The 144179-nt window shown below is 46.9% G+C and overlaps 1 protein-coding gene and 2 long non-coding RNA genes across 7 annotated transcripts; 2 read left to right on the plus strand and 1 right to left on the minus strand.

Annotated features, from left to right (window-relative positions):
- The first annotated feature begins 395 nt into the window (after positions 1–395).
- LOC128350276 (uncharacterized) lies at positions 396–37590 on the plus strand. Of its 5 annotated transcripts, XR_008319228.1 has the most exons (8): positions 1661–6746; positions 11456–11586; positions 11843–12183; positions 14301–15987; positions 18254–18460; positions 25788–25975; positions 26672–26892; positions 35221–37590. It is a non-coding gene; the product is annotated as an uncharacterized LOC128350276 (long non-coding RNA). The 5 variants fall into 5 exon arrangements; XR_008319227.1 differs by lacking the exon at positions 26672–26892 and having other exon boundaries at positions 1662–6746; XR_008319229.1 differs by lacking the exons at positions 1661–6746; positions 25788–25975; positions 26672–26892; positions 35221–37590 and adding an exon at positions 396–454 and having other exon boundaries at positions 18254–18836.
- Positions 37591–39429: 1839 nt separating this feature from the next.
- On the plus strand, positions 39430–110419 carry MTNR1B (melatonin receptor 1B). Its single transcript, XM_053308299.1, has 2 exons — positions 39430–39881; positions 106852–110419. The coding sequence occupies exons 1-2, from the start codon at positions 39560–39562 to the stop codon at positions 107718–107720; spliced, it is 1191 nt and encodes a 396-aa protein (XP_053164274.1). The 5' UTR covers positions 39430–39559; the 3' UTR covers positions 107721–110419.
- On the minus strand, positions 50736–56518 carry LOC128350278 (uncharacterized). Its single transcript, XR_008319233.1, has 2 exons — positions 56461–56518; positions 50736–51290 (listed from the first exon to the last, which is right to left on the minus strand). It is a non-coding gene; the product is annotated as an uncharacterized LOC128350278 (long non-coding RNA).
- Positions 110420–144179: the final 33760 nt, after the last annotated feature.

A 144179-nucleotide genomic window follows, 5' to 3' on the forward strand; every position in this document is an offset into this window, starting at 1 on the left:
TTACATCAGAATGCGGACAGGTAACCGTGGGGTGAGGGTGGAATCGCGTGTCCCTTGGACCTCAGTTCCATGTTACATGTGAATGCAGCAGTAGTCTCCCTGCCAAACAACACAATCACCACTTTGAAAGGTGCCTCTGAGGTTCTGTATTTCTTCCAGAATTGTTTGTTACAGGTGTTATTTATATGTGTACTTTAAAGCTCATCGTCATGGAGCTGTGCGTAATGTTACTGAAATGCAATGTTAGTGTGTGCAGCAGGTAAAGAGCTGATGGAGTTTGAGTGACAGGGAGCGGCTGCAGCCGTTGGACCCCTGCAGGCAGCTTGGGAAACCCTGTTTAGAATGTAAAGAGGGGGGAATCCGTTAGGCAGAGGGAAGTGGTCAGTTGGTTATGAGGGTGGTGAGAGGCTGAGTCTTGAGTCTTGGGGGAAAGTAAATAAGACTGACTAAACAAGTAAGGGACTTCTCTGAGGAAGGGAGAAGAGCGGGTTTTAAACAGAGGCAGAGGAAGATCAGCACTCTAAAGGAAAGTCCATTTTCTATTCTGGGAAAGACCTGGGGAGTTCTCAGCGGGGAGGCAGGTCTGAAACAACATATTCCCTGATCAAAGAGGACGACTATAATAAAGAAGAGCCTCTGTCTCAAGCCCTTCTTAAAACGGTGATATTGGTCTCAGACATGTCGACGACTCTGATAGGGATGTTGAGCCTATTTGCCATTAAGCCGGCCTAGTCCAAGGGCTTCCCCTTGATAAGGACCTGGCCTAGTTCAAACCCCCCCCCCCCACCTGCCGCCCCCGGCCAGGGCCGGTTCAGGGTTTTTTTAAAAAATGGTGGACTTACAGCCTTTGAGGCCTCAGGTGGTGCTGCTGCGGCCATGGGTGGGGTCTCTGGCAGCTCCATCTCCCCCACTGGCCTCCCCCCCCCGGGTTTCCCATGGGCTGTTCTGGCCCATTTTCAGGTTGTTCTGGCACTCTCCAAGCATGCAGTGACCATTTGGGAGGCCACCATGCATCCGCACAGGCCATTTGAGTGGCTGGTTATGACCTGGTTTGTGATGCATGCACATGTGCGGTGGCCTCCAAAATGGCCACCACAAGCTCAGAGAGGTCTGAAACAGCCCGTGGGAGATCAGGGGGAGGATGGCGGTGGGAGGGAGGTCCACCTGAGACCCCCTGCAACTGCAGCAGCACCCCCGCAATGCCTCGAAGGCGGTAAGCCCACCATTTCATTTTATGTTTAAACACCCCTGGTACTCCTTGAACAGGGCCCAAACCGACTTGAATTTGAGCTGTGCCACCCCCCTCGTTTGGGGTGCCAAAACTGAACATGTCTGGTTTGGTTCGAGCCCAGTTTAGACTTGAACTGAACTGGGCAAACCAGTTTTGTGAGCATCCCGAGACTCTGAGTGATGGCAGCATGATTACCTAGCAAAAGGGCACCCATCACAGTCTCTCTGGCCAGTTAGCAAATATTTTGACAACATTACAGAATATGAAGATAAATGTACATGGGTCTTCTTCAGAAACCCCCCATAATACACAACCCTTTAAATCAGGGATTTTCAATGTTGGGTCCCCAGATATTATTGGACTTCAACTCCCATAATCCCTAGCCCCAGTGGCCTTTGGTTAGGGATTATGGGAGTTGAAATCCAATAACATCTGGGGACCCAATGTTGAGAATCCTTGCTTTAAACAAACTTTCTTTTCCATATCAACATGTAATATACAACCCTTTAAACAAACTTTCTTTTCCATATCAACATGTTTATAGCATCCAGCCATGTATCATCCAAAGGTAGTGCTTTCCTCTCAAACCCTTTGGAGTTTTATAAAAATTGAGTCATTTCATTTTTCCCCTTAACATCTTGCTCAGGCTTTTAATCTGATGGCAATGTAATGAAATTTCCTTCTGTATTCTCTCTTGACATTCTGCTTTCAATCATTCCCTTCATTTTACTGAATAGCAAACCTTATAATATTATCTATCTGGTTGTTTGATAGTCCTATTGAGTTAAAAAGCAATCATGGAGCATTTCTACCAATACATCTCAAGGCCTTGCTGTTCCCATTAGTGAATGCCAGTCAACACTTGAATAATTAGCGTCTGCCGTCAGTGCACATTTTGGTCTTTTAAATGGTTTTAATGCAAGTGCTTAAAGCACACACAAACTCATACTTTTACATCCAGCATGCTCCTAGTTCTTTGGGGTTGTGCCTCTTGTAAGAATCTGGCATTCTAATCTTTCAGCAAACAAAACACATGAATGGTGTATTGCAGTCGTGTTTAACCCTATCTGAGCTGAAGGAAAGGTTCCCTCTCTGGTGCCTTCTGGATAAAGCAGTATTGGGAATGCTGCTCCTGCCCGGCCTGTTAGGGCATTGGCGCGAGAATGGGGTTGTGCCCTGCCGTAAGGGAGGTGAGATGTGTCATGTTAACACCTGCATGGGCAGTGCATCTCTTGTGTGCCCAATATAGACTAGCCCTGCCTGCCCACCTCCATTCCATGTTCAGCTTGGCACCTGTCTGCCCACCCGCCTGTTGAACATAGGGGAATGGGCAACTCCCTTTATGGAGCCAAGTAGAGTTTTTTTTGTTTCCATCCGATTGGCCTGGGTGGAGAGGTTTTCTTTTCTTTTCTTTTCTTTTCTTTTGTTGCCTTCTTCCCACTGAGAGTGGGCCAGGGCCTTTAAGTTAGTAGTGGGTTGCTTTTAACTAGTGTAGTTGGTTGTACTCACAGGTGAGTGAGTGGGCCTTAGACAAATTTGAGTGATTGGGGATTTCATGGAACAATCCCTCAGGGTTTTGTGGCCTGGGGCAGTTGGGAATGGAGCCTCTTGTGGGGGAGGGGGGTGATGTGTGACCTGGGCAACCCTCCCTCAACACAGAACACTGTGTGGCAAGGAGGAAGTGGGGTCTGATGACTACTGATGATCACCAAGCTCAGGTGATTTGTCCAGCAAAGGAATAATGACACTATTGAAGGGCTTTATTCCCTGGGGAAGGATTTGCCCACACTGAGTTTTAGTTAGTTACAAAACGTTGCCTCCTTGCTGATGCCTTGAATAAATGGCTGGGAATGATGGGAGTTGTAGTTCAACAACAGCTGGAGAGTTGCGCAGATTGTGAGCCCTTTGGGAACAGTGAATCATCTTCTCACTCCTTCTGTGCTGTAAACTGCTTTGAGAATGGGAGCCGAAATGTGGCATATACATATTTGAAAAAATTATCATTGGTTGGGAATCCTGAACATGGGCTCACATACTGCGCAAGGAAATGCAGCCTGTTGGAGCACCACCCATGCTCCTCCATTTTTATAAACACCACTGAGAGTGTTGCACTATAGGGCAGTTCTGCCCCAGTGTAAAGTTATGCAAATGCAGTTGCACAACACGACATCCGTTGGAAATAGTGGGTCTTGCACTGTGCTACTGCACTGGTATAACTTTATGACAAGGCAGAACTGCCCTATAGCGCCACACCCTCAATGGTGTTTACTCAGATGCAGGGGTACAGAGACTACCATCTCTTAAATGTCCTTATCCTCCATCCATCACAGACCTGTAGTTACTGGGCTTAGCTTTAGTCTGCAGTATAGCTGCACTCTTAAGATGTTTCTGACTAGCAGAATCTGCTTTTTATTTAGAATCTTGGATTGCTGCGCTGGTGGAGCTGAAATACAATACTGATGCTGCTTTGGGGCTAGCCCTGGCTGGATTGTGTGCCTTCTTAATTCCTCCATCCTACCCAACCTGTCTTGTCTCTGCCCTTGACTGATGCCTCCCTTGATGATCTGCTAGGACTGATTTCCCCAGCCTCATTTGGCCGCCGCCAGTGATGTCATCACAAATTCAGATGTGTGGGCGTTCTTCATGACAGCCCCCATAGCCACATCCATCCTGACAGCCATGCCCCATGGTTCTGCCCATCCCAATGGACATACCCCCCTCACTTAGATGCAATAATTTGGGGGATTCCTGTTACAAGCCAACCATGTAGACTCTAGATTATGTACGAGAATGAATGACAGCGTATGCCCACTGAAATGCACTGGTTCTTTCCAAATGGCCATTCAGAAATTCAATGCATTCTTCCATGGCCATTTGGAAGGAACCAGTGCATTTCAGTGGGCATTCCCTATCATTCATTCTAAGATGTCCTGACCTTAGTCTACCATAGGACTTGCATGCTGACAGCCCCAGGTTCAATCTCTTGCAGCATCTCCAAGAAGGGCTTCCTATGTTCCTAAGACAGAAAGAATGATAATAAACAGTTGGAATAGCAAGAGACACACATTATTTCCATGTAGAAAATCAAAGGCTTTGCATCCCTGCTGAGACCCTGGCGGGGGGGGGGAAGTACCGGGACTATGTCCCTGGAGCTCTACACCACTGGCTGCTGCTCCTACTACAGGAACAGAAGTGTAGGGAGGCTGGCGGTGGCCTGTGTGTGGCCATGGTGGCGACCCCCTGGCCCCACCCCCCATGCCTGATGTCAGATGCAGGGGCTGTCTGACATCAGACATGAGGGATGTGGTCTCCCTCCCAAATGGGACCACATGGCCCTGTTTGGAAGGGAGATCCCTGCGTTGGGCAGCGTGGGCCAGAGCGACTCTCCTTGCCTTAAAGGCAGGGAAAGCTATTCCGGCCATGCTGCCAATACAGCGTGGGCCGATCTCTCTCCTAAACAGGGCTGCGTGGCCCCGTTTGGGAGGGAGATCGATCAGCCCCACTGCATTGGCAGAGAGACCAGGAGTGGCTCTCCCTGCTTTTAAGGCAGAGAGAATCACTCCAGCCATGCTGCTAATGCAGTGTGTGCCAATTTTGGCTCCAATCAGGGCCACACGACCCCGTTTGGGACTGAAATAACGCCCCCTGCATCTAACGTCTGATGCGGGGCTGTGTCTGGGTCCGCACTCATGGCCCCTGATTGGTGGCAGCCCGGGTTCTTTGAACCCATTCGCCCAATGATGGCTCCGCCCCGTACAGGAGCTCCTGATGCAGCTTCCCCTCCTTCATGGCAGGTATGGGAGAGCTTCCCTCCTGTTCCAATCCGCTCTCCCTGGCAGGAAATAGCTGGTTTCTGTATCACCATGAGCATCCAGTGACCCACTTCCTTTGGAGATGTGCCTTTGCATAACTGAGGTTTGTTAGAAGATATTGACGGGGGATTCCCGGTAGGTGACTGGCTGACTAATATTTATGACACAGCACCTTGTATGCATTGCACTACCTGCAAACTCTGCCATGTCTGTGGAAATAAAATAAACTTGCACACACATTTCTCTTCACCATTGCTCCTTTAGTTTGCTTAACTTTCTAAAGAATGTGCAATAAGATTTCCTGGACTGTAAGGCAATTTAAACAGTAATCACTGAGCATTTCCTGGGGATTTCCTGGAGATTAATGCCATGGGTGAATGCCCCTTGGTTGAGTCTTGCATCATCGGTCCCTCCCAGACATCCATTAATCTCCAGAAAATATTCTCTGCCTGCCTTGGTTATCATCACTGCTTGCATCAATATGCAATCATGTCCACCTTCCTAAGGCTAAATCCTCCCTGCTCAACAGCAGCCAGGTGCAATATTTTTTCAGCTGCTGTCAAAAGTTTTTCCTTCTAGACAAGTCCCTATGACAGGGATGGCCAGTGTCTGTGTTCTAAGGGGCTAAATGGTCTTATTGTTAGGAAAGGACCATAGCCCATTGGAGGGCTGGGGCTTTTGATGCCATAGGCAAAGTTTGATGCCGGCAGTCACCCAGGCAAGCAATGCAGAGCCTCGGCTTTAATCTGAGCAGTGCAGGCTGCACATTTCCAAGGCCAAATGATCAACTCATGCAGGTAACCAGTGAATGACTAGTCCACACTGGTTTGAGGATACAGTGGAAGAGTTCCCAGTCTGTTATGGGGGCAAAACTCTTAACACTTCAGAGATGAAAAGATGCTGCTATTAATTTGGGAATCTAGTTTGAGACCATTTCTTTTTGGAAATGGACGCTGAGGCAGGCAACTCATATTCAAAGGAGGGAGTGCAGTTTTGAGACTGGCTGTTATTTGCGAGCTGAGGTGCACTGAGCAAAGGATACTCTGTATTTTGGGGTGCAGAATGTGCAGGCCCTTTGTGGAGCAGGCTGCAGTATTATATATTATAATCTTACGCCACTGTGCACCAATGGGGTGCAGCCCTTCAGGGGTACAATATAAAAGGGAGAGAAATAATAATTGGCAGAGCTATATTCTGGCGCAGTTTATGCACACACACCCTACAAATTGGGGCCCTAGACAATGGCCTAGGTTTGCCTAGTGGACAGGCTTATCTGGCCCTGCTCATTGGTAGAGTGCTTGCTTTGTATGCAGAAGGTCCCATGTTTAAACCCTGGTATCTCTAGGGTGCTTTCCAGACTAGCTGCTGGAACAGCAGCAAATTGCCTCCATTCGGGCAAGTCGCATTCAGATCGTAAACAGTAGGGGGAGCAGTCTCGCAGCAACTAACAACCTCCCAAACCAGCAACTTTTCCATGCTGGATATACAACATCCTTGCTCTGTATTGCAGTGATTACATTCACAACAAGACACTGGAAATGTGAATGGCACCCTGCTGTCCGCGTAGGGACTGCGGTGTCACGATGCAGGAAGTATGGAAGCACATTTCTGAGATCCGACGTGACCCCGTTGAAGGGTATAGTCTGGAAAGCGCCTAGGTTGATCTGCGAGACACCCATGAGGAATTGCTTCCAATTAGTGTGGTCAGTACTAAGGTAGATGGACCGATGGTCTAAATTGGTATGAGGCAACTTTCTATGTTCCTATCTTAGGGATACACCTAAAACCCAAAATGTGTGAAGAGCCTAACAATAAGGATTGACATGCAAAGCAAGGATGCACCTTTGCAACAAGAGACTAACCTAGCAGAACTTCCCAACTAATTGCACCAGTGCAGTGAGTATGGCAATTTCTGATGTCCTCCCCTTCCCCAGGAAGCCCTCTGTGCAACCAAAAAATATATCCCTGAGGGTTGCAAATCCCAAGGACATATTTTTAAGTGGCACTGAGGGCTTCCTGGGGAAAGGGAAGGTGTCAAAAACTGCCTCTTCCTCAGGGCACCTGTGAGTGCAGTTAGTTGGGAAGTTCTCTTAGGCTGCTCTCTCACTACCCCAGTACATCTGTTATGTGCCAACTGGCTCAACCTGAATCTGTATCAGGAACAGACAGGCCAAAAGCTAAGATGGCTTCTATACCTGCTCATGAAGTAAGTGATTCCATGGTCAAGAGACTTCTGAACTCAGTGTGAATTCTCTGAATTCTGGGAAATGACTGCCAAAAGGGATTTGTTTATAGTTACTCTGCAGTAGTGCTTTATTGCTTATATCTCTTTGTAGCTATGTACCCTTTATTATGCTTATCCTTTATTATGCATTATCCTATAATGCTTATCTTGAGCTGACAAGACATATATTATTGATTGTATCACAACTTGCACCCCAATTTGCCTCTTCCTCCCTTTGAGTCACTGAGGCGAGTCTCACAATCAGTGAGAGTTGCCTTTAGGGGGTTTGCAGGAAGAGTGGGCTTAGCCCACTCTCCCTGCAGATGATCGCCTGTGGAGCCCTGGGCGGCCACATTGGCCACCCACACGATTGCTGGCTCCGTCACAGAGCCGGTGGGGGCTGCGGGGATCAGGGGCCGTGCGGCCCCCAGAAGTTCCAGGATGCCCCGTGCAAGGATGCAGGAGAGACACCCAGGGCCAGGAGGCTGGTTTCAGCCTCCCGCCAGGGGTCTCCTTGTGTGTTGCTGTGGTGCGGAGTCACACTGCAGCAATACACGATCAAGAAGAAGAGGTTAACGGAGCGCCGCTAGCCTGCTTTTTGGCGATCATGAGAATCGCCTCATTGAGTCTCCTGCAATTGGAATAGAAAAAGACCAGAGACTGCAGGTTTAGCTGGCATGTTTTTGCATCTGAAGGACATTCACGTAGAAACAAAAGAGATATTTGTGAGAACAAGCAGGAAACACTCCTGTTGATAAGACCTGACTAGCAAAACATTCAGGATGTGCTGTAACTTTACTGTGAGAACAATGGATATGTGAATTATGCCTTGATGGTCAGATATATTTGGACATTTGCAATGTTTGTAACTTTGATGATGGAGATATATTTTTAGATCAAAGCATTTTAACTTAACTTTCTTAGTATAAGAAGACTAGATGCGAGGAAGCTGACAGCTTGCTCTGGGACCTTCACCTGACTTGCTCATGATCTGGCCTGCTACCCAGCTGGCTTGATCCCCCAATGGACATAGTATTTGCTGGTGGTTGCCTTCACAGGGAGGAAGCAAAGTAAAGACTAACCTTCCCCTCCCCGCCTTATCCAGTCATGACTCCCATCTCTCCCACCTTTCTCTTACCCTCCCCTCCTCCTCTTAATGATAGCTATTGCTAGCAGTTCGATATTGCACACACCCTTGCCAGCTCATGTTTTGTGCCCTTAGGGCTGGATTAGCATTGGGCTCAATAGAGATTGATATGGGACTCAGTGCAGCCCTCTTCCATTTCCTTTCCATTCTGATTGACCCTCAGCCTTGCGTGCATGTTTGGGGATGGGGTTAGGGGTATGCATGAAACTGAGCCCAAGCCCAGGCTCAATCCGGTCCAGCCGTTGAGCCGGGTGAGCTGGCTCATGAGCCTGATCGAGGGGTATTCTTGTAAAAGGAAATCTGGCAAGGATTCCCCTTTACAAATAAAGGGCTTTCCAGAAACTAAATGCAGCGGGGGGGGGGATTGCAGGGGGTGGGGAAGTAGTCTTTACCTTTTAAAAAACAGTAGTGGGGACGTTGGAGGTGGCCAAATGACAGCCTGGGCTGGCTGTGACCTGGTTCAGGCCTTTCTGCATTTGCAGAGGCCATTACAGTGGCCTGTATGCTTGTGTAGAGGCCATTTATGTCACCATGCAAATTGCATGGTAAATGATCTCTGCACACGTGCAGAGACCATTCCAATGGTGGGCTGAGGCTGGCCCAGCCTGTCATTTGGGAGACTTCTGGGGGGTTGGAGGATCCCCCGCTGCCATCCCCACCACTGCTGCGGCTATCTCTGCCATCCTCACCGCCACCTTTTAAAAGATAAAGACTACACCTCCCCCCCCCACACCCCACATTTCATTTCTGGAAAGCCCTTTACTTGTCAAGGGCAATCCTTGCTGGATTCCCCTTTACAAGTATGTCCCTTCAGCCCCTCGAGCCGGCTTGTGAGTGGTTTGTTCGAGATGTGCTTGGCTGGACACAGGCTCCACTCTTTATTGGATCTGCCCAGTTCAAGTCCAAGCCTTAAAGCCAAGCCGGTTCAAACTCGAGCCTGGCTCAATTCGAGTCAGTTCACACATCCCTACATGGGGCTGTAGGTCACGTAGAGCAGGGATTCTCAATGTTGGGTCCCCAGATGTTATTGGACTTCAACTCCCATAATCCCCAGCCCCAGTGACCTTTGGTACAGATCTGTACACAGGTGCAGTTATCCACATATTATGTTGAACACAGGTACAGCAGTACACTTCCTATTTGTACCAGGCTTTGGGGGAGTCTGTACCCAGGTTCACTTTTAAAATGAACACAGGTACACTCATTCATACAAACACATGTATGAGTGTACAGACATTGGTACACTCGTACAGCATAATAGGGTTGTGTGTTTTGGGTTTTTTTCTGTTTTGTTTTTGGCCCGAATCCGAAATACCCCCGTTTTGTTCTTTGTTCAAAACCAGCCAATCCGAAACACCCCAATTTTGTTCTTTGTTCGAAATTGCAAAATCTGAATCCAAAACGTTTTGGATTTTAAAAAATGGCCCCAGGGAAAAACTAGTGGGTGGGGGTGGTAGTGCCCAATGGGTGGAAACTACCACCCAAATTTCAGAGGAATTGGGCAAAGGGCTGGGTTTTGGTGAATTATTGAAGTATAGGATTTTTCCCTTAGGGAAAAATTGAGGTTTTAGCAAAAGTATAGCTTCATGTTGGGGGGAAAGGGGTGGCCCAGAGCAGAGTAGGGTGGGTGGTAGTGCCCAGTGGGGGCAAGGAAGCTGCCAGAATTATTTCAAAGGAATTGGGCAGAAGGCTGATTTTTAAAGACGTAATGGAGTTTGCATGTCTGTAAAGTTTTTCCCCATAGGGAATGATGGACCTCCATAATTCCTGCCCCATAACTGCACTTGGAGGGCACCAGGGTGGCCCAGAGAGAGTGGTGGTGTAGACCACATAGGGTGCCAACCACCCCCATGGGTTGCTAACCCATGGGGTACTGGGTTCTGTTGTTTCTGAGATTTTTTTAGTGTAGATTCAGATTCTCTGGTAGCATATGAGAGTGGATTCATGGTTTGTCATTGAAAATCTCATATGCAACCAGAGAATCTACACTCAGAACACCTCAGAAACAACAGAACCCAGCACCCCATGGGTTAGCAACCCATGGGGGCAGTTGGCACCCTATGTGCACTACACCACCACTCACTCCCGGCCATCCCAGTGCCCCCCAGGCGGAGTTATGGGTCTGCTGAAACCTCCATTTCCCCCGGGGGTGGGCCTTAAAGAAGCGTAAACTTCCAACAATTCCTAAGAAATCAGCCCTTTCCCCAATTCCTTTGGAATCTGGGTGGCAGCAGGCACCCACTGGGGCACTACCACCTGAACCACTCTTCTGCCTCTAAAGCCCCCTTTCTGCCCCCAATCCATCCCAAATAATATCAACATCACACATCAACAACAGCAGAGCTTTGGAAAAAATCAGGCAGATTTCCAAAGGTCATGCACATCCACCCCCCACCCCGCCCGAAATGCAATTGATCTACACCCAACAGTGTGAAACAACAACAATGAAATGCACACTGCCCCACTAGCCAATGAGGGTAAAATTTACCCTTAAATTTGCTTAAAAGGAATAAGGAGGCAATTGCCAGCAGATCAGCCCATGCTTTCACTGGCCAATTTGTGGGCTGGAAGAGCTGGAAATTCAAACAGATGTCAAAAGTAAAAATGGAGACTGAAGGAGAAAGACTTTCTGCTATTGCAAAATGGAGTTCCAAAACAGCCGAAACAACAAAACATTTTGTATCCGAAACAGGGTCGTTTTGTTCTGGCTACAAAATTTTATGTTTTGAGCATTGGGTGTTTTGTTTTGGCTACAAAACAGCCAAAATGGCCTGTTTTGTTCACAAAACGTTTTGTATCTGAAACGAAATGCACATCCCTACAGCATAATGTCTGAATCGGGCCAGTTACATCAATGTTCTCCAGGTGTTTTTACAGGTAGATATTACCCATTTTGGTGGCATATAAAATGTCTCCCAAAACACCACTTTCTGCACATTTTCACCTTATTTTAAATCCTAACATTGCACCTTATTTTAAATCCTAACATTTCATTGGATGCAACCCCTACCCCTTGATTCTTTATTCTTCCTTTTCCCTAGATAAGTCATGCAGATATTCCCATTCAATCAGGAACCACACAGTCAAAGTGATGATGTCACAATATACATATTCAATCAGATTTGGTTTTGTGATGATGTCAGTGAGGTCTGTTACTGGAAATAAGCAAAAGGTTTGTTGTTTTTTGTTTTGCAAAGATTATCAACAAATCAGGCCCGGGAGGAAGCATTTCCCAGTAATGCTGAAAATGTTTGTGAAAAAACACAAATAGCTTTATCTTAGCTCTACAGAAATTAATAAGACGTTAAAGCTGAAAACAAAATGGTACTTGGAAGTGCAGATTCTGGCTCTAACTGGCCTTTCTCCATGCAGAGGCACGTAGTAACCTAATGACTATTGCTGACTGTTTATTCCATCCTCTGTTCTAGGGGGAAATTCAACATTCACAGAATGCCATCTTTAGCAGTGACGGCTGTTTTCCGAAATTTACACTCAGATTCATGAAGAGTTTGGCGCTTTTGAGAACTGCTTCAAGAAGCGTTCTTTTGAATTAAAAATCATCAACCAAATGGGGCAAGGGATGGAGGGAAGAAACATGAATGTATCTCTAGGAAAATGCCATAAATCTGCAGTCAAAATGAAAGAGCAATGTGGAAGGAACAGCCTCAGGCAGGCAAGTGGTGTGTGGAATGTTTGATAGCTCCACTATAGAGGCATTTCTGCAGTATTGTATCCTGGAGCACAAACAGAGGGATTTTGAGGAAAATAAGTAAGTAAACTGAACGTTGCTCTGACCAGCAGCACAGAATTAAAATTCCTTCCTTGGAACCACACTGAGGAGGGAACCCCTTAGCAATGATTCAAAAGGAATTTGTTTTCTCTCCTTCTACTTCTTCTTTTTTAAAGTAGCGCTGCAATATAGTCTTTTAAAATGTTCAGCCTTCTCTCCAAGATGTGACTCAGGAAGCTTTCTTAGATGATCATTTCCTAACAGTCAGCATAGCTCAGTGTTATAGTACATACTTTGCACAAATAAAGTCCAGCTTCAGTCCTTCACCTCCCTGGAGCTGCTCCTACAGATGGATGCTGGTTTCACGCACAGTCTAACCTAGGCTAAGGATGTCTAGCCTGGTCCAGAATGCAGCAGCTCACCTACACATGGGTGCCAGAAAATATGACAGGGTAACACCTCTCCTACAGTCATTGCACTGGTTGCCTATTCACTTCCGAGTTCAATTTAAGGTCCTGGTTTTGACCTTCAAAGCCTTGTGGGGTTTGGTGCCTGTCTACCTACAGACCCATCTTTCCCACCCAGTTACAGCCTGTCTGGTTAGATCATCTCAGATGGCCCTTTTGTCGGTCCTTGATTTCAGAGAGGTTTGGGGCGCTAGGACCCGTGAAAGGGCCTTTTCGGTTGCTGCCCCACTTCTTTGGAACTCTCTTCCCCTTCAGATTCGTTTAGCTCCTTCCTTGCTGATCTTCAAATCTCTACTGAAGACTTTTCTTTTTCACCAGGCTTTTTCCTTGTAGTTTACCTTTTTTATGTTGTTAGTTACTTTAATTTTTAATTTAGAATGTAATTTTAAATGTTGCCTTGTTTTGCATGTTTTAATGCACCGCCCGGAGTCTTTGGAGTGGGTGGTATATTAAATCTTTCTAATAAATAAATAAATAAATAAATAAAGCTGCACGTGAGAACTGCCAGGATTGGTCCTGATCCCGGTGGGTTCATGCTGCCTAGCCCAGCTTTTTAGTCTGGTTGCTAGCCAAGGTTTAGGGCGGGAATGACCCCTAACCCTGAGGTACTTGCTCATGTGTGAGCCAGGCTGCTTCCAGCCCAGCCACACACAGAGATGGGTGCCTAGAGTGCCCGTCTCTTGGGGAATCCCCCAATGCATCACACGTGTCATGCAGTGTATTGTGGCATTCGCGGAAGCTGGGACAATGAGCCCCGGCCTCAGATCGATTCACTCTACTCTGCACTGCACAGAGCAGAGCTGATCATACGGGGAGTGCCCTCCACACTCCCACCAAGCCACTGTTCAGCACTTTAATTTCAAGTACCAGGCTGTCCATGACCCTTTTTCCTGAAGTTCCTTCCTGGGGATCAATTTATGTGGTTGACGTGTTGCATTGCTAGTGTGAGATGCATCTTGAGCTTGTTCTCAAAGCCAGGCTCTGTCCCAGAAACGAAATGTGTCTTGTGAAGGTAGACTTTGCTCCTGCCTGGCAAGCAAAGAGTAGAGAGGTTAGCCTGCAGGGAGGTCAGGTTAAATCCAGTGAATATGTGGACTGTCACACTCCAATCAGGAGTGGATTCAGGGGGAAAGCCCTGTCTGTAAAACCTCCTGGGGGGTTGCTGACAGGAACTTGGAGCCATCTGGTTCGGCCAGCAAAATCCCCTAAGGTGTGGGGGTGCACATGTTTCGGATAAACCAGAAGGGGACAGTGTAGAGACAGTTGTTGAGCAGAAGGAAACGCATGACAGCTTGCCAAAAAGGTCAAAGGCTGGTAAGGGGAATAGCACATGCCAACACCGGGTGAGGGACTTGGCGTATAGGTTTCTATATACCAATGCCAGAAGCCTCCAAACAAAGATGGGTGAGCTGGAGTGCATGGTTACTACTGAAAACATAGATATAGTGGGTGTAACGGAAACCAGGTGGAACGGTGAGAACCAGTGGGTCACGGTTATTCCTGGATATAAACTCTATAGAAGGGACAGGGAGGGGAGGGTTGGGGGAGGAATGGTGCTGTATATCAGAGGGATAGATTCCAATAAGCTAGAAAATCTAGGTGGACTGGAGTCCTCCACAGAATCATTATGGGTAACATTACGAGGACTGAAAGGAAATGTGTTACTAGGATCCTGCTATCACCCTCCAGATGACAATGCTGAGAGTGACCTGGAGCTGGAGAAGCAAATAAGAGAGGCGTCAAAGAGAGAGAGGGCAGTAATAATGGGTGACTTCAACTACCCACATGTTGACTAGGTAAATTCACATTCAGGTAATTTTATTTATTATAATTTATTATAATTTATTTTATTTTATTTATATACCACCCTTCCAAAAATGGCTCCAGGTGGTTTACATCAAATAAAAACAATTAAAATCAATTAACAGTTAAAATCAAAACTAAATCATTTAAACAATTAAAATCATTTAAAAACAGCAGTAAATTTTTTAAACCATAAATCTAATTAAAAGCCTGGGTGAATAAATGCATCTTCAGTGCCTTTTTAAAAGTTGCCGGAGATGGGGAGACTCTTATTTCAACAGAGAGTATATTCCAAAGTCCAGGGCAGCAATGGGGAAGACCTATTCCTGAGTAGCCGCCAAATGAGTTGGCAGCAACTGCAGGCAAACCTCTCTAGATGATCTCAACAGGTGGTGGGGCTCATGGTGAAAAAGACATTCTCTTAAGTACCTAGGACCTAAGCTGTTTAGGGCTTTATAGGTAATAACCAGCACCCTGTAATGAAAGAGAGGCCTTGTAATGAAAGAGAAGCCAAATTTCTAGACATGCTAAATGACTGTGCCTTAGAACAGTTAGTTGCGGAACCAACCAGAAAGATGGAGACCTGGGACATAATCTTGAGTGGTACCCAGGACCTGGTGTGAGATATCAGACTTGCAGAACCATTGGGTAGCAGTGATCATAGTGTGATCCAATTCAGCATATATGCAAGTGGAGAATTGTCAAGGAAGTCCAACAGAGATGTACTGGACTTCAGAAGAAAGTTCTCAAAAATGAGGGGACTGATAAAAAGGAAGCTGAAAGGGAAAGTTAAGAGGGTCAAATAACTCCAGAAAGCATGGAACTTATGTAAAACCACAATACTAGAAGCTCAGTTGGAATGTATACCAAGAAGGAGGAAAGGTACCACCAAGTTCAGGAGGATGCCACGCCAGCATGGCAAACAAGTAGAGTCAGGGAAGCTATAAAAGGGAATACTTCCTTCAGAAAATGAGAGTCCTGCCCTAATGAAGAGAACAGAAAGGAACATACTCTGGCAGGGGAAATGCATGGAGACAATAAGGGATGCAAAAAGGGAGGAGCCTATAGCTAAAAGTGTCAAGGGGAATAACAAAAACTTGTTAAATTTATCAGAAGTAGAAAACTGCCAGGGAGGTGGTTGGCCCCTTAGAAGATGAGGGCGTGAAAGGGAAGGGATTATTAAGGATAAGGAGATTGCAGAGAAGCTGAATGAGTTCTTTGCAGCTGTCTTTGTGGCAGAGGATACTGACCATATACCCTCTCTGGAATTGAGCTTTTCAGGTTTAGCGGCTGAAGAACTGGGCCAATTGGAGGTGATGCGTGAGGATGTTCTAAACTGTCTTGAAAAACTAAAAATTAACAAATTGCCAAGGCCAGATGACACCCACCCAAGAGTTCTGAAAACTCAGATGTGAAATTGCTGATCTCCTAGCAAAAATATGTAACTTGTCCCTTCAGTCAAGCTTTGCATGTACCAGAGGACTGGAAAGTAGCTAATGTGACTCCGGTTTTCAAAAAGGGATTCAGGGGTGTCTGGGAAATTACAGGCTGGTCAGCTTAACTTCAGCGCCAGGTAAATTGATGGAAAACATACTTAAGGAAAAAAACATATAAAAGAAAAGGCCTTGCTGAAGGAGAACTAGCATGGCTTCAGCAAGGGCAGGTCTTGCCTCACTAACCTTTTGGAGTTCTTTGAGAGTGTCAACAGGCATGTGGATAAAGGTGATCCAGTTGACATAGTATACTTGGACTTCCAAAAAGCTTTTAACCAAATTCCCCACCAAAGGCTCTTGAATAAACTTAGCAGTCATGGGACAAGGGGACAGGTTCATGTGCGGATTGGTAACTGGTTGAAGGACAGGAAACGGAGAGTAGGAATAAATGGAGAGTTTTCACAATGGAGATAGTTAGGAAGTGAGGTCCCCCAGGGATCTGTATTCAGACTGGTGCTTTTTAATTTATTAAAAAATGATATGGAAGTTGAGGTTAGCAGCATAGTGGCCAAATCTGAAGATGACACTAAACTATTTAGGGTAGTGAAATCCAAAACAGATTGTGAGGAGCTGCAAAAAGATATCTCCAAACTGGGTGAGTGGGCAACAAAATGGCAAATGTGGTTCAATGTAAGCAAATGTAAAGTGCTGCATATTGGGGCAAAAAACCCCAACTTCACATATACGCTGATGGGATCTAAGCTATCAGTGACTGACGACAAGAGAGATCTTGGGGTTGTGGTGGACAGATTATTGAAAGTGCCGACTCAGTGCACGGCAGCTGTGAAAGGCTAATTCTATGTCATTAGGAAGGGGATTGAAAATAAAAATGTGAATATTATATTGCCCTTATACAAATCTATGGTGTGGCCACATCTGGAGTACTGCTTACAGCTTTGATTACCATATCTTAAGAACTGGAAAAGGTGCAGAAGATGGCAACCAAGATGATCAGGGGCCTGGAGCACCTTCCTTATGTGTTTAGGCTACAACATCTGGGGCTCTTTACCTTTGAAAAGAGGCAACTAAGGGGAGACATGATCAAGGTGTATAAAATTATGCATGGAGTAGAGAGGGTGGACAGAAAGAATGTTCTCTTTCACACACAACACTAGAACCAGGGGTCATCCCATGAAACTGAAGGTCGGGAAATTTAGAACTGACAAGAGGAAGTGCTTTTTCACATAGCGCGTAATTAATCCATGGAATTCCTTGCCATGGGATGTGGTGATGGCCACCAGCTTGGATGGCTTTAAAAGGGGCTTAGACAAATTCATAGAGGACAGGTCTATCAATGGCTACTAATCTGATGGCTGTGGGCCACCTCTAGCCTCAGAGGCATGATGCCTCTCAATTCCAGTTAAAGGAAAGTAACAAGAGAGAGGGCATGCCTTCACCTCGTGCCTGTGGGCTTCCCAGAGACATCTGGTGGGCCACTCTGTGAAACAGGATGCTGGACTAGATGGGCCTTGGACCCAGGGGCATAGCAAGGTTGGAGTGGGGCCCAGAGACAAGATTTTAAAATGCCCCCCCCCCACGGAAGCTCAGCTTATGAAGTAAAGAAATCTTAAATGAGGCTGAATAGTGGTAACAAAAAGCATATATATTACACACACACACACACACACACACACACACACACACACACACACACACCCCTACCTATGTGCCACAATAGAACATCATCCTAAATTATTTTTTAAAAGGTTTTGTAAATTGTGGATGATGCAAGTCATTTAATGGTATTAGAGAAAGACGTGCTGTTCTGGTAGCTCCAGGTCTTAACACTCACATCAGTTTTGGAGGATGAATACAACTGAAGGAAGCCCAGGCGGGTGCGCAGCTGGGAGAGTCAGTCATGTGACTTGCCTCTGGTGGGGCCCCAGACAACTGTCTCCCCTTGCCCTATTATAGTTACGCCCCTTCTTGGGCCTGATGCAGCAGGGCTGTTATGTTCTTATGTTTCCACCTGGAAGCTTCATGCTGCTGTTTCCAAAGGGCATGCTTTTTCTGTGCTGCCTTTCACCAGATGAACTGGACAATTTTCCTGCATGCGATGGCAGACCCTTCTACAGCCATCTGCAGCAGCATGGAGGAAATCAGCAGATTTCTATTGCGCACTGGTGCACATGAGCTCATGGGATGGGGTTTGTATAAAGCACTAGCTTTTGTTTCTATTTGTTATTCTCCATTAGATAGGCATAGTCAAATGTAGACTTTTTTAAAAAGAAAAGTATTCCCTATGAACTGGGTTTTGACTATTATTTTCATTGTGTGTGGGGGGGGGTGTGCGCGCGCGCACACACACATCTCTTGGCAAAGTATTTTCTTCTTGCTTCTAAACAGGTGCTCTCCTCTTGGCTTTTGTGAGCTGCACATGAATAACTCACCGCAGGGTGACAGCCAACCACGTGGAACCTTTTACAGTTGGTGGCTGCGATGTGTACACTGGTCATTAAGCCCAATTGATTGCTACGGGACTCGTGTCTGATTACTTTCTGAGCAGACTTCCTTGAAACAACGGGTCACTTATACATTCCGGAGAATCAAGTGGTAAAGTTTTTTGTGCATTGTACTGTTTCAGACTATGGGAGAAAACCTAAGAATTCATGCCCCCACCCTCACTTCTTGCCTGTAGAAAACTGGTGTGTGTGGGAGAAGAATAAAGCACTGGGATGCAAAAAGAAGCAGAAGGAAAGGATGACAATGTGAAACCCCACCCTTTGTTTCAGGTATAGAAAGCGAAAAAATCAATAAAGAGCATGGGAAGAGCTGGCTAGGAGCCAATCAATTAAGCAGCTGTAGGCAGGAACAAGGAACTCTATAAATCGACTGAAGAACAGGGGGGAAGGAGTATCTAGCTGTGTGCTGAAAAGGGCTTTATTATGTGTAACAGGAGCGAATGAATATATTTATTGCTATTTATGAATTGCTTCTCCAAGAAATGTTTGCATCAATGGACAACAGAATAACATGCATATAAAATATGAACAGCAATCAAATGCTAAACTTCACAGCCAAAGTAACAGCACTTGTTACCAAGGGAGGGCTCAGCTCAAGGGGATTTCTTTGACAGATTTTTATTTTATTCATTTGTTGCTCAATTTATATACCGCTTTGCATGACAATAATCTCAAAGCGGTTTACAATAGAATTAAAACACACAATTAAAATACAAAAAGTGGATATATAAATATAAAAACTATCTCTATAAAACAATAATACAATAAAAAGCATGGAGCATTTAAAGTCCATTTTCCCCACAATACTCTCCCTTTCCCTAGGAAGCCCTCTCTGCCACCTGAAAATATGTCCCTGAGGGTTGCTTGCGCAACTCTCTGGATCCTGGAGAGGAGAGCTGGTCTTGTGGTAGCAAGCATGACTTGTCCCCTTAGCTAGGGTCTACCCTTAGCAGGGTCTACCCTGGTTGCATATGAAAGGGAGACTAGAAGTGTAAGCACTGTAAGATATTCCCCTCAGGGGATGAAGCCGCTCTGGGAAGAGCATCTAGGTTTCAAGTTCCCTCCCTGGCTTCTCCAAGATAGGGCTGAGAGAGATTCCTGCCTGCAACCTTGAAGAAACCGCTGTCAGTCTGTGAAGACAATACTGAGCTAGATAGACCGATGGTCTGACTCAGTATATGGCAGCTTCCTATGTTCCTATGATTATATTTTCAGGTAGCACAGAGGAGTTACTAGAGAAGGGGAGGGATACAAAATTGTCACTTCCCTACTGCACTGGTTAGGCTGCTCTCTCATGGCACTGGTGCATCTTGCTCTGTGGAGTCCATGGAGTCCGGTGGGAAGTCCTGGAGGCTGGGGGAAAAGGGCGGACAACAGTACTAAAGTGGGAATAGGCTGCGGAACCACAGTTTTCCCCTTATTAACCCCTCCAATAGTTTATGAATAGCTCAGGAGGCTCTTTTTTAGGCTGCATCCTATCTGGAGGTCAGCTTGGCCTCCGCTAGAAGCAGGGTCTTCTCAGTTGCTGTTCCAGAGCTGTAGAATACCCTTCCAAAACCTGTTCATCTGGCTTTGCCCCAACTAACATTCTGCAAGCAGGTTAGGCCCTGTCTTTCAATAAGCTTTTGATTATGTTTTTGGTTAGCTGTAGCTGTTGCTTTTTTTTTGACAGGGGCTGTTTTATGTATGTTCTTGTTCTGAATTTTATTATATGCAAATGCCTTTCAATTTTTTTAAAATGAAAAGAAGCATATGCATTTAGTGAGGGTGTGAACTGGTAATATCTGCTCACAATCAGAAGCATCATAAAACTGTTTCAAGTTCTGTAGCAGAAATGAAGTGGCTCAAAAATATTATTCTCAAAAATTTGCCACCAATTTTGATGGAGAAGAATCTCCAAATATATGCTGATCTGGTAAAAATTTCCCTGCTAAAATTATCCCTGCTAACTGGGCAAAGAGGCACCTTTTACCATGGTGATTCTCTTTATTTTGCAGGGGGAGAGTAACTGGCCCTATCCACCCCCAGCACGGTACCTCCAGTGACTGTTGCTGGTGTCTATCTTGTGTTTCTTTTTAGAATGTGAGCCCTTTGGGGACAGGGATCCATCTTATTTATTTATTATTTCTCTGTGTAAACTGCCCTGAGCCATTTTTGGAAGGGCGGTGTAGAAATCGAATTAATAATAATAATAATAATAATAATAATAATAATAATAATTTGATTTTCAACATCTGCATTTAACATTCATAGATAAGCAACAGGAGACAAGGGCTTAGACAGATTAATGGAGGACAGGTCTCTCAATGGCTACTGTTTGTTTTGTTTTATTTTATTTAACTATTTTATTTTATTTCTATACCACACAAAACCTGCGTGTCAGGGTGGCTTACAAATAAAATCATTTTAAAATTAAACCAATTAAGCAATTAAAATCATTTAAACATTAAAATTATTAACATTGAAATAATTTAAAACCCAACATTAAAAGTATTAAAACCATAAATCTAATTAAAAGCCTGGGTGAATAAATGTGTCTTAAGTGCCTATTTTAAAGTTGCCAGAGATGGGGAGGCTCTTATTTCAACAGGGAGCACATTCCAAAGTCCAGGGGCAGCAATGGAGAAGGCCCATTCCCAAGTAGCCTCCGGACGAGTTGGTGACAACTGCAGACGGACCTCTCCAGATGATCTTAACAGGTGGTGCGGCTCATGGTAAAGACGATATTATCTTAAATACCCAGGGCCTAAGCTATTTAGGGCTTTATAGGTAACTAGGCAACCCTGCACAGAGCATCGGTGTGCTCTTTGGGCCAGTGGTTCTTCTCCCCCCCACCTTCTGCCCCAGTCTCCGCTTCCAGGCCCAGCTGCCTCTCCTCCCCACCACCACTTCTGCCCCCCTGCTTTCTCCCCCCCTCCCGGGCCTTGCCTCTGCAGCTGGGCTGGGCCTGCCGCTGCCTCTGGCCTCTGCGGCCAGGCCCGCTGCTGCCGTGGTGACCAATCCTCCTCTGTGTGCCTCAGCCAATCAGACCTGTCCGCCGCCCAGCCAATCAGCTGGGCTCTGGGACGCACATTCCAAGGCACACCCAGGAGAATTATATATATAGACTAGTGTTTTTAAGCCCGTTGGATAATGGGCGCTAGTGGAGCTGTGCGCTCCAGACCCCCGCCGCCATTCCCCCTCCCGCCACCCACCGCCGCCCGCGGCTCCGGCCGGGCCCACTGCTGCCCGGGCCCACCGCCGCATCCAGTTTTCCCCGCCGCCTCATCCGGCAGCCACGTTGGGCGGCCAGAGGCGGCCGTCCCGGAGAAGCTGGGTAAGCGGCGGCACGGCCAGGCCTCGGCCATGGCTCCGCCGTGCCTCGGCCAGTGTCCCCCGCCACCGCTTACCCGGCTTCTTCGGGGTGGCCGCTTCTGGCCGCCCAAGATGGCCGCCGGGTGCTGGCAGTCGTGTCTCCCTGGCTCTGTTCTGGGCATGCACTTCGCGCATGCCCAGAACAGGCAGGCACAAACGCATGCTTGGTGTCTGTCCACGGACGGACACCAAGCGTTTCATTAGAGAGGATAACCAGCACTTTGTATTTTGCCCAGAAACATATCGGCAGCCAATGTAATTCTTTCAACACAGGAGTAATATGGTCTCTCCTAGATGACCCAGAGACCAATCTGGCCGCCATATTCGAAACCAACTGCAGTTTCCGGACTATGTACAAAGGCAGCTTCATATGGAGTGGAATGCAGTAGGTTACCAGCATATGTACCACCGTTTTGAGGTAGTTCATCTCAAGAAACGGATGCAGCTGGCGTATCAGCCGAAGCAGATAAAAAGCACCTCCGGTCACCGCTTCAACCTGGGACACCAGGGAGACTTCTGGATCCAAAAGCACCCCCAGACTGAATACCTGTTCCTTCTGGAGGAGCGTGACCCCATCCAGAACCGGCAGATCAAAATCGTCTTTTGAGTTCCGAACCCGCACAATAAGTACCTCTGTCTTATCTGTATTTAGCCTCAGTTTGTTATTCTTCATCCGGTGCTACATCTGGATGGCTATAGGCTACACCCAAGTTCACAGGTAGGGTGCCACCAAATACCAACTGCAGGAAGGCAATGGCAGGAAAGGTGGCATGCCTTTAGTTCCCAGTTGTATGGCTTCCCAAGGCATCTAGTGGGCTGTTAGGGGAAATGGTGCTGGGTTCGATAGGCCTTGGGCATGATCCAGCAAGGCTTTTCTTGCTCTTATGAGAAGGCAGTTAACGTTTGTTTGTATCTTGCCTTTACATTTGAAATCCCTAAGGTGGCAAAAAAAAAAAAAGCAACATGCTAATAAAATATTTAAAAAATTAGGCAAGAATAAAAGCAGTAGATGAAAGAGAAGCATTTCAACCAACTCATTGAAGTAGGGGTTCTCAAACGTGGGTCCCCTGATGTTGTTGGCCACTGTGGCTGAGGATTATTAAGTTCAACAACATCTGGGGACCCAGGTTTGAGAATCCTGCCAGCTAAGTCAAATCAACTTTATTATGGTCCAAGACCAGCATCACCTTGCCAGCTAAAGATTAAAAAGTTTGGAAAAAATAAACATGTCTTTGGCTGGTGCAAAAACCCCATCAGTTAAGCTGCCAGGTGAACTTTTGACAGTGTCTGATAGGGACGTGAACAAAATGGATTTTGCTATTCATTTTGAGCTCAAAATGAATCTCAAAATCCTCAAATAAATTAGTGGAAAGCCAGCTGTTTCAACGAATCAACCTTAAAACACTCAAAACATTGTGAGTGTTTCGAGTGCCATTTTGAGGCCTGTTTTTCCAGGGAGAGCAGGTCTACCAATTGGGGTAGGCAGGTAGACCAGGCCTCTGCCCTGGATTTGGTGCATTGATCCACTTGAAAGGACTGGTCTACCCACCAACCCCAATTGGTAGACCAGCTCTAATTGTCAAAACTGGCCTCAAAATGGCACTCAAAACACTCAAAATGTTTCAGGTCAAAATGGGGCTGTTTCATTTTGAGCTCTAAGCAGTCCCTTTATTTTAAGGATGTTGTGTTTCGAGCACAAAACACTCGAAACAACCCATTTTGAGCTCGAATCAATTTGAGCTCGAATCTATTTGCACATCTCTAGTGGGCGCCAGGAGTCAAAATCGACTTAACGGCACACTTTACCTTTTAGGGTCTGTTAAGAGGCATGTAGCAGCACTTAGTGACAGTACTTGACAAGTAGCAGTCAGCATTTGACAGTATCTAACCTGAAATAGTAGTCAGTATTTCACAGTGAGGACATGCACACAACCTCATTTCTCAGGGCCGGAGAGGGTAGGGGCAAGTCAGGATCACTGCTGTGCTCCCAGAAAAGCACCACTGCAGTGAGCAGCACGGCAACAGAGGCCAGGGGAAGAATGCCCAGCCTCCAGAAAGCCCACAATGCACTGCGCTGCTCACACAGTGCATTGAAGGCATTATAGAGGCCAGGACACTAGATGGCAGGCCTGCTCAGGCCCCTCAGCTGTTTTTGGACTACAATTCCCATAATCCCCAGCCACAGTGACCAATAGGCAGGGATTATGGGAGTTGTAGGCCAACATCTGCAGGAGGGCCAAAGTTGAGCAGGCCTGCTTTATGGTATCACGGGCTGCCTGCAGCCGAAATGGGGTTGCAGGCAACCCATGCTGCCATACAACCAGGTGGTGGGGTAGGAGGGTGCACACGGGCCCTCTTACCTCACTTTTAGCCCATGTTAAAAAAAACACAGGCTATCTAGCAGAGTAGTGCCAGGATCGGGCCCAATCCCAGCGCTCCACCTGAGCAGCCCTACCCAGGTAGGGCTGTGCAAGTCCGGGTAGGGCTGCTCATGTGAACAGCCTTAGTGGCTGACAGTCAGCAATCAATATTTGAAAGGGTAGACATGCAGCAGGAAAACCAATATTTTATAGATTCTGAACATTGACATAAATAGAATGTAGTCAGTTTATTATTAACATATTCCTTTGTGGAACCAACCAGAACAATGGATTTTCAAGTTCAGATGTCAAATGTCAGTTCCAGTATTCGGATTCCAAACTTTCAGGTAAGAATTTCCCATCAAAATCCAATTCAAAATTTTAAAAAGCCACTGATTATTATTTTTTAAAAGGAACAACATTTCATTTCAACTCCAGTGAATAATCTGGCAAGTAAACAGTATGACAATCTTGGCACATTAGTAGTGTGCTTGGGGATTCAAACTAAAGGAGAATGCAGGTAGGTTATTTTGATTGGGAAAATAGCATGAAGGGAATGGATGGGAGGAGAGCTGGTCTTGTGGTAGCAAACATAAATGGTGCCCTTTGTTAAGCAGGATCTGCTCTGGTTTGCATTTGAATGGGAGACTACATTTAAGAGAGTATTTAAGAGAGCGTCTTCTTCACTACAAGCCCCACCGCCCATTGAGGTCATCTGAGGAGGTCCGTCTCCAGTTACCGCCAACCCGTCTGGTGGCAACACAGAGATGGGCCCTTTCAGTCGCTGCCCCAAGATTGTGGAATGCGCCCCCTGCTGAGATATGATCCTTCCCATCTCTGGCAATTTTTAAAAAACACCTGAAAACTCATCTTTTCACCCAAGCTTTCTCAGCTTTTTAAAATTGTCTGTTTTAATTTTATGGTTGATTTTAAACTGTTGATTTGTTTTAACTTTTATATGTGTTTTAATGGTTTTATATGTTAACCACCCAGAGACTAAAGCTGGGCGGTATATAAGTTTGATGAATAATAAGTTTGATTATGAATACATGTTTGAGCACTGTAAAATATTCCCCATAGGGGATGGGTCAGCTCTGGGAAGAGCACCTGCCTGCTTGCATGCAGAAGTTCCAAGTCCCATCCCTGGCATCCCCAAGATAGGGCCGAGAGAGACTCCTGCCTGCAACACTGCCAGCCTGTGTAGGCAATACTGAGCTAGATGGACCAATCGTCTGACTCAGTATGGCAGCTTCCTATTTTCCCATGGAAGGGTTAACCTTTCTCTCCCCACACTGATTTCAACCTCCCCCCCCCCCACATATGATTGGGCAGTGGGAAAGGCATGGAGAATCCCAAACACAGGTTTCAAAGACATGTTAAAAGTCATGTCTGGGTTACCCTTAGGGTGGCTTCACATGACCTGCCATGAATAAGGCAGGCAGAGAATTGTTGGGGACATGTTGATAACCAGGACTGTGTACTCCCTGCCTACATCCAGTCCCTGCCCTGTGTTGCTGAGATGCTCCATCCAACTTCAAATGTAGGTTACCTAATGGGCAGAAAATCTCAGGAATCCAGCACAAGAACTGGATTTGGCCAGGTTCAGACATCATGCCTGCCAGACATGTGCACCCCTAGTTGTGACATGTCCTCAACATTTCCTTACTATCTGAAGTGTTTCTCTTTCTCTTATCCCTGTGACAGGTAAAGCTGCATCTGTATAATTTAGGAATTAGAGAGAGACCGAGTCAGGTCTCCAAGGTCTCCAGCAGGAGAATTTCCCAGCCCTACCTGGATATGTCAGCAAGTGGGTCTTCTGCGTGCAAACAGATGCACTTCCACTGAGCTATGGTCCCATCCCCTAAGGGGAATATAGCAAACAGCGCTCACAGGTAAGTCACCCATTCAAATGCAAACCAGGGTGTACCCTGGTTAGATAAGGGGACAATTCATGCTTACTACACTACTGGAAGACCAGCTAACTAATGGCGCAGTGGGGAAATGACTTGATTAGCAAGCCAGAGGTTGCTGGTTCAAATCCCTGCTGACATGTTTCCCAGACTATGGGAAACACCTATATCGGGCTGCAGCAATATAGGAAGATGCTGAAAGGCATCACGTCATACTGCGTGGGAGATGGCAATGATAAACCCCTCCTGTATTCTACCAAAGACAACCACAGGGCTCTGTGCGTGCCAGGAGTCGACACCGACTCAATGGCACACTTTACTTTACCTTTATGGGAAGACCAGCTCTCCTTCCCAAACTGCTTTAAAGCACAAGAGCAGAATCAAAACAAACCGTGCAGGAAAAATGCACACTTCTTTTCTCTCTTGGGACTTGGGTTCTTCTCATGTACTAACGAAAAGCAAGGAACTTTCTTAAAAGCAACCATCCTCTGACAAATCAGCCCTGAAACTCCAAAGGCTAAGAGAGAAGGAGAGATGGTTACGATAGAGGCAGATTACATGGACTTCTTAATTAAGATATAAACCAAAAATCCCAAGCTCTACCCTCTTTTTAAAAAGGAGATAAAGGAGATTAAAGGCTTGTTTACTGCTCTTGATTACCTTATCTTGGTTATTCAGGCCATTCAGAGAAGGCAAAGGGAATTAATGAATGAGGAATGACTCCCAGCCATCACCCTACTTCTCCTGCCAAGCAGCTGCCTGATCAAGGAGGAAGCCCATCCGCCCAAGTAATTCATCACCTAGGATATCTCTGATCTCAGCTTTATCCATTCATGATCTCCTCCTAGGATCTCTGCTTCATGTTCCTCCCCACTGTTTGCAATGGCTTAAGGGAAAAGGTGGGTTGAACATCTGTGTCACGGAAACTTATGCTTGATCTTAATTGGGATGGTATTTGGGAGGGGAGGACCCACTTCCACTTGATGCAAGAGGCTGGATTTCCTTCACTTCATTACCACCTCACCCCAAAAATCCCATTCACCCTGAAGGTTGGTTCACACAGTGAGGTCATTCACACAATCAAAAACTGTGTTCTATCCAGATTTGGGAGCCGTGTGTGCTTCCAGTTTTTGGTTGTGCAAGCTGAGAGCCCTGTGATTCTAACACCCTGTGAAAGCTTGCTGCATTATCTTGGGCCAGTCCCTCCCTCCGTCTAACTTATCTCACAGGTTTGTTGTAGGGATGTGCGAAACGTTTCGGATACAAAACGTTTTGTACCCAAAACAGCCTGTTTCGGGTGTTTTGTAGACAAAACAAAACACCCATTTTCCAGATCCAAAAGTTTTGTATACAAAACAAAACGTCCCTGTTTCGGCTACAAAATGTTTTGTTGTTTCGGACCTTCATTTTGTGGTGATCTCTGAGTCAGTCTCCATTTTGTGTTTGACATCTCTTTGAATTTCCCACCCTTCCAGCCTTCTGATCGGTGACCTAAATCATGGGCTGACCTGCTGACAATTCCCTCCTTGTTCCACATTGGCTGTTTTGCTTCTTGCCACTCTTTACTGACCCCACATTGGCCAGGGGAAGGATTGCTAACCCATGGGGTGCTGGGTTCTGTTGATTCTGTGGTGTTCTGAGTGTAGATTTTCTGGTAGCATATGAGAGTGGATTCTTGTTTTTCACTGAAAATCTCATATGCTGCCAAAGAATATACAATGAACACCTCAGAAACAACAAAACCCAGTACCCCACGGGCTTGTGGGTATGGGGGTGGTTGGCACCCTATGTGCACTATACAACCCTCACTCTGGGCAACCCCAGTGCCTCCCAAGTGGAATTATGGGGCTGCTGAAACCTAAACCTCCATTATTCCCTATGGGAGAAATCTTAAAGACACGTAAACTTCATCAAATCACAAAAGATCAGCCCTTTGCCCAATTTCTTTGAAATAATTCTGGAAGTTTCCTTGCCCCCATTGGGCACTACCACCCACCACACTCTGCTCTGGGTCATCCCTTTCCCCTTGATCTGAAGCGGTACATTTGCTGGAATCTCCATTATTCCCTATGGGAAAATTCTTAAAGATGTGTAAACTTTAAAAATTCACAAAAAATCAGCCCTTTGCCTAATTCCTTTGAATTTTGGCTGCTAGCTTCCACCCATTGGACGCTACCACCACCACCCACTCTTTTTGCCCTGGGACCTTTTTTAAAAATCCAAATAGATTCGGATTCGGATTCGGAAAATTCAGCTACAAAACAAAACAGGGCTGATTCAGATTCAGAAAATTTGGGTACAAAACAAAATGGGGGTGTTTCAATTCGGATACAAATCGAAACAAGAAAATTCCAAAATGCACACCCCTAGTTTGTTGTGAGGATAGAAGAGGGGAGGAAGAATCATGTATGCCGTGGAGGAAGGGCAGGATTAAAATGCTGGACAAGATCCCCATTATTCATATTCTGCAATGAGTTCCACAAATAAGACAACATGAGTCTACACAACCAACCAGATAGCATTGTGTCATGCTGTGGTACATTAATTATTGCATTTTTAGCCCAGCCTTCCTCCAAAGGAGGACTACATGGACGACATACATGACTCTGTTTCCCCTTTATAGGGATGTGCAAACAGGTTCAACCCCAAACCTGTTTGAGGTTGAACCAGTTTGGGGTCGAACCTGTTTGCACATCTCTATAAAGGATAGAGATATATCCCTATAAAGGATTCGAGGTCAAACCGAACTCCCCCGTTTGGTCCAACCCCGGACCAAACACCCCCCGAAGTTCAGGGGGTTCACGAGCTTTAAATTCTTTTAAAAATTATTATTATTATTTTACCTTTTACTCCCCTCAGGGGAGTTCCTTGAGGTGGTGGTGGGGTCCGCAGATGTTCCCCCTCCCCCCACCGGCCTTCAAAATGACCCCCTCGCCCGGTTCAGGCATTCTTCAGCTGGTTTTTGGCCTTCACCTGGCGGCCATTATGAAGGTCCAGCCTCGAACCGAACTGGGCCAGCCAGTTCCATGCACACCCTTACCCCTTTATACTCACAACAAGCCTGTGAGGTATAATAAGCTGAGAGAGAATGAGGCTATTCTCATGTGCAGCCTAACCTAAGCTAGGGACACCAAGCCTGGACTAGGCTGTGTGTGAGAACCGCCATGATTGGACCTGATCCTGGTGGGGCAATGCCACCTAGCATTGTCCACGCTTTCAAACCTGGCTGTTAGCCAAGGTTAAGGGAGTGAGTGTGCCCTTAACCCGAGCTAACTGCTCATGTGTTCGCTGCGGTTTTGTTTATCCCCAGCGGACACAGAAGCAGACACCTGGAGCATCCATCTCCTGATCCTGGGGGAATCCCCCAATGCACTGCACGCATTGTGTGGTACATTGTTGGATTCCCGAAGGCTGGGAAGGACAATGAGTCCTGGCCTCAGATCAATCTGCTCTGCTCTGCACTGTACAGAGTTGGCTGATTGTGAGGGAGCACACTCCTCACTCCCACTGAGTAACTAATGATCATCTGGAGAGAAGGCAAGGTTTGGGACACCTTTCCCCCACCCGCCCGGTAGGTCGTGTGAATGGCCCCACTCACGGGCCTAGCAGCACCCTGTGCATTTTACAGCTGAATTGGGATTTGAACTCAGCTCTCCCTGTTTCTAGTCCGGCACTCTAACCACCTCACCACAGTAATGTGGTGCACAATCAGATGCCATCATCAGACTTAAGAAAATAAGATCATGGGCTCTTTCACATGACCAAATGGGGGTGGGCAGGTGGGCAGGCAGGATCCGACCTTCCTCCTTCCATCTGCCAGAGCCTGCTCTTGGTTCCGCTGCATGGACTCCCACACGAACACTGCAGAGGTGTTCTCTTGAGCTGCAGTTGAGAGCTGGGGTCTCCTGTACTACCACAATGCAGTGTGAGAGCAGTGGAGAGGTAGCCCACACTATTGCAGAAGCTCCACTCTGCCTGGCTCTTCTCTCCACTCAGCTCTATGGTTAGAATGGCCACTAGCAGCCCAGGCAGGGCCGGAGCCACCATTGAGCAAACAGGTTCAAAGAACCTGGGCCGCTGCCTCACACCCCAGCCATGCCCCCTGCACCTGCCATCAGATGCAGGGGGTGTGGCTTAGCATCAGACATCAGATGCAGGGGGTGGGGCTTAGCGTCTGATGTCAGATGCAGGGGCAGGGCTAGGGGGCTTTGGCGACGGGCTGAACCCAGGCTACCACTGGCCTCCCGCCACCCCTGAGCCCAGGAGCAGCTTTCAGTGGCACACCTGCACAGACAACCAAAGAATAAGGTAGGATGGGCTTGTTTTTCCTCCTACCTCATCTTTAAGCTGGGTAGTGAATCTGGGCTACCCAGGTTTGCCATGGCTGGGTCGGGGGGGCTCCTGCTGCCCCAGGTGACCTGATATTCCTGGGTTAATCCTCCCCTACCCAGGAATCTCTGCTCATGAGAACAGTTCCCATGTGAGTCAACACAGCCATCAGACTGAGGCACTGTTGCTGGCAATGAAAGCACAGCCTTGCTTGCAACTCACAGACAAGAATGAATGAAGCGTTCTAAGGGTTTTCAAGGGGAGAAAATGAAATAGGGGGGAAAAACGGGTGAGTAATATCGTAATTATATCTCTGCCTGACTAAGCTGCCAGTTAGTTGTTCTCACAGCAGCATATGAACCACTCATACATAAGTGACTCCCATGCAGCAGGCAGAATGTTCAAATGAACAAAACACCTTCACCCTTCAGACACTGAAGCTCTTCTCATGATCAGTGAGAAGAGCTTTGGGGCTAACTCCAGGGAAGGAAGGTTAAGCTTCCCTTCCCCACAGATGATCTGTGTTCCGTCCCTGGGCGGGCTGATTTCCCCCCCAGATGAGCGGCAGCTCTCATGCCTCGCTTGGCCGCAGGGAAGCGCTGCCATGGGGCGCCCTGACCCCCGGAGCCCCAATAATGCGTGAGTGCATTATGTGAGCCAGCTCACACGCCCCTAGCAAGGGTCTTCCTCTTTGTTTCTCCATTTTTTGTTGTTGCTCCACCTGCTCCAGTTTCGGACTGGTAGACTGATACTCTCAAGTCTTCCCCTCCTCGTCGTATCTGCTTGCTGCATTCTTACCCTTGTTTCTTCCTTCCTTCCTCGTCTGCTCTCACACTATGAAGACATAGAAAGCTCAGGGACACAGGCTTTCTAGCCAAGTATGTAACTTCCTTAATAAACCTTTACAAGTATTTGGGTCCCCCACCCACATGGTTGCATCATTTGAACACTGTCCCAGCCTTGTAGGACCTGTGCATGGAGAACATCTCAGGGTATCCCAGGCTAGCATGACCCCCTCTGCTTTTCTGCCACTAATGACGATTGGAGAATCTGCTTATCTCACAATATTAGCTATGATGAATATGTATATACACTTTTCAACAGAAGTCCCCAAAGCAGTTTACTACACACACACACACACACAGAGGCTCCTTGTTCCCAAAGGACTCACAATCTAAAAAATGAAATAAGATAGACACCAGCAACAGCCACTAGAAGGATGCTGTGCTGGGGATCAATAGAATCACCACTTTTAGAAGGTGCCTCATTGCTCAGGTAGCAAGAGACATGATCAGCTGGGCTTTTATCCGTTGGTGGCTTCTAGCCGAACATGTGAGCAACCTCATTTTAAAAGTATGTCATGATATGAAAGCTCAGGATGTGATCTGTGATGATGTCTCTTCCAAACTCCATTGCATGAGCCCCATTCATACATTATTTTCAGTGCCCATACAATCTGTGTCCAGTGTATGCACACACAGATCTGTATACATGTCCAGCTATTCACACATTATGTTGAACGCACATAGAGCAGTAGACTTCCTATCTGTATCCTCTGTAAGATACCCTGTAGGATACCCTGTATCTGAAATATATGCATTTCAGGGAGCTTATATGCAGATTCACTTTTAAAATGTGAAAACTGTACAGCCATTCACACAAACACATGTAGGAACATAGGAAGCTGCCATATACTGAGTCAGACCATAGGTACATCTAGCTCAGTATTGTCTACATAGAGTGGCAGCGGCTTCTCCAAGAGTTTTTTATTTTATTTTTAAAAACATTCATTCATTCATTCATTCATTCATTCAATTTCTATACCGCCCTTCCAAAAATGGCTCAGGGCACTTTGGAAAATAATTACAAATGCCAACATTCCAAGGTTGCAGGCAGGAATCTCTCTCAGCCCTATCTTGGAGATGCCAGGGAGGGAACCTGGAACCTAGATGCTCTTCTCAGAGGAGTTCCATCCCCTGAGGGGAATATCTTGCAGTGCTCACACTTCTAGTCTCCCATTCAAATGCAACCAGGATGGACCCTGCTTAGCAAAGGGGACAAGTCATGTTTGCTACCACAAGACCAGCTCTCCTTGAGAGAGAAGTACCAGCAGACTTGAGAAAACCTGCAGATATGTCATTTATTTACAAAAATCCAGAAGGCCTAAAGAAGGCAAAAACAAAAAAAAACACAAAAAACTAACTGCCTCAATGGAATGGAATGTTCATTGACTCAGAGGGCACTAAACAGACAACCAGGTGGGCGGTGTGGTGGTGGTGGTGGGGAGGAGGGCTTGAACAAAAAGAGTGTGATGTTCCTCAGCCTGAAGAATACTGCCTCAAGACAATCACACGATAAAAAGGAGCTGGGACTGAGTATTTCCAAGTATTGTTGACTACAACTCCCAGAATGCCCAGCTGCAATGGCTTTTGCTTGGGGGTTATGGGAGTTGTGGTCAACAGCATCTGGGAATTCCTGTTAGAGAGAACACTCAACACTGAGCACCAGGAGGGGAAACCCAGCCAAAAAAAGGGGGGGCATATGAAGTCAGACCCAAGTTAGAGGGACTACTGTCTTTGTTGTGAACATTTGTTTGTTCCACTATGCTCAGCCACAGGCTCAGGTAATACATGCACACCAGGGGATGTACTGCAACATTTCGGTGTGGATCCACACTATGTACATGTCTGAATAGAGCTTTGATATTGTAATGAAGAACATGCATGTGCGAAATCTTTCAAACTGGGATGCAGAAGAAAATGGAGCATCAGAACAACATTGTGAGGAAAGTTATGCTAAGAGATATTAAAGGTAAATTGTGCCGTTGAGTCGATGTCAACTCCCGGTGACCACAGAGACCTGTGGTTTTTCTTTGGTAGAATGCAGGAAGGGTTTACCATTGCCATCTCCCACGCAGTATGAGATGATGCCTTTCAGCATCTTCCTATATTGCTGCTGCCCCATATAGGTGTTTCCCATAGCCTGGGAAACATACCAGCGGGGATTCGAACCGATATTAGAGCAGTCAAAATGACTGTAACCTGGGTAGGAGATGAGTCCTACCCAGTCGGGAGCTGGGCATGCTCCCATTGTGATTGTGTGTTCAATTAAAAACAGGGTAGAAGGAGGGGAGCTTGATCATCTGCCAAACTTCAGCTGGGCGGGATGATTTTTCTGTCTACCTTGTTCAGAAACTGGGTACAGAATCTGGGTAGGAGACGGAATTCTGGGGTTGGAATCTGGGTAGGGTATGCTCATCCTGCCCAGCTGGAGTGTGACAGACCAGCTCCCTGCTTCCTATCTTGTTTTTATCTAAAATGCAAAACAGGAGCACACCCCAGCTATCAAAACTAGGTAGGACTCATCTCCTACCCAGTTTATGGTCATGTAAACTGCCCTAGTGTCTCGCTGAAGGCTACCCAGTGAATCTCACAACAGAACTGGGATTCAAATCCTGATTCCCCACCACCACCACCACTCCACATCCAATCTTGTACACTACACTTCATTGGTTCTCCATACCACATCTGCCTGGCTGCCATATGCAATCCGTTTCATGTCTACGACTAGCTAATGATATGGGTTGATCTCAACCAATGTTCCCTCTAACAAGGTTTCCCAGATGTTGACTACTGCTCCCAGAATCCCCAGCTGCAATGACTTTTGCTTGGGGATTATGGGAGTTGTAGTCAACAACATTTGGGGATCCCTGTTAGAGGGAACAATGATCTCAACCACATGGCTTGTGTCTGTGCTGCCACCCAAGTTTTCCTAGAGGCAATTGTGGTGGCAGGTGCACAGGCTGTGTGCTATGCCTGGAACAGCCCCTTAGGCAGAGCAAGCCCCACACAGAGCCATTTCTAGCAACCTCCCCCCACCCCATGAGCTGTATCGTGAGAAGCAGCTTGAAGTAATCGAAGTCCTTGTCAAATATACTAGGGCACGTTGCCATAAAATCTGCATGTGTGTTCCAGAAATAGCTTAAATAATTTGGCATCCTTCACAGGGCTTCGGTTGTGGATGAGAAACAACAGATGATGAACAGGTTTGGTTGTTGACTTTGGAATGCCATTATATGCAAATAAGGATAGATTCAGGCACTCATCTCTTTCTCACAGCTCAGTGCTTGGTAATTTTTGCAAACATTGCATGGTGGAGGCCCTTATACCCGAGTTCTCTGAAGGGGTCCAACATGGAGGGATGGGGCTGTGGTTCCATAGTAGAACATCTGCTTTGCAAGCTGAATGTCCCAAGTTCAATCCTTGGCATCTCCAGGTAGGGCTGGGAAAGACTCTTGCCTGAAACCTTGGAGAGCTGCTGCCAGTTAGGCAGATAATACTGGATAGACCAGGGCTGCTCAGATTTGGCCCTTCTGCAGATGTTGGCCTACAACTCCCACAATCCCTGGCTATTGGACATTCTGGCTAGGGATTATGGGAGTTGTAGCACTCTCCCCCGCAGAGCCTGGTAAGGCTCTACACACCGATTGTGGGTAGAGCCTAATAGTCTATCTCAGTATAAGGATGCTATGTATGTGCAATGGATTTTCAAGAAGCTGGGGAGAGTGTAGTGTAGTGGTTAGAGTGTCAGACTAGGATCGAGGTGATCCAAGTTCAAATCACTGTTCAACCATGAAACTCACAACTGGCCCCATCATTTATCCTGCCACCTAACCTACCTCACAGGATTGTTAAGCGGATACATATAACTATGCACACTGGTCTGACTCTTATATTCTGGGCTGTTCTTATGTTCTTATGACTCCTTGGAGGAAGAGTGGGATACAAGTGTACAAATAAACAAACTTATTTCTCTTGGCCTGCCCCTGTGCCTTTTACAACACTCTGACACACAGAAGTCAAGTAAGGAAAGCTTTTATCTCTTTATATCTGTTTCAGGCAGAGCTGACATAAAAGCTGAATTTCTACATGTCAGGGTGCTGATGAAGCCAAGAAGCAAGGTCAGAAAGAAAGGACAACCCTACACTTGAACTTTTTTCAGCTTTTTCAACTGATTGGTACCTGGGTGATAATGACAAAAGACCCCGCCTATGTAATTTGGTTTGTCAGTTAGACAGTCCACAAATTAGTCCGCTTGTGCCTCAGATGTTCACATGGCCACCATCTTGAAATTGAGTGGATGACATCATCACTCACTCTGCCATTTGGGCATCCCTATGTTTGCAAGTTAGACCACTTACACCTCAAAAGTTTATGCATTCGCCATCTTGGATCGGGGTGGATGACATCATCACAAACTATGCCATTGAGGTGTCCCTATGTGTCCCTACAACTGTACTCGATTTGGTTCATATTGGTCCAGGCGTTGCAAAGTTGATGGGTTGGTGGGGGGACACATGGACCAAAGACACACACACAGAATGCCACAGAATGTGGTTGCTCAACTCTGAGGGATCCAAGGTAGGCTTCTTCAGAAGTGGTCTAATAATTGCCTCCTTAAGACGCATTTATAATTTCTACCTGGCCCTCTACAACCACTGCACTGGCAGATAGTATAATCCATGTCGGGCAAGGGTCAAGAGAACAGGTGGTAGGCCACACCGTTCCAATCAGCTTGTCCACATCCTCAGGAGTCACAAACTGGAACTGATCCAACCTAATTACACAAGAGGAGTTGCTGGACACCTCCACATCAGACACTGAAGTAATTGTAGAGATGGCATCTAAGTTGGTCTGAATACAAAGATTTTTTCCATTGAATTCATTAAACACATCAGAGCCTGGTAATCGATGGTTTCAGATTCTGATTCAAGGGAGAAGGGGCACATACTAGCCCTCTCACAACCCTGAACAACTCCGCTGGACGTGATCTTGTGGCTGCAATATGGGCAGAACAGAATAGCTTCTTTGCCTGAGCATAGGTCTTCAAATGTGCTCTATGTTGCAATCTGTAGGATTCGAACTGAGTCTTTCTCCACTTGCGCTCCAGGCATCTACCTCGCCACTTCAGCCTCCATAGTTCTTCCGTATACCAAGGGCCCAGTTTTGAAGCAGGTTGGAGAGGACGCTTGGGAGCAATCATGTCTACTGTCCCAGTGAATTTGCTGTTCCAATTCTCCACCAGGGCATCAACAGGATCACCGGCAGAGCCAACACTAAATCCCTCCAAGGCTTCTTGAAATCCTATGGGATCCAGTAACTTTCTTGGGTGGACCATCCTAATAGGTCCCTAGCCCCTGCGAAGTGATTGTGAGTCCAACTTTAACCAGATGGTTAAACCAGGTGGTCTGTCCATGACAATGGGGAAATCACAGGATTCCCCACTCATGGAACACCACCCTGATCAGAGTGAAAGACCAAATCAAGCGTGTGACCAGCAATGTGTGTCGGTCCTGAGACCACTTAGGATAGGCCCATAGTTGTCATGGCCGCTATGAACTCTTGAGCTGCCTTGGACAAATTGGTCCCAAAATGAACACTGAAGTCCCTGAGCACCACAAGTCTGGGGGACTCCAACACCAAGCCAGAGACCAAGTCCGTCAGCTCAGTTAGGGACTCTGTTGAGCAGCGGGGCGATCGGTACATCAACAGAAGCCCCAGTCTATCCCTGGTCCCCAAAGGTAAGTACACACATTCGATATTGTCTGACACTTCAACAGGGATCCTGGCAAGGGAAAGGTTATTCTTATAGACCACAGCCACTCCACCTCCCCACCCATGGTCCCTCCCCTGCTTAAGGCGGAGGAACTGACCAATATCACTATCAGTAGATCCCAATTAAAAGCCAATTGGTCATGGCACAGAGTTGGGGTCGGAAGATTTTTCGCCTCACTCACGGCACACTCCCAGCAATGCTGGTAAACAGAGATTGGGACTCAACATGCACAATGCATTGGAGGATTCCCCCAAGGAATGTGTGTTCTAGGTGCTCATCTCTCTGTGTGGCTGCCCATAGCCCGGGTTAAGGGAGCACTCACTCCCTTAGCCTTGGCTAACAGCTGGGCTAAGAAGCAGGGTTAGGTGGCTCTGCCCCTCTGGGATTGGGCCCGATCCTGGCAGTTCTCACACAGAGTGTAACCCAGGCTGGACATCCCTAGCCTGCATTAGAATGCTCATGAGAACAGCCTCGATATGTGTTTTTAAATTGTTCCTATTTGCATGTAACTTATTTTGTTTTGAAAAATCAGAAATAATTTTAAGTGTTAAAAATCAACCCTTTAAACATTAATCATTTACGAAGTTTTACTGCTATACAATTTTGTTCATTTAGCTGTGTGTGTGCAGGCACATAAAACTCAATTCAATTAATTGGTTGCTTGTTATAATTTCTGTCCATATATATTCTATTGCATTTTGATTTCTTCTTATGAGTATGTAAAATACATTTTGAGGAAAAGAAGATCATATATAGTATTTCCAAAGGGCTGGAAATGTTACTATCCTTACTGACAGAGAACTGGAGTGCCTAGATGCAAGTGGGAGGTACCAGCAGACTTGAAGTGACCCACAGATCTGTTGATTTCTCAAAAATCTGAAGAAAAACTTCTAAGGGGGCAAAAAACACCTCCCCCACAAACTGCCCCCATGTTAGTCAATGGAATAGAACGTTCATGAGCTCCGACAGTTAAGACAAGCAGGTGGGAGGAACTAATAAAATTGAGTGGCTAGAAGTGGGGAGGAGGGCTTCAGCAAAAAGAAGAGGGAAATTACTTAGTTTGAACAACCCCTTCTGATTCTGAGGGGGGGGGATTGTCTTCACAAAACAAAATGTTGAAACTGTGGGTCCCTCACCAGTCAGGTGGCCCTGTTCCGTTTCTGAAGGGGGAAGTGTTTGACACAGTTAATCTCTTGATGTTATGAAGTTCTGCACTCCCAGGCGCTGGATGGTAAGTTTTAAGAGAATTTCCTCACCCCTTCCTGGCTAGGGAACACTCTGGAGGTCCAGATAACCACCGTAAGATGTAACAGAATAAATGTGTCTTAGCCCACTTTGTAGCAGTTACATAAAACTGAAGAGCCCTGCTTCTTAATAGTAACTCTGAATGTTTTATGGCTGGATGAAAAAGGACAGAGTACCAGTTAAAAAGAAAGAAAGAAAAGCTTAGAAAACAGAAAAATTAAAATCTACATATGAAGTCAGACCCAAGCCAGAAAACTCCTGTTTTTGTTGTTAACTTTTGGTTTTTCACCATGTTCCGTCTCAGACTCAGGTAACACCTATTCACCAAGGATATGCTGTAGCAGTTTGATGTGGGTCCATACTGATCCATTCATATATTCCCTAGTCCTCTCTTGCTTGCCATCACAACTTGTGTCAGTGAGTTCCAAGGACCCAGTGTTTATCGGAGCCAATATTTATTTACATTTATATCCCGCTCTTCCTCCAAGGAGCTCAGAGTGGTGTACATGGTTATTTTTATCCTCACAACAACCCTGTGAGGTAGGTTAGGATGAGAGAGTCATCCAGTGAGTTTCATGGTTGAATGGGGATTTGAACTTGGGTCTTCCCAGCCCTAGTCCAACACTCTAACCACTACGCTATGCTGGCTCTTATATTATAACCTCTATATTTACATTAATGCAATTAGGGACCGTAAGCCTACACTTCCCATTCATGGCCTGATTACAATCGTGCATGCTTTTCCCCCACCCTCGTCTACTCTCCTTCAGCCTCTCCTCCAAATGTGTGCCGCCTCTATCCTCCTTCCACTTTCCCATTTCCACGATCATCCGGTGAGTAATCGGCGTATCACTCGGTGTGTCTGTGCAAGGAAGGAGACACCTTCCCACACGCTCCTGCCTCCGCGCTGCTCCCAGCTCCTCGTCCGTCGTCGTCGCCGTCCTCCTCCTCGGAGCCTTCCTGCTAAATAAGAGCGGGGAAAGATACTTACTTGGAGCCCGGGGTGTCCCCGCCTACGTGGGAGGAGGAGGAGGAGGAGAGGGCGTGACTCGCTGGAGGCGTGGCCTCGCGCCTTGAACCCTCCTACTCTCCAACTTTCCTTCCCTTCCCAACCGGCGTAGGGAGATGGGGAGGAGATTGATCCGCTTTCCCCGCCCACACGTGGCTTGAAGCCCCGCCTCCTCTTTCCTTTTTGGTGCCTGGCGCGCTTGCAAGCTTCCAGCGGCTGTTTTCTGCAAGGGAGGGAGAGAGGGAGGCGGGCCAAAGGGTGGGAAGCAACCGGTTAAAACCCTTCCCGCTCTCGGGAGGCGGCCAGTCAGCGGAGGCAGCGCACCTGGGAGCCGGGAAGGGCTGGCTGCTCCGGAGGCGCCCCTTTCAATGCTAGCAGAGGCAGGAGAGCGCGCGGGGAAGCGCAGGGGCAGCCGGAGGGCCGCGCTGGGCGCGCAGGTGTCCGAGATGCTGGAGAATGGGTCCTTACGGAACTGCTGCGGGCTGGGCGGGCGAGGGGGCTTTGGCTTCTCACAGAGAGGCGAGGAAGAGGAGGCGGCGGCGGCAGTCGGAGCAGCAGGGGCGGAACAGCGGCCGGGCTGGGTGGTCACGGCGCTGTCCAGCGTGCTGATCTTTACCACCGTGGTGGATATCGTGGGCAACCTGCTGGTCATTATCTCGGTGTTCAAGAATCGCAAGCTCCGGAACTCGGGTAAGAGAGAAGAGGCGGCTGGAAGGGTGCGTGCCTCTGTGTGTCCGTGTCCCGTGTGTGTGTTGCACGGGTGGTCGAGGGGTAACTGTGCAAGGTGTCGTGCAATTCTGGTCCGGCTCGCTGTCCTCTCAGCCGCCTCGTTTTTGCATTCCACGCACGGGAAATTGAGGCAGAGAGGCCAGCAGTGGTTGTAGGATTTGAATCTAGGTCTGACTCTCCCTCGTTTGTCCACTGAAGCGCATCGAGGGGAAGGGGATAGGGGTGCAGTTCCTACCTAAGCTTTTGAGGAGTCCCCCCACAATTTACTGAAGTCCTCCGAAACCCATTTTTCAGCCCCATCAAGTTTAAGTAAGTTGGTCTCCAGACATGCCCTCTGTCTGCATCCTTTTCCATGCAAAATGGGAAGACCCCAGAAAAGACTTATCTTAACCACGTTGTATGCTACTGACTGCGGTATATTATTTCAGTCTAGGCTTAAAATCATCCTATGCTTATGACCCAGTGCCAAAGGCTACCAAGCCCCAGTGCTTAGTTTCTAGAGTGGATCTGCCTGGAACACTTTTGCCCCCCAAGCTATTACCACTCACACGTAAAAACAGCTCTACACAGTTCATCCTGCTTCTCACAGTGGCTAACCAGATGCCCCCAGAAAAGCGCCTTTCAAGCAAGATATCTAAGAGAGAGTCCTTCCCCCAGTGATGCCATCCATAAAACTGTCATCCAGTGGCACACTGCCATTGAATAATAGGCTATTCTCGTGCCTAAGAGCTGCTGGTAGACCCTTCCTCCGTGAACTCGTCTTGCCCGTTTCCAAAGCCATCTAAATTATTGGCTATCACCACAACTTGTGGCAGTGGCCACCAGCTGTGATGGCTTTGAAACAGCCTTCCAAGTGCCTCGGGTTGCAGCTACTCAATACGGAATTAAAAGCACTCTGTGCATGCTCTGAGGCATTTACTGCTTCAGTATTGCTTCACAGGTTCGGGTCTGAATTGGAAAAGGATTCCATGACTAACTCCCGGGAAGCTTCACCAAGCCCCACCCCCATCCCTAAAGCACTCTACACAGTTCCTCCCAATGCGCCCAGCAACTCCTTTCAGCTCCTAAACTGACCTGAAACCTACGTCCCGCAATCTAATCCTCCTTCCGTGTCTAACCTATACAGCTTCAGCCACCTGCATCCTCAATGCGTTATGTAGTAGCGAGTCCTCCTGGTTAGTTTCACTAGATCGTAACTTAGTCTCTCTGGATACGGAGACCAGCCTGGGTTCTGCAGCCAACCTTGGGGGCACTCCGTGAACTCCTCAAGCTTTGCACTGGTCGACTGTGAATTCAAATGGCCACAGCTGCATGCTGTGCCCTGTATCCAAAACTGCATCTAACCCAAATTGTATTCCAACCCTTCTCTTGAGCCTTATGCCTATAGCGTGCACTATGATGATGTTCTTCACACTCCATATTTGCGTATAGTTTCCTTGAAAGCGCTCGGGACGTTTTCGGTTTTATGTGGCAAGAGTTATAAATTATTCCCCTTTCCTCAGCCTCTGAGAACGAGTACACTCCCTAGCTCTCGAGTTCGCTCTTTTGGGGGTGGGTGGGTGGAGGGTTCGACTATCACCTTGTCCTAAATGGATTGAGATAGTAATCAGACTCGCTGTTGTCAACAGAATTTATTGTCTATAGAACCCATTTCCTGTTGTATGTGGGCTGGGATTGGCAGGATGAACGAGGGGACATTCAGCCTCCTTAAGGGCTCCTAAAACAATTTACCAGGAAGTAGGTCCCATTTTTCTCATGGCACGTCATTTCCAAGCTAGCTGCTCAGGATCTTATCCGGGAGTTGTGTTATAAACTTGTGGAAGTGTTGCCTTCCTTAGTAGCTATAACCCTCTTTTCCTCTCTTTGGCCGCTGCACGAAAAATCCAGAGGAGGGAAACAAGCAATAAAAGACACGATCCAGCTGAAGTTACGCACGTTAAAGTCCAGTTGACTACAAGGGGGATACTTAAACATTTAAGTCCGGGGTTAAAACCAATGGATCTTATAACTGCGGGGTTTTATGCGTGCCTGCTCGGAATTCAACCTGACGATGTCGGGTGGCGCTTGCTTCCAGGAAAGCGTACATAGGACTTGCTCAGAAAAGTGGATTACAGCCGTCCTTTGGCTGGATCGTGGTGAACATGGGTTCGAAACATCATTAGACTTGCTTGTTGGACAAGGTGGCTGGGATGTCTTTGTCTCTCACCCCCCGCGCCCCCCAATTTATGCTGAAGTTCAACTTTTAGGGGTATTGGAACACATGCAGGCAGATAGTTGCCGGAATTGTCTCAGTAAACTAAAGAGACAATAAAGGTTTACTCTCAATTACGTTGGTCATTTTATTAACCGGGCGTGGGGAGGTGGCGAATTTCTGTCCCGTAGCGAAGCGCTTGGTTCCTGGCTGAAACTGACAGCAATTTGTCCTTTCCAGCCTCGTTTGCGAAACTCTCCCTCTGTAGGGACATCTTTTTAACTGCAGGCTTTGGAAGTGGAGCGGGATCGGCGTGCGTTTCAGCACCTCGGAGGCAGACAGCTCCAGAGCGCGTGGCCTTTTCCGGTCTCGAATGAAGTTGAATTTCAGGTGGGGATTCCCCGAGTCTGCCCTTCCAGTAGCAGAACTTTAGCCGGTGGAGTTAGATTAGGTGCGGGGTGGTGATGATGGTACTGCTGGAAAAGTTCCCATCTGGCAGCCCTGATGCTTAAAAGGGATCGTGCTGTGTGTGCTTTTGCATCCTCGCGCTTCCACATTACTCCGCTGGGGGTGACGAATTGCACGAAGGTAGCTGTAATGCAGCACAGTCCTGTGCATGTTTGGGGTAAATTGATAGAATCTTTTACGGCCCTTTCCTCCCTGGGGTGTCATGCCTGCCTTTGGAATGTAAGCCCTAGGGCAGGGATGGTGTTGTTTCTAACCTTGGTTCAGCTTCAGCTCCTAGTACGCTTAATAGAAATAAAAGTGTTTGCTCACTTCTAGTGCATAAGTCCTACTGTGTTCAGTGAGGCAAGTTTGACTAGGATTGCACTGCTTGTCTGTTACACTGTGTGTGGGGGGGCTTTCACGGACTGAAATGTTCTCCTTGACACAACTCATGACAAGTGGGCTCTACTCCATAAAAGTTGAATGTTAATTTTTGAATGGGTTTAGGGCTGTATGTAGCTCAGTGGTAGAGCAACTGCTTGCATGTAGAAAGTCCCAGGTTCAATCCTGGCAGCATCTCCAGGTTGGGCTGGGAAAGACTCCTGCCAAAAACCTTAAGAGAAGCTGCTTCCAGTCAGTGTAGACAATACTGAGCTGGATGGACCAGTATTCTGACTCCGTATAAGGTGGCTTCCTATGTAAGGGAGCGTAAGTAAGTGTGTGTGTGTGTGTGTGTGTGTGTGTGTGCGTGCACGTGCATGCGCACACACGTGCATTTACTCAACTGATGGGCATACCTTGTAAGTTTGTTTTTTGTTTTGTTTGTTTGCTAAGCAATAGCGAGTTGGTGGCTGTGTGGTGTAGAAGTCAGAGTGTTGGGCTCAGAACCAAGCTCTACATTATGACCAGCAGAATTGTGTACTTCTTTCTTCCTGCCCAAATAGCAGTCATGGGGGGCATCTAGATTGTTGCGGTGTGGAGGCAGAGGGGCTGTAACCCTTTGTCCTTGCCATGTTGCTGGTCCCGACCACCCCTGCTTAATGGTCCAATGGGAACTTTCTTCAAAGGACAAATAGTAGCTGCAGGGATCTCCAGTCTGGGTCAGGATCATGGTGGGGCAAAGAGTTAGCATCCCCTTGCCCCATACAGTGGCCTCAATCTATATCACCCCTCCATCACCTGTTTGCGGGGGGTGGGGGAGCAAGCACACAATTGACAGGTATCTCCTTATCATAGCATGTAGTTTGACATGCAGACTGGGGCCACTGGGTTCAAATCTGCACTTGGCTGAAAGGTTTACAGGGTGACCTTGGGCTGGCCACACCCAGCCTGACCTAGCTCACAGGGTAATGTGTTGAACTCATTGAAGGAAGGGGGCGGGGTTAAACAATGCAAATAAGGCCATTCACATGGCCTTTACAGGGTCAGGGAGGGCAGGCAGGGAGGAGGTGAATCTACCTTCTCCCCAGATGAGCAAGGAGCTCTTCGGCAGGCAGTGCAAATCACTGGAGGTGAGAAGGTGAGGGTTAAGAACATAAGAACAGCCCTGCTGGATTGGGCCCAAGGCCCATCTAGTCCAGCATCCTGTTTCGCACAGTGGCCCACCAGGGTTGCATTAATAAAGCAAACAACTGCCCTAAAGCCACTAGTCCTCTTTGTTTTGTTTGAGAAAGTTACCTTTCTCTCACAAGTCTGAGGAGACTATTCCTGATTTCACATCAAGGACAACGGAAGTGGATAGGAATGATATTCACAAAAAGGGCCTATCAATTGTATACACAAATTCAATCTAATTGCCCGTTTACAATACAACATGGATCAATAGACAAACATTCTCTTGCATCCCAATAAAAGGAATAAAGTCAGTAGAAAAGTCCCAAATGTAACAATTCTATTATGCAGCCATTTGGAGATGAAGTAGCCTCAAGTTCATCCCACCATAGCATAGTAGCTACGAGACTGAACTACAAAGAGCACTTGTTTGCTTCTGTCCAGAATGCTTCTGCCCAAAACGGGGAGGAGAGCTGGTCTTGTGGTAGGGTACATGACTTGTGCCCTTTGCTAAGCAAAGTCCACCTTGGTTTGCATTTGGATGGGAGACTACATGTGAACTCTGTAAGATATAGGGCTGTAGCTCAGAGGTAAAGCATCTGCTTTGCATGCAGAAGGTCCCATATTCATTCCTTGGCATCTCCAGGTAGGGCTTGGAGAGACCACCTACCTGAAACCTTGGAGAGCCACTGCCAGTCAATGTAGACAATACTGAGTGGAATAGACCAATGGTCTGACTCGGTATACGGCAGCTTCCTATGCCCCTTACTCACTTGGAGGCCTTTGGCAATCCAGTCCCTCTCAGCCTCAGCTGCAACATGGGGCATCATTGGCAGGGTGTGCGCACTAAAATATACTTTGTACATGTGTGTGATTTTCATTTCTGTTGTGTGCTTTCCATTTCTCTCCACATTCATTTATTTTGCTGCTGCCGTTTAAAGTCTCTGTATGAATGCACAGGAGTTCAGGATCTTTGTATAGGATTGTCTTCTGCTGAGAGGTAACGCAGTGTTCTTGGCGTGGGGGTACAGAGACTAAGTTACTTCACAGATTCTTTAAAGATGAATACAATAGAAGCTTACTGATTTTAAGTTCTTATGTTAGCTTGGCTCTCTTTTTAGAAGTGGAATCATTTACTTGCTTCTTTACAGGACAGTTGTTTTGAGCATCACTGGATCTTTTCATACACTTCAGGCATTGACAGCACTTAAGGGATGGCTTTTAAACTCCCCCATCTCTCTCCACTCAGGGTTTCCCAGGGATGCTGCTCTTTTAATATTGGCCTTAACCCCTTCCTGTCCAAGTCATATTCCAAACCCAAACCACCACATAACTCGATACATGTTAACATCCTTCAAACCTCATCTCGCCAAAGGGATAATAATACTAACTTACAGATGTTGTACGGCAGGGATGCTCAAACTTGGGTCCCCAGATGAGGTTGGACTACAGCTCCCATCATCCAGAGCCACAATGCTTGACACAGTAGCTGTGGATGATGGAAGTTGTAGTCCAACAAAATCAGGGGACCCAAGTTTGAGAACCCCTGGTGTAAGGTTCACAATGAGGTAATTCATGTGAAGCACTTCAAACACTCAAAAGCACTGTACAAACACTAAGCATTATATATTATTACAATGGCTCAGTCGAATGAAAACTTCTGGGTAGGAGTGGACAGGGACAGAGCCTCAGGAAGGCCTTTCACCCACTCAATGTGGAGCTGAGAGTGTCATCAAAAATGGATGGAAGAACCAGCAATGCACACTATCTTCTTTATATATAATTCTCTTAAATTTACCGATCGCTAATCGCATGCATGGGAGCTCTTGCAAGAGTTTGCGAGCAGCTGCTGGATAGGATAGCGATGGGGACAGGGGAGAAAATAAGGATGCCGGACGAGAGCAGGAGGTGGCTGCTGCCGGGATTTGGCGGGCAGGTGAGAGGAGGGGGCGGGCTGGCTTTCTGGCTGGCCCGCCAGCCAGAAAGCACGGTGGGGGGGGTGGAGAATGGGGGCGGGGAGAAGAAGCCAGCCTGCCAGCCTGAAAACACAGGGTGGGAGAGAGAAAGGCAGTGGTGGTGGGTGAGCCGTCCAGAGGCACAGATGTTCTGCACCCAGCCCACTTTTATTCTTAGTCAAGAGACCTGGGGGGGGGACCCTAAAGGAACACAACTCACTTTCTCCATCTCTTTACACCAAGGATTCACAAACTTGTATCCCCAGATTGTGATGGACTACAACCCCCAACATCCCCATTTGCCCATTGTGGCTGGAAGTGATGGGAGCTGTAGTCCAACAACATCTGGAGACTCAAGGGTGAGAATCCCTGGCTTGCACAAAAGCTGGGAGTAAATCTTAAGGAAAAGAAGTCAGCTGCTTAATCAAGACCACTTCATGGCTTCCTCACCACCTCCTCCCAGTAAAAATTCTTAAGTTACTAGGCAATTGATGAGCAAATAGTCACACATTTGTTTCCTAAAACAGAAACTGCTTTGGGATGAATGCTAATAATAACACTTCCTCCTCTCAACTCATATTCCTTCCCGGTAGAGCTCCCTTTGTATATTTCCCCCCATCCTCTCATCTCCTTCCACCTGCTTTTCTCCAGAACCAATTCAAACTAGCCCTCAACTTTATCAGGAGCCATCTTTAATCTCAACCAATGTAAGAGGATAGAGAGGATCTTGGCATATGTCTACACCTCTCATTTTCTCTTTCGGACAGGGCTGTGCCACTCTGGACCTCCAGCTGTGTGGGAGGAGCAGTCCAAAAACAGCTGGAGGGCTGAAGATGTGCAGCCCTGCTTTGGGATGGCCAAATAAAAGAAGGAGGGCAGAAAGGCTCTTGCCATTTGTGCACTTGCACAGAATTTCAGTGGGCTGCTTGTTGTAAATTGGGCAGCTTGTCCCCTTTGCTAAGCAGGGTCAGTCCGTGTTTGCTTTTGAATGGGAGACCACATGTTTGAGCACTGTAAGGGATTCCCCGTAGGGGATGGGGCCACTCTGGGAGCAGCACCTGTATGCTTGCATGCAGAAGGTTCCAAGTCCCCTCCTTTGAACCAGATTACATTCACAATATATTCTGGGTTGTATACTATTATTATATACATTAATCTGTGATAATATACATCAACATTCCATACTTCCTACAAGAAGCTCAAGATTCTCCCCTTTCCCATTTTATTTGCACAACCACATTGTGAGCTAGAGGTAGATTAGGCTGAGAGATTGTGGCCTTGTTCACACAACTATTCAAATCTAGGTTTAATGTGGGTTCCTGACATTGGCACAATTGTGTGAGCCCACTCCAAGGCAAGAATCTCAGATTCATCTCGGCCCATAAACCATCTTGGCATGCATTCCCACAATCACACTAATGATGGTAACCCATATTAAACCTAGATTCAAATGACTGCATGAACCAGGCCAGTGATTAGGCCAAGCTCACCCAGTGAGCTTCAAAACTGAGTAAGGATTTGAACTTTTCTCTCCAATCATAGCCCAAGATTCTAATCACTACACCACACTGGCTGCCATGTGTGTTGGAGGAAAGAGGCTGCCTTTAGCAAGGCAAATGCTAGATGGTCCCTCCAAACTGTATTGTGAGAATTAATAAACAGATCACATTTGTATCAGATCTTTTCTCTAAGAAGCTCAATGGAGCATACAGTGAGGTTGTGCACATGACCAGTACGGGGGTGGAGTAGGTGGGGGAAGGTAGGGTAGGCCCTATCTTTCCCCCAGATGACCGGTGCTCTTTTTGGCATGTGCCTGCACACCCACATGATCCATGCTGCTCCAAGCAGTGTGGATCTCTGTAGGCTAGGAAAATAAGTCCCGACCTCCAGGAATCCCCAGATGCATTGTGCAAGCAGCATGGTGCATTGAGGGATTCCCACTCAAGCTGGTCACTCTAGGTGCCCGGCTCTGTGTATGCTTGGGCTGCCTGCAGCCTGAGAATAAACACAATTCTGGACTTGGGGTTGAGGATGCACTTGCACCCTCTAACCCCTGTTAAGAGCCAGGGTACAAATTTGGGCTAGTGGGATGTGTGGAAGTACTGGGATTGGGAGTGACCCCAGCGCTCCACAGAGCAGCCCAATTGGTTAGGGCTGCTCATGTCGATAGCCTCACCGAGTTGTCAGTTTATGCTCCATTTGTTATCCTCAAAATAGCAAATAACAAAATCAAAATAATTCTGTGATGGGGATTATTTAGTAGCTGGCCCCAGATCATTCAGTATTACTCAGTAGCTGGCCCCAGATCATTCAGCAAGTTGCTGGCAAAGTTCTGAACCAGGCTGGAAAATGATTTGGGGAATCAGAAATGTCCACTTCAGATATGCTTGCCAAAATAAGAGATGAGCTACAGAGAGCCTTCAGGAGAACAACTTCTCTCATGGTCTCTGGGCTCTGCACCCAAGTGTACTCTACTCAGCAAGTTTCTACACATGAGTAGTGTGGAGAGCATAAGAAGGTTCTGCGGGGAGAGCGGGTTTGACTCACTCTCCGCGCAGATGAGTAGGCAGCTCTCCCTGGGAGGCCACCCACACGATTACCAGCTCTGTCACGGAGCTGGTTGGGGTGGTGGGGATCGGGGGCCTCCCAGTCTCTGGAAGTCCCAGCATGCCCTGTATGTGTGGGGGGCATTATGGGGAGCCTCCTGGTCAGGGGGCTACTCATGAATTGCTGTGGTGCGGAGCTGCACCACAGCAACACACAATCAAACAAATGGGATTAGTGGAGCATGTGCTCTGCTAACCTCGTTTAAGGGGGTGCAATTAAGCAGGCTTGCTGCCGGGAGCCACATGGCTCCTGGAAGTTCGCACACACGGTGGAAACGAGGCTGGGCTCCCTTATCCTGGTTTCCACCGCGTGTGAGAATAGCATCAGCATGTCAAGGTGACAGAGAGGGGTGTGTGTGAAGGAGTCCAACCTCCTTTCTCCATGCATTGCCACAGTTTCTTCTGCTTTTAGATGGTAGGGATGTGTGAACTGGTTCGAAGGTTCGAATTAGAACCAGACCAGCCATCAGGTTTGAGCTGCAGGTTCGAATTCGAACCAAACATGGGGTGGTTCTATTCGAACCAGTTTGAACTGGTTAAAACCTCCAGAAGTGGGTGGGGTGGTAGCTAGCACCCATGAATACCTCAGAAACCCCCCTCAGAAACAACAAAACCCAGTACCCCATGGGTTAGAAACCCATGGGGGTGGTTGGCACCCTCTGTGCACTACACCACTAACTCTGGGCCATCCCAGCACCCCACAAGTGGCTTTAAGGTTTTTCTCCATAGGGAAGAATGGAGGTTTCAGCAGTCCCATAACTGCACTTGGGGGGTGCTGGGGTGGCCCAGAGCGAGGGTGCCAACCACCTCCATGGGTTGCTAGCCCATGGGGTACTGGGTTTTGTTGTTTCTGAAGTGTTCTGAGTGTAGATTCTTTGGTAGCATATTAGATTTTCAATGACAAACCATGAATCCACTCTCATTGCTAACCTTAAAGACACATAAACTTCAAAAATCACTTAAAAATCAGCCTTTTGCCCAATTCCTTTCAAATAATTCTGATAGCTTCCTTGCCCCCCTTGGGCACTACCACCCACCACCCTCTGCTCTAGGCCACCCCTTTGCCCCCGACGTGAAGCTATACATTTTCTGACACGTCCATGCTTCTTTACGGAGAAAAACCTTAAAGTCGCGTAAACTTCAAAAATCACTTAAAAATCAGCCTTTTGCCCAATTTTTTCAAATAATTCTGATAGCTTCCTTGCCCACCTTGGGAACTACCACCCACCACACTCCACTCTAGGACACCCCTCCCCCCCTGACGTGAAGCTATACATTTGCTGCAATCCTCATTATTCACTATGAGGAATTCAAAAATACTTTTAAAATCCACCAATAATCGGAGGAGTGTCCAATTGCCTTGGGTTTTTGGGGTGGTAGGCACCCCTGAGTGCCTACCACCCACCCCACTTTTGTGCCCCTAGGTGCCCCACAATAGGAGATATGGGCTGGTTCGGGTCCCATTATACCCTATGAGAAAAATAATTACAGATATTCATTTAAAAAATCATAGGGGTGTCCAATTGCTTCGGGGTTTGCATGGTTGTTGGAACCCATGGGTGCTCCACAATAGGGAATAATGATCTGGTTCGAGTTCCATTTAACCCTATGAGGAAAAAAATTAATTTCAAAAATTCATAAAAAAAATCGTAAGAGTGTCCGATTGCTTTGGAGTTTGGGTGGCAGGTACCCCGGGTGCCAGGGGTATGGGCTGTCCATACACCACACTAGCATTTTATGGAACCATGTTCTCTGCAGCCAGGCTTCACAGGAGATTAGCCTACAGAGATGACTTTTGTGTGGTAAAATGCCTAAGAGACTGAGCTGTGAACCAGAAAACTCTGGGTTTAAATCTGCCCTCTGCCCTGAACTCTCAGTGGCCTTAGGCAAGTTACCATTAGTCAGCTCCAGATCTGTAAAATGGAAAAAATAATACTGACTCACCCTATAGGGCAACAGTTTCTAGAGGAGTAATTGTGTTCATCTGTTGCACGTAAAACAGAGTTTTGTAACTCCTTAAAGACTAAAAATAGAGCAGGAGATATGAAGATGATGATGATGATGATTACCGAAGTAATTTTATTTATTATTTTATTTTTACACTTTTATCCTGCTCTTCCTCCGAGGAGCTCAGAGTGGTATACATGGTTATTTTTAACCATGTACAGTAGTATTACTTTACTTTACAGTAATATCAACAGTACTACTCAGGAATTGCTCTAAAGAACTACTTACTTTCAACAGGAATACTTAGGAGTAATTTGGTTTGGTTGTCAGCAAATGGCAATTATAATTAAACTCCATCAGTCCAGAACTGCTTTATGATAAGACTAACAGAATACATCCGTGTTTGTTCTTAAGCTTGTAGAGAAAGTTTTCTCCTTTGAAAATGTCATAACTCTTCCACTGACAGTTAACTCATGATCAGTGATGGCATTTGTGTTCGTGAGCCATGATGTCTATTCCTTGTGGTAGATAAGACAGTGCTGCCATGGGGAACGTTTTGTTGCGGTGATGAACAAACTCATTTGTGAGCACCAGAAGTTCTTGTGAGCTGACAAGATATCACTTGGAAAGGGGTATTTCAGCTTTTATTCATCATTAGTGGCTCCCAGTTCAGCTGAAAAAATGAGCAGCACCTGAGTAAGGTTATCCAATAGCCTTTCTCCTGAACTAGGGGTAACAAATTCCTAAGATAAAGGACAGGGAAAGGCTGGGGACAAATTTGAGGGTGCTCCCCCTGCTCAACAGAAGCCAAGATTAACAGCACCAACCAAGCCCCATCAATTTACAGACTACAAAAGGAAATGTCCCTGCCCCAACTTCTCAAACCACCATATGGGCCAAGCCTCTGGTTCCCCAAGTGTGCATGCAAGTCCAGCTTCTGGTGTTGGGAAGAACATGTCAAGATTACGTGTGTCCTGCAAACCCACCAGTCTTGGGCATGTTCTACCCTTCTTGTATTTCCAACATCTGTCCTGCACTTCAATCTTGGTTCAGAACCACTAGTAGGGTAGAATAGGTGGAGACTGGTGGGTTTGCACAACACACCCAATCTTGGCATGTCCTTTCCCGACACTGGAAGTCGGTCTCACATGTGTGCTTGGGCATCCAGTGGCTTGGCTGATCTGGCAGTTTGCCGTGATGTCTGAAGTCACCCACAGTGAAACTGAAAGCTAGAAGCAGGGTAAATTGGGGAGTGTGTGCGCGCGCTAAGTTCCAGTATAAAGAAACTGAATTCCTGAACATTAACAGCTGACATTATCTGACTAATTCTGACAACAGCCCTGTAAGGCAAGTCAGAATTGTGAGTAGCAGAGTTTTGTGCATTACTCAACAGTTCCTGAATCTAAAGATGCAGAAGCCAAGGTGTCGTTCCCCCCCCCCCAATTTAGAAACATGTTCTTCATGGGAAAGATTTTACACAATGATTGCTCCGTGCCCACACACAGCCTTTCCTTTGAGCTTTTCACATCTCTTAATTCCTCCCAACTTCTTTTATTTTAAAACAAAGGGATGGGATTCTTCCCACGCCCTGAAACCCTTTCAAAAAGAATAACCTCCCCAGACATTCCTCTCCACTTGAGAGGGTTTAAGAGATTACACACAGTGCATAATTTCCATAGCAAGCGATTTGGGGGCTCAAGTCTGTCTGGTCACAGGAGACCTGATCTTGTGATATCAAGCATGAATTTGCTCACCTCTCCTCTTTGCTGCCCTTTCCTCCCACTGCACCTGAAAGTTGTTTGGAGCAGCAACATGCTGCCCAGCACCCCCTGCAATGGAGGATCGGCTCTGCCCCTCAACTCGCAGAGGCCATTTGTATGCCCAGCAAATGGCCACAGCACACATGCGGAGGCCAGCCGAGGGGCAGAGCTGGTCCTCCACCACAGCGGGTGCTGAGTGGCATGCCGCTGCTCCAAACAGCTCTCAGGTGCAGCAGGAGAAGAGGTAAGCACCTACTAATTTACAGTTAAAGGTGCCCCCCATTGCTCCCCCCTCCCCCGGTGGCACCCGCACCAACCACCACTGGTTCTGGTCATTTATTATATTAACTAGTATTTGTAAGCCCGTTTTAATAACGGGCTCTAGTGGGGGGGGTGCTGCTCTCGGCCTCACCTTCTCCTTTCTGCCTTTCTGGGGCCGCCGCCGCTGTTTCTCCTCTCCGGGAGTGCCGCCCCCGCAGCCCATAGCCCTGTCACTGGCTTTCCTTGCACTCCTGCCGGGCAGGCTGCGAGTGGGAAGGCGGCTCGCCCTGGGGACTCGACTTCGGCGAGCTCCATTGGACGCGTGCCACGGAGGGCCCCGCCGGTGGTGCCCGCGCTGGTGACTCGCCGTGCCGGCGTGGGACGCTGCCTGCCATCGGCCAGCAGCTCGCATCAGTGCTGCTGAGCCCGGCAGGCCATGGGGTCGCCCGCCGACCAGCCCCCGCCACAGGCGGTGGACCTTTTTCGGGACACGTGGGTGTGCTACTTGGGTGAGTTGGCGGAGCACGGCACGCTGGCGACAGAGTAGGCTCACTGGGAGCGAGGGGGCTTCCTGCAGAGTAGGCACGTGGAGGCTTATCGCCTGGGAATCCCCCTTGACTCGCGAGTCAGTGTCCTGCTTCTGCTGGGCTCCGGGAATCCTCCTTGTGAGTACGCGCGCACACACGGGCACCTGCGCCTCTGCCCTCCCCGTGGCCGTCTTTGATACCCGCGGCTGGCCTGGAGCCACCGCCTCTGCCTCCCTGCGGCTGCCGCCGCCGCCTCTGCCCTCCCGGCCAACATGGCCGCCTGGTGTCGGTGGTCCTGTCTCCCTTGGGCTGTTCTGGGCCTGCGCAAAGCGCAGGCCCAGAACAGCCCAGGGAGACAGGGACGCAGATGCCAATGTTCCAAAGCCACGGACACCCACTTAGGGTTTTATTATAGAGGATTCTCCTGGGTGTGCCTTGGAATGTGTGTCCCAGCGCCCAGCTGATTGGCTGGGTGGTGGACAGGCCTGATTGGCTGAGGCGCACCCAGGAGGATTGGTTGCCGTGGCAGCAGCAGGCCTGGCCGCAGAGGCCAGAGGCAGCGGCAGGCCCAGCCCAGCCACGGAGGCAAGGCCCGGGGGGTCGGGGGAGAAAGTGGGAGGGCAGAAGTGGTGGTGGGGAGGAGAGGCAGCTGGGACTGGGGCGGAAGGTGCAGGAGGGAAGAGGTAACTGCCGGCCCCAAAGAGCGCACAGATGCTCTGTGCGGGGTCGGCTAGTAACCTATAAAGCCCTAAACAGCTTCGACCAAGGGTATTTAAGAGAATGTTGCCTTCACTATGAGCCCCATCGCTCATTAAGATAATCTAGGAGGGGCAAAAAACCCTAATACATCGCAGACAATGGTTTTAGCCCATCCCTCTCTCTGATATGCTCACTTTCTATTGACAGGAAGCATCTTTTACATAGGGCCGGAGTTCCCAACACTGCATCTGCAGATGGTGTTAGACTATTACTCCCATCATCCCCAGCCACAATGGTCTTTGGCTGATGAGAGTTGCAGTCCAACACCAGGCATCTATAAATCCAATTGCTGGTTCACCAGTGGTGAGTGCCCCTAGCCCCTCTGGTGAGCAGGACACCCAGCACTACACAGGTCTCCTCATCAGAGGTCTCATTTTCCTTGTCATGTTTGAGAAGGCAAGAAGCAGCAGGAATCCTTTCTGAGAAGCAGGAGTGACTCCCACTGTTTCTTACGAGCTCCCCATCCCACTTCAAATAACAGAAGACCCACTTATCTCCTAAGCCCTCTCTTTGTGTTCCAGAAAAGGATCTGAGGGAAGAGAGGGGATTGTTGGTGACCACCGATTATGGCGAGCTAGGGCACCTAATGGCACAGTGGGGAAGTAACTTGCCTAGGGAGCAAGAGGTTGCTGGTTCGAATCCCCACTGGTATGTTTCCTAGACTATGGGAAACACCTATATTGGGCAGCAGTGATATAGGAAGATGCTGAAAGGCATCATCTCATACTGCATGGGAGATGGCAATGGTAAACCCCTCCTGTATTCTACCACAGACAACCACATGGCTCTGTGGTCGCCAGGAGTTGACACCGACTCAACGGCACAACTTTACTTTAGTGAACTAAGCCTAAATTTGTGGATCCCTGTCCAACACCATCTGTCATTCCAAGGTTGGAAATCTGCTGACAGAGGGGAACCTTGAACATGCGATTTCCCTACCTGCAAACTCTGGAATGGTACAGTCCATTCAGCCCTTTCATGCCCCCTTCCCCCAACTCTGCAGCAGGTACTGATCCAGCCTCAGCTGCCAGTCATCTAGTAGTGAGTCATTAAGTGCATGTGTGAATCACTGGGGAGTTAATCGCTAAGCTGTGCACTTACATGCCTCTGGATTGTGCTAGGTAAGTTCAGCCATTTTGGAAATGGAAGGCAAGAAAGAGGTGCAGGAATAACAAGGCAGGTGGTTCTCAAGGGAAGGCTTTTTGAATATCAGAATTAAAGCCTATTTGTATTGTGGAAGGAATGAGTCAGAGGAGAATGACAGTTTTGAAAACAGTGAGAAGAGGTGGAGGGAGCTGGGATAAATTCTACTGGGAAAGTTTTTTTTGTAAAAGAGGGATTAGATGCCATGGGAGCTGAGAGAGGCAGCAGAAGAGAACGCAAGCAAAAGCATCTGACTTGATGGGAGGGAGCAGGAGATGGTTTTGCAGATGCTGAATAACTTCTTAATGAAACCTGCTCAGAGACAGCATCAGACTATCATTTGTGGGGAAAGAAATGGGTGAGCTCAGAAGGAAGCCCCTTTCTTCAAACAATTAACATGTATTTATGATGCAAGCCATAGATATATGTCCTCATCCTCTCCCAAGAAAGGTAGCATAATGTAATCTACTGATACTGCAAGGGAAGCATGTTAGGGACCGCAGACTAGGTCTTAGAGCTGGCCAATGGTGTAGTTACTATTGGGCAAGGGGGGAGAGGTCCCTGGGCTGTGTGGCCCCCTGCCTTCTGGGTGCTGACTGTGCCTCCTGCATCTGACATCAAATGCAGGGGCATAGCTGGGGCATACATGCAGAGCACTGAGGCAAAGAGCCACTGGTTTGAACCTGTCCCCCATCTACTGGCAAGTTTCCTATGCCACTGGAGCTGGTAAGCGTCTCTCATAAGTGATGGACTAGACCAGTGTTTCCTTGTTAATGTGCCACAGTGACTTGCTCTGAGTTGGCTCCAAAAGCAGAGAGTTTACATTTCTTTAAATCCTCCCCTCTTGGAGCTCACTGATTTCCTTAGGTGCTGGGAGGGATGTGTTCTTCCCAGTGCATCATGGGACAAATCAGCTCCAAGAGTGGGAAGTTTTTAGCTTAAGCTTCTGGAGATGAGGAAGGAATCTGAAGTGAATAAAATTTTAAAACCACTCAGGAGTTTTATTGCCACAAAAATAAGAAAGACGTGTCTATATTGGGGTGAGGGAGCAGTGTGCCCCAAGGATCTTTTAAAGTGCGCATGCATCAGCTTGGAAAAGGTTGGGAAACACTGGACTAGACAATTGTTTCCCAGACTTTTGAACCTAGGAAACTGCCTGGGAAGTTGAGGTCAGACTCAGTGGTGCCAAAAGGATTTTCTAGGTCCAGCCTACTGCATATGGATCACCCCCCCCCACACACACACACAATCAACAATCCATTGCCAAGAACTGTGGAGTAGAGCTGCAACTTCCCCCTCGGTGTAAAGAGTGCACTGAGCTGTGTGTGTGTGTGTGTGTGTGTGTGTGTGTGTGTGTGTGTGTGTGTGTGTGTCCCAGTTCCCTACCCCATACCTGCCTAAATCCTCTTGGCTGAGATAATCGCCTGCCTTGGCTTCTCCAGCATAACCTCTTCCTCTGCTTTAGTCTCCCTTCCTTCCTTTGGAAAGAAGCAGAAGTATATTGAAGCCAATAGAGTGCTTAAACCCTCACCCCTTCTATAGATGTTGGACTACAATTTATAGATGTTGGACTAACCCATCATACCTGGAGGAGGGCCATATTGGGCAGGCAGGTAGAGTAGCATTTTCCCCACCAGGCTCCTGTTGACTCCAGACCCAGTACAGGAGGTTCAGTTCTGCTCCACCCACCTACCCACACTAGTTGGCAGATCAGACCATTGATCCATCTAGCTGAGTGTTGTCTACACTGACTGACAATGGTTCCCCAGGTTTCAAGCAGGAGACTTTCCCAGCCCTACCTGCGGAACTTCTGTATGCAAAGCAGATGCTCTCCTATGGCACTCTGACTTGTCTTCATAATCTCTGCACATATCGCCTTATGCCAAATCAGACCATTGCTCTGTCTAACTCAGCACTGTCTCCACTGAAGGGCAGTGGCTCTCCAAATATCAGGCAATCATCTTTCCCAGCCCTACTCGAAGAGGCCAGGGACTTAACTTGGGCTCTTCTGCAAGCAAAACAGGTGCTTTCCCACTGAGCTAGGACACTTCTCCTCTTTAATTCCCTCTACGAAAATGGATTGCACACTTATTCTTAGACCCTCGAGAGAGTTTATGTTTGGAGTATGTACCGATACGAATTGCCCACCCTCTGTGAAATCCAGCCCATGTTTTTCTATGAGTCTCGCTCTTGGGTGTACCTCCCGTTTGTAAAGAGGCAATCTCAGAGCCTCAGAGATGCAGGGGGCAGCCTCCAGGGAGAGCAGGTCATGCTGCTACTAGCTCTTACATAGGAACATAGGAAGCTGCCATATAGTGAGTCAGACCATAGTCTATCTAGCTCAGTATTGTCTACACAGACTGGCAGTGGCTTCTCCAAGGTTGCAGGCTGGAGTCTCTCTCAGCCCTATCTTGGAGAAGCCAGGGAGAGAACTTGAAACCTCGGATGCTCTTCCCATCCCCTGTGGAGGAATATCCATCCCTATTCCCATAGGGAATATCCATCCCCTATGGGGAATATCTTCCAGTGCTCACACTTCTAGTCTCCCATTCATATGCAACCAGGGCAGACCCTGCTTAGCTAAGGGGACAAGTCATGCTTGCTACCACAAGACCAGCTCTCCTCCTTGCTGCTGCTCTTCTCCACAGAGCTCCATTGCCTTCTTGAAATTACTTTTGCTTGAGTGGGTAGTTCTTCCAGTGCATCCTTGTGCAGCACACACAGTTGGCTAATTCAATTATACCCACAGAGATGGTGGCCCCCTAACAGAATCTAAATGGAAGGAGGCAAGGCCAAAGCAGCGACTCCTACAGAGATCCAGGAAAAAAACCTTCCCCTGTGGGCGGATACTCTGGGCGCGCAGGAATTTCTAACAAAATGTATTGCTCTTGACTTGCTCCCAATTATCTTTCAGCGTGCGGTTTGGGAATTATTGGACTAGATAGTCCATCTCTGGGGCTGGACCAAATAGGCTTGCAGCCATGGAATGGGGATAAAAGAATCTATTCTGATGACCAGTAATTCTAGACCGTAAGTCAAACGATTTCACCGGCGTCATTAAAAATCATTGGCAGGCATCCCTCTGGAGGCACAAGTGTTTGGAGTTTTTTTAATCAACGTCTTTTTACATTTTATTTTAAGCATTTTTACCCCACTCTGCAGCTGACGAGGCTCCTAGAGAGGCTTACATGAAATTAATGAAAATAGCTTCTTGTGAAAACAGTAACAAGTGTTTGTGTTTGGGTGCGGGTGTGGGCAGCGGTTGTCTTGATGGTTCCCTCCCCCCTCCCTGGGCAGTTGATGGTTCTTCTAGCCACTGGTGATGCAAAGAGGGTTTTTGTCATTGCTGGAGAAGCAGGAGCAGCTTGAGACAGTAGCGTCTCCATCATCTCTCCTCCTCCTTAATATCCTTCTATATTAGAAGTCAAGGGAGCTTACATAGGTTTTGCAGGCAGTTAAACTCTTGCATCGAGCTTAACCCTATGAAAAAGAAAAGAACCACCCTCTCTCATATGAACCTACCTGTCCATTAAGATCTTCCTTGGAGTCCTTGTGCTGTGTGCCTCGGCCCTCAGAAGTAAGTTGCAGCAGCTTAACAAAGATGTGAGATGCTGCCTGAATCATGCTGGCTGGGACTCTGGATGTTCTGCTTGGTGAGGAGGCGGGGAGCACAGCGGTGCCACGAGAACTAATGGAGCTCTGCTTCTGTGCCAGGAGAAGTACCAGAGCTCCACTCCTGACTGTTCCTGCTTGACTACACCACTGAGTATGGTGGATGGTGACATGGAACAGGGTCTTCTTGAGAATGGCACCAACATTGTAAAACTCCTTTCCTGTGGAAGTCTACCCTTACTGGATTTTAGGCTTCTAGAGAGCTTCTAGGGAGGCTTCTAGATTGCTTTTAGGATTAACAGAGAACTTTGTCATTGAGCAGTAATGGCCCGATGCTGATGTTCTGGTTTTCTCTTAATTCTGCTGACTGTGCTGGCTGTTCTTGTTCTGTGTTTGTGGTGTCTTGTAGTTTTTTTGGGGGAAATTGGTCTCCTTGGGTACACAGTGGGCTGGTTCTTGTGGTTGCAAATATGTTGGAGCAGCTTCCAGTTGAAATACAGCAGCTGTGCAGTCCCAAAAATGGATCCTGTGGGCAGTTAAAATTAGGGATGTGTGAACCGGTTCGAATTCGAACCGAACTAGCCATCAGGTTCGAGCTGCAGGTTCGAATTCGAACTGAACCAGGGGGTGGTTCGATTTGAACTGGTTCAAACATCCAAAAATTGGTAGGATGGTAGCTGACACCCAGGGGTATCTGCCACCCAACCCCCAAAGCAATCGGACACGCGTACGATTTGTTATGAATTTTTGAAAATTATTTTTATTTTTTTCTCATAGGGTATAATGGGACTCGAACCAGCCCATTATTCCTTATTGTGGAGCACCCATGGGTGCCAACAACCATGCAAACCCTGAAGCAATTGGACACCCCTATGATTTTTTAAGAATATTTGAAATATTTTTAATTATTTTTCTCATAGTGTATAATGAGACCAGAACCAGCGCATATCCCCTATTATGGAGCACCTAGGGGCACAAAAGTGGGGTGGGTGGTAGACAACCAGGGGTGCCTACTATCCACAAAGTTCCAAGGCAATCGGACACTCCTCTGATTATTGGTGAATTTTAAAATTATTTTGGAATTCCTCATAGAGAATAATGAGGATTGCAGCAAATGTATAGCTTCACGTCGGGGAGAAAGGGGTGTCCTAGAGTGGAGTGTGGTGGGTGGTAGTTCCCAAGGTGGGCAAGGAACCTATCAGAATTATTTGAAAGGAATTGGGCAAAGGGCTGATTTTTAAGTGATTTTTGAAGTTTATGTGTCTTTAAGGTTAGCAATGAGAGAGGATTCATGGTTTGTCATTGAAAATCTTATATGCTACCAAAGAATCTACACCCAGAACACTTCAGAAACAACAAAACCCAGTACCCCATGGGCTAGCAACCCATGGGGGTGGTTGGCACCCTCTTTGTACTAGACCACCACTCACTCTGGGCCACCCCAGCACCCCACAAGTGGCTTTAAGGTTTTTCTCCATAGGGAAGAATGGAGGTTTCAGCAGCCCCATAACTGTACTTGGGGGGTGCTGGGGTGGCCCAGAGCGAGGGTGCCAACCACCTCCATGGGTTGCTAGCCCATGGGGTACTGAGTTTTGTTGTTTCTGTTCTGAGTGTAGATTCTTTGGTAGCATATAAGATTTTCAATGACAAACCATGAATCCACTCTCATCTGCTAACCTTAAAGACACATAAACTTTAAAAATCAGCCCTTTGCCCAATTCCTTTCAAATAATTCTGATAGCTACCTGGCCTGCATGGGCACTACCACCCACCACCCTCTGCTCTTGGACATCCCTTTCCCCCCGACGTGAAGCTAAACATTTGCTGACACCTCCATGCTTCTTTATGGAGAAAAACCTTACAGTCACATAAACTTCAAAAATCATTTAAAAATCAGCCTTTTGCCCCATTCCTTTCAAATAATTCTGATAGCTTCCTTGCCCACCTTGGGAACTACCACCCACCACACTCCACTCTAGGACACCCCTTTCTCCCAGACGTGAAGCTATACTTTTGCTGCAATCATTATTCTCTATGAGGAATTCCAAAATAATTTTAAAATTCACCAATAATCAGAGGAGTGTCTGATTGCCTTGGAACTTTGTGGATAGTAGGCACCCCTGGTTGTCTACCACCCACCCCACCTTTGTGCCCCTAGGTGCTCCATAATAGGGGATATGGGCTGGTTCTGGTCTCATTATACACTATAAGAAAAATAATTAAAAATATTTCAAATATTCTTAAAAAATCATAGGGGTGTCCAATTGCTTCAGGGTTTGCATGGTTGTTGGCACCCATGGGTGCTCCACAATAAGGAATAATGGGCTGGTTCGAGTCCCATTATACCCTATGAGAAAAAAATAAAAGTAATTTTCAAAAATTCATAAAAAATCGTACGCGTGTCCGATTGCTTTGGGGGTTGGGTGGCAGGTACCCCTGGATGTCAGCTACCATCCTACCAATTTTTGGATGTCCAAACTGGTTCACAATGGTTCAAATTCGAACCAAACAAGGGGGAGGTTTGAGCAAAACCAAAACCGAACCACCCCCTTTGCTTTATTATTTATTTATTTATTTATTTATTTATTTATTTATTTATTTATTTATTTCCACTGCCCTTCATCCAAAGATTTCAGGGTGGTTAAGACAAAAACAGTAATAAAACTTCAATAAAAACAACCTGCTAGTACAAAAAGACAGCTACATTAAAAAGGGAGCTGGGGTGGGGGAGCACTCATTGTGCTTTAAACATTAAAAGCCTGTTTAAAAGGGGTGGTCTTCAGATTCCTCCGAAAGGCTGGGAGAGAGGAAGCCAGCATGTGGATCTCAACTGCGAGCGAGTTTCACAGCCTGGGGCAGTCACTGAGAAGGCCTTGTTCCCACGTGCTTGACAAATGAGCCTCAGAAGGTGTCGGCACGTGGAGCAGAGCCCCCGGAGCCAATCTAGTAAAGTGGGTAGATTCAGCAGGGAGCATGAGGTCCCCAAGGCATCTGGGGACCCAGGTTTTAAGGGTTTGATTTTGTCTCCATGCTTTCTATTGTTTTGCCTGAAAACCAGTGTTTGAGCATGTCTTAAACATAACAAGAGCCGTGTGTAGAGCCGAAGGGGGGGGGGTTTGCAGGGATGATCACTGGCCCATTGCTCCCCACAGATGATCACTGGCCAATTGCTGGGCAGGCAGATTGCCTACCCAGAAGAGCGGTGGCTTCGCTCAGGCATCCCAGCACCTGGCTGTGGCTCGCCCAGCAGCTCCAGGGGTCAGGCAAAGGGAAGCGCCACCGTGCAGTGCCCCACCCTCCGGAGCCCCAGTAATGCACCGTGCGAGTGTGTGGTGAATTTCTGGGGTCCCCCCTCCCCAAGTGTGTCCACCACAGCTGAAAGCAGCCATGGCAGACACACGATCAGAAAAAATGGGATTAGCAGAGCGCGTGCTCCGCTAACCTCGTGGCGGGGTGGTGGTGTATTCACCACACAGCTCCTATGACAGCACACAACCAGCCGAAACTAGGCTGGGCTCTCTTAGCCTGGTTTCTGCTGGTTGTGAGAATTGCCTCAACTTTTAATATCTAAATGCACATCTTTGTATCTAACTCTGTACCTGAGTGCACTGATCCATAGTAACTGCTGGAAGCTAGATGGTACTCTTAAGGAGTATGGCCATTTGTGAGCGAGGTCAGTTTGTACAGGAAAAAACCCCTGTGGTCTCCTACTACTGTCTTGAGGGGCCCTTGACTATCCCTGCCAGAACAGAAAACTTAGCTCAGATTACTCTAAAAGGGGGTTAGAGAAATTCCTGGAGGATTTATTTATCAGTGGCTATATTTATCACTGATAAATAGAGCCACCACGTTTAGGAGCAGTATACCTGTAAATGGGGACAGCATCTTGCCATGGGTGTCTGCAGAATTTTTTCCACTGGCGGGGATCCAAAAGCTGAATCCTATACTCATTTATCTGGGAGTAAACCCAACTGAATTCAGTGGGGCTGCCTCAGCCCAGGAGACACCTGTCCCCCTTTGCCCCCTCTCTGGATGCCCATGCACCTTGCTTGTGGGCTTCCCAAAAGCATCTGGCTGCCCACTGTTGGAAGCAAGACATGAAATGTGATTCCAATCCAGCATGGTTCCTATGTTTTAGTGTTTGACTTGTAATATGGTTGCAGACCTTCTTATGGCATAGAGTTAAGGAAGCAAATGGTTTAGAATGGGCAGGGTGTGGGGGTTAGAACTCTGAAAGCTTTTCCCTCCATTGCATACAATAATTGGTATGAATCAGCAGCATTTTCCTGGTTACATAAATGTATCTAACCTATTTTGTAAGAAGTGGAGTAATATCTGATCTTTAGAAATAGTGGGACTTGGGGAGAAATTGGTCCTTTCATTGTGTCTAATTTTGAAGAAGAAATAATTTTCCTCAAGATAGAGCTAAATTAAAACTTCACTCAAGGGCACCGAGAAACATGTGAGCTTGTCCAATCTTTTTCGCTTGTTGAGATGGGTTATGAAGGCGATGGAAACTAGAATTGCTCCCAGAACTGCTTCATGGTCATAATGGTGATGGCTCGCATGAACAATTCATAACACCCTGCAACAAAACAAAGTCCAACAACCTCTCTGAAAGCATTTTCTTCTCCTGACAGTCAGTAGCCTGAACTCTCCATCAGTTTGGGGATGTGTTTAGAAATGACAATGGGCAATGACAATGCCCACTGTCAATGACAATGACATCTTAAACCAGGGCTTCCCAGCAGGGGATGCTAGTATCTTTAGGGGTACTTGAATGTCTCCTGGGGTAATATGGGGAGCCCTCCTGCCTCGCCATGCTGCAGCGGCACTATTTGTTCCCCATTGGAGGACTACCAGCTTAAAGTCACTGCATCCTCTGTGATCTGTCTGCTGCAGAAGGGAAGGGGGGAGGATGGAGACCCACCTTTTCTGTTCCTGATTGGCTGGCTATATGCTGAAGCTCAGCATACCCCTTTCCTCTGCCTTACTGACAGGCTTTAGAAAATTATCACCAGTACGCCCACTGAAATTAATAAGACAAGTAAACTTGTCCCATTACTTGCAATGGGAGTTCTCATGAGTAGCTTACTCTGGATAGCCTGTCTCATAACTTTAACATTTAAATTTGTGTACACACACGCTTATTCACTATGGGGTACCTGAGCTGAAGGTTTTCAACAGAACGGAACCCCTGCCTTAAACGTTGCTCTCACTCACTCCTGTCTATCTGTTCATTCATTCATTCATTCATTTAGCACACTTCTGTACCGCCCAAAACTCACGTCTCTGGGCGTTTTCCGAGAAAACACTATTACATTTAGTGTCTCTGGATTGTTTTTTCTAAGCAGTCGGAAACACACATTTAGGCATATGATATGGCCAAAAAAAAAAGCATTCCACCTTTAGGAATCCCTGTCCATAGTCACTTGTCAAGGAACCCCAGAGCAGTGCAGAGGATTCTGGGAAGGAGTACAGAGGATTCAGAGGCTTCTGGGTGCGGAGGATTCTGGGAAACAGTACAGAGGATTCAGAGGCTTCTGGGTGCGGAGGATTCTGGGAAGCATTCTAGGCCTGGGTTTCTCAGACTTGTCCCCAGGCTACTGGACTGCAACTCCCATCATTCCCAGATAGAATGGCCAAAGGCCATTGTGGCCTTGGATGATGGGAGTTGTAGTCCAACATCTGGGGATAAGTCTAAGAACCTCAGTTCCAAACTATGCATTCAGGCCTGGTCCACACGTGGCACAAAATAAGGTAGTTGAGTAGACTGTACCACTTCTGACTGTAGGGAGGTGTTGCCTTTTGAAAAATGTTCTCCCTTATTAAACAAATAAAAAACAACAACTCACTGCACAAATGATAACATTAGGGAAAGACGTTCCAGCTGAGTCCATTCCTTGCTATACTAGCTTTCTACTTTAAAACATAACAAAACACGGGAGCATTCAAAAACGTGACTTCCCCTTGTCTGAAGTGGTACAGCAATCGATATTTATATACTGCTTTCCAGCAGAAGTTCCCAAAGCAGTTTACACAGAAATAAATAAAGACGGCTCCCTATCCCCAAAGGGCTCACCATCTAAAAAGAAGTCAAACAGCCACTGGAAGGATGCTGTGCTGGGGCTGGATAGGGCCAGTTGCTCCCCCTCTGCTCAGTAAAGAGAATCGCCACTTTTAAAAGGTGCCTCTTTGCTCAGCAGGGGAACAGAGTACAGCCAGTTCTACCATCTCAGGACTTTACCTCCTCATTTCTACCTCATCTTGCTGCATGTGTAGATGAGTGCTTGGGGAGGAATATTAACTAGTGGTGATATACCAGAAATGGTTAATCACTCTCTCCAGGTATGCTGCCTACATTATCAACCCACATGAATTTTATGGGTTGTCCTTTTTCCCCCCTAGTGTTTTAATATGTACACCATCCAGAGGAGCCTTGGGCAAAAGGGTGACTGGAGATCCTAGAAATGTAGAACTTCAGAAATGGGAGAGACCTGGGAGCTATTCTAGTTTGCTTAATGCATCCCTGACAGATGATTGGCCAGCCTCTGTTTAAAAAGCTGTAAAGAGAGCCCACCACTGTGAGAGACAGACTGTTGCATGTCAAACAGCAATTCCAGTTAGGAAATTCTTCCTAATATCTAGCCTGAATCTGCTTTCTGATAATTTCAACCCATTGGTTCTAGTCCCACCCTCGGAAACAAAAGAGAATAAGACCACTCTGAGGTCATTCACACAATCGAAAACTGTGTTCTACCTGGGTTAGGGAGCTGTGTGTGCTCCCAATTTTCAGTTGTGTGGAAGCAAAGTAGGAGGAAAGCCTGGGTAGAAGTGATTGTGTGGAAGTAAGGTAGGAGGAAAAGCTACCCAGGTTTTCCTCCTACCTTTCTTCCACACAATCCATCCCAGCACCTGCATCTCCACACTTCCTGGGGCATCAGCGGATCATCTGGGTCTGCAATCTGTACACCCAGCGACTGGGACCCGGTCGTCTGTGAGGGAGGTAAGCCTTCCTCCCCACACACCCTCCTGACTGGGTCTCTGATTGTGGGAAAGGGCCCATTGTTTATGTTCTAGTCACCTAACAGGTAGGAGGATGATTTGAAGGACTTATTGACAGAAGACGATAAACTTGTGTTCTTTAAGAACTCGGAGGGTAGATGCTTCTGGACTCAATGTGTTGGGTTTTTGTGAGTACACCCTTGAACATAATCTCTTGTCACCTTTGTTTGACTCGGTTCTTCAGATTCTCCCCTTGAAAAGGTCACACACGTACAAGCACTGGAAGATTGTCTGTGGTGAAGACAGATGCGGAGAATTCATTCCAGTTCTCTGCAATCTCTGTATCTTCCTTAAATATCTCTTTCACTCCCCTTGTCTTCTAATGGTCCACCCACCCACCTTCTCATTTCCTGCTTCAAATGTATTTAATGGAATTTTTGTTGTTTGCCTTTTAGGCATACGTTCCTCAAAATCTTTTTTCTTTCTTTCTTGCCTTGGTGGAGGAATCTGCTTATCCCACCATGTTGCTAAGACTTGTCATGGACCAGACTAAACCAGCCCTGTGATTTCTATGCTTAACCACTGCCACCAAGTAGACTTTTCTTTTCTCGGGCTTTGTCTACTGTAACAGCCCTCCAACCTTTGTGGTAAAACAAAAACCGAGTAGAGTGTTGTTCAGGCTTTAGTCATGGGGTGGAGAAATAAGACAGAAGCTTCTAATCTTTAAATACAGTAAGACTTTTAACTTGGGGGGGGGAATAGTCAATTTAAAACAGTAGCTTTTGGTTTCTTAGTACAGCATAACATTTAAAAACCACACAAAACAACCCAGTTAGCATAAGAGCAGAAATAAAATGGTTGGAAAAACACATCCAACTGACCTATCTAATACTGGTCCCTAACCCAGAGTCCTCTGTAGTTACCTCAGCTTTTGCAGCAAACTGGCTTGTACCTTGTGCGGCCTCAGGTCCTGTTCTCCTTCACAATCTTCAACCCAGACTGTTTCTTTTTGCTAGTTAGTTTTTCAGCTTTCTAGAGATATTTCACTCTCTGCCAGTGATTTCTTGAGGTGAGTCTCACGATCAGTGAGACCTGCCGAGTTTGTGGGGAGAGCGGGATTAGCCCGCTCTCCCCACAGATGATCCTCAGACAACCCTTGGTAGCCGGATCGGCCGCCCACACAGCTGTTGGCTCTGACACCGGGAATTGGGGGGCCGTGTGGCCCCCGGAAGTTCCAGAGTGCCCTGCGCTAATGCACGGGGCATCCTGGAGAGACTGCCAGGGCCGGGAGGCTTGTTTCAGCCTCGCGGCGGGAGTGTCCTCATGTGTTGCCACAATGCAGAGCTGTGCCGTGGCAATACACGATCAAACAGACGGGGTTAGCGGAGCGCTCGCTCCGCTAACCTCATCTAAGGGGAGGGGGAATTAGGAGGGTTTGCTGCCAGGAGCCGTGCAGCTCCCGTGGCAGCAGACGATGGGGCAAAAGTGGGCTAGGCTCTCTTAGCCCGCTTTTGCCCGATCGTGAGAATCTCCTCAATAGCTCTTTTTAGCCCCAGCACTGATTCTGTGCTAGCAAACCTTTCTCTTGGATTCTTCAGCTCCGCACTCCTTCTAGTTCTGAACTGCACACCTCTGACTCTGCACACTCCAAAAACATATCTACTCTTCTGAATCTGCCTTCTTCTGATTCTGACTCTGAATTGAACTTTTCCAACACTCCCTCTCTGCTGAAGGCAGATTCCTTATATACTCTTCTTCCCTCGACAATTTTTTAAACAAACCAATCAACACAACTTAAGTTCCCTCCATTTTTCAAAGCATAACCAGTGAAATAAAACCTCCACTTCCCTCAACCTGCATCGCCCTCAAAAATGAAACTGCTGAGGAGGAGCTGTGAACTTGTGGCCCCCTGCACAGGAAGGCAATGGCAACATAGAACTTATGTACAATGGAAGAGGTTTTCAGGAGCAGTGAACTTGTCACACACACACACACACACACACACACACCCGCACAGCCTTCTTAACTTAGGGAGCAAAGTATTACAAAATGGAACTGTATGTACAGGGGCGTAACTAGCCCGCCGGCGGCCCGTGTGCGGCTGCGGCGGGCGCCCCGATAGCCCCGCCCCCTGCGTCTGACATCAGATGCAGGGGATAGCCACGCCCCGCATCTAACGTCAGATGCGGGGGCGTGGTCTGGCTCCCGAATGGAGCCTTGAGGCTCCATTCAGGAGAAGCAGCTTAACGGCTGAAGGGGCCTTGCGCAGCCTCTTCAGGAGCTAGTTAGGCTGGCGCTGCATTCGCAGCGCCAGCCAGGAGTGGCTCTTCCCTGGCACTGCGAACGCAGCACCAGCCTTTGTTTAGCTCTTGAAGGGGCTGCGTGGCCCGCGTCTGACGCCAGACGGGGGCCACGCAGCTCCTTCGAGAGCTAAACAAAGGCTGGTGCTGCGTTCGCAGTGCCAGGGAAGAGCCACTCCTGGCTGGCGCTGTGAATGCAGCGCCAGCCTAACTAGCGATTCGGGCCACTCTCACGGTCTCCTGATTCGGGGGCGATTCGGGCCACTCTCGCTGCTCCTGATTGGTCACCGGCCCAGGTTCTTTGAACCCATTGGCGCAATGGTGTCTCCAACCCTGTGTATGTACAAGAAGAGGAGGTTTAGGCCTTGTTTCTTCATAGCATCTCTTGTCGTCTTATACTGTATTTATTTTGCCAGAGTTTGTTCTCCTTTTTGCTCTTCTCATTTAGGCAAGACTTCCATTTCTTAAATACACCTCTCTCTTTTTTTGGCCTCTTATAGTTTCCCTTCCCTTCCCTTCTTCTACACCTTAGGCATGCTGGGATCCTTTTGGACATAGTGGTACATCTCCTGCTTTGTTGTATACATTCTACCTGAGCTTCTATCCATGTGCGTTTTAAATAATCTCCACAAATTCAGGACATTTTTGAGCCTCTTTCCCTTTCAGTGATGTTTCTGTTTCAGCAGCCTTTAGCCTGGTAGTTTGTGTTTTCCCCTTCTTCTGCTTGTTGTAATTTATTTGGTCTCCAGTTAGAGAGTAGAGCTCGTCTTGTGTTAGCAAGCATTACTTGTCCGCTTAGCTAAGCAGGGTCCAACCTGGTTGCATATGAATGGGAGACTTGAAGTGTGAGCACTGTAAGATCTTCCCTTGAGGGGATGGAGCCACTCTGGGAAGAGCAGAAGGTTTCAAGTTCCCACTCTGGCTTCTCTGAGATAGGGCTGAGAGAGATTCCTGCCTACAGCCTTGGAGAAGCCACTGCCAGTCTGTGAAGACAATACTAAGCTAGATAGGCCAATGGTCTGACTCAGTATATGGCCGCTTCCTATGTTCCTATGCTTTGTGTTGTTTGGCAGTGATTTAAATTGTTGTTTTGCTTGATTTTGTGTTAATCCTATTACATTAGCCACCCTGGGTATTTCATTGAAAAATAGAAGGCACAAGATATTAGATGCATCCCAAATCTTCCATAAACAAATACAACTTAACTGTGCCATACTGTCCCCACTAAGCTGAACAGGTAACATCATTGCATACAATTTCTCAATTATCAAACATAGAGCCCTCTAGGGGTTCTATGAACGTAATAGATGAATAACATCTGTGTGCATGAAGAAAGCTTTTTCTTTTAAGGTGGGGTAGAGGAAGTCTTATAAATGCACAAAGTGGGAGGAACATAGGAAGCTGCCATATACTGAGTCAGATCATTGGTCTTTCTAGCTCAGTATTGTCTGCAGAGACTGGCAGCGGCTTCTCCAAGGCTGTAGGCAGGAATCTCTCTCAGCCCTATCTTGGAGAAGCCAGGGAGGGAACTTGGAACCTAGAAGCTCTTCCCAGAGTGGCTCCATCCCCTGAGGGGAATATCTTACAGTGCTCAAACATCAAGTCTTCCATTCATATGCAACCAGGGTGGACCCTGCTTAGCTAAGGGGACAAGACATGCTAGTCCTAGAGCTCTCCTCTAGGAGGTGTTTAAACACTTGTGCAGATTTGCTCTTGGACTCCCTCACCTTCCAGATGTGTGTGTTGTTTTTTGATACCACACTTGAGCCAACTACTGCTTTTCATGGCTTGTATTTTCAATACGTTGGGCAGGATCCAGACTAAGTTTTGTCATGACTGAGCACCATTGAAGTTAATGAGACCAGGATCTAAGTTAGTCACGACTAAGTCCCATTCATTTCAATGGGACTTGGTCATTACCAACTTAGATCATGTTGGGAGTGTGTTTAATTCCATTATTAGTGTACTACTGTTCAACCATGAGGGTTTTTTAAGTGGCTCACAGTAATGTAATCTGTTTATTATAAAGGACAATAGGGATATGTATGAATGGCTCAGACCCATCAGAACATGGAGCAGTTCCCTTAAAAAGCAGGTCAACAGCTCCTTACCTGCCCTTCTGCCACCCCACTGCTTTTCTGGTGGTGGCACCGGGTCTCCAAAAGGCTGTGTGGAGGCTGCAGGGAACAGTGCTGCAGCCATGCACAGCCTTTTGGAGAGCAGATGCCACCACCGGAAAAGTGGCAGACAAGCAGATAAGGAGCTGATTACCTGGTTGTTTTTTTAAAGGGAACTTGCTCCTCGCCCCACTGATTCCAATGCTGGCACCCAAGCTGGTTCAGCACTTCCCAGAGGAGGTGTCTAACCAGCTCATGCACATCCCTAGTGGACAACATTCATTGCCCTACAAGTGCTAGATTTGGTGAAGTTTATCTGAGTATTGGAAACTATACTTTCTAAATACTGCTATTGTGTTAGTATGGGTGAAAGCTTTGGGGAGATAGGATTTTTTTTCATTAAATGATCTGTCTTTGGAAGATGAGATGCTATCAAGTGTGTCATATAAACCTCTGCTGAAGCCCAGCTCTGCAGAGGCTCCTGACTCTTCTTCTCCCCAGCAGCAGCACCAAAGAAAAGTGTTATAGGACAGATGTTCTTCAGGGACCTCTCCCAGGTCTGACAAATGCTTCTGCTGCTCCCTCTTCCTAGATAAAGTTCTGGGTAGAGAGATTGATTCCTAGCTTTCAAAACTCTGAGGGTCAGTGGGCTGATTCAAATAGTAAATCTAGCAGTACATGTGAACAGGAAGGGTGCACTCTGAGAGCATGCTCATCAGGACATGGGCTTCCCAGTGCTTTCCTGGCCTATCCCTTAATCACTTAAGGGCTCACTTAATCATTGAATCACTTAAGGGCTGTTCTTCTGAATGGCCCCTCAACCCACACTCCAAATGTTTGTTTAAATTTTAGGGACCTTTTGGATGAATTTTTATTTATTTATCATATTTATATACCACCCTATATACAATCTCTGGGTAGTTTACAATTAAAACCCAACAACCATTAAAACCTTAAATCATAAAAAGCAAATTAAAATAGCCATCTATAAAACTTGTTATAAACGAAAAGCTTGATAAAAATAGGTGCATCTTCAAAAGCTGCTTAAAAACAGCCAGAGATGAGGAGGTTCTGATTTCATTTGGAAGCACGTTCCAGAGCCCTGGGGCAACCTTAGAGAAGTTCCGGTTTGGGGTCACCACCGAACAAGCCAGTTTACTGCAACCGTACCATCGTAAAGGTGCTCTCCTAAATAGCTCTCACACATAATTAAGGGGGATGCTGGAAGGGCATTGGGGCATCTGTGGAGGACGTCCCAATGAGCACCCAATTGGTAAGCCCCCTTCCTGTTCATGTGTGTTGCCAGCTGTATTGTCTGAACCAACCCAGTGACTGTTAGTGGTATTCTCTCTGCACTCCTCTTTCTGGTATTGCCCCCTCCTTGCTCTTTATATGGAGTTCAGACAGTCCATTGCACTATCCATCTGTGTGTGTGTGTGTGTGTGTGTGTGTGTGTGTGTGTGTGATATCAGAAGAGAGCTGGTCTTGTGGTAGCTAGCATGACTTGTCCCCTTAGCTAATCAGGGCCCACCCTGGTTGCATACTAATGAGAGACTTGATGTGTGAGCACTGTAAGAGATTTCCCTCGGGGGTGGAGCCACTCTGGGAATTGCAGAAGGTTTCAAGTTCCTTCACTAGCTTCCCCAAGATAGGGCTGAGAGAGATTCCTGCCTGCAACCCTGGAGAAGCCGCTGCCAGTCTGTGTAGACAATCCTGAGCTAGATGGACCAAGGGTCTGACTCAGTATATGGCCGCTTCCTATGTTCCTATGATATCCAAATAGGCTGCTGGACTTATGCTTACCAGGCTGATGAATTCCGCCACTTTTATGACTGAAGCTGCACAAAGTGGGAGAAACTGCAGCATTAATAAACTCTGAATAAAAATAGTAGTGCAGTCTATTAAAACCAGGCAACCCTATCTAAATATACTCCCTCTCATATATTAAAGCCTATTGCAGCTAAGCAGAGCTCAGAAGATGAAGCACAACAGTCTTTCTAGGCCTTTTTGAAGTTTGCTGAGCGGGAGTCTGCAGGCTGAGATTTCAGGGTTTTTAAAATTGCAAATTAATTATTTGAAAACTTGATTAAGCTCTTTTAATCGCTGCTAGTTAAATAACCTTTGAAAGAAAGGAGACACACAGAGAGAAAAATCACTCTCTCCAGATATCATTAAACTTCTCTTGGTGTGATTTATGCACATTCCCTGAGCTGCTTTTGCACATATCCCATTCTTCCCACAAACACTGATATATTCATTCAATAAAATAGCGTGGAAGGAGCCATTAAGGTCGTCCACATGACCTTCGTCCTGGTGGCTAGGGAGAGCTGGGGAAAGGCAGGGCAGGAGTATACCTACCTCCCCCCACCACACAGACGATCTTCCTGATCCCGCCACTGCACATATCACCAATGAGGTGAGCGGCATGGTGTTCTGGAGATCGGGGAAATGCCGCCTGGCCTGTATACCGAGTCAGACCATTGGTCCATCTAGCTTAGTATTGTCTACACAGCCTGGCAGTGGCTTCTCCAAGGGTTTCTCCCAGCCCTCTCTGGAGATGCCAGGGAGGGAACTTGGAACCTTCTGCATGCAAAAGGTTCCTTTTTTGTTGCTGTTGCAACCACACACACAAAAAACTTCCCCAAAGAACTTCTTCAGATTTTGCCCTCTGAACTAAAATGTTTCATTCACTTCTTAGATAATACCAATGGATCTAATCTAAGGCTGCACACAGTGTTTTGAAGACAGTTTACAATACAGAAGTGGTTGGAGCTTTTCCAAAGATGTCTATAGTTTTTTGTCTTTAACTCTGCCTGTTTAAAAGGAAGGTGGTTCCCCCCACCCCCCGAACTTATCCTCCATTTAAAATAAGTTATGGGTAGCAATGTTGCAGTCAAGATGGCCATCATTAGGTGTGCTCTCTGTAGAATGGGTTTATCTGTGAGAAATGTCTTTTGATGATCTCATATCAGGATTTGCTGCCAGAAAATGCAGGGGAAATAATTCAAATATAGTTTGTTTTTATGTGTAAATTCTGAGTTTGACATATTAACTTAGGATATAAAATAGGATCCTGTACTTTGCAAATGAATCCAGTAGTATATACAGCATGCCTTTTGCTTAAGACACAAAATATGAATCAGAATTACTTATTGTATTAATTCTGATGTTAGTACCGAAGGGTTTTTTAAAGGCTATATTCTCATCTATCCCCCCCCCCCGAGACAAGCACAACTTAAATGCATTGCCTTTGTGGAAGGAATACATTATAACACTGTGGACTTGCCTGTAGCATTGAAGAGGTTAAACAAAGCATGGTATGTGGCTGATGATGATGATTAAGCTATTCCCACATGGGGAGATTCCAGCGTAATTTCTCTTTCCCATCTTTATAAATGGGGGAAATGATTCAGTTCATAAAGCTAGTGTCTCTTGAGCTGCCTGTTACAGTTCGGAGCAGCATCTGTGCGTCTGGAGAGTAGAAGAGTGCATTCCATCCATCAGCAATCCATTCTGGACTGTATCTAAGTCTTTGGCTGCTTGTGTGGTCGCATTTGGGACCAACTGAAGGGGAGCAGTGTTGTCTCTCTCTCTCTCTCTCTCTCTCACACACACACACACACACACACACACACACACACACACACACGATCCTTTCCCTCTCTAGAACATGATGCCCTCATTTAAGATGATAATGCAGCATTTCTCAAACTCTTTGGATTTCCACTTTGAACATAGATTACTTTCTGCCACCCTGCGGCCCAGTGCCAGTAATCCAGGGGTTGTCAGACTAGTGTCTCCAGATGTGATTGGACTGTAGCTCTCATCATCCCTAGCCAAAATGGCCCATATCTGGGGACCCAAGTTGGAGAACCCCTGCAGTAATCTGTTCCATATGTGAATGTCCAGAGATCTCTGAATACAGATCACTGTCTGAGGTTAAGCGAACCACAGGTTTGCTTAACCTCAGCTAAACACTGGGTTAAAAATTTGCGCTTGGATCGGGCTTGAGCCCAGTATTTCACTATACAGTATGTTGCCTTCTTCCTGGGCTGCCGGAGCCTGGACTAAGCTGAGCATGTGAGCAGCCTCCAAGTTTTACCACTGCAGTCAGTTGTCCTTTCAGGTGTTTTTCTTAAACATGATTTTTAATAAACATATTTATTCTATAGTCAAGATCCAAGGTTATAGTAAAACAGATATAGACATCAAAAGTATAAATGCAAAAACTCAGAAAAGTATTTTATACACATAAAAATAACACACGCTTGCACAGGGCATACTGGAGCTTCCGTACTGGAGATCCACAGCCCCCGCCGGCTCCGTCACGGAGCCGGCAATCATGTGGGTGGCTGATCCGGCCAGGGCTGCCTCCCTGCTTGTGAGAGCGGGCTCACTCTGCTAAACTGGGTCTCACTGATCATGAGACCCGGCTCATTCTCTCCTTGGAACTTCTGGATCACTCATAGTTTTCTGGGTTCTCCTCATTTTTACATTGTAATGGACTGCCATGGGCATATTTTGGAGCTGGGGAAGTATTCCCTCCCCAAGTCAGATTAGCTAGTGACCAAAGTTCTATTCACGCTCATATACAGTCATCCATTGCCAACCACGCGGTTCTGGCAAAACCTCACCGTTGGCAAATTCGCGGTTGGTGAGCAATTGAAATCAATGGGAATCAGGGTGTATGGGGAACTGCGGTCACAAAATGACCAAAAAAATCAAAGAAAAAATACAAAAGAAAATGCCAAAAATCACCTGGAATTCCTCAGAATAAGCAAGAGATGTAAGCAGATTGAACCTCTGGAAAATTTTGAATCCCTCCAAATAGCTCAAAGGCACCTTTGAACACCCCCCCCCCCCAAACCACTCAAAATCACTTTAAATCATGAGGAGTTGGCAGGTTCAGCAAGAGGAATGAGTGGATTAAACTTCTGAACCCCCCCCCCAATTGTGGAAACCCCCCTCCCCAATCACTAAAAAAAACCCTCTCCAAACTGAGGATACTTGGGTTGTGGTTGGAGAGACTGGTCACAACTCGTGTATCCAGCCATGGATGCTCAAAACAGTGATTGGGGAAACTGCCATTGGCGATGGAGGACTGTAATTTGTGTATATTGTAGACAGGTACAATTATTTGCATGTTTTGCTGAACACAGGTACAGCAGTGCATTTCCTATCTGCACCATGCATCCGAGGGACCTCTTTTAGAGAGGAGAGCTGGTCTTGTGGTAGGAAGCATGACTTGTCCCCTTAGCTAAGCAGGGTCCGCCCTGGTTGCATATGAAAGGGAGACTTGATGTGTGAGCATTGTAAGATATTCCCCTCAGGGGATGGAGCCGCTCTGGGAAGAGCAGAAGGTTCCAAGTTCACTCCCCGGCGGCATCTCCAAGATAGGGCCGAGAGAGATTCTTGCCCGCAGGCTTGGAGAAGCAGTGGTGAGTCTATGTAGACAAAACTGAGCAAGAAGGACCTTTAGTCTGACTCAGTGGGGCACTTCACATGATTGGCATGAAAGGCCTTAGAGTTAGTGCAGGGAGAGCGGGCTTAGCCTGCTTTCCCCGCACACAGGCAGGGAGCCATCCCTAGGTGGCTGGATTGTCCACTCACACGATTGCGGAGCTGGCAGGGGTGGTGGGGATCAGGAGCCAGCCAGCCCCCGGAAGTTCCAGGATGCCCCGCATGAGTGCGCGTGGCATTCTGGAGAGACCCTCAGGGCTGGGAGGCTTGTTTCTCCTCATGTGTTGCTGCACCGCGGCAGCACACGATCAATTAAACGGGGTTAGTGGCGCGCTCGCGCCACTAACCTTGTTTAAGGGCAGAGATAATTTTGGTAGTTTGCTGCTGGCAGCCGTGCTGCTCCTGTGGCAGCGGATGACCAGGAGAAATCGGGCTAGGCTCCCTTAGCCCAATCTCTCCTGGTCATGGGAATAGCTTCAATATGACAGCTTCCTATGTTCCTATGTACTCAGGTTCACTTCTAAAATGAATGGAGGTGTAGTCATTCACCCAGAAAAATGTTTGTGTATACAGACATCTGAATGTCTGAGCAGAGATCTTGAGCTGGTGGACATGGTTCCCCTGTACCATGTCTCTTTGACATGCTGCAGGAGTGTACATGGACCGTTAGATGTTGTTTAGTCCAAATTCGAACCATATTTTGACCAAACCATGGGCATGTGAACCGGTTTGTTTGAGGCTGCATTTGGAATGCAGCCTCAAGCTCTGCTCCATCTCAAAAGTTCCTGGGCTTTGCTTCTGAGGCTGTTCACACAAGCAGCCCTACCTGGGGAGGGCTGCACGTGTGATGCAGAGGTATTGAGACCAATCCCAGCGCTCCCTCCCCGGGTCGCTTGGGAATTTTCCACAGGCTTTTACCTGGATAAAAGGGCATGGGTGGGATATAAGTCCTGGTTTTGTATATGCTCGGGTTGCAGGCTCCTCACACAGAGGCGCTCTTAGGAGCGGGCCACGGGGATCTGGCCCGGTCCTCAGCCACCTGGGGGGCCTCCAAACACTCCCCTTCTTCCATAATGGCTGCAGGCGGCATTCCCCAGCAACTGTGTGTGCCGATGGTGGTGGCCATCTGCGCAGCCCATTGCCACAGACGAGAGCCAGGCCACCTCAGCGGGGAATGGGATGGGACTGTGCCACCGCTGGTAGCTGCCTTTGTGTCCTCCGCTCCGCCATGCTGAAACCGGGCCAAGTGAGAGGATGGCCCTGCGGGCGGGGGCCGCCTCGGCACAGTGGAGATCCTGGCTGCTGGCGGGGGCCGGCAGCTCCCTGGCTGTGCGTGCATCCCAGCCCCTCTCTCAACTCCGCCTGCCTGCCTCAGGAACGCTACTGCCCGTGTGAGGAGGGAGGGAGCAGCAGCAGTGATGCCAGCAAGAGTGAGTGTGTTGAAGAGGTGTGGGCCAGCTAGAGAGCAGGGGAAGGGGCCAGCCAGGCACTCTCAGTTCTCCACCACAGCAGCAGTGGCTGCCCCTGAGCCCAACAACCAGCTGAATCAATCATCAAAATGGCAACTAACTGTGTGTCTGCTTGCTGTGCGGCTGCCTGTAGGTGGGGGGGGGCTCTGGAGGGGGTGGGGGCCTCCAAAGGCCTTTAGGTCCAGGCTCAAAAGTCACCTACGTGTGCCCCTGTCCGTGCATGGTGCATGTAGGGATATCGGGAGGCCCAGCTTCTTTTCCCAGCCTCCAGAGATCCCTGCTGCTGAAATCAGTGCAGATCATGTGGGCGTGTGAGTCACACGTCACACAGAAAACAAATGACCATCTGGGGGGGGGGGAGTAGGTTTCCACCTCTCCGCCCCAGTTTCCCCCTCTCCGCCCCAGCAACGTTTGTGTGAATGACCCTACTGTATCTGTACAGTATATTGCCTTCTTCCTAAATGGCACTTGAGACAGCTTAACAAAATTCCATAAAAGCGTGAACCATCATAAAAGAGAACAGCTAACAGAATGAAAGCAAGCCATTATACCCAGGGTAGGCAACCTTGACTGTCTAGCTGTTGTTGAATAACACCTCCCGTTATTCCCAGCCACAGCTGTTTTTGTTGCAATATTTTGGTGCAATATTTCGCCACCTCATTTGCAGGTAGTGGAGGGCATTTGTGAACTTTTGGGGGTGAGGGGAAAATTGGTGGTGGGTGGGTGGTGTCATTGCAGCAGTGTGCCTCCCCAGTAGGGATGTGCAGAACCGGTTCAATCGCAAACCGGACTGTCATGAACTGCGTCAGTTCAAGCAGTTCAGTTGTGAACTGCTTTGAGCTGGTTCATTGAACTGACTGGCCCAGCCGATCGGTTTGACCAAACCGGTTCGCATGCCCATGGTTTGGTCAAAATATGGTTCGAATTTGGACCAAACTACATCTAACGGTCCATGTACACTCCTACAACACCTGGGGCTACAAGGCCAGAAGGCAAGGCTACAACACTTGGGGCTATTTTGTTTAGAAAAAAGGCGACTGTGGGGAGACATGATAGAGGTCTATAAAATCATGCATGGAGTGGAGAAAGTGGATAGAGAGAAATCCTCTCACATAACACTAGAACCAGGGGTCATCCCATGAAATTGATTGCCAGGGAATCTAGGACCAACAAACAGAGGTACTTTTTCACACAATGCATAATCAACTTTTGGAATTTTCTGCCACAAGATGTGGTGACAGCTAACAACCTGGATGGCTTTAAGAGGGGTTTGGATAACTTCATGGAGGAGTTCTATCAACGGCTACTAGTCGGAGGGCCACCTCCAGCCTCAAAGGCAGGATGCCTCTGAGTACCAGTTTCAGGGGAGTAACAGCTGGAGAGAGGGCATGCCTTCAACTCCTGCCTGTAGGCTTCCAGCGGCATCTGGTGGGCTACTGTGTGAATGGACTAGATGGGCCTTGATCCCAATCCAGCAGGGCTGTTCTTATGTATACACCACACCTCGAACAAGTGGCCACCATTTCCTCCCTCAGAAGTCTTCATCATAACAATAGTACCTCATCATGTAGTTACAGTTGTTAGGTCGACTGGAGAGAGAGAAATGGAGCCAGTAGCTCATGGCCACCAGGAGAAGCTCTACTGTTGTCAAATAGGCATCACTGTGGGGGGGGGGGGAAGTAAACTGTGGGGCATTTGCCCCCTGCCCACTCCCTAAATCTGAGCCAAAAATGCTCACCTCAAAAAAAAGAAAAATAGTAGTAGATCAAAGCAGCAACCAGGAAACTATCTACAGATCGAACCAGGCAGACCTTGAAATAAATCAAACGCCAAGGAATTAAATTAAAACACAATAATTAACTACACAAAGAAGTGAGCTCTTGTCTGTAGCCTGAAAGGTAGTAGCAAAGGTGCCAGGTGGATTTCCCTTGGGAGGGAGTTCCAAAATATGACACAATCACCGAAAATGGGGTAATCACAACCTCCTCTGTGATCATCACCACCTACCTAACCTTTTCAGGTGAGGATACCTGGAGAAGGACCTCCAGTGATTAACTTTACTGCCAGGCAGATTCATATGGAAGCAGGTGGTCTTCCAAATATTTGTTGTAACTCTATATTCTGCTTTGCTGTGGGAAGATCTGTGAAAGGTGGATGTGTGGATAGTCCTGCTTTGCCTCAGAGACTTTAGCTCAATGGCTGTCAGATTGTTTCTGTCATTTTGATTCATCAAAGGTGACTGCAAGCTATCTTGGTTTTACCTCTTCACTGTGAGTGCAGCAATTACAGTTCAAGCGTTTATCTCCAACAGGGATCTTGTTTTATTTTCTTGGCTGAAAGTTCATAGATCCACCACAGTGCCCATTCAGACTTGACCTTTCCTTCTGTTTGCTGTCAGTGTCAGGTGATTGGCAGGGAAAACTTAGCAGAGTCCTAGGGAGGCTGGAGAAAACTAGTTTGCCATAACCTTTCTGACACCATCTCGCATCTTTATAAAGCCTCTTTTACTGCTCCCACTTGACTGACTGCAAGCTCTTTTTCCCTGAGCCATTTTGGGATGGTTGCTTGTGGTTGTTCTTGAACTGTGTTGATTGTTATTGAACAATGCTTAGGAAGAAAAATGCTTTCTTTGAAAAGCAAGGGGAAAAAATGGTCTGAGCCTGAAACTCTGGTAAGGCAATTCTGTTGCAACAATGCAAATGCAATTCTTATGGCTCCTAAAGGATTAGACAAATCCATGCAGGATTAAGTTGGTCAACTCAAAGTCAGTAGTGGTGTAGTGGTTAGAGCATTTAATTTAAGGTTGGGGAGACCTTGTTCTAATCCCAACTCAGCCATTCAGCTCATTGAATGATGTTAGGCTAGTCACTAAGGCAGTTTGCTCAATTATAATTTGGTAGGAGAAGTGTCTTGCCCTAGTTAGGTTGCTGTGTACACTTCACATATACACTGATGGGGTCTGAGTGGTCAGTGACTGACCAGAAGAGATATCTTGGGGTCGTGGTGGACTCATTGTCGACTGAGTGCATGACAGCTGTGAAAAAGGCCAATTCTATTCTAGGGATCATTAGGAAGGGGACTGAAAATAAAAATGCTAATATTATAATGTGCTTATACAAATCGATATTGCGGCCATATTTGGAGTATTGTGTGTAGTTCTGGTCACCGACGTCATATCTTAGGAAGGACATTGTAGAACTGGAAAAGGTACAGAAGAGGGCAACCAAGTTGATCAGGGGCCTGGAGCATGTTCCTTATGAGGCATGGCTACAGCATCTGGGGCATTTTAGTTTGGAAAGGAGGCGACTACGGGGACACATGATAAGAGGTGTATAAAATTATGCATGGAGTGGAGAAAGTGGATAGAGAGAAATTCTTCTCCCTCTCTCACAACACTAGAACCAGAGGTCATCTCATGAAACTGAAGGCCAGGAAATTTAGGACTGACAAAAGAAAACACTTTTTCCACACAGCACATAGATTCACACAGAGAATCTATGTAATTCTCTGTCATGGGGTGTGGTGATGGCCACTAGCTTGGATGGCATTAAAGGGGGCTTAGACAAATTCATGGAGAATAGGTCTCCATATTCCAGAATAGTGGCTACTGGTCTGGTGTCTGTGGGCCACCTAAAGCCTCAGAGGCATGATGCCTCTCATACTTGTTTCAGGGGAGCAACAGCAGGAAATAGGGCATGCCCTCACCTCTTGCCTATGGGCTTGTCAGAGGCATCTGGTGGGCCACTGTGTGAAACAGGATGCTTGACTAGATAGGCCTTGGGCCTGATCCAACAGGCCTGTTCTTATGTTCCTGTTTTGTGATTGTGTGCAAGGGAATAAGCATAGTCAGAGGGGGAGGAAGTGATCATCTGGGAGAGAGGAGCTGGGTATGCTGACATTTCCTTCTATCTTGGTAAAGTGCTGGGTAGAACACTCAGTCACTTCTTCCCCCTCCAATCTTGCTTCTCCCCTCACACATGATCACAAAACAGGAGCACACACAGATCCCAAACTTATAATTGTGTAAACTGCCTTATTATCTCTCAACCTAACCTACCTCACAGGGTTGTTGTGAAAATAAAATGGTGAAGGGATCTGTGCTGCTCCAAGCTTCTTGGAGGAAAGGTGGAATAAAAATGTGATTCATACAGAAACAGACTGATATTACCCCAATGGAATCTCCATATTAAACACGTTATTCTAGTAAGAACTAATCAGCCTACTTTCCTTTCACTGTCTCTACAACTGGACTAAATTTGGTACAAATTGAGGTCCACAAGTTGCATCTCTTGCACCTCAAATGTCCATGCATCCACCATCTTGGATTGGGGTGGATGACATCATCACAAACTACACCATTGGGGCATCCCTGTGTGTCCCTACAGCTGTAGCAAATTTGGTTCAAATCGGTTGGACTGTCCACAAGTTAGTGCACTTGCACCTCAAATATTTGTGTCCACCATCTTGAATTGGGGTGGATGACATCATCACAATCTTCACCGTTGAGGTGTCCCTATGCGTCCCTACTGCTATAGCAAATTTGGTTCAAATCAGTTAAGTGTTTCACAAGTTAGCTCACTTGAGCCACCAAAGTTTACATGTCCCCCATCTTGAATCAGTGTGGATGACATCATCACAAACTATGCCATTGAGGTGTCCCTGTGCGTCACTCACTGCAACTGTACCCAATTTAGTTCAAATGGGTTAGACAGTCCACAAATTAGCCGGCTTGCACCTCAGATATTTACACGACCACCATCTTGGATTAGAGTGGATGACATCATCGCACACCAAACCATTAGGACATCCTTATGTGTCCCTACAGCTGTAGCAAATTTGGTTCAAATCGGTTAAGTGGTTCACAAGTTAGCCCACTTGCACCTCAAAAGTTCACGCGTTCGCCATCTTGGATTGGTGTGGTTTACATCATCACAAACTACACCGTTGAGGTGTCCCTATGTGTCCCTACAACTGTACCCAATTTGGTTCATATTGCTCCAGGTGTTGTGAAGTTGATGAGGGAGGGGTACACATGCGCGCACATGTGCATGCACGTGCGCGCACACACACAGCACAAGCCGGGTTATCTCATAAGGCTACTGGAAAGTAGGCTTAAAAAGGGGTAGTGTACCTCTTAATACCAAATGCTGGGAGCAGTTGTGAATGCCAAGAGGCAATTGGCTAGTCACAGGTGGAAATAAGATCATCTCTAGTTGAGAATTTATAATGTAAAAAGAATGTTGGTGAACTTCATGCAGCCGCATTTTATGCCTGTCTATTCAAACTCTGCATAGGATTGCAGCTTTAAATGTCTGCTGCATAGCCTTGTCCCCAGATTTCAAGAAAATAATTCCTACTGCCCCTTTCCTACACTTCATACCTGTGGGATATTTAAATGGAAGCTATGGGAAGGTTGTGCTGACCATTAAGGGTCATTAAGGGTGACCCTCAGGGCTGTGCTGACCATTAAGTAAGCTAAGCTGGGTGGCTAAAGTGAATAAACAGAGCTAAAACAATATGGTACTATTGTTGGACTGCAACTCCCATTATCTGGAGCTGCATTGCAGCTCCGGATGATGGGAGTTGTAGTCCAACAACAGCAGGAGAGCTTCAGGTTCACCACCCCTGTCCTACAACATCCAGATTTGGCAATGCATTCAAGACTGTGGTAGGAACATAGGAAGCTGCCATATACTGAGTCAGACCATTGGTCCATATAGCTCAGTATTGTCTTCACAGACTGGCAGTGGCTTCTCCAAGGTTGCAGGCAGGAATCTCTCTCAGCCCTATCTTGGAGAAGCCAGGGAGGGAACTTGGAACCTTCTGCTTTTCCCAGAGCAGCTCCATCCCCTGAGGGGAATATCTTACAGTGCTGCTCACACATCAAGTCTCCCATTCAAATGCAACCAGGGCAGACTCTGCTTAGCTAAGGGGACAAGTCATGCTTGCTACCACAAGACCAGCTCTCCTCCTTGTTTAGCTTGCTTGCACAACCTATATGAATATTTATATGTGAGGAGAGCTGGACTGTTGAGAGCAAGCATGAATTGCCCGCCAGGGCCCACCCTGGTTTGCATTTGAATGGGTTACTACATGTGTGAGCACTGTAAGATATTCCCCTTAGGGGATGGGGAATTCTGCTTACATGCAGAAGGTTCCAAGTTCCCTCCTTGGCATCTCCAAGATAGGGCTGGGAGATACTCCTGCCTGTAACCTTGGAGAAGCTGCTGCCAGTCTTTGTAGACAATACTGAACTAGATGGACCAATGGTCTGACTTAGGGGTGTGAACAAAAACCACTCTGCCAAGTTCAGTTTGAGTCTGAGCCAGACCGGGAATGTTCCCTCTCCCCCCACCAGCCTCCCCCCGGGTCTGCTATGGGCTAGTTTGGCCCACTTTGGCCCTTTCTGAGGTGGCGGTGGCCATTTCAGGGACTGCCACTCATTCGCCCTAACCATTTGCGTGGGCTTGGTCATGACCATAGAAGATCGGGGGTAGGCTGGAGGGGGAGTGGGAACCACTGGATATTTTTTCCCTATCCCACCCATGGCTGTGGCAGCACCCCACAGTGGCCACCAGACCCTATTTATATTGTTTTTATTTTTAGAGCCCCAAGCCGGCTCGGGGCGGGGAATGGGTTCTGCTTGACCTCCATCCAGCCCAATCTTATGGCAAACTGGATTGACCTTGAGCCGGTTTGCACATCCCTAGCCTGACTTGGTATAAGGCAGCTTTCTATGCTCCTATGTGGTTTAGCATGCTTGCACAATCACTATGAATCTTCCTACACTTGCAGAAGCCATGTGGATACCCTGCTCCAATGTCTATGGACCTGAGAAAGAAAATGAGGGCACTAGGGAGGACATTTTCAGTGATGGTGCCACAATTGTACAATTTCTTTATTGGAGAGATGTGCCATGACTCATCCAAAAAATGTCAGGAAAGTCCTCCATGCTTAGACTCAAAGAAGAAACCTGGCAGCTCAAAGAAAACCCTTTTCAAAGGAGGGATGCTCTTCCCAAGCCCCCAAAGTTCTTCTCCAAGGCTGAGCTCAGAAAGGTTATCCAGTTTTTCTCTCACACTCCCCAGCAGCCGCTGTCTATTACTTACCCATCATGGCTGGGATGGGGGCTGCAGCAGTAGTATTGCAGGGAAGAGGAAGGCTTCTTTTCTCCCTCCCCCTGACCCTGGCATGCTCCAGAGTAGGGATGTGCATGGAACCACAGAGGCGCAGTCCAGCACCGGGGGGGGGGTGTCTCGCTTTAAGGGCGGGGGGGGGGATAGTGCTTACCCTCCGGCCGTTTTCTCCCCTCCAGCACTCCATTTTTAGCAAAGCTTTTGGGGCGGCAGAGTTCCACCCTGCCGCCCCTGCCCCCATCGTTGCCCAGAAAAAGCGGAAGTAGCTTCCGCACATGCCCCCGCCGCGGCAACAGGGAGGAACGCTGCTGCCCCAAAAGCTTTACTCAAAAATGGAGCACCAGAGGGGGAAAAGCGGTGGGAGGGGTAAGTACTACCCCCCGCCCTTAAAGCGAGACACCCCACACCGCCAGACTGGCCCAATTCTGAACTGGTTCGGAGGCCTCTAACATGGCCTCCGGACCGGTTCCATGCACATCCCTACTCCAGAGTAGTATTCTAGGAGAAACACTACACAAAAATGAGGCTTTTTCCTCTCCCCCAACCCCATGTTCTTCTGTCGCATGCACAGAGCACCAGAGTAAAGATAAAGTCTTCCACATTACAGTAGCCCATGGGGAAACTACAGATCCCAGGGGCCACTGTGCCTTTGCTTTTGTGTGCTGCATGCATGTAAGAGGAATACCTATTTTGGAAAAAGGCCTCCTCCTTTTTCATGCAGTGGTTGCTGCTGCTTTTATCCGGGTGAGTGCTTTTATCAGGGTGAAGTGGGGAGGACATCAGGGTGAGCCTCCTTCTTGCATAGTGCTGCTTCTCCTCCTACCATCACCAAGATTAGGAAGTACAGTGGAGAGAGCTGACTAGGAAGTTAGCAGGGAGAGGTGGATAATTTCTGAGCTGCCTTGGATTGGATTGGCAGATGTTCACATTTTGAGGAGGAGAAACTACTTATGAATTTGTCTGGGCTAGATCTGGGGAGATTGCTTATTCCTTCCTATTTTGTGGAAGAAGGTGACATTTTTTCATTTGAAAGGGCTTTATTTTTAAAAACAAACTGGAATTTTACTGATAGTGGATGACTATTTGAGTTTTTATTATCTTGCATTTTATTATCCATTATTCTGTCCATTATATAATATATTGTATAATATATGATCCTTTTAGAGTGTATTCCACTTTGAGCTTTCCATTCGGGTGGAAAAGTTGAGTATAAATTATCTGCAATGAACTCTTATATGCCCAAGCTATGATTGCCAAATTTATAATTCCTTATTGCAGATTTTTGAACCTTTTGGTTTTTCTATGGCATTAACATGATAAGGGTAAAAATGGAGGGATTAAATCTCTGAGGCCCCCCAGATCTATGCATTTGGCCCAGCCATACAGTTCTATATTCCTACTCATAACTGAAGCCAAATGTGATCACACCATGAGGAAATTGTTTGCACATTGCTTAGGGCAGGACTGCACAACTTCTGCCCTCCAGCTGTGCTAGGACTACAACTCCCATCATCCCCAGCCACAGTGGCCAATAGTGAGGGTTGATGATATTTCAACAGCAGCTGAAAGACCAAAGCTGTGCAGTTCTGGCCTAGGGTATTTGTAAAAAAGATGTAAGTCTGGCCTTAGGCCCAGAAACCTTCCTTAGGCATTAACTTTCTGATGATAACTAATGGCTGTTTTATGACAGTCTTCAAGAAAACATGATGGCACCCGGGAAGTCTATAACCGTTCATTAGCTAAATGCATCTTTTGCTGACACTATAATAGCAAGGCCAACTTATAAACTCATGATAAGTGCATTTTTGTTGGGTTGCTGTTAATATGAAAACATGGAACAATATGGGGCTGAATTCCACCCAGTTGAGCACTTCTATTATTTTCTGATTGAGTCTGACAACCTGGTATCAAGCTGTTGTAATATGGTAATGTAATTTGCAGCCCTGTAACAAGTGAACAAATTGAGAGAAAGAGGAATAGATCCTGGAGGGGATGGATCAGCTGAGAAATAGGAGAAAGTCCTCTTCAGACTTTCTCCCCAGCCTCTGAATTCAGCTCTTAATGCGATACAGAGAAAGCCTACAAGAGTGTACAAAACCCTTTGGGGTGAATAATACCTGCGAAATCTAAGAGGCTATTAGTTCGGGAATATCCAAACTACAATTGGATATTCCTCAGCAGGCTGCATAGTACATTTGGGAGCCTTTCTTCAGCACAGTCTGTGAATGACATGGGTGTACCCTTATAAGTGTGTGTACCTTTCAGTCCAGTACAAGAGTCTTGGCTTGTTCTTGCAAACCCTTCTTTAAGGCTGAGAAACATACCTTCATTTCTTAGGAGGATTTTATTTCTATATTGCCATGTCCCTTCTAAAGTCTCTCCCTGTTCCACAAAACTAACTATTATGAATGAAGGGTTGAAGGGACATAACAGGGCCTTTCTCAAAATCAGGCTGGGGAGGAAGCCTTGGAATCATCCTGTTGGTGCTGGGTACATGGATTGTGTTTGCCCGATGCGCCTCCACCTGGAGGACCACAGGTTGGCAACCCCTACTTTATGTGAGCTGAGATGATCCCACATATTCACATGAATAGGTTCTCTATGCCTGTGGTGCTCCAGATATTTGAAATTTAAAACAGTATTAAATTTAAAACAGTATTAAAAAGTAAATACAGATTAAAAACCCACAACACACAATAAAAACAAATCATTAAAACAAATTATTAAAATTAATTCCAGTTAAAAGCCTGCAAGAACAGGTGCATCTTGAGAGTTTTCCCAAAAACAAACAGAGAAGGAGATGCTAATATTTCAACATGGAGCGTATGCCAAAGCCCTGAAGCAGCCACAAAAAACCCAGTCTCAAGTCACCACTAGATGAGCTGGCGGCAGTTGTAACAGGACCTCTCCAGAAGATCATAATAGGCGGCAATATTCATGGCAAAGAAGGTGCTCTCTCAAATAAATTGTAGCTGGGGGTGATGGGAGTTGTAGTCCAGAAACTTCTAGAGTACCTAGATGGAAAACCCCTGCTCTATGACAGTGATTCTCGACCTTTTAGATAGCAAGTACCTAACGTCTAAAAAATTTAAGTACCTCCATTTATGTACAGTTATGTGTGCCATATGTTGGAAGAAGGGCTGTGTATATACATTATAGGGCGGTGCTATAACAGATGCTTGCTCTGCTACCTTTTATAGCAGGAGTGCACAACTTGAGTATGTACATGGGCTAGAGGTGATGCTGGCCAAAGCTAGTCACTGCAATCCATGCCACACAAAGTGTGGCATACCAAGCGATTACTGGGAAATATATTATGCAGCACACCACATTTTTGCCACCTCTTTGCCATTGTCTTGGGAGGAGGGCTTCCTAAAGTGGAGCAGCAGGGAAATGCTTGACTAACAAGCAGAAGGTTGCCAGTTCAAATCCCCGTTGGTATGTTTCCCAGACTCTGCAGACTCTGGGAAACACTTATATTGGGCAGCAGCGATATAGGAAGATGCTGAAAGGCATCATCTCATACTGTGCAGGAGATGGCAATGGTAAACCCCTCCTGTATTATACCAAAGACAACCAGAGGGCTCTGTGGGCACCAGGAGTTGAAATCGACTTGATGGCACACTTTACTTTTGCTTGGGAGGAGGAAGCAGCAAGATAGAGAAGCAGGAAGGGAGAGAGACTAAAGCCCTCTTCGGGCCTGCTGATCGCGCAAGTGCTGCCCGTCGTAGTGATGGCATTCACCTCTTCAGACAAACCCCGCTGTAACTGTGAGCAGTCACCTGGGGTGGGAATTCTGGACCCTCTTTTGGTGCTCTGCATGATTACATCGCCTTATAAAATAACATCTGAAGAGGGCTTCAATCTAAGCAGAAACAAGCAGCAAGAACTGAGCAGTGCAGGAAATCCTCTTTCCAACCATGTTGGGCTTCTTTCCCCTCGTCCTGTGTCCCATGTACCCACAGGAGTGGTGTGCATACCACAGACTTAGAGGTAGGGTTACTCATAGTCCCTTATTAGCAGAGGCGTCCCTTATTTCAGCCCCAAATTGTCCCTTAGAGGATGCCATTTGTCCCTTATTTTCAGCACCCCCTCCCCCGCCGCCTCCAGGGACTCCCCCGAAGGAGATAAGGTTAAAAAAAATTAAAATATTTTTTAAACATAAAAAGGTCCAGGAACCCCCTGAACATTCGGGGGGTGTTCGGTCCAGGGTTGGACCGAACAGGGGGTGGTTCGGTTTGACCCAGAACCATCGAACCAGCTCGCCGTCAAGCTGATTTGCACACCCCTATTCACTACTGAGCAGGGGGGGGGGAAGGGAAGTACTCCTGTAACCACGATTACTCGATCGTGTGTCAGTGCAGCCAGCACTGAAGCACTGACAGGCCAATCGCTGAGGGGATCCCTTCACTGCACAGCACACTCGCTACTCTAGCACTCACATGGTGCATTATGAGATTTCCAGGGGGCGGGAAACATCGTCCCAGGCTCTGGAGCTCAGCACTGCTGGAAGGTAGTGTTGCTCCTCTGGGAGTGTGGTTCGCTCTCAGAACTCAGTCGTCTGGGGGGAAGGTGAGTAAAACAAGCCTTCCCGCCCATCGACCCACTGCCCCGCCCACCCAGTAGTGAGAACGACTTAATTCTGTGTAGACAAAACTGAGCTAGATGGACCAATGGTCTAACTTGGTATAAGGCAGCTTCCTATGTTCTGTGTAATGGCCCTTCAGTTTGGTTCTGTCATTCTAGCTCCCACTACTATTGTATCTCTCCATAGGCTTCTTTTCATCTGGCTAAATATATCCTGTTCCTCCAACCGCTCCTCATAGAATTTGGTTTCCAGACCTCTCACAATTCGTTCTTGCCCTCTTCTGAATCCATTCCGGTTTATCAAAGTCCTTCATAAAATGTGATGCCCAGAACCAGACACAAGATTCCAAGTGAGGTCTGACTCTAGTACTTCTTGTGAGCTGAACTGTTAACGCAGCCCAAGGTTGTATTAGCTTATTGATTGATTTGATTTGATTTGATTTGTATACCGCCCTTCCAAAATGGCTCAGGGCGGTTTACAATTATAGCTGCTGCATCACATTGCTGGCACATGTTCATTTTGTGGTCTTCTAAGATACCTAGATCCTTTTCACTGTTGACAAGCCAGCTCTCCACCCCTATCATATAACTGTGTATTTTATTTTATTTTTTACCCCAATGCAAGCAGGGCTGTCCTTGGGGGAAGGCAAGCAGGGCAACTGCCTGGGCCCCTGCCCTTGTTGCTGCCATTAAAATTAACTAGAAGGTGCCCCTGCCTTGGCTCATATGACCCAGGCCCCACACACCATCAGGGCTCTCAATGGACTTTACATTGATCCTCCTGAACTTCACCTTGTTGGTTTGGGCTCAGTATTTGAGCCTGTCCAGATATCTTTGAATTCAAATTCTGTCTCCTAAGCTGTCAGCTTTTCCACACACACCCAGTTTTGTGTCTTCTGCAAAGTTGATCAGGATCCATTCTTCTCCCTTATCCAAGTTATTTAGAAACGTGTCGAGCAGCACAGGGCACTCCTTTTTGAGGAGTGCCCTACACTTTTTGAGCACACAAAAAGTGTGCCACAGCGTATTGTGGATGGGGATGATGGAGGTTCAACAATAGCTGGAGTGCCAAAGGCTGCCTACCCCTACTCTAGCACCCAGGCTACAGAGTCAGGGGGTACTATGAAGGCCTTGCCTGAGGGACCCTAAAATCATCCCGGAGTCCCTCAATGTCCAGCTTCTGTGATGCACGGCTGGGGTTCTCAAATGTGGGTCCCCAGCAGCGTTCCTTGTAACAGGGATTACAAGGATATTGTTACCCGATATTGTTGACTACAACTCCCATCATCTCCACGTGAAGATAATGGGAGTGATTGTCGACGGAAGCACTGTTACAGGGAGCATTGGTCCCCATATGTTGTTGGACTACAAACCCCATCAGTTCCAACCACAATTACCAAAAGCCAACCTTTGGGGACCCAAATTCAAGAACCTCCGATGTAAGAGAAAACCCCCCCTCTATTCTTCCTGCCTCCCTGAGTTTGCAGAAATGAGTTTATTGTGCCTTTGTAAGCTGCCATACATTCAGACTGGGGTCACAGGTTATGGAAGCTTTCTGTCATTTGATGTTGATCCATTTATCATCTTTTGAGGCATTTCAGCCTATTCATACACATTTTACTGCAATCTCCGCTCACCCGTGCTTCCCAAGCTTTTATGTCATTAACTAATGAAATAATTTGTGTCTGCCAGTGAAAGCTGTTTCACAAAAGTGATGAGTAAGTAAGTATACCTTCCCCAGAACTTTCTTGTTTCTCCAGCTGGATTATTTATGAATGCTTTCTTTCATAATTTTCAGGGGGTTAAAACATTATTTGTTTTTACTGTAAAGGACTAATCAGGGCAGAGAAGATGCACCGAGCAGACGAGAGAGCTCCTAGCCTCACCAGGCCCTCTGCTACTTCCACTTTCATAGGTGCTATTAGAGGCTGTGGGGATATTCACACGATTGTAGAAAATTGGGCTAGCCTCCGCTAGCCTGATTTTGCTACAATCGTGAGAACCACCAGCCTCAGCTGCAAGCCCGGTGGTTCTTGAGTGGGTAACCCGCTCAAGTAGCCTGCCCATTAAACTGGGTTTGCGGAGCGAATGCTCCGCAAACCCGGGTTTTTTTAATTGTGAGTAGCTGCGCTGTGACGCCATGCCATGGTTACGAGTAGGACCCCGGCGGGAGGCTGAAAAGCAGCCTCCCGGCTCGGGGGTGTCCCCAGTATTCCCTGCATGCTCGTGCATCTAGTTCAAGATGCATCTAGTTCAAGATCCAAGTTCCCTCCCTGGCAGCATCTCCAAGATAGGCCTGAGATGGATTCCTGCCTGCAACCTGGGAGAAGCCACTGCCAGTCTGTGTGGACAATACTGAGCTAGATGGACCTATGTTCTGACTTGGTATATAGCAGCTTCCTTTGTTCCTGTGTCAGGAATTGAACCTGAGACCTTCAGCATACAAAGCAGATCCTGATGCGTTTCAAACAAAGGTGCTCTTTATTGGGGCATATTAAGAACAGCGAAAGGAGGAAATCTCAGCCTTGCATGGAAGCAACCTGATCAACTTTGTGAAATTAGACTTATTTGGGACAATTCTAATACAGTTCTCAAATCAGAGTTTCCTTCAGGTCTTTGAAAATGTTGAATGATGCGGCGTATCGACAGTTAATACCCCTGTTTTTGAGCATTTTGGCTCAAACATGCTGGGATCTGATATTTTCAACCAAAGAAACATGATGCACATTTTTGAAAATGCAAAATTTACATCAAGTCTAATCCTGCTCCTGAATACATGTGCACAGGATTGAGCTGAAAGCTGATCAGAAAAACGGCTGAGGTAGATTTTGGCTTGCAATACAAGGCTGTAGCGCAGAGCTGCACAACTTTGGTCCTCCAGCTGTTGATGGAGCACAGCCCCCGTCATCCTGACTATTGGTCATTGTGGCTGAGAATGATGGGAGCTGTAGTCCAACAGCAACTGGAGGGCTGAAGTTGTACAGCCCTGTTCTAGAGGCTCCAGTGCAATTTCAGAGTCACTGTAGTGCTGGATTTCGATCAGAGAGAACCAGATCAAAAATCCATTACATTTGCAAATCTGGAAGGAACCAGTGGTGGGAGGGATGGCTCACTTTTCTCTAGGCACAGAAAACAAGCACCTTGAAGTGCTCAAAAGCATCATTTCATGTTCTGGAGTCTTCTGGGCAGGCAGAGCAGCTAGCCCATGTAAGGTAGTGAGCTGGGTTTCTTGCTGCTGCTGATTACCTCCCACCCTTCTAAACATAAGTGGGGCTTGCTTGTGAAGGGGAGGGAACTGGCAGGAGTGAGGGGTCCGTTCCATCCAGATGTTGTAAGCATTTCTTGTGGGTAGTCTTGCAATTTTTCAGGAATTCCCAAGGAGTGCTTGCAAAATCCAGATGGTTTTTGAGCGGTGGATTGCTGATCTTGCATAGCAAGCCGGAATTGACCTCTTTACTAAGCAGGGTCCTTGGTTTACATTTGGGTGGGTAACGACATGCGAGTGCTGTCTGTTGTAAGATAGTCCCCTTAGGGGATGGGGCCATCACTCAGTGGTAGAACACTGGCTTGCATGCAGATGTCCAGGTTCAATCCCTGACAGCATCTCCAGGCGGGGCTGGGAGAGCCTCCTGCCTGAAATCTTGGAGACCCACTGCCAGTCAGGGCTAAGAATACTGAGCTAGATGGACCAGTAGTCTGGCTTGGTATAAGGTAGCTTCCAGTGTTCCAATGAGCGAGCGCTCCGTTAACCTCATCTTTTTGCTCGCATGTTGCCATGGCGCACGGTGACACGTGAGTGAGGAGAGCTGGTCTTGTGGTAGCAAGCATGACTTGTCCCCATAGCTAAGCAGGATCTGCCTTGGTTGCATCTGAATGGGAGACTAGAAGTGTGAGCACTATGAGATCTTCCCCTCAGGGGATGGAGCCGCTCTGGGAAGAGCAGAAGGTTCCAAGTTCCCTCTCTGGCTTCTTCAAGATAGGGCTGAGAGAGATTCCTGCCTGCAACCTTGGAGAAGCCACTGCCAGTCTGTGAAGACAACACTGAGTTAGATAGACCAATGGTCTGACTCAGTATATGGCAGCTTCCTATGTTCCTATGAGTAGACCCCCAACTGTGAGACTGCAAGCAGCCTCCGAGGCTCAGGGGTCTCTCCAGGATACCCCGCACGCTTGCACAGGGCATCCTAGAACTTCCAGGGGCCACGCAGCCCCCAGTCTCCTCAGCCCCCGCTGGCTCCATGACGGAACCAGCAGTCGTGTGGGTGGCTGATCCGGCTGCCCAGGGCTGCTTCTTGATTGTCAACAAACCCCCTTACGGTTCTTCACACTGATCGTATGAAGAGCCTCACTATCTGGGGCTATTCACACAACCAACCAGCCAGGCGGGCAGGTGGGGGGAAGGCTTCCCCAACCTTGCCTTCCCCCACAGACGATCGTTTGGTCCTCGGCGGGAGCACAGAGCGTGTTCCCACCCAATCAGCCCTGCTCCATGCAGCACGGAGCAGGGCAAATGGATCTGAGGCCTGGATTTGTTGTTCTGGCCTCCATGAAACCCACAGTGCACCGCATGACATGTAGGGTGCATTGGGGAATTCCCCCAGGAGACAGGCCCCTCTTTGTGTCTGCTGGGGATAAACATAGTTCCAGCAAACACACAAACAGTTAGCTTGGGTTAAGGGAGGGCTCCCTTAATCTTGGCTAACAGCTGGGTTTGAAAGTGGGGCTAGGCAGGGCTGCCCCACCAGGATCGGGCCCAATCCTGGCAGTTCTAACGTGCAGGCTAATCTGGGCAGGGCATGAGAATAGCTCCCTCCCTCCCTCCCTCCCTCCCTCCCTCCCTCTCTCTCTCTCTCTCTCTCTCTCTCTCTCTCTCTCTGAATAACCTACATCACAGGCTTGTTGTGAAGATAAGGGAGGTTGCTTCTCTGGACTTCTTGGAAGATGGGTGGGACAAACGTAATGATTTTTTAAAAATCTGAATTCATTCAGTCATTGGGAAGCAGCTATGTTGACAATAGAGCTGTTACAAGAGACATCCAAAGCATGGTCCATCCAGTGGTGAAAACCCCATGTGTTTTCCTAGCCACATGGTTTTTATGTTGGTGACATTTCCCCGTGCTTGCAGTCAAGATTGCACCCTGCCACTGGTTAATTCTACTGCTTTGTTTATCGTGACTTCGCCAATGCAATTTATATATTATAGGTGCAAACATCACTTCCAATGGCTCTTTCCCCTCAAATGGGATGAGAAGTTATCCTCTGGCAATCTCCTCTCTGGTTTCAGCCACTTGGGTGTCTTCCAGCTTCAAACGCTGAGCAAAAATTAAACTAATTTCAAATCCTATAATTACGTCTTTAGCTAGCTAATCTGGAGGCTGCTTAATCCTCTTTTGTAGCTCTTACGCAACACCCATTAGAAAGAGGGTATAAAGGTTTTTAAATCTTTGCCTTTCCTTTATTACTAAGGTGAGCCAGACTTTTGGACACCTAACTGTGAAGGACTGTACTTCCTGGGGGTTTTTTTGGGGGGGGGAGGGAGGGATGCACTTTTAAAAAACATCTATTCTCATATGGTCCTTTTATTACCTGTCAGAAATGCTTCCTGCCCTCTGAATGGGTGACTACTTTGGTCCTATTTGCAGTCTTAAAATGGCCAGGGGCTCCTTTTTGCAGAATCATGCTGCAGTCAGGCATGAAATCACATCCATACTGCTTGTGGGGGGCAATATTTTTTCATAGCACATGTGTGCAATGGTAACACAGAAGGTGGGGAAGATCACAAGTGTACTGAAAGCTGTGACAGATCGTGCAGGTTCCAGTTATATAAGCTTAGAAATTCTCCTACGGCCTGTTCAGGTTATCATCAGCTCCATCACACAGCAGGCTTTTTTGGCTGAAATGTCCAGGGCAGGGACATAGAGTGCTCCTGCCCTGATGTCACCAAAGGATGTCCCAACTAGAGATGTGCATGAAATGAATTTTGGATTCATTTTTCATTAGAATAGAATTCTGAAAATTCATTTTGAATTAGAATCAAATTTGAACCTAGTCTGAAAATTTGATTTGAATTTGAATGGATTCAGCCCCGTTTTGGCACCTTTTGTAACCAACCAGGGGGCCCAAATGGTTTTTAAAAGGTGCCAAATGGCTCTTGAGTCTAATTTGAATCAAGTTTTGAAAAATTCAATTTGAATGTAAGTTGAATTGCCCTTTCTAAGGGGTGATTTGGTTCAAATTCAAATCATTTGAATCACCCAGATTCGAGTTGAATCCATTCCAATTCATATCGATGTGCACATCCCTAGTCTCAACACACTGAGGCTCTACACACAGTCCATGTGTAGAGCCTGGGAGGGTTCTGTGGGGAGGACGGGCTTAGCCTGCTCTCCCCACAGATAAGCAGCTGCTCATTGCTGGGCGGCTGGATCGGCAGCCTGTGCAACTACCGGCTCTGTCACGGAGCTGGGAGGGGCTACAGGCATTGGGGGCTGCATGGACCCCAGAAGTCCCCGGATGCCCCACATGAGTGCTCAGCGCATCTTGGGGACATCCCTGACACCGGGAGGCTCATTTTAGCCTCCCAGCGAGGGTCTCTTCATGAGTCGCCATGGCGCAGAGCCTCGCCATGGCAACTCACAATCAGGGATACATGGTTAGCAGAGCACTCGCTCCACTAACCCTTCTCTCAGGAATGAACAAAGTATTTCTGCTTCCAAGCCAACATCAGATCACCATATTCACTCTCATGGAGAACAGACAAGGGCTCTTTGACATATCTGTGTTGGAATGGTTGAATGTGCTCTTGCTCCCCTGCAACTGGTATTCAGAGACTACCAGTTGTCTCTGATCCTGGAGATAGTCTAAAGCAGGGCTGCACAACCCAAATTGGTGGGCCGGAACCATCCACAACTTGGTGTGCAGGGGCCGCGGTCACATTTTTAGCGCATTATGACATTATAATTAAATATTATTAGCTACTTGTGGCTCTATTTCCCCTGTCAATGGACCCATAGTTTTATCCAAGATTAGTGGCCAGAGAATAGGTCCTGTCCCTGCTTAATCAGTGGGGCCCCTAGAGTGCATGCCAGCCCCCCAAAAATGCCAAATCCTCTCCTCTCCCTAAATTGTTGTTGCTTTCAGGCTGCAATGTTAGGCATGCTTACATGGGAGTAAGTCTCACTCAATACACCATGGAGCATATTACTGAGAAAGCATGCACAGGATGGTGCTATAAGGCAGTATCCAGCTCCTGTGTTGCTGCAGGATACCTGGGGGCCAGTAAAATAGTCCCTGTGGGCCGAATCCAGCCCCCGGGCCTTATGTTGTGCAGGCCTGGTCTAAAGCCATCAAGACTAGTAACCGTTGATAGACCTGTCCTTCATGAGTTTGTCTAAGTCAGGGCTGTACAACTTCAGCTCAGAACCTAAGGGGTATACTCGTGAGTCAAATGGGCCGTAACCCAAAATTTGGCTTTTAAAAAGCCAATCTGGCAACTAGTCCAGCATCCTGTTTTACACAGTGGGCCACCAGATGCCTATAGGAAGCTCACAGGCAAGAGGTGAGGGCATGCCCTCTCTCCTGCTCTTGCTCCCCTGCAACTGGTATTTAGAGGCAGCTTGCCTCAGAGGCTAGAGGTGGCCTATAACCCTCCGACTAGTAGCCAATTGATAGACTTGTTCTCCATGAATTTACCTAAGCCCTTCCTAAAGCCATCCAGGCTGGTGGCAGAGAATTCCATAGGTTAATTTTTTATTTTTTATTTATTTTACATTTATATTCCGCTCTTTCTCCAAGGAGCCCAGAGTGGTGTACTCCATACTTAAGTTTCTCCTCACAACAACCCTGTGAAATAGGTTAGGCTGAGAGAAATGTGACTGGCCCAGAGTCACCCAGCTAGTATCATGGCTGAATAGGGATTTGAACACAGGTCTCCCCAGTCCTAGTCCAGCACTCTAACCACTACACCACACTGCATTGTGCAGGGAAAGTACTTCCTTTTGTTGGTCCTAAATTTCTTGGCAAGCAGCTGTAATCCAACAACAGCTCTAGGGTCAAAGTTGGGCAGCCCTGGTCTAAGCCCAGTTTAAAGCCATCCAAGCTGATGGCCACCACCACCACATCCCGTAGCAGAGAATTCCTTGGGTTGATTATGCGTTGTGTAAAAAAGTCCTTCTTTTTGTTGATGGACCCCCATGTTACTGACCCAACTGAGATGTAGAGAATTCTAAAATGTAGGAGGATTTGTCCTGGAAGGAGCTTTGTCTTGAAGTGACATTGATAACCCACACTTCAGTGTAAACTCTGTCGTCCATGTGTATCCATGAAGTTCAGATCACCCGGAGTGCTTCAGCAGACCAGGGATCTGAATGCAGAAGAGTGGGGGAAACTGGAGAGGTCCCTGCAGCACAATGAATTATCAACATGTGTTATGGCTACAGACACAGCTACTGTAAATAGAACTCTGTCACTGATCCAGTGGGAAGATGTTAACAGCGTTTCAGAGCCTTCGGTGTATTTTATAGCTTGCCCACAGTGCAGTGATTTAGTGGCTCTTTATGAGGTAGTGATGAACGGTTATTACTCGGCATGTCTGCGGGCATACTTTAGCTCCAGGATTGGACTGAGCCTATTATTTTGATGCTTCATCGGGGTCCAAGATTAAGAGGCAAAAATGGGTGATTACAGTTAAGTTTCTCATGGGCATCGGCATCATGTGCTCTATATGCCAGAGGCTTGGTCACACTGTTAGTGGAATCCAATATTGACTTGTCACTATGAATAATGGAAAATTCCTAATTAACTCCACTTGGCATCAGCTCCCCATTGCACATGTGACTGTCTCCTAGACATCTAAGAGTCTATGCCTATGGAAAGGCTGGATTAGTCTCTGCCACTCACCTCATTACTTGCCCTCCAACTTAGCATCCGTACAGCACTTTGCGTGTGATCAAGGCACTTCAGAACATAAAAGGTTCCTGCTGGAACAGACCAAAGGTTGATCTAGCCAGGATGCTGTTTTTCACAGTGGCCAATCAGAGGCCTCTGAGAAGCCCACAAATGGGACATGTAGATAGATGGTCCTCTCCTCCTATTAGGGTTGTGCACAAAATGGGAAAACCCGGTTCAGCTCAAATCAAACCAGACTCAAGCCAAACTGGGTCCAGTTTGGGTTTGTACACACTGGAACTGATTTAGCCACAACTTGAGGCGGGCAGGAGGTGGTAAAATTGTGTGGGTTTTTTTAAATGATGTCTTACCATTGCCAAGGGCTTTGGTGGCATTGCAGGGTGCTGCTGTGTCGGCGGCCGTGGCGGGGGTCTCTGGTGGCTCTCTCTCCGCCTGGGCTGTTTGGGAGCCATTTTGCCAATGTGTGCGCATGCGTGGTGGCCATCTTTTGGGCTGCCACACATGTGCACTGGCCATCCGCATGACCTGCGTCACATGGATGGCCAGTATACATGTGCAGCGGCCAAAAAATGACTGCCATGTGCACGCACAGGGCCAAAACAGCCTCAAATCAGCCTGGGAGGAGGCTGGCACAGGGAGGGGGAGCTCGCACGCACACACACACACCACAGCAGCAGCAGCACCTCTCCCAAGTCTGCCAGAGCCCTTGGCGGTGGTAAGTCATATTTTTTTAAAAAAACAACAACCCTATTTCAATGTGCCCCACCCCCTCAAACGAGGCCCGGATTGGATTGGATTGACTTCAAGCCAAACTGGACCCAGTCCGTCTCATGGTTGAGTCTTCAAGTTGAGCCGGTTCAACCTTGAGCCTGCTTGATTTTGAGCCAGCTCGCACACCCCTACCTCCTATTGCCTACCAGTATTTGGTATTCACAGAATCTGCATCTGAACCTAGAGGAGGTATCGAGCCATCATGACCAGAAATCATTGATAAGCTTGTCCATGAATTTGGCGAATCCCCTTTTAAGGCAGACAGATCTAGACCAGTGGCCATCACAAGTTGGGCAGCGGCCCAGGGGCAGACCTTCACCGCCCCATTTCTCTACTTGCTGCCTCTGCTGCCAGGGCAGCATTCCTCCCACTTGCTGCTGCCGCAAAATAGGGTTTTTTTTTAAGGATGACTCCCCCGTTGCCGCAGGGGAGCATGAGAGAAATGAGGGCAATGGAGCGGGGTGGCAAGGGGCACCCTGGGGGTGAGCAAATCTCTTGGCTGCCCTACTGGCCCAGGGATTGTCATCCCCTCTTCCTCCATTGTCCCTATGCCCCTGGCCATCACCACATCTTGTGGCAGTGAGTTCCACAATTTAATTAATTATGTATTGTGTGAAGAAATACTTCCAAGATCTGTCAGTCAGTTTCATTAATTTATCCCAGGTTCCAGTGTTATAGCAGAGGGAGTAAAACATCTCTCTGTCAGCCTTAACCCAACTATGGTCTTGGTTTCATGTTTGCTTCTCAACTTCTGCTCCTCATAACCTAGCCATGTGCAGGCAGGGTGGGACCTCAGCCTAGATGGTGCCCTCAAAGCATAGCCAGCCAGGTTGCAGTGGAAGCAGAGTACTGGTGATGCTGAAGGCAAGGAACAGGACCTGGAGATACACGCGCCCTCCCTTATACTTGACACTGGCACAGAAAACAGCCCTAAATGGCATGGCCAGGAGGGTCAGTATTCATCATGGGGGTGGTGATAATGAGCCCAATGTATAAAGCCTGACACCCAATTCATATTTATTTTATTTAATTTAACATATTTAAATAATAATAATTGACATCGTGTACTAGGGATGTGCACAAACCTGTTCGGAGGCCCTTTTACAGGCCTCCAAACAGATTCAAAACACTGGCGGGATGACCAGTTTGAAGGTGGGGGGGATACCTTTAAGGACTGGGGAGGGTGCACTCACCCCCCTGCCGTGTTTTCCCCGATGGTGCTGCAGTTTAAAAGAGTCTGTCGGGGTGGCAGCATACCTCCCTGCCACCCCCTGCCACCCCCCTGCCTCCTCAGACCAGAAGAGACCGGAAGTACCCGGTGCGTGTGCGCATGTTGGGTGCATGCATGCATCTGATGTGCACATGCGCGCTGGGTACTTCCAGTCTCTTCTGGTCCGAGGAGGCAACAAGGCGGCAGGGAGGTACGCTGCCAACCTGCTGGACTCTTTTAAACTGCAGCGCCGGTAGGGGAAACACAACAGGGGGGTGAGTGCACCCTCCCCTGTCCTTAAAGGTATATCTCCTCCTCCAAACCACCCCCTGCCGGTTCCGTGCACATCCCTATATTGTACCACTGTAGTGTGGCAGCTGCTTCCACATGACAGGAAGGATAAAAGGAACATGTGGCAGGTGGATCACCTGGAAAGTCGCAGCATCAGCACTGCACCTCCCTGGAGGCCGGTAATTATTTTTTATGTGATCAGCCTATCCCATGTGATTCCACCACCCAAATGCTCACTAATGTTGTGTGCTGCCAATATATGAATAGAGCTTGATAAAGGAATGCATGTGTGTGTATGCTCACTCCTCTCCACTCTCACAAGAGGCTCCCAGTGGGCACCCATCTGAAGAACTGATCCGATCCATACCTCCTAGAGCCAAAGGGTTGAAATGGCCAAGGAGCAGATTTAGGCTAGACACTGTGGAGCATTTTCTGACTGTACAAGCTGTTGGACAATGGAGCCATCTGCCTCAGGCAGCGGGGAGCTCTCCTTCACTAGACAGGCATTTGTCAAGGATGCTGAAGCAGATTCCTGGACTGAACTGGGTTTTGGACTCGAAGACCTCCGAGTTCCCTTCCCACTCTGAAATTCAGGGAAAGAACAAGAATATAGAATCCCATCTGAAGAGATGTAATGCCCTAATTCCTGCTCTCTCTGTTGGTTGAACATCACAGGAGTAGACTGTCTTATTCCCCTCCCTGAATGACTTTGTCACAGGACTGATAGCTACTTGAATGGAAAGAAGTGATTGGAGTCAAGAGGAATTCTGGAATATCCCAACAGTTAGGAAGATAGGAAGCTAGCATATACTGAGTCAGACCATAGGTCCATCTAGCTTAGTATTGTTTTCACAGACTGGCAGCGGCTTCTCCAAGGTTGCAGGCAGGGATCTCTCTCAGCCCTATCTTGGGGATGCTGCCAGGGAGGGAACTTGGAACCTTCTGCTCTTCCCAGAGCAGCTCCATCCCCTGAGGGGAATCTCTTACAGTGCTGCTCACACATCAAGTCTCCCATTCATGTGCAGCCAGGGTGGACCCTGCTTAGCCAAGGGGAAAAGTCATGCTTGCTACCACAAGACCAGTTCTCCTCCGTTCAATGAATGATTTTTATGATGAGGTGGGACTGGTCATATACTGCTGGTCTCAAAATATGTATGAACAGTACAGAAGCAAGGCACCCTGTCCTGGAAAACTGCTTCAGAAAATGTAGTTTGCTTATGTTTCTATGAACCCAACATAAGAAACAGCTTTTTCCAAAACTGTGGCAATGCCCTAAGCTTTCTGCCAAAACACATATTGGCACTAGGTTACAATGGTTTGCTTTTCCACCTTAAAACATACTCAACTTTTTTTTTAAAAAAAACAACAACCCTACTTTGGATGGAGCATTCTCCCCCTCCATTTTAACTGAGACACAAGGTGGCAACAGAGAGTCATTCTAGTCACCTTTATTAATGCTGAGTGGGAAAGCTCAGCTGAACAGCTCAATCTGTGTAGAGGACCTTCAAGGCATTTTAACGATGGAGGAAAGTGAATTACTTTTGTGACTGTAATAACTTAGGAGAATTTTCAAACATGGAAAGTGGTACGGAAGCAATCAGAGCTGTAAACTGCCAATCAAGAAGTTGAACATTATAGGCAAGGCAGTGTGGAGAAAAGTGCCAGCCAGGGTCTCGATTCTGCACCATGCAGGCCTAGATTGATTGAGCGTAATGAGTATGTTTGTACTCAATATGGTTTCCATCGCTTATTCTGTTTTCAAGATTCAGGACTTTTTAATTTGTTTTTAATGAATATTATTTTATTTTATGTTCATAGTTATTTTTATCCTCACAACAACCCTAAGGGTTAAGTTAGTCTGAGAGATAAGTGACTGGCCCAGAGTCACCCTGTGAGTTTCATGGCTGAATGAGGATTTGAACCTGGGTCTCCCTGGTCCTAATCTGACACTCTAACCGCTGCCCCACACCAGCCACATTTGCACATAACAAGAAACCAGAGGTCCTTTCACCTCCAGTTTCAGAAACTGCACGTCCGAATGCAGGCAAAAGTAGCTTAAACCCAGCATTTTAAAAATCCAGAAATACATCGAGATAAGCTAGCAGATGATCTTCCACTGAGCAATGGCCTCTAAGGGGAATATTTTACGGTGCTCACATGTAGTCACCCAGTCAAATGTCAACCAAGGCAGATCCTGCTTAGCAAAGGGGACAATTGCAACCACAAGACCAGATCCTCCCCTTTTCTGCTCAAGTAGCAGCAGTGCCTCTGAATGCCTGAGACCAGCTCCCTCAGGTGGGCAAGGTATTGCAGCACTTGAGACAAGGTACCAAATGCATACCTGGCCTGCCTCATGCCCTTGGTGGTGGCAAGCTTCATAGGAACAGAGGCAACTGCCATATACTGAATCAGACCCTTGGTCCATCTAGCTCAGTATTGTCCACCCAGACTGGCAGCGGCTTCTCCAAGGTTGCAGGCTGGAGGCTCTCTCAGCCCTTTCTTGGAGATGCCAGGGAGGAAACTTGGAACCTGATGCCCTTCCCAGAGCAGCCCCATCCCCTGAGGGGAATATCTTACAGTGCTCACATGTAGTAGCCCATTCAAATGCAACCAGGGCAGACCCTGCCTAGCAAAGGGGACAATTCATGCTCGCTACCACAAGACCAACTGTCCACTTCATAGGCAACCTTTACAAGCTATGAAAGTGGCCTGGGCGAGGGAAGGCTGACTGCAGTCTCCTCTTCTCTCCTTGTCTTTCTTGCCAGCTTTGCAAGGAATGTGAGGTGAGCCACTCCTTGCAAAACCCGCAAGGGTCAAATTGGTCCAGTAGAACTGCTCCAATGGCAGGAGCAGGGGGAATGTCACTGCCCTGCTCGCATCCCAGGAATCTGCTGCCTGAGGTGACTGCCTCGCCTCGCCTCATGAAAGCGCTGCCCCGGCCAGCAGTATCCTTTTTTTGAAGAAAGTGGACCTGAGCACAGTCTTTCATGCTGCCGGGAAAGCTGCCGGGCTCAGAAACTTCAGTTGGCCTCTCAAGGAGACTAACAAAACAATGAAAAATAACTGGGTGACAGAGCAAGAGTGCAGTGAGAGAGCAGCCTAACAGAACTTCCCAACTAACTGCACCCATGCAGCGGGGAAGTGTCAGTTTTTGATGCCCCCCGCTGCCTTGGGAAGTCCTCTGTGCAATCCAAAAATATGTCCCTGAGGGTTATGCAGTCCTCAGGGACATATTTTCTATTGGCACAGAGGGCTTTCTGGGGAAGGGGAGGACACCAGAAATTACCGCTTCCCACTGCTCCAGCGTAGTATGCTGGAAATCATGCATGGCATCGAGAAAGTGGATAGAGAGAAATTTTTCTCCCTCTCACATAACACTAGAACCAGGGGTCATCCCATGAAATTGATTGCTGGGAAATTTAGGAACAGCAAACGGAAGTATTTTTCCACACAATGCATAATCAACTTGTGGAATCCTCTGCCACAAGATGTGGCGACAGCTAACAACCTGAATGGCTTTAAGAGAGGCTTGGATAACTTCATGGAAAAGAGGTCTATCAATGGCTACTAGTTGGAGGGCTATAGGCCACCTCCAGCCTCAAAGGCAGAATGCCTCTGAGTACCAGTCGCAGGGGAGTAGCAGCAGGAGAGAGGGCATTCCCTCAACTGCTGCCTGTAGGCTTCCAGCGGCATCTGGTGGCCCACTGTGCGAAACAGGATGCTGGACTAGATGGGCCTTGGGCCTGATCCAGCAGGGCTGTTCTTATGTTATTGTGTTCTAAGGTCTGATAGGCTGCTCTCTCGCTGCACAGGGGCAGACATTCTCTGTATGTCATCCATAAAATAACAATCTAAAACCTTAGTGCAACCTTACAAATATCAATATGAATACGACGGATATTTATATACCGCTTTTCAACAAAAGTTCCCAAAGCGGTTTACATAGACATGAATGAATGAATGAATGTGTTAGAGTTGTGTTAATTGTATTAATCACTCTAATTGTGTTATATCATCCTGCACCTGGGCTGGACTTCCTGATTGCTGTGGGTGAGAGCCACACCTTGGCACTTCAATTCATGTTGAACTGCAATTCCCACCATCATCAGCCAAAATCCAGTATGATTGGGGATGATGGGAGTTGTAGTCCAGCAACAGCTGAAGTGCCAAAGGTCACATCAGATACTTCTGATCTAAAATAAAACTAGATAGTAGAGTCGAACAAAATACAACAGAATAAAATCCAGTAAACTAAAAGGATATGTTGGGGAAATCCTGGCAAATAAAGAGATCATGTTGGGGAAATCCTGACAAATAAAGAGATCTTTGCCTGACACCATATAGATTTGTGTATGTGTACACATGTATCTTTATAAGGCACCCTAAGGGGCAGGAGACACCTTTAAAGGAGTAATAATTATTAATAATGTAGATTGTCTTTGACTGTGTCTTGCTTGTTTTTGGAAGGCTTTAATACACAAGTGTAGCATTTAGCCTCTAGACAGTTGTATCTCTTCAAATCCGCGGGTTGACAATTGCAGCTGTAATTCTACATTAACAAAAATTTATTTTGGCCAGCTAGAATTCTGTTGGTGTTCCCGGCAAGTCATTTCCTCATCTGTTTTGTTCCGCATCAGCTGGTGATAAGACTTGTGTCTTTCCCATGGGGGCTGGCTTTGCATAATCTACATTTGAACATTTCAAAACAAATAATATTGCATATGCATTTACCAAACTACAAAGAAGGAGCAAATAGATTAATTAAGACTCAGTTGACTAGAAGCATAATCCTGAATAGGAAAAAGAAATGTTGAGTCCCTTGTTTCCCGCATGGGGGCATGGTCTAAGACAGCCTCCACCCCACACATACAACCCAAATTAAAATTGGAGGTATACTTCCCTCTTTGGGCAAGATTACACGCAACATTAATAATTCAAGTATGCCAGGTAAATCTCTTTTGTAAATAGCACATGGGCAGGGGTCCGATCAAGGTCAGGGCCACTTCTGGGGGCAAGGGAGTTGTAGCCATGTTGTTGGTAGTGTCGTTGTTTGTTGATTTTAGCCATTGTTGCATAATCTTGCATTATCTTAAGGAAGATATTTTATCATAAAATGGAAGCATTCTTTTTCTGAAGTGCTTTCAATACATTATAGCCCTTTAATTTCCAAATGTTTCTAGTATTTCTCTTATTATTTTATTAGAATTTTTAATCTAAAACAGAACCCGTTAACATATTCTGTAGGGACTAACCCACATCAATAAGGATAGATAAAAAGTCCTTAAAATAAGTAATATATAAGGGACATAGGAACCTGCCATATACTGAGTCAGACCACTGGTCTGTCTAGCTCAGTATTGTCAATACCAGGGATTCTCAGCGTTGGGCCCCCAGATGTTATTGGACTTCAACTCCCATAATCCCCAGCCCCGGTGGCCTTTGGCTGGGGATTATGGGAGATGGTCCAATAACATCTGGGGACCCAACGTTGAGAATCCCTGGTCTACACAGATTGGCAACACCTTCTCCACGGTTATAGGCAGGAATCTCTCTCAGCCCTATCTTTGTTTCAGTGGCCTTTGGCCAGGGATTATGGGAGTTGTCATCAGCAACATCTGGGAATTCGTGTTACAGGGAACACTGGTAGAGAGCATTGAAAAATTATGTCCATAACGTGACTCCCACTATCCATTAAAAACCTTATGAATTTCCTATCAATTTTAGTTAAAACAAAAAAGCAAGTAGCAAAACAAAGAAGCAAGCAGTGGAAGCGATGTTGCTACAAGAAACACTTCCAATATTCATTCTTGGGCCCTGCTATTTTTAAAAGAAGTGTTTTATACATATAGAACAAAGTGATGAAAGGAGCACAATTTAAACATAGACAAAGAGTCCCAATTGCTTTGCGGGGGGGAGGGGGGGCGCATTTCAAGGTGTCCAGATATTTGTAAGCATTCAACATCGTTCATTGTTTATCATTGCATTCACATAGCTTTAGTTTTTTGCATGTTGTTGTCAGCATTCAAATGGGAGGTGGTGGAGGTGGGTTTTCATCCCTGCCCCAAAATTGCTACAGACAGGAACAGCTGTGATAGAAAGCAAGCCAATCCTCACTCAACGGAAAGAAATTCCTGATGGTCAGCTTATTGTGTAGCTAGTCTGAAAAGACAAAATGATAGATTGCTGCAGCTCCATGATTAGTTGGCAGCACTGATCTTTTAATTTTGAGATAGGGTTACAGTAATAATTTTGTCCTCACAAACAGCATTGTGAAGTAGATCACTGCTGTGCCTGCTTCATTGATTGATTTATTGATTGTAACATGGCCATCCTAACAACACACGAGAGGGGACCTTAAGGTGTACTTTTATTTTTTTTGCTGATCTGCCATGTTGTTTCAAGATGGTGGCCACTCAACATGTAGACAACACCCCTGTATAACCCTTGTGTTGATGCCAAAAAAAAAAAATCCACAGCACATGGGAGGGGGGTCCTAAGTAAAAGCATGTTATAAGAAGCAGAAAGTTGGATCTATTAGTTCTCTTTAGAATGACTTGTTTGTTCATGCAATACACACTGTTCTTGTATTGGATATCAATAATAATAATAATAATAATAATAAATTAATAAACAACTTTATTTTGTTAGCTGCCCCATAACAAATTGTTCTCTGAGCAGCACACAGCACAACATTAAAACATGAAATAAAAACATAAAACAAATTAAATTATAACAGACCAAAGGGGGGAGGGGGAAGAAAATACAGAATACAATACAAAGAAATTTTAAAACTCTTTATTAATTGGCATTTGAAAAGATTTGTAAATTTTATGTAAATCTGATGTCAGTGAGTGATTGCTCTCTCTCTCTCTCTCTCTCTCTCTCTCTCTCTCTCTCTCTCTCTCTCTCTCTCCCCCAGGTAACGCGTTTGTGGTTAGCCTGGCACTGGCAGACCTAGTGGTGGCTTTGTACCCTTACCCCTTAGTGCTTGTCGCCATTTTTCACAATGGCTGGTCCTTGGGGGATACACACTGTAAAGTCAGTGGCTTTGTGATGGGTCTCAGCGTTATAGGCTCCATCTTCAATATCGCTGCCATTGCAATAAACAGATACTGCTACATATGCCACAGTTTTGCATATGACAAAGTGTACAGCTGTTGGAACACAATGCTCTACGTCTGCCTGATTTGGGTCCTGACAGTGATTGCGACCGTGCCAAATTTCTTCGTCGGCTCTCTCGAGTACGACCAGCGTATCTATTCGTGTACGTTCACCCAAACAGCGAGCTCCTATTATACCATTGCTGTCGTCGTCATCCACTTCATTGTCCCGATAACCATTGTGAGCTTCTGCTACCTGCGGATCTGGATCCTGGTGATTCAAGTGAGGAGAAGAGTCAAATCGGAAGTCAAGCCCAGAATGAAGCCCAGCGACTTCCGGAACTTTCTCACCATGTTTGTCGTCTTTGTGATCTTTGCCTTTTGCTGGGCACCCCTGAACTTCATTGGACTCGCTGTGGCCATTAACCCTTCGGAAATGGCCCCCAAAGTTCCAGAGTGGTTGTTTGTCGTGAGCTACTTCATGGCATACTTCAATAGTTGCCTTAATGCAATAATCTATGGACTTCTGAACCAGAATTTTCGAAAGGAGTATAAACGAATCCTCATGACACTGTGGATTCCGCGGCTTTTCTTTCAGGACACATCCAAAGGAGGGACTGAAGGTCAGAAGAGCAAACCCTCCCCAGCTTTAAATAATAATGACCAAATCAAAACAGATACGTTGTAAAGAGTATAGGACAGTAAATGCACAAGGGTACCATGTTGTGTCCTTGAATAATGTTGTTTTTAAGGTTGTATGCTTCATTTTTTGCTTACCTTCTTCTGTGCTTTCCTTTTGAATGACATGCCGGGATGACTAGAATTTGGTCTTCTTGATGAAGCACCTCCCGTTTATGCATTTGTAATTGATAACTAGGTACCAATGTGAAATTGGCTTCTAGATTCACAAGAAGAGGAAAGCCAACTATGAACTTGGATGTATGCACAGGACCAAGCAGTGTGTCCGACATGTTTGTTTAAAAAAAAAAAAAAAAACGGTACTCAGGAAGTGGAATAATTGCACTGTATTTTGAGGAAGAGATGTGAATGATGGCTTGCCACAGCATTTCCCCCTTTGATGACTGTGTAGAGATGAATGAGATCTCCTTCAGCTGAACTCTGGCTCTGTCTTAAGCAAGACTGAGAGTAGTAAACAGGCATCATAATGGGCAGATATCACTCCTCCCCACTCCTCAGGCTGACATAAGTAGCTTCGCAAACATAGTGTGTGGCTACATGCAGGGTTTTAATATCAGTCCCCACAGGAGTTTTGGGGAGCCTTTTCTCCTGACTAAGGACACCCCTTCTCCCTGTCAAACTGCCAGTGCAGATCCAGTTGAAACAAAATCTCAAGAGATGTTTCCCAATTATCTCTTGGTTAAACACTCAGATCTGAGCTGTTCAGACATTATGAACCCTGTTCAGACATTATGTTGAACTCTTGTACAATGAGTGTACAGATTACACAGGTACAGTTATTTGCATATTATGCTGAACACAGGTACAGCAGTATCGGTATCCTCTCTGTATGATGCATTTGAGGGGCCTGTATCTGAGCACAGGTACAGTCTTTCACATGAAAACATATGTGAGTGTACAGATTTCTGTGCAGTCATACAACGTAATGTCTGGACAGGGCTACGGTTTGCTTCATACTCAATGTTTTTTTTAAAAAGAAAAACACTTGGGTGAGATTCCTTTCCTATTTGAGGATTCTGGTCCACCAGTGTAGGCCACAATCCAGCACCACATGTGATTGATCGACCCTTGCAATCCCCTTGCAATCCCCTTGCAATGTCCATCCATCATCACTGAGAAGGCTTTTCCAGACAAGCCCCATCAGACCCATGATTGATGGGGTGTGGGGATGAGTGACATGGAAGGGGCTGGGCTTCTTCCCCCTTTGCCCAGCTACTTATGAGTATGGCGAGCCTTCAGTCTAACATCTGAAGGATCCTTGTGTGAATGCCTAAAAGGGAAGGGCCAGATTCAAAGAAAGGGCTGCGTGTGGCAATAGGGAAAAGTCCAGCTTTGTAAGCACTAATCCTGAAAATGGTTAAGAATTGTGGCGTGTTGTGTGGGCTTATCCATTGATCACCAGTTCACTTTCCTGGTTTGGTGCTGTACTACAACACACAGATGGAATTGTGGGAAATATCTCTGGAGAAAGCAAAGACCTTTTTCTTCTAGAGACATACCTGCATTGGAAATGGAAAACTGACTGCACAGTTCATGGTGGCCCTATAATAATCCCCCTTAGGATGGGTAGGGGGGTGACAAGGGGATAAAACTCCAATGTATAGGGGCTGTGTGGGTGGAATATAGGAGTGCAAGCAGGTCCCAGAAGGTTGGTATGCTCTGGGACTAAGGAAGGTAATCTACTAGAGCAGCTTCTCTTGGAGGAAGAATACAGGTTTCCTAATTCTACCAAAGAAAGCATTCATGAGGTGATCTCCGAAGGAAAAAGGTCCCTGTCTTATGGACACGGTAAGATAAAGATATAAGGAAAGCACACATTCACTGGATATTAGTTGTGAAGTACTGTGGTATAGCATGGACATTCAACGTGGCTGGGGAAATCTAGCTTAAAATCCATGCTGAGTTATGAAGCTCGTGCTAAATTTGATGTGGGAGTTCTGTGACTGGAACTCTTGGCATCTTTTTCCTTTTTCAAAAAGCAGCTGGGGGTGGAGGTGGGCAGGGAGCTATGTAGCCCCTTCACATGTTAGAAAAAGCAGGGAGGCGGTACTCGTGTACAGCATCCTGAGAGCATGCCCACAAGCTCTGTCCCCATGCTGACGTGCTCAGAAACCCTGCCCTCCCACAGTCCACTGTACAGTGTTCATCTGAAGAAACACAAGAGAGATTCTGCAAAGAGGCACTTTTCAAACCAATGATAGGACTGGCCCTATCCACGGCCCTCTGTGCATCTTCATTCATTGCACTCGTGCAGAGTTAGTCTGAATGTCAACCACGGTTACCATGAAAACAAGAGTCTGAAAAACAAAATCGCACTAACAATTTGGAATTCATGTTTGTAATCTGTAGGACTCAGAGCCTTTGCCACCTTCTGGATCACACCCAGGGTTCAGACAGAAGTATGAACTGTGACTAAGATTCCAAGGCTCATTATATGAGATCAGCTCATTACAACCCAGTGTGTCATGATCTAGTCCAACTTAAGCACTTTGGAATCCCGTTGAATTTGAATATTAGTGTACAGCACATGCTTCCAGTCACTGGGACTTTGGCCTCAATTCTGTGCACATGTTCTTGGGAGTAAGCACCATTGAATAAAGTGGGACTTAAGTAAACATGCACAGGACTGTACTATTAGTCTGCAATCCTATACACACTTAGTAGACCAAGGGCTCCCAACCTTGGATCTCCTGGTGCTGGACTACAACTCCCATCATTCTCAGCCACAATGGCCAAAGGGGATGATGGGAGTTGTAGTCCAACACCTAGTAAACCAAGGTTGGAACAATACACTAGGTGTATTGAGCTCCATAGGACTTACTTCTGAGTACATATGGATTGTGCTGCACAAGCCTTTAATTTTGCCTGGATCATGCCCATTGTTCTTCTATGGTGAACTCCCTCTTTTATTAGCAGTATTTTACTTTTCATGTAAAATATGCCCACAATCCCTGTTTTAAAAAAATCATTGTTAATATAGGTTTCTCTCTCTCATTATTTGTAAGAGTTATAAAAATATCTCCCTTCACCTTTAATTGTAGAGAAACTGTAAATGCAAAAGGCAGTTATTTCTGATATGGCAGAGAAAAACTATTTTACTAGTCCTTGACAATGGTTATATGTTTTAGTATGGCTTGAAACAGAAACTCAGGAAGGAGATACTAAATCCATGTAGAGACTTTTATGCATCATTAAGGAAATTAGTATCTCGGTTTCAAATGCTGTAAAGATTTGATACCAGCATTTAAACAACTGATATTTTAATATGCCCGAGGAAAGCAAAGAGAATCGAAGATTAACATTCATATACAATATCCTAGAGAAATGAAACTTCAGGGGCAGAAAACCTTTGCTCCTGGAAAAGAATGTGGTGTCGTTTCAGACATTTGAGAAAGCTGGCGTAGAGTTGTGGTGAAAGGACTGAGCTGGGATTCAGGATGTCCTGGTTTGGCTTTCACCAGATCACTAATAATAAACATTAAACTTTATTTGTTAGCTGCCCCAAAATAAATTGTTTTCTGGAAGGCTCACAACAGAGGACTAAAACATACAATTAAAAAAAAATAACACACTGAGGGGCTATTCTCACGATCAGGAAAAATCGGGCTAGGAAAGCCTAGCCCGATTTCCCCCGATCATGAGAATCACCGGGCTTGCCTGCGAGCCCGGTGGTTCTCAAGTGGGTAACCCGCTCAAGTACCCCTCCTCTTAGCCCGGGTTTGCAAAGCAAATGCTCTGCGAACCCGGGCTATCTGGTTGTGAGTAGCTGCAGCGTGACTCCGTGCTGCGGCTATTCGTGAGTAGACCCCCAGAGGGGAGGCAAAAAGCCGCCTCCCGGCTCCAGGGGTCTCCCCGCTCGCGCAGGGCATACTGGGGCTTCAGCTCCCCAGCCCGAGCTGGCTCTGTCATGGAGCCAGCAATCATGTGGGCGGCCAATCAGGCCACCCAGGGCTCCGTTCCAATTGTGAGTGGGGAAAGCGGGCTTAGCCCGCTCTCCCTGCTCAGCTCACTAAACCAGGTCTTGTGAGACCCGGCTCTGAGACTATTCACACGGGTGTGCAAAACCAGGCTAAGGAAGCCCAACCCGGTTTTGCATGTGCATGCAAACTGCAGGAATCACACCCGATCCCGGAGGCACCATGGTGGCAAACCCACCTACAGTGCCTCCCTTGAAAACAAGGTTAAGGGAGCAAGCGCTTCCTTAACCCCATTTTGCAGATTGTAGCAAGCAGACTCGGGCGGGGGGGATCTCCATAATGCACGCGCACTTGTGCAGTGCATTATTGGTGCTCCAGAGGGTGGGGTGACACAGGGCAATGCATCCCACCACCTCAGGTCTTGGAACTGCTGGCAGGAGCTAGTGCTTGTCTGGGCAGACAATCTGCCCACCCAGGGATGTTGCGAGGATCGTCTGCAGGAAGGTAAGCGCTTTGGGGCTTCCTCCACATAAAAATAGGTAGCCCTTTCTCACTGCACATGAGAAAGGGCTCATTAAATCACAGACAAAAAAGGTGAAAAGAAAATACAAAATACAATACAATGGAGCTTCAAAACTCATAAAATTAGTTAAAAATGAGATCAAATCTGAAAAATCAAAATGGAAAAGGTCTGGGTGAACAAAAAGGTCTTTATCTGGCATCTAAAAAAAAGTGATGAATCCAGACAAACCTCACTCAGGAGGCTATTCCAAAAACGGGGTGCAACCACCAAAAAGGCCCTCTCCCTGGTAGCCACCTGACTCACTTCTTTCACTGGTAGCCACCCACCTCACTTCCAACTCACTCGGTGGCCTTTGGCATGCCATTCCCTCTCAGCATTAGCTTCCTAGTACCTACAATATGGAGACTATACCATTCCCCTTTGGGGGGAGGTTCTAAAGGATTATAATCAAGGTAATAACATGCAGAGTGCTGTGCTCCCTCAAAAAGCACTCTAAAAGTATTAAGCATTATTACATTTGCTCTTAACATATTTTTTTGAAAGGCAGTGGCATTGTTTTCCAGTAGATAATGCATACTCTCCATACGTCTTTTTTCCGTGTGTACAGCTTGCCATGCTGGTAGTTTACAGAGCACAGCTGAAAAAACTGGCAAGCTGGGCAACTGAAAAAAGATGGAGAGTATGCATTCTTTATTGGAAAACTTTGTAAACTACTTGTGCTCCTATTGTGCCCAGCACAGCAGGGCCGCTGTAAAATGGTTCCTTGTATGTGCAGGAGATCCAGTTCATATATGAGGCTCCCCTGTCCACAAGGGCTCCTCATTCAGTAGAGGGGAAATTCCACATGTACTAAGGGATATACAGACAACACAGCCCATCAATTGAACTGAATAGAGAAGCTTGCTCATGCAAAAGCTCCATGTGTACATCAGAGCCCATATGGAGCTCTGAATCAGGAGCTGCACCTGCACTAGCTCAGCCTTGGGAGTTGAAAAACAAGGGGATCAGCCTTTGGCTAGTGGAAACAAGACAGATAGCTTTTAAAATAGGCTTCTCTCTTGTTCTAAAGACTAAGCCATTTGCTCTAATGTATTAGAAAATGCGATGGAGCCTGTTATTTCAGAATCGTACATTGTAGTGGATCAGACAATATAGCCCTACCATCTGTGGACATAATTCTTCCCCCTACACAAGCAGTATGGAGATGGATGCCCCATAGAAGTTCCAACAGAATCTTTCCTTCTCTCACCAGGATGTTTTACACACAGCAGTTTTACCATGAGCTTTTTTCTTTTAGCTTGCATCTCCTCCAGAATGGAGGGTGCAAGTGCACATATCGGCCAGATTTCCCCCCAAATCCCTGCAAGTTATTGGGGAGCAGTACACACGTGCAATTCGGGTTTTCCACTGTGCCCGAGTGTAGCCCGATTTATCTCCAGAGTAAAAATTCCACTATTTTCAGCGGTTTTTGGAGTTTTAAGTTGCAGTAAAGCCTCCTGGTAAACCCACGGTAAAATCTCCTGTGCGTAAAACCTCCTGGGCATCTCTGTGTGGATGTGATGCTGATGTGTCAGGCACTTTGCAGTGTGCTGGCCACTTGTAGCAATGCATGCAAGTGGTCCCATGTGCATGGAGGCCTGGAGAGGAGGCGACCACCGGAAGCACCAGCAGGACCCCTGTTTGCCACAAATGGGCAAATGCATTCAAACAGACCCAGTATAGCAGCAGTGTAACTATTCATGGGGGCAGCCTAGCAGGAGATGGGCTGATTCTGTCACTTTTTACTGTAGGTCTATGTTTGTCTGCCCTGTTTGCCTTCCCGATTAGATTTAAGAGTGGCTGAATTATTTAAATGCTGCTTTTCTGTTTGTATGACTGCTGTACCAGGACATTCTCTTTAAGTCTGTATGAAATGTGTTTAATCTGCCTTGAATGCCATTGATAGTAGGAAGGCAGTGTGCAATTTTTAAAAAACGTAATCTTCTATGGGGCACCCAGGACTGCATATTCTCCCCTAAGCATTTGAGAAGTTCCCCCTCATTGTATTGAACTCCCTTATAACTTAATAACCCATCACCCCCTTAATAACCCCCCAAAAAGTATCTTTCCTCCCCCTGAAAAAAAATTGAAGAGTTGGTCCTCAAGTTTTCCGATGCCTGCACCCCTGGGGCACCCCTCCCCATTTTGTAATGGAGGGAAGATTGTGTACTGTTTCTTGTTGCAAGTGTTGATCAGGATTTATGAAGACTATTCATCAAAGGCATAAACTGAGAGTTTGTATCTACCTTCGTGAACTGCCTGTATACAAGTCAGGTTTCAACATTCTGTCACAGCTCAGCATGACCAAGAGGCAGAATCTAGGTGGATCCTTGGATCCTCTCATCACATGGATGGGCCATGTGGCAGAGCACATACTTTGCATGCAGAATGTCTGAACTCCAATCCTTGGTTTTTCCAGGCAGGGCTTGGAAAGATCTCTGCCTGAAATCCTGAAGAGTTGCTGCCAGTCAGTGTAGACAATACTGAACTAATGGTCCAATAGTTTCTGACTCAGTAGAAGTCAACATCATACAGTATATCTTAATGATGGGCGTTTTGCTAATCACACTTGATTAACACGATGGAATTCTGAATAACTCTCCTGTAGCGGAAATACATCACTCTCCTTCCCCAACCTCTCCTTTTGTTTTAAGAACATGTTTCAGTTCAAAAAAAGATATTTTTGCCTGCTTCTATTTTTTATAATAAATGCAGAAGGTGAAGAATTTTAAAGAGACGTTTCTCAGTGCAGACATTTCTCAATACAGAGAAAATAAAGAAATAAAGAATCTTGTACATATTTATGAATCTTGTATACTGTAACAATGTTTTCATTCTGCAGCACCCTTTCTTGCAACAAATCTGGGGAGTGGGAAAATAGGGCTGTCTCTTCATCTGATGGTAATAGCCATTTCAGTGTCTGAGATACACACACTTTCATAAATATAGAGGTTGCCTCATGCTTGGATCAAGCATGCAAAGAATCAAGTAATATTGTCAAACTGTATAATGCATTGTAGGCCCCCTATTCAGCTCCTTTGCTATTCTGTGAGCTACACTGGCTTGCGGGAGAGGGCTGTATATAAACCCTGGCATTATGATTGAAAAGATCTTTTTTGTAAATAGTTTGTAATTGCATGGACTTGTGCGAACCTCCAGCACAAGTGCTAGTTTTAATTGCACGGTAAAGGAAATCACTAATACAATGTAATAGCAGAACTGTTTTCCTCTTGACACAACTTCAGCTGACCTAATCTTGTAAGTCTCCTCGGCATGGAATATTTATGTTTCTGAGTTATGGGCTTCGAGGCAAAGACTGATCTTGCAGTTCCTTGTGCTGGCAAAACTCCAAGACCGAAGTTTACATGAGGTGCTTCCGTGCAAGATTCAAACACAAATTTGCTCACCCTCTGCACACTGCCTTAGGCGTCTGCCTTCCTTCCCAGTGTGAATTTAGATTGTGTTCAGATACAGAACAGGGGCCTCATGCAATCCTTATAGTGCCATCTAATGGGCAGTTCTTAGTGTCCAAGAAGAACCAGCCCTTTTCCTCATTCATCAGAAAAGTAGGAATCAGTTATCAGAAATAAAAAGCAGGCCAGCAGATGGCACTGCAAAAATTGCACAAGGGCCCTGCTCAGCATCTGAACACAGTGTGAACTCATGCTAGGGAAGGAAGATGGAAGCCAGCGCTAGTGTGTGGAGGGTGAGGAAATGTGAGGAAATCTTGTGAGCAAGCTTCTCACGTAGCACAAGTTATTGCCATCTGGAAGGACCCATAATGTAACAGTTAAAACACCAATGTATAGAACTCAGCAGCAGACAGACCTGTGTGCTCTAAGAGGTCATTTTAGGGCATACAGTAGATCCCTTCAGCTGACATTATTAGCAGGTCAACAGAAGTGAAAATGATTCTTGAATCAGGTGTTCCTGCTAATGAAGTCATGATCTCAGGTTGTAGGGCAAAGACAGAACCCTGCCTAAAACCTTGGAAAGCCACTATATGTCAGAATATACCATCTCTGACTAGATGGACCAGTGGTCTGACTTTGTATAAGGAAGCTTTGTATGAGCTCCATATGTCCGTCTGTCATATGACCAGCTCTTGAGTTCTAGAAAATCCATTGCTTAGCTGATGCCAGTTTAACCCTCATTTACCCAGTGAGGTAAATTTCCCCCATTGTTTTGCAGATGGGTCTTAAGGAGAATAGAGTGTGGTCTGGTGGAAGGTTTTAGATTCAAATCCTAGCTCAACCATGAAGATCATTGGGTAACCTTGAACCAAACTGGACCTTGAACCAGTCACTGTCAGCCTGACGCACCTCTCAGAGTTATTATGAGGGTACTAGTCACATTAAGCCTGTTACAATAACGGGCTCTAGAAGAACCGTTGCTGCCCGCGCCTCACCTCCTCCGGGCCTCCTCCAGCAACTGGCGGCGGCGGCAGTGGCGCTGGGTGGTTCCCGCCACGGGCCAGCTTCCCCCCGGCTTCCCCCCATGCCCGCTTCCCCCGGGCTCCAGCTTCCCCCGGGCCCGCCGCCTTCTCCGGCCTCTCCCCCCGCCTCCTCCCGGCCGGGCCCACCGCCTCTCTCCTGCTGTTGCTCCCCTGCAGTTGGTATTCGGAGGTATCCCTGCCTCTGAACCTGGAGGTATCCTATGGCCTATCCATGAAGGCCAGTAGTCAGAACATAAGAAAGACCTTGCTGGATCAGGTCCAAGGCCTGTTTAAGTCCAGCATCCTGTTTCCCAAAGTGGAAATTGTACAGAGTGTGGTCAGTGTCAGAACAGAGAGCCGTAGAATGTTAAGAGTTGGAAGAGACCTAGCAGGATCTAGAACCCTAGAAGAGCTGGAAGGGACCTAGAAGCAACAGTGACAAGTGGCCATCCAGATTCCGAAGACCTGTAGTGAAGGAGAGCCCCACCATTGCATGAGGCAAACTGTGCCACTGTCGGACAGCTCTTACAGTCCAGAAATTCATGTCCAGCTTAAATCGGACGGCTTGTAATTTCAACCCATTGGTTTTTGTTCTGGTCCTGCCCCCAGGAGCAACAAAGAATAAGTCCACTCCTTTTGATGCAACAGCTCTTCAGAAATGTGAAGACAACTTTCATATCTCTCCTTAGTCTTCTCCAGGCAAAACACACCCAGTAACTTCAACCATTCCTCATAGGACAAGATTTTGAAGCCATCTTTTGAAACCATTTTGAAGCCACCTTTGCCATCTTGGAAATCATGTCCAATGAGGGCCTATTCCAGTTGGTCAATCTGTTCTTTAAGTGCAGTGCCCATAATTTGACACAGTATTGTAAGTGAAGTCTGACCAGTTCAGAATAACAGTGGAACTATAACTTCTTGTTATCTGGCCACACTGTTATCTCTTAACATAGTGTGAGATTGCATTAGCATTTTTAGCAGCTGCATCACACTACTGGCTCATGTTCAGTCGGCAACAGCCAATAACTTAGAAGCCTCTTTAAAAAGGATTTGATACATTTATCAATGGGTATTAGCAAAGAGGGCTGGAGATGGAATAGTATCAGCCACGTCCTGTCCTCGGAGCTGTGCATATCTGGAGTACTCTCTCCTGCCCCCCTCATGTACAGTCATGCAATTGCACCACATACAAGTCAAACCATTGCTCCATCTATCCCAGTACTGTCTGCTTTGTCTGTTAGAAGCTTCTCAATAGTACCAGGTCAAGGGTGTTTTCCAGTCCTGCTAACAGATATCCTGGAGATTGAACCTGGGGCTGTCGGCATTCAAAACATGTGCTCAGACCAGTGAGTTATGGGCCTTCCCCAGGAGAGCTGGTCTTCTTGTAGCAGGCATGAATTGTCCCCTTTGTAAGCAGGGTCCACCCTGGTTGCATTTGAATGGGAGACTACATGTGAGCACTGTAAGATATTCACCTTAGGGGATGGGTGAATATGCCCTTCTGCCTGCAACCCTGGAGAAGCCGCTACCAGTCTGTGCAGTCATTGTCTACATATTGCAGGGAAAAGTTGAAGGAAAGAGAAGAAGCAGACAACCAACAGCAAGGTGGATGGACTCGATTACGACAGCAATGAATGCACCACTGAGAGACCTTAAAGGCCAAGTTGATCATCCTGGAGAGAATCTATCTGTGTGGTCGCCGACACCAACTTGACAGCACTCACTCAATCAATCAATCAATCAATCAATCTTCCAGTCTAGTGGATGGGAGAGTGAAAGCTGGAGCAGGAAATATGGAGAGAGCACCTTACTATGGTAAGAACACCTTACTATGCCTTGGAGTCATCCCTGATAGTAGCGCACTACTTGGTGGTCCTATTTTCCATTCCTACTCAGGCGCACATGATGCCACTTCAGATGTGTCAAGGTAAGCCTCTGATGTAGCCTAGAAGAGGCTCAGTCTACATATCAAGGATTCCGACCCCCACCCCTATTATTAACAATGCAAAATAAATAAATAAATCTGCCTAATCACTTGACACCATAAGAACATAAGAACAGCCCTGCTGGATCGGGCCCAAGGCCCATCTAGTGCAGCATCCTGTTTCACACAGTAGCCCACCAGATGCCGCTGGAAGCCTACAGGCAGCAGTTGAGGGAATGCCCTCTCTCCTGCTGCTACTCCCCTGCAACTGGTACTCAGAGGCATCCTGCCTTTGAGGCTGGAGGTGGCCTGTAGCCCTCCAACTAGTAACCATTGATAGACCTCTCCTCCATGAAGTTATCCAAGCCCCTCTTAAAGCCATCCAACCATCTTAAAGCAAGCCACCATCTCTTTCTGTGGTTCACATTCCAGCAGCCAAGTGAAACCCTCAATCAGAAAATGCCAGAGAATGGTTTTGAAACATAGCTCTTTCTGCAAAGAAGGTGTTTATTTGACAAACAGTACAGTGGTGCAGCGGGGAAATGCTTGACTAACAAGCAGAAGGTTGCCAGTTCGAATCCCCACTGCTACTATATCAGGCAGCAGCGATATAGGAAGATGCTGAAAGGCATCATCTCATACTATGGGGGAGGAGGCAATAGTAAACCCCTCCTTTATTCTACTCAAAGAAATCCACAGGGCTCTGTGGGTGCCAGGAGTTCAAATTGACTTGATGGCACACTTTACCTTTACAGTTGTAGGTGGTCGCTGCTTTGCCACTTGGTTTTGAAAAACTGTCAAAATATGTGGCGTTGTTTTGAAAAAGAGAAATGAGGATGTTCTCTTTGCCCTGCACCATCCTCAGGTGATGATTAAGCTACCCACATGAGACCCCGTCCCCTATCTGTCACTGATTGAGCTCATGATGCAACCTTTTAACACTTTCAGAGAACTTGCTAGTCAGCATTGCATCAAGAGCACGAATGTTTTCCTTTTACAATATGGCAGCATCAAAGCATGTGACCATCTGCCAACATAGATAGTGAATGAGACCTCCCTATTGGTTTCACACAACTACTGCTTTCACCACATGTTGTCCTCTTGTTGTCCTCAGCTTGCTGAGGATCCAAACACAATTGTAAACGGGTTCAATGTATATTCGGCTCTCTACCACCAAAGCAAGGATTATTTTTTTTTAAGGTCAGTCTTGAACATGGGCCAAGGAGGATGTTGAACCTTCAATGCTTCCACAAAACTAGGGCCGGCCAGCAAGTATCTTCAACCTCAACCAACTTCAGTCACAGATGCCATACATAGCTTGAGGAACCATGATGCAAGCCACACTGCTAAAACAGTGTATAGACAATGTATTGTCCCACAATTACTTCCAAAATCACCCATGATCTAGGAGTGCAGAGTTAAATACCTCTCCTCTCACACAGAAAAGGCCACCAAAACAATTACTCCCAAACAGTAGCAGAGCATCATGGCTGAGCTTACTAGAGTTTTTTGTGTGTTTTTTTAGGATTCTGTGGAGATAACTATTTCAATAGAAGCTAGAATGTGACCTTGTTTCTTACTTATGACAATTGCTTTCACAGTATGTGCCAGTCTGTCAGTCCTATAGGAATCCCGGCTAGATATCTTCTTGATAAGGTGTGGGGGCAGATGAGTGTATCTCTGCCTTTGGGTATCCCTTGATTTCAGAAGGAACCTCCTTCTGACCTTCTGAATTTGGAAGACAACTCCTGTGTCCCTCCTTCCTTCTTATCTCCCATAATTATCTTCTCCCATCCTTAGTATTGACCTACACAAAGGAGCTATGGTATTCTAATCACATTTTATTTGTCCCTTTAAAAATTTAATGAATAAAAATTTTACATAAATATTGAATTATATTATTTATTTGAAGCCTTTCATTACATGACCCTAAATTTGTGTGTGTGTCATCTATACAAAACCACAAAGAGGAATTTAATGTTGTGTTATCCACCATTAAAAAACTATGGGAATACTTTGCACATTTTATAAGGGAACCTGCCCTGCACCAACTTCTCCACAGAAGATCCCTTGAATATTTCCATGGAACCCCTGTGCATTGTACAACATTCTGAAACATGTTTCAGGGAACAGGTTCCCAGACTTGAGTCCCCAGATTTTGTTGGACAACAACTTGCATCATCTGCAGTTACGGTGACAAAGGGCTTTTGGTTGTTGCAACTGAGGATGATGAAGGTTGTATCCAACAAAATCTGAGGACCCAAAGTTGATAACCCATATCCTACAATCAGTTCACACAGGAGACAATGTAGATATGCAGAGCTTCACCATCACCCAATGTGAATTACGAGTGAATTTGACCTGGAGTGTACTCAAAACCTCTCCTCTCTTTTATATGAAGAAAAAAATCAGTAGTGGGTGGGCCAGCTGTTTCAGTGACACTTGCCCTCCATTACTGATCTTCTCATCAAGGAACCTTGATAAGAGGTTCCTCATAGGCCACCTCCATGCTCAGAGGCAAGATGCCTCTGAATACCAGTTGCAGGAGAGCAAGAGCAAGAGAGAGGGCATGCCCTCAGCTCTTGCCTGTGGGCTTCTCAGAGTCAGAGGCATCTGGTGGGCCACTGTGTGAACCAGGATGCTGGACTGGATGGGCTTGGACCTGATCCATCAGGGCTGTTCTTATGCTCTTCAACCCTGACTCACCCTGACTTCACCCCTGACTTCACCCTTGACCCTTAACATTCTTTTTCTCTATGGGGAGCTCCTGACTCATTTAGGAAACTCACTGAGGCGGGTCTCACAATCAAGGAGACCTGCCTCGGGCGGGTTAGCAGGGAGAGTGGGCTAACAGCAGTCAGTCTAACGAGCAGTCAGTCTGCTCTGGGTGTCCAAACCGGCTGGCCACACGACTGCTGGCTCTGTTATGGAGACAGCGGGGGCTGGGGGGATCGGGGGCCATGCAGCCCCCGGAAGTTCCAGCATGCTCTGCACAAGCGCACAGGGCATGCTAGAGAGACCCCCAAGCCGAGAGGCTGCTTTTGAACCTCCCAGTCGGGGGTCTACCCATGAGTTGCCAAAGTGTGGAGCTGTGCCGCAGCAACACACGATTAGAAAAACTGGGTTTGCAGAGTGCTCACTCCACAAACCTGGATTAAGGGCAGGGCTACTTAAGTGGGTGACCCGCTTAAGAACCACCAGTCTCGCAGCTGAGCCCGGCGGTTCTCACAATGGGAGAAAATCGGGCTAGCTAGATTTTCTCTCGTGTGAATAGCCTCACTCTCTTCTTCTCACTGAGGAACCTCTAACAAGGTTCTATGGAACTTCAGGGATCCTCAGGACACAGTAGAAAACCATTGCTTTTAGGGGAAATGTAATCCTGAGGTCATTTGTCAAACCACTGTTATCCATCCAAGCTTTCAAAACAAAAAATAAAGAGCCCTGCATGTAGCAAATTAGATGTCAGAGAGAAAGCTAGGCTAGAACCTATATGTTGGACAGCTAGTTTTGATGGGACGGGGCCATAGCTCAGTGGCAATGCATACTGAGCTGTGTACGCACTGCCACTGAGTGGAGATGGCCAGTGGCAGAATGTAGATGAATGTGGATGGTCCCAGGTTCATTTCCTACCATCTCCAGGTAGGGCTGGGAAAGATCCCTGTCAGAAGCCCTGGGGAGCTCCTGCTAGTCAGTGCAGACCACCCTGACCTAGACTGACCCAGTGGTGGCCAGTGCCAGTGAGGGTGGGGGGCAGGACTGGTGGGCACAAATGGGCTACAGTTGTGTACCTCCCCCTCTCTGTTCCCACTCTGCCCCTGCTATATGTCTTTCTCTCCTTTTCTCTTTTTGCCCCACCATGGCTATAACTGCAGCCACACAGACTGGTCATTTCCCTGGCCCCATGGCACCAGGGCCACTGGATTGACCAATGGCTGCTTTGTGTAAGGTGGCTTCATATTTCCATCCATCTCTCTCTCTCTCTCTCTCTCTCTCTCTCTCTCTCTCTCTCTCTCTCTCTCTCTCTCTCTCTCTCTCACACACACACACACACACACACACACACACACAGCCTGCTGGATCAGGCCCAAGGCCTGTCTAGTCCAGTATCCTTTCATGCCTCTGAGAAGCCCACAGGCAAGAGGTGAGGGCATGTCCTCTCTCTTGCTGTTGCTCCCCTGCAACTGGTATTCAGAGGCATCCTGCTTTTGAGGCTGGAGGTGGCCTATAGCCACCAGACTAGCAGCCATTTTTGTAGCCACCAGACTGGGGGGGGGGGGGGAGAGAGAGAGAGAGAGAGAGAGAGAGAGAGAGAGAGAGAGAGAGAGAGAGAGCGCATTCCATCACACATACCCACACCAGCAATTTGAAGTGGTACAACTTACCACCTTAGTAAGACCTTTAGCCTGCATATATCACAAGGACATATAACGGCCTAGATGCAAGAACAGGAAAGTCAAAGGAAAAACAAACCGAAGCCCAGCATGGGAAGAGTTATTTCTTAAACATTGTCCTGATGTACACGGCTCTATAACCATGAAGGATCCATTTCAAGCAACGTTGCATCATTTAAAAATAGACAGTGCATCAAAGACATTTCCCTGTCTATTTGAAGTGGCATTAATCTTCAATCACTTGCCAGCCTCCCATCCCGTAATGTGGAATGCCGACTATCATGATGCATGAGAAGTGGACTTTTCACACTTGGGAATATTTTGTACACTTAGCGACAACAAACTACTGGGGGGAGGAAGCTACCGAGCCGAGTGAGCTGGATACTTCTGTGCCATTGGAAACAGCCACTGGCGATATGCTTTTTCACGACAACAGACGAATCCAATGGCAGCTCTAATAGCCCTAAGTGCTGTATATCATCAACAGACGTGGCACTGACGTCATCCGCATGGCAACATAGCAGATGCCTCCTTTCCCCTTCCATCTCTCAGCATTGTTTCTGTACCAAATATTAGCTCACATACCACACAGTGAAACATAGCAGTGGAGCACCTGCCCACACTGCCGTGTGTGTGTGTGTTTGTGTGTAACAACCATCGGGGCTGTTGCAGAACAGACAGGGTTCACTCTGATTTAAAATTGCACAGACACCGTTTCTCAACATGAAACTCATTGGAAATAATGGGTGTTGCACCACACAACTGCATTGGTGCAACTGTTCTGTTCTGCAACAGTCCCAATGGTGGTTATCTGCACAGAGCCGTGCTGGGATGGGGCTCTCCACTGCCTGTGCCTCACTGTGCAGTCCATGAGCCGCCACCAGAAATGTCTTTCCTTTTGTTTTTAATTGTCTGATCCGGGGCATGGGAGTTCTGGTACGTGCATCAGGTTCCCCCAGCAGAATGGCTCCCTAATCTGCTTTCATGGAAGAGACTAATATGCACACTCATTACGATGCATGCACAGATCAGGAGAGGAGCAGGAGAGGAGAGCTGATCTTGTGGTAGCAAGCATGACTTGTCCCCATAGCTAAGCAGGGTCCACCCTGGTTGCATATGAATGGGAGACTAAAAGTGTGAGCATTGCAAGATATTCCCCTTAGGGGATGGAGCTGCTCTAGGAAGCGCATCTAGGTTCCAGGTTCCCTCCCTGGCAGCATCTCCAAGATAGGGCTGAGAGAGATTCCTGCCTGCAGCCTTGGAGAAGCTGCTGCCAGTCTGTGAAGACAATATTGAGCTAGATAGACCAATAGTCTGACTCGATATATGGCAGCTTCCTATGTTCCTATGTTCCTATCAGCTCTCTTTGAATGGAGGAGACCATGACCTGATCCAACAGAGTATGTGAGGCCGCAGCACCTCTGCACACATCAGCCAATAAAATGAGCTGCCCTTGAGCCAATCAGCTGTTTGGTGAGCAAGCGGTACTAAGGAGAGACAATCCTCCCAAAACACACCTTACTTCCTGTTGAGTCTTGCAATCATGGCTGATTTTGCAGGACTGTGTATGCGCAGCTCTGGCTATTGGGTCTGGGGGAAAGAGCATGTTTTTGTGCATGATTTCCCATGCAGCCATGAATATCAAGCATGCTCCTATGGGGCCTAGATGGATCAGAATGCATCTGAGTACATGTGAGCGTGCATAGGTTCATAGATCAGGGCACATGGCTCAGAAATCCTGATTCCAACACATAAAAAGTCATTCTACCAGAAGTACCAGCCAACCTAGGAACCCTGTTCATTCCTTTTTTCACCTCATCCAGCCAATATTTTTTCAAGCAACTTTCAGGAAGCATATTCAATACAATGAATCAACTGTGTACAAATAATATTGTGTTGTTTCCCCCCTCAAAGGACTGGCCTTTTTTGTTCAATTTGTAAGCGTTTATTCCGCTTGAGTTTTCTTTTTAACCGAGACTTCATTGGGGTGCTGCTTCTTTTTGATGTTGTTGCTATCCAATGTTTTGTTCAATTTGTCCACCCTTTCTTTGTAACATTTGCCAGTTTCTTTTCTTCCTCATATATTTTTGGGGTGTGCATTCATTCTCTATAAGCAAGGAGACAAATTTGCTTTAAACTTTTTGACATTGTTCTCCTTATTAAATAGAATTAAAAATTGTCTCATGAAAAAAGACAATTTCTTTGTGCTTGTTCTTTCTTACATTTGACCAGTTTTGTTTTCAAATTCCCACAAGAGCACTGAGCAGATGTTCTGGGGTCCAGGTACAGCACTGGGGAGCGGGGTTGGTAGGCTATGTATGAGTTTTGTACTTCTTACTTGTCTATACGCATTCCAGCGTACGCATGTAGGCCTCCTGCAGATGTGCCCAACTTTTATGGCCTGGCCTGTCATCACCCCTCTCCCAGTAGTGACTCCAAATCAGATATTGCCCCGGCCCGGATCCTACCAATGTAATGGAGTGTGGGGGAGGCAGGATCAGTGCTCACCACAGCCCTAGACCATCCCACTGAACTTCTTGTAGAGGGACTTTTCCCTCCTCAGTTAGGTATGATTGACATTTAGCTTGCTTGGGTGAACATCATAACGTTAGAGCTGAGGAAGCTCTAGGGAGCCCTGGGGTTGGAATCCTTTAAGGAAGACCCTTCAGCATCAGAGGTCCCTGAACCAGCAGCCGTGAAAGCCAAATCTGCCTCTCCCCCCCCCCCATCACCATGCTCCTGATAGCGGCATGCCAGCCCCACCACCAAGCCCAGGAGGAGCAGGATGGATGCCAGCACCACCATGAAGATGCATGCCAGGCAGCGGCCCCTTTTTAGTGGCGCTATGCACTTCTGGCATGGAGGCGGAGCCCAGGAGGAGTAACCTGAGCTGCAGAGGACATGAGAGCTGGCTCTGCCTTAAGACAGCAGTGAATCAGTCAGCTTGTTTCCTGGGGTAGGATGCCTCTGCCTCTACAGGATGCCAAGAAACTCATGGGTGGTGGGTTCAGAGCCTGCCACTGCAATGCTTTCCCCTGCCCTATCCACACTCATTGAACATGTGGGTAGCAGAAGAACCCCAGGACTTCAGTGTGCCTGAGCCAGGGTCCCAAATGCCCCCACCCAACACATGCACTCTCCACCCTCCCCTTACACTTATTTTTCAAGTGGTAGCTGCAGCAATGGCCAACCCTTGATTCTGCACACACATCTGCCATCTTATTCTCCTTTGTGGCAGCAAAGACTGCCTTGCAATATACATCCTCCTCCTCTTCCTCCTCCTCTTCCTCCTCTCCTCCTCCTCCCTTGCCGCTGGGCTGCTTATAAAATGGGGGTGGGGGTGGAAGATGAAATGAGGCCAACCTCAATTTCGCTTCTGATTTATTTCTTCTCCCCTTTTCATATCCAGCCAGTGCATGAGGGAAGAGACAGAGGAGGGCACACCTGGGAACAAAGGAGAAGAAGGAAAAGGTGAGGAGCTGCCAGGGAGGTGAGGCAGGAGGGGGCATCTTAGTGATCTGCCACTTGAGGCAACTGCCTCAACCTGCCTCATGAAAGAAGGTGAAGAGCTGCTTCAGCAACAAGAGAGGCAGGTGAGATGGCAGGGAATCTTGCTGCCCTGTAGTTAATGTGTTGGAACAGGACCAGAGAGACCCGGGTTCAAATTCCTATTCAGCCATGAAAATCACTGGGTGACTCTGAGCCAGTCACTTCTCTCTCAGCCTAAGCTACCTCACAGGGTTGTTGTGATGATAAACATGACCATGTACGCCATTCAGGTTCGTGGAGGGAAGTGTAGGATAGAAATGCAAACATAGATTTAAAAAACAGACTCAGTGATCCACCGCTTGAGGTAATTGCCTCACCTTGCCTGAGCCCAGACTTGTGAAGCAGGCTAATGTCCCAATTATGTGGGTGGCAAGTCTATCCAGAAAGCAAGGTAGGTCTTGCGGTAGTAAGCATGAACTGTCCCCTTTGATAAGCAGGGTCCACCATGGTTTGTATTTGAATGGGAGACTGCATGCGTGAGCACTGTAAGAAATTCTCCTTAGAGGATGGGGCTGCTCTGGAAAGAGCATCTGCACGCAGAAGGTTTAAATTCCCTCCCTGGCATCTCGAGATAGGACTGCGAGAGACTCCTGCCTGCAGCCTTGGAGAAGCCACTGCCAGTCTTTGTAGACAATAGTGAGCTAGATGGACCAGTGGTCTGACTTGGTAAAAGACAGCTTCCCATGTTCCTAAATGAGAAGCATCACCTCATTACGACAATCAATCCCATGCTGGCTTAAATTTATGTATGTATGTATTTATTTATTACATTTCTATCCCGCGCTTCCTCCAAGGAGCCCAGAGCAGTGTACTACATACTTAGGTTTCTCCTCACAACAACCCTGTGAAGTGGGTTAGGGCTGAGAGAGAAGTGACTGGCCCAGAGTCACCCAGCAAGTATTTGGCTGAATGGGATTTGAACTCGGGTCTCCCCCGTCCTAGTCCAGCACTCTAACCACTACCTCCACATCCAAGCTTGGCCACATATTTTAAATTACTTACAGAAGGGACCCCATAAAAAGTCGCTTCCTCTAAATGAGGACTGCACAACTTCAGCCCTCCTACAGATGTTGCCCTCAACCCCCATAATCCCTGACTATTGTCCACTGGCTGGGAATTATGGGATCTGTAGTTCAAAAATTACTGGCCAAAGTTGTGCAGCCCTGCTCTAAGTCACTAGAGTTTTGTGCTAGTAAGACCAATTAGATGCCAAGAACTCCCCAACCAAATCCCAATGGATCGCCAACTCTTCCACAGACAACATCCTCCCACCAATGGTCAACAATCCTGGGCAAATGACACAAGGCACTTTGTTGTAGGACAGAGGTTTCCAACTTTGGGTTCCCAGGTGTGATTAGACTACAACTCCCATCATCCTCAGCCAAAATGGTCTTTGGATATTTGTTGTCCAAACACCTTTTGTTGCAGAATTGAATGGAAGCAACAGAAGGAACTGAAAGCTATGGCCAGGACTGCCCCAGACCAAATGGCATCCCAGGTGAGGAGTGTCTTTGGTGACCACTCTCATTTGTTTAGATTTCAATCCCTTTATTTCCTTATTGCATTTGTAGTCCAGAAACACACCATTGTTCCTCATAGGTAGCCTAGGGACACCAAAGTGGTTTGGGTGGTGTGGCATGATGGGTGCTATCTACCACCCAACCTACAAAAAGAAATGGGCAAGTTGGTGATTTTTTTTAAATGTAATCCTGTGTTGTTCTCTTTATCTCAAAAAGTTTCACAGTGTTGCATATTGTGTACTTTATGTTGGGAATTCTCTCTGGTAGAGAAACCCTTTTTCATTACAGCAGAGAGCACAGAGGCACAACACAGTGGATTTAGTTAGGCATGCATGTATGCTGCGAGTAAAGTAACTTGGAGCTAGTTCATAGTTTCAAATCAATATATAAGGCATTTATTAGAGAACTCCATTCTAGATAGGAAAGTGAGGAGTTAGGATCTCTAATCTAGCTAGCTAGCTGGATGCAGATGGATTCTGCATCTTCTCTGCACACGTGGTGCAGGGAGAGGAGTTTGCTTGCATGTTGCAAGGTAGAAGGAAGAGAAGAGAGAGAGGAAGGAAGTGACCCTGAGATTAGCAATCTACATTCCAAAGGGATAGTGTCAGAGCAGTAGAGAAGGGATGACCAATGTCTTGACCCTCTAGCCCTCTGACTCACTAGTCTGTCCTCCACTGTCTTTGAGACAAGAGACAGCGCAAAGTCCTTAACTTCCAACACTTTATTTAGGACCACATTTAGGGGCAGGTGATGCAGTCAGCATACATCCATTCAGGTGGTTCCGAACTCCAAATGCTGGAGAGAAATTCAGCTGAACAGAATTTCAGAAGTATCTCTGCCCCTCTGTGAGTGCTGCATATCCCTGGCCAGACTGCTATGTCACAGGATCTTTGACAGGACTAGTGTATTATTAAGTGAAACAAACAAGCCAGAATTCAGAAAAAGGCACTCTGGAGAAGTGTGTGTCATAAACAGCAGTGATTGAATTATTTTGCGGTGTTGTTTCTGTCTGCCCTTCATCTTTTTTTCTTTTTCTTTTGGTGAACAGTAAAGACAATCTCTGCTGACCAGGGTTATTGATAGTGACGTCAATAGGAGACCCATTAGCCCAAAGACAGGAAAGTAAATGTCCCCATCAAATCAGCGTATTGTTCTTTGATGACAAAAAATGTAATGAAACAATCATTTTCCCTGCAAAAGAGGGTTGATGATTGATGAGCATTTGTCCTCGCTGAAGAGAGCATTCTTAAACCACTCAACAGGGCCCTCAGTTATAGAAGAGTTCAGAATAAGAGCACGACAGCACCTCATGCACAGGCTTTAATCGTGGTCTTTGAGCGCTTGGTTTATAAATTGCTGAGCTGAAACCCAAGAAACTCATTGGAAGAAGAAATAAACACCCTTCTTAATAGTGATGGAAGGATCTGACATACCTGTCTGACATGAGCGCTGAGTTGTGCCATTGAGTCAGTGTCGACTCCTGGTGACCACAGAGCCATGTGGTTTTCTTGGGTAGAATACAGGAGGGGTTTACCATTGCCATCTCCCACGCAGTATGAGATGATGCCTTTCAGCATCTTCCTATGTCGCAGCTGCCCGATATAGGTGTTGCCCATAGTCTGGGAAACATACCAGTGGGGATTTGAACCGGCAACCTCTTGCTCCCTAGGAAAGTTACTTCATGCTGCACCATTAGGTGATATGAGCCCTGTTAAACTAAAAGACATTGTACTTGCATACAACCACATCTAAAATGGAGCTGGAAGTCCTGCCTCAGCCCCATCACTCACCCCTGCAGCCCACCACTCACAATTACAGCGGCATTCATCTTTAAAGGCGGACCCTGAGTCCATGATGGCAGGTGCTTCTGTGATTTGGAGTCTGGGGCTGATGTGCCATGCAAGGGTCTGTCAACCAAGTAAAGCTGCATTTACGCAAATTGTGTTATGCAAGATTATTTCCTATGATTTCCAGTGGGCTTACCCGAATGGAATGCAATTTGCACAATTTTTGCTTTTGTGCAACTTGTGCAAATGCAACGTTACTAGGCTGACATCCTCTTGTGTGGTATGTCAGCACTAGGCATTGCATTGCATGCAACTAGTGGAGGAGAGTTGGTCTTGTGGTAGCAATGACTTGTCCCCTTAGCTAAGCAGGGTCTTCCCTGGTTGCATATGAATGGGAGACTAGAAGTGTGAGCACTGTAAGATCTTCCCCTCAGGGGATGGAGCCGCTCTGGGAAGAGCAGAAGGTTCAAAGTTCCTTCTCTGGCTTCTCCAAGATAAGGCTGAGAGAGATTCCTGCCTGCAATCTCAGAGAAGCCGCTGCCAGTCTGTGTAGACAATACTGAGCTAGATGGACCAATGGTCTGACTCAGTATATGGCAGCTTCCTATGTTCCTAACTCTGTGCACAGAGCCTGCACCACTGAGTGTTGATGTCCTTCAGCACAGCGCTATCACAGATGTTTGCATGCACACAGGACAGGGCACAGGAAGGGCTCAAGCCACCCAAATCCTCTTGTATAGTTTGTCGGTCTATGTTTGTACCACAGGGTTGTTCGGGAGTGTTAAGGAGCAACCAATCTGTAGTAATTAATCAGTAACATTATGTATCATCAGTTCAAAGAGAAATGGTGTTGCCTAGTGACTAAGATACAGCTATGACTCAGAATGCTCAAAGTAGGGATGTGCAAACCAGCTGGACCTCAAGCCAGTTCACCATTGAGCTGGCCTGGCCTGAGGACTTGCCCTAGAGCAGGACCGGGCCCAGTTTGGTTCGAGGTCAAGTCAAACCCCCTGGGCCAGTCCGGGACTGGTTTGGTTGTTGTAGTATTTTTAATGGTAGATTTATTGTTTCTGAGGCCATGGGGGATCCCTTTGCGGCCATGGAGGGCGGGTGGTCTCTGGCAGTTCCCCCTCCCTGTGCTGGCCTCCCCCCCAATCTCTCATGGGCTGTTCCAGGCTGTTCCAGCCCTCTCTGAGTTCACGGTGGCCATTTTGACCCAGCCTTGCAAATGGCCCATGTACATGCATGGTGGCCTCCAAAATGGCTGCCACAAGCTCAAAGAGGGCCGAAATGGCCTGAAAATAGACCAGAATGGTGGGGGGAGGCTGGTGGGTCAGGGGGGACTTCTGGACATCCTCTGTGGCCACAGCAGCCCTCCCCAGGCCTTAGAGGAAGTAAGTCTGCCTTTTTTTTAAAGGGGAAAACCCTCAAAAACAAAACATCCCTGGCAACCCTGAACAGGGTCTGAACCAGCTTGAATTCAAGCCAAGCTGGGGCCCTCATTCGGTGTGCCAAAACCAAACATGCCCAGTTCAGGTCAGACTCGAGCCAAACCGGGCAAATTGGCTTTGTGCACATCCCTAGCTCTGAGTTCAAATCTAACCACTGTGAACAAAGTGGCCACTCTCTCACAGCTGCAATATGGGGGTGATCTTACTTACTTTACAGAGTTGTTGTAAAGATGAAAAGGTAATACATGCAAAGTGTTTTGAGCACTTGAAAGGACTTCTTAAAAGTTTCTTAAGAAGCACAATACTTTTACCTCATGCCCCATCTTGCTGGTGCAAGATTTACAGACTGCATCTGAAACCTTGCGATTTTTCTTCTTTGAAGATGGAAATGGCTTTGGAAAATTCCATATCATCAGCTTTCGGGTTCTGCAGCAGCCCTGAATATCATTTTACACATATTTAAATATAAATGCATTATTTTCTAGATGTCAGCATTCCTAAAATCACTACACTCTTTGGAGTTAACAATTTGCTCACAAAAATGGCTTTTCTCCATGCTGCTAGAGACACTAGCTAACTAAAACCCTCCTCAGTCAACAGGCCCCCCCCATCTCCAGATGTATGGTGGGAGGCAGCAGGCTCTACCACCCCCCACACATACACCTGTTCATGACCGCAATGTGCAGGCACATGTAGGAAGCAACACTCCAGACTCTACATAACTGGGAAACCTGCTTGTTCAGGGCTCCCAATCACATGGAGTGTTACATCTGCAGTTAAATCCCATGGGATGTTAATCTCTAGTTTAAAAGATCTGGTAACAGGTGATGGGAAAAATCCTGGCCTGAAACCCTGTAGAGCCATTGCCAGTCAAATTAGACATTACTCATCTAAATGGACCAGTGGTCTGACTCAATGAAAGACAGTTTCATATGTTAACACAGCAGTTCCCAACACTGAGTCAGTATTGTTGGACTACAGCATTGACCCAATATTGTTGGAGTACAATGCCACAATGTGCTGTAGGCCATTGTGACTGAGGATGATAGCAAGTGTAGTCCAAGGTTGAAACCTGCTGAGTTAACGTATGGAACTAACTTTTATTGAGTCAGACCATGGGTCCATCTAGAAGAGTAATGCTTAATTTGACTGACAATGAGGCAGGAGTCTTTCCTATCATCTGCAGCCAGACCCTGAGTTAACTAGTACAGGAGAACTTTGGCATTCGTGGATCCAGTATCCATGGTTTTGCGTGTCCCCATGGTAGGGTAAATGACATCCAACATTGGCATACATGTCAAAAATGGGCAAAAAGGGTTAATTCTGTGTATCCGTGGGTTCAAGGTGGCCAAAAATGACCACAGAGGTCATTTCTGGTGCCATTTTGAGCATAGGAGCCATTTTGTGGCTTCTTTGTTAAGAATAAAGAAAACTCTCTGATGTTTCAGCAAAAAATTGCAGAATTGGGCCTTTGTGGGGGCATTGCTGGAGATCTGGAAACTTGCAGAGCATGGTTCAGCACTTTGTTTCCATTATTTTGACCATTTTTGGCATTATTTTGACCTTTTTTCACTCTCCAGGAACCTAACCCCCGAGTCCCACTGATGCAATGCTTCAGTATACACGTTTCCATTATCCACGGTAGTAGCGGAAAATGGAACCCTTGCAGATACCGGGGTTCTACTGTACCTTTAAATTTAGCCCATAAACAAATAGGCAGCTAGTGAAGATCATATCAAATCAGTTTTCAGTGCCCTCTGTGTTTAGTACCAGGAATCAAACTAGCTACTGCGGGGTTTCTTAACCTGGGCCCCCCAGATTTGTTGGACTACAACTCCCATCATCCCCAGACATGGCCTTTGTGGCTGAGGATGATGGGAGTTGTAGTCCAGCAACATCTGGGGGCCCAAGGTTAAGAAACCCTGAGCTAATGCATATAGAGCCAATCATAACTTCTAAGTTCTTTGCATAGTGTCAACCTTCACAACACAACACCAGTGCCTGAGTCAGAACAGCCAGTTCATGTAAATTTCAGAATCATTCATCCTTGCAGGTTTGAAGGATGAAGTGAAGCATAGATAAAGTGAACTCCTGCTAACTGGGCAAAGAGGCACCTTTTACCGTGGTGATTCTCTTTATTTAGCAGGGGGAGAGTAACTGGCCCTATCCACCTCCAGCACAGTACTTCCAGTGACTGTTGCTGGTGTCTAACTTATGTTTCTTCGTTTAGAATGTGAGCCCTTTGGGGACAGGGAGCCATCTTATTTATTTATTGTTCCTCTTTGTAAACAGCCCTGAGCTATTTTTGGAAGGGAGGTATAGAAATTGAAATAAAAATGATGATGATGATGATGTAATAATAATATTATAATAAGATGTAAAAATATTATGGGACTTCCGACTACAAACAGACAAACATCTGCCACACAATACACCAGATATCACTGTAGTCGAGAAGAAAGAAAAACAAGTGAAAATAATCGACATAGCAATACCAGGGGATAGCAGAATAGAAGAAAAAGAAATAGAAAAAAATCACAAAATACAAAGATCTACAAATTGAAATTGAAAGGCTGTGGCAGAAAAAGACCAAAATAATCCCAGTGGTAATTGGCGCCCTCGGTGCAGTTCCAAAAGACCTTGAAGAGCACCCCAACACCATAGGGGCCACAGAAATCACCATCAGCCAATTAGAAAAAGCAACTTTACTGGGAACAGCCTATATTCTTAATTTTTAATTTGTTTTAGCTTTTCATTGTTTTACAAGTTTGCTTTAATTGTAAACCGCCCTGAGCCATTTTTGGAAGGGCGGTATATAAATCAAATAAATAAATAATAAATAAATAAATATTCTGCGACGATATCTATAACAACAGCAACAACACTGATAACAAAATTCAGCCATCCCAGGTCCTTGGGAAGGACTCGATGTCTGGATAAAACAAACCAGTCAATAACACCTGTCTGACTGTGTAAATAAATAATAATAGTCAACTGCCACCCATAGCGTCTCAAGATTCTGCTAACTTTACTAGATTCCAATATACTGAGAAATGCAAGTTTATGAAGAACTGGTGCCAGGAGGCAATGACAAGGGAGAGCTTTAATCCAGTCCCCATGTTGCACAGATCATCAAAGGCATATAACGGTGCCTCTGGATAGGGATGTACATCAAAAGACACATGCAGCTTAGTTCAGTGAGGCGTGGATGATGGTTGTGATGCAGGTGAAGATGCAGAGCTGCCTCCTTCCTGGCTTTGGATGCAGGAGCCTGCTTCTGTGGTCCCACTTGCTCGTTTGGGACTCAACTGTTTGAGACAGCAGAGAGTAGCTTATATACTGCACCAACAAGCTGCACACCTTGTTTTGTTTTGTTTTGTTTTGTTTTGTTTTGTTTTGTTTTGTTTTGTTTTGTTTTGTTACACCAGGAAGGGATCATTGTTACTTCCTCGGAGGGAATATGTATATGAGGGCGGGCAAAGGATCCTGGGGTCTGGTCCACTGTGACAAAGGACGCTCTTGTGATGGCAGACCCAGTCAAAGCAGTCCAAGAACCCCGAACACATTCCTGCCCCCATGTTGGCCTGCTGGCTGGGGGTTAACCCTCTCATTAGAGGGCCAGTCCACTGGGAAGGACCAGAGGCTCCATGAGCTTTGGGCCACCATTGGACAGTAGTCTCATGAGTTAGGCCATCCAACTATAGGGGATCCTGCTGATGTGAGCCCCCTGGTATATCTGTTTAAAAACAGAACTCATTCTCCTCACTTTCCCCTCTACACTCAACCCCTACAGACTCCCAAGGAGTCCGGGCTGCTCTATGTGTCCGGCCGTTTCCCTGTGGGCTCAGTCTAGCAAGATCGGAGATGGCTGCTAGAATACATTCAAAATTACCAGGCTGGGACCAGCGTTGTGGCGTACGCAGCTCAGCCACCATGGGGAATCGCGGGTGAGAGGAGCCCCTATTGTTAGTGATCCCTGGCAAGCCAGATGGCCGTATTGGGCAAATCAACTTGCATATGTGCCAAGGGATGGCCAAACTGCCAGAGTAAGTGCTTTCACTCCCACTGTCTGCCAGTTGTCACTATCTGGAAAGCTGTTGTTGTGGTACCCTTCCCTGGGGATTGTGTGGATCTAGCAGTGGAGCTGGGTGGTGATAGCCCTTCAGTCAGCATGCATCATGTCTTCATGGCCTGCCACTCTTATGAGAGAGTGGTCTTTGGGAGGAGGGATGCCATCCTACATTATTAGTGATCCAGTCCCTCAAACATCATCCTAGTGTAACCCAAGACAGTTCTCCTCATGAGTAATGCCAGAGACTGCATGCTTGTACCCAAGGGGAAGGGGCTGGGCCCCCTTTCCCCTACAAATTTGTACAAAAAATATAGCAGAGCCACTCAAGAATTCTAGGGGCTGCTTTTCAACCCAGACCCCTGGCATGTGTTATCTTTGTTGGGAAACAACCAGGTTGCCCAGTTTATGGTGCCACCAGGACACGGTGTTTCAACAAGCCCCATGATCTTCACCTTTGCCACTGCCACCAAGTTGTCTTCCCACCCACCGAATTTATATACTGCCTTTCCAAAAATGGCTCAGGGCAGTTTACATCAAAGTAAAAGCAATTAAAATCCATCAACAATTAAAACCAAAATGATAAAAACAGCACAAAATGATTAATAGTTAAAACATTTAAACAGTTAAAAACCCTGGAGTATGGTTGTGCATTTTGGGTTTTTTTTCTTTTTTGTTTTTGGCCTGAATCCGAAACACCCCCATTTTGTTCTTTGTTTGAAATTGCAAAATCCAAATCCGAAACGTTTTGGATTTTAAAAAATGGCCCCAGGGCAAAACTAGTGGGTGAGGGTGGTGGTGTCCAATGGGTGGAAGCTACCACCCAAATTTCAGAGGAAATGGACAAAGGGATGGTTTTTGGTGAATTTTTGAAGTTTAAGATTTTCCCCATAGGGAATAATGAAGTTTTCAGAAAAAAGTATAGTTTCTCATTGGGGTGAAAGAGGGTGGCCCAGAGCAGAGTAGGGTGGGTGGTAATGCCCAGTGGGAGCAAGGAAGCTGCCAGAATTATTTCAAAGTAATTGGGCAGAGGGCTGATTTTTAAAGATTTAATGGAGTTTATGCATCTTTAAGGTTCTTCCCCATAGGGAACGATGGAGGTTTCAGGGGCCCCATAACTGCACTTGGGGTGCACTGGGGTGGCCCAGAGTGAATGGTGGTGTAGAACACATAGGGTGCCAACCACCCCCATGGGTTGCTAACCCATGGGGTACTGGGTTCTGTTGTTTCTGAGATGTTTTGAGTGTAGATTCTCAGGTAGCATATGAGAGTGGATTCATGGTTTGTCACTGAAAATCTCATATGCTACCAGATAATCTACAGGCTGAGCTAAGGCTGGCAACAAGGCAGGCATAGGCAATGGCATGGCATCTCTCAAGGGGGTGAAAAAAATTCTTCTGGAACAAAAATGCAGTGCAGCAGATAAATCCATTCCCAGGCTGGCATGCAGTAGCTATGGCAGGCTGGGCTCAGGCTGGCAACAAGGCAGGCAGACATAGGCAATGGCATGGCATCATCATGGCAACTTGAGGCATGCTATGCAATGCAAACTAGTTCTCTCTGTCTCTCTTCAATGAGGCAGAAAGGCAGAATGGCGAATGAGTAACTAACTTGTTGAATGAATTGAAAACCATTCCTTGAGCTCCTCCCACCCTTGCCCCTTCTCTGACCCTTCCCCTGGCCAATGTAGGGTCAGTAAAGAGTGGCAAGAGGCAAAAGAGCCAATGGGGTAAGGAGGGAATTGTCAGCAGGTCAGCCCATGCTTTAGGTCACCAATTGGAAGGCTGGAAGGGCGGGAAATTCTAAGAGATGTCAAACACAAAATGGAGACTGACTCAGAGATCACCACAAAATGGAGGTCCGAAACAACAAAACGTTTTGTGGCTGAAACAGGAACGTTTTGTTTTGTGTACAAAACTTACGGATTTGGAAATGGGCGTTTTGTTTTGTCTACAAAACACCTGAAACAGCCCGTTTTGAGTACAAAACGTTTTGTACCCGAAATGTTTTGCACATCCCTACCCTGGAGAAGCAGGCCGAACACTTACAGCAGTTAAAAACAATTTACAACAAATTAGAAACCCTGGAAGGCTAGGTCAAACAGATAAGTTTAAAGGGCTCTCTTGAAGGCCTGCAATGAATTCAGATTACGGATTTCTGCCAGGAGTACATTCCACAGCCACAGGGCAGCTACAGAGAAGGCCCGCTTCTGAGTGACCACCAGAAGTACCGATGGTAATTGGAGATGGACCTCCTCAGATGACCTTAACATGCAGTGGGGATCATGTTGAAGAAGACGCAATCTAAGACATTTTGTATTTTTTCTCTGGCTGGGTCTACTAAAACACCTTCCAAACTTCTGTCTTATTCAAATTCAGGTAGGGTGGAACGGCTTCTAATTGTGGGGTGGGGAAACAGACAGAAGGTACAAATTTTAAACTTCCAAACAAGAAAACTTTACTTTAAAAGAGTTCAATTCAAAACAATCGTTCTTTTGGAAAATTTAGTACAAAACAGCAACCAGATGAACACAACGAACAAATAAAATATGAGGAAAAACATGTCCAATCTATCCTGCACGAATACTGGACCCTAACTCAGAGTACTTACCCAGAGTCCTCTTGCAGTCACCCCCAGTCAGTTTCTGCAGCAAGCCCGGCTTGTCCCTTGCTCAGCCTCAGGTCCTGCTCTTCCTTCCCCGTTCTAAGGGTTCAATCCCAGACTGTTTCTTCCGCTGCTATGGGAATGATTTACTTTCCAGTGATTTCTCAGCTCTCTTTCCAACACCAGTTCTGATTCTCTCTGACTCTGCTTCTGACTCTGACAACAACTTGCAAAACCTTGATCTCTTTCACTTGAATATTCAGCTCTCCAACTTGCACTCCAACTACCTTCAACGCCTTAACTTGGACTCCTCAGCTCTCCAACTTGCCCTAAAACTCTGCTGAAAGCAGCCTCCTTATATTCTCTTTCCCCCCTCCAATTTTTTCAAACAAACCAATCAACACAACTCAAGTTCCCTCCATTATTTTAAAACATATCGAATCCAATCAAACCTCTCTTCCCCCCCAAAATCAAACCAATGGCATTTTTCTCCCTCCAAAACCAAACTGTAGAATGAGAGCTGTGAACTTTTGACCCCTGCACTGCTTTTTAACATAGGGAGCAAGCCAAGCAATTGCAATACAGAAGAGGAGATTCATGCCTCATTCCTTCACACATGCTTTGAAGCCAGTCAACGGCTGGAGGACTGCAGAGACAGCAGTGGGTGGGGCAAGTGCTCAGAGAGCCCAGCAAGAAGCGCAGTAGGCATAGAGCTGGTGTGTTTCTGGGCTGATCTGAGCTGCCCTCTCTATGGTTTGGGCAGCAGCCACAGCACAAAGCCCTGGTTACAAACTACAAACCAAAGGTTCAGATTATGGTTTTGGCTTGAAAACCTTGGGTTGTTTTTGTGATGAAACATGGTTTCATGCATTCGGACAACCACAAAATGGTACCTCTGGCTCATTTGCCTCCAGTTTGGTGTTATGTGTGAAGGCAGCCTCGGAGTTACAGAAGCAGAAGCAGGGGAGGCGCCATGCGAGTGATAATGGCTACTAGTCTGGTGGCTGTGGGACATCTCCAGCCTCAGAGGCACGATGCCTCTCAATACCAGTTGCAGGGGAGCAACAGCAGAAGAGAGGGCATGCACATACCTCTTGCCTGTGGGCTCCCCAGAGGTATCTGGTGGGCCACTGTGTGAAACAGGATGCTGGACTAGATGGGCTTTGGGCTTGATCAAGCAGGGCTGTTCTTATGTTCTTAATTGGTGCATCGAAGCAGCTGTGCCTGAATCCTGTTGGGAATGCTGGGAGCCAAGTGCAGCTGCTTTGACTCACTGCACTGTTTGCATGGAGCCCCTCCTGCCTGCGTCAGTAGCAGTGATGGACTGGTGAGTGCCATGCAAGAAGCAAGCCCATATCCCTCTTGGATGGGTAGCTTCCTGCAAAGTATGTAAGCCAATGTCTGTAGCATCTGGCAGGCAGCCTGAAGAGGAGGAGTGGCAGGGGGAACAGAACTTATGAATCAAAATGAGACAACTGTTTCGCAACATGGTATTTTAGAGAGATGACAGAGTAAATGGAGTCCACGCTGTCTGAAAGCTAATGAGTAAGGCTTGTTTTGTGGGTTTTTAAAAAAAAAAATCTATAAATTAAGAACTAAATACAATTTAACCACAGCCAGCTATTTCAGAAAGCTACCCAACAACATCAAATCAACTGAGATCACAGGAAGCTAAAATGAAAGCATGGGATTCTTCATCTATATATTTAATTCTCTTAGCCACCGATGCGTGGGGATGCGTGGGGATGTTTGGCCACGACCAATGAAAAGGTGTGGGTGGAGCTACTGCTCAGAAACAGAAGAAGAAGAACATGGAGGAGGAAGGGAGAAGCCGGCGAGGACAGAGGAGACTGGCCCAGGCACAGTAATGGAGGCGGTGGCAGTGGACGGACAAGGAGGGGGAAGGGAGAAGTCAGCGGGGACAGAGGAGACTGGCCCAGGCATGGTAATGGGGGCAGTGGCGGCAGTGGCAGATGGTTGGGGGGAGGAAGGGAGAAGCCGGCGGGGACAGAGGAGACTGGCCCGGGCACAGTAATGGAGGAGGTGGCGGATGGCCGGGGAGGAGGAAGGGAGGAGCTGGCGGGGACAGAGGAGGCTGGCCCAGGTACTGTAATGGAGGCAGTGAAGAGAGTGGCCCAGGAACAGTAATGGAGGCAGTGGTGGCAGGCAGACAAGGAGGAGGAAGGGAGGAGCTGGCAGGGACAGAATAGACTGGCCCGGGCACGGTAATGGAGGAGGCGGTGGATGGAAGATGAGAAGGAAGGGAGAAGCTGGCAGGGACAGAGGAGAATGCCCTGGGCATGGTAATGGAGACAGCAGCGCCAGATGGAGGAGGAGGAGGAAGGGAGAAGCTGGCGGGGACAGAGGAGACTGGCCCAGGCACGGTAATGGAGGTGGCAGCGGCGGATGGATGAGGAGGAGGAAGGGGGAAGCCAGCAGGAACAGGAAAGACTGGCCTGGGCACGGTAATGGAGCCGGTGGCGGAACAGGCCAGCATGGCTACAGTGAGGGGAGGGAAAGGTGAGAGGAGCCCAGACGGGGGCAGATGCTGTGCGCCAGGTCTGTGGGCAGAAGGTGAGACTGGGGGGAGGTGGGGGAGGGTAGGGGAGACAGGAGCAGTAGGTGGGGGGGAGGGAAAACCACCGGCCCCAAAGAGCGCACAGATGCTCTGTGCAGGTTGAGCTAGTTCTGTACTATTTGTAGTTTCCGAACATTGTCAAAGGTAGCCCCATGTAGAGTGCATTATAGTAGTCAAGTCTAGAGGTCACCAGCATATGCACTACCACTTTAATCTCCAGAAATGGGCATAGATGATGTATCAGTTAAAGCTGATAAAAATCTCTCCTGGCCACTGCCTCAACCTGAGACACCCAAGAGAGTTTTGTATCCAGGAGCATTTCCAGGCGACGTAACTAATCTTTCAGGGGGGGTGTAATCCCATCCAAAACAGGAAGATCTAAACCATCTCTCAGATCCTGACTCCCCAGTCAGTACCTCCATTTTATTTGGATTCAACGTCAGTTTGTTATGCCTCATCCAGCCCATTACCTGCTCCAGGCAGGCATTTAGGGAAGATATGCCATTTCCTGATGATAACACCCTGCACCAAACCTCCTGATGATATCTCCCAGCAGTTTCATGTAGATGTTAAAGAGCACTGGAGAAAGAACGGAGCCTTGTGGAACTTCATACAGTAACTCTCACTTTGCAGAGCAACAGTCTCCAAGTGACTCCATCTGGAAACTACCCAAGAGGTAGGGATGGAAACACTGTAGAACAGTGCCACCTAATCCACAGAGGACAGGTCTATCAATGGCTGCTAGTCTGGTGGATATAGCTCACCTCTAGCCTCAGAGGCAAGATGCCGCTTAATACCAGTTGCAGAGGAGCAATGGCAAGAGAGGGGGCAAGCCCCTCTCACTCCCTGTCTGTGGGCTTCTCAGAGGCATCTGGTGGGCCACTGTGTGAAACAGAATGCTGGACTAGATTGGCCTTGAGCCTGATCCAGCAGGACTGTTCTTGTGTTCTTATCCCATTAATTTCCAGCACAATATAAGCCTTCAGTCAACAAATGCCTGCTGACCTTTCCTTCCAGTGAGACTTTTCTTTTCCTCCAATGGTCTTTATTACATACCGCTGTGAATCAGATACTAAGGTGCCACAGCAGTACCAGACAGAGTATTACAAGGCAGTAATTAAGTATTTTCCTATATATGCGGACTTGTGTACCAAAGAATGGATGGATATACCAACCTATGCTTGCTTGCATCTCCACTATGTGATTGATGGCAACACCTTCACATTGTGTGTTAATTAGTGTGAGGAATGTTTTTGCCCTCTTTTGCTGTAAGAACAGGGACACCCATTCCTTGTGCTGTGCGAAGAAAAATGACTGAAGATTGCCCACATTGCTGAGTGGGAATGAGCAATCCGGAGTGTCTGTGCATGTCTGCATATGTGTCTGTGTGTACGCTCATGGTAAAAACCCTTTCTGAAGAAGTACAAGAAAAGCATGTGGCTGTGTGGATCTGCATGAATGTGAAGACTGCAACTTTTAATTGATTCTTCAGTCAGATTTATTAATTGTAAATGGTAAATTGGCTGAATAGGTGGGCAACAGATGTGTTTGGAAAAGGATGATTATTGTCGTACCCAACCATCCAGCCCAGAGGTGGCAGGCCGGCTGTCCAGAAGCAGCTGGGAGTGGCAGATGTGGCAGGCAGAGGTGGCGCGGAAAGCAAGTGGGTGGCCAGGCGGGCAACAAGGATGGGGAGCCTGCTCACTCCGATGGGAGGTGTGTGCGCCTGCCCACAGGGGCATGTGACTCAGGCCACTGGTGCCCTTCCCCACCTGGCGCCCTAGGCAACTGCCTAGTTCACCGAGCGGATGGAGCAGTCCTGATGCCAAAACCACAGCATGCAATAGTGCCACTGTAGAGAACTGGCAGCAGTGCTACACAAGTTACCACATTTCTCCCCATTGGCACGAATAGGGGAAAGTCCTGTTCTTTATAGCAGTGCCACTGCTTCCAAATCTGCAGGACTTAGTGCCACAAGTCCTATCATCTCCCTAGGACTTGTGGGTCACATCAGCCACCATTTGCCCAGCATCACACTTGCATCCTCTATTTCCTCTTCTGGAAGGAGTTGGAGCTGGACAAGTATGGTGCTGGAGAGACTGTGGCAGTGATGGGGAAAGAGTGGGCAAAGCAGGGCATTGCTATGGGAACAGCAGCGGTGGGTGGGCAGACAGAGCGTACCCCAGGAGGAGGAGGTGAATGGAAAGGCAAGGAAAGAGGGGCCACCTCGGCCACCGACACTGGCAGGGTCCGGCCCATAAAGTGGGGCTAGTGAGGCAAGTGGGTGGGGCTGGAGGGGTAGGGCTCAACCTCCTTTCATTCCTAAAGTGGAAGGGAAGGAATTTTGGACCCAGAAACAATGGCTGGCATGGTGGACAGTGATTTGTCGAAACAGTCAGAGCTGCCTTGAGGCAGGGAGCCTTCAGAGTTGTTGCCCTGCAGGCTTGATGAGCGGGTCAGTGCACAGAGAGGGGGACTGGGGAGTGATTGGGGCGTGATTTTTGTGTCTTTTCCCTCCCCGCAAAAGTGCTGATCACTGCCAGAAAGGCCCCCTGAAGGCCCCCTGCCTTGAGGCAGCTCTGACTACTTAGAGGGATCACTGTCAGCCCTTTTGTTTGCCTTCTCCCTGGGATCTTTTTATGTGGAGATGCCACCAGAGATTGTGTTGAGAGTTGTAATTCTTATCCCCCAGTTAATCAGCAGAGCACTAAGGAAGCTACCCACTCCAGTTACAGAGAAGAATGCCGAGCTTCGTTGTTGCAGCTGTTTAGAGAAGACACATGGAGATTCGTGTAGAATAAAATACTGAGTAGATTTATTGGTGAAGTGCACCTTTGGATAGGAAAGAGCTCATCCTTAATCTAAAGAACTACATAATGAATAGGTGGGGAGAGAGGATAGAGATGTTTCGATCTGCTCTCTAAGAGGAAAGGAAGGAATTCTGACTCAGCACAGGAATACCTGTAGAGTCATATCAGGGGTCATAGAGTACAGACAGGCAGAATAGTTAGGGAGACCCTTACTCACTCTCTCTACTCCCAATGCCCATAGTGGTCATTAGGATAGTTGATGCAAAAGGTGCTGCACTGGAATTCCAGCAGATTCAACCTGGGACTCTGTGCATGCTGTCCTCTGTCATTGAGTTATGGTTCCTCCTCATAATATCAAGTCCCAAACTCTTCAAAGTTCAGACTAGAAAACTTATCGAAACTTCCCAACCAATGCATTGTTCCTGAAAAATAAAATCCCCAACAGTACGTTGCATTGTTCAGGGTGCTTTTAAGAAGTGTAATTACCAAGCCCTTTGGAAAGTAATTAAATGCTTTGTGGCATACTGGTCTGTTCTAATTGCAGTGGTGGGGGAGACAGCCGTCATTATTTATGCATTAATCTGGAAAGGTTCATACAGAAGCGCTTAATATCCAAAGTACGTATATGGAGTGTCTGGAGAGCCTGTTGTGTCCTCTCAGAACTTTTTTTGATAGAGCAAATGACACATCGTCAGCTGGGGAGTTTGAAGCACAGCATGGTAACACCAAGACCTGGAGGAGAATATGAAAAACACTGGACAGCATCCAGAGTAAGTTAGCCATTACTAAGTCCCATGACTAACTGGTTTCATTGATTTATATTGGGGAGGAGAGCTGGTCTTAATGGTAGC

Source organism: Hemicordylus capensis, chromosome 3, assembly GCF_027244095.1.
Source record: "Hemicordylus capensis ecotype Gifberg chromosome 3, rHemCap1.1.pri, whole genome shotgun sequence".
NCBI lineage: Eukaryota > Metazoa > Chordata > Lepidosauria > Squamata > Cordylidae > Hemicordylus > Hemicordylus capensis.

Coding starts and splice junctions, on each gene's coding strand:
- MTNR1B (XM_053308299.1), top strand. CDS start 39,560: ATGCTAGCAGAGGCAGGAGAGCGCGCGGGGAAGCGCAGGGGCAGCCGG. Junction 39,882..106,851: donor TCGCAAGCTCCGGAACTCGG/GTAAGAGAGAAG, acceptor TCTCTCCCCCAG/GTAACGCGTTTGTGGTTAGC.